The following is a 144,179-nucleotide window of genomic DNA, read 5'->3' on the forward strand; positions in this document are numbered from 1 at the left end:
TTACTGGCCTATAGTTGCTTGGATCTGCTTGGATCACTTTTTTTTATATGACTGGATATATTTTGACATTTTCCATTCCTTCAGAATTTTCCTGGTGTGCAGTAACTTCCTAAAAATATGTGTCACGGGTATATATATGTACTTTTTAGCCTCCTTAGGAACTTGAGGATAAATAGTATCTGGTCCTGGTGATTTGTTTGGTTTCAGCCTATTTAATCTAAGCAGTAGTGTTTCTACAATTTCCAAATTCCTCAGTACCCTTTACCAATGCTGAGTGTTTTTAGTTTCCTACTAATTCCAAATTTAGGTATGTACCTGTCCTGCATTATATCTAAAATGTTATTAAATGTATTCCAGTGCTCCTCAGTTCTCCTAGTCTAGACTTATCCTAGTCTATCCTCCTTAGACTTTGCAGCATCTGCTCAAAATTTGCCCTACTGGAGTTAAAATTAAGAGTTTTAGTCTTTGCATCCACACTTTTCCAAAACACTGAGAATCTTATATATAAATGTCTATGCATGGAAGAGTGTGTGTCTGTCTGTCTGTCTGTCTGGCCTGGAAGTGCGAGGCTACAGCATGAACCTGAAAGAAAGCCACCCTGTCGCCAAAGTGAGACTGCCAAGGAGAGAGAAACTTGCTTAGCCGCTGATAGACAAGGGGGGCGAACACATCCACCAAACGAAACCACTGACTCTGCATTTCAGTTTTTTATCTGACAATTTCAATAGTTTCTTGGAGCCTGGGCTTATTACAGCATGGGCTTACACATCTATCCATTCATCCATTATCCAACCCGCTATATCCTAACTACAGGGTCACGGGGGTCTGCCGGAGCCAATCCCAGCCAACACAGGGCGCAAAGCAGGAAACAAACCCTGAGCAGAGCGCCAGCCCTCCGCAGCTTACACAGCTAGTTGTATTATATTATGCTCACTTGAACCTAGTGGTTCAACCACCTCTACACCTTAAATTCTATTAATTCTATTATTATTCCTGATTATTACAAAATATTAAATCCAGACAGGCTTCATCCCGTGTTGGTTTTGTGTTAAAAAACAGTCACTGATTACTTCTAAAAACTCCTGCTCTTGTGCTCTGCTATTTGCAAGGTTATCCTTGTTAATATTTAGGTAGTTAAAGTAGTTTAAGTCCCCCATGGCTATAATATCCCCCTATAACAGGGGTGGCGAGCTCCAGGCCTGAAGTGCTGCAGTGGCTGCAGGTTTTCATTCTTACCATCTTCTTAATTAGTGACCAGTTTTTGCTGCTGATTACTTCTTTTAATTAACTTGACTCAGGCCCCATAGTTGTTTCTTTTTCTTTAATTAGCAGCCAAACAATAATGAGACAAAAAACAAGCCACCACATGACCAGCTCCCCTGTGCCCATTACACAATAATTGAAATTAAAGAGCAGTGATGCTCTTGGTAAGGTTGATCTCTATAGGTCACTAAAACATTTTGACGGTGTTCTTAGAAAGAACAGAAAAAACAGTTTTTGAAATGTCTGCTGTGGCAGAATGAGAGCAGCAACAAGCCATGGAATTAAATAATGAGTTTAATTAACAGCAAGACTTGGCTTCTTATTAAGAGATCAGTTGGAGTAAAATTGGTTGGAATTTGAAACCCCAGTTTAGCTGGTCATCTGTTAGTTCGTTTCACATCTCATTTCTACTTGGCTGTCATTTAATGAAGAAAGGAATCAATTCAGAGGGCTGAACTCTTCTAACAGGGCTACTGTATTAAAGTGATGGGAAAAAGATAATTAGCAGTGAAAACTGGTCACTGATTAGGAAAAGGGCTAGAATGAAAACCTGTAGCCACTGCGGCACTCCAGGCCTGGAGTTCACCACCCCTGCCCGATAAACGTACCTTTTTAATAATACTAAAACGATGTGCATTGAAGTTATTGTCTGCATTGGGGGGGCCTATAACATACTCCTAAAATAAGGCATCTTTCCCTAATACTTTCCAGGCGAAGCCACACGTCCTCACTAAGATGAGGCTCATTGTCCAATTGATGACGATGTTTAAATTCTTTTTGACATAAACAGCAACCCAACCTTTTTCTCTTCTCTCTGTCCTTCCTAAAAATGTGTATCCCTCTATGTTATACTCATCTCCATCTTTGTTATTTAGCCAGGTTTCTGATATTACTATAATATCACAATTATGCTCCACTGCATACAACTCCAAACTCACTTATTTTATTTTCGATACTTCTAGCATTAAGGCAAGATATTTTTAATGTTTTACTTTTGCTTTTAAATGTTGGGTTAGAATTTATATTACTACGCATTTTTATTTTAATCACTATTGTTTGTTCCTTCATGTACAGTTCTAAATCTGGCCTGTCCTAAACTCCCTTCGCCCCATTCCCTAGTTTCAACAATCCTCGACTAGCCTATTCATCATATGATACCCAACATTTTGGTGCCCCTTCGGTTCTGGTTGGAATCCCAATAAACTTATACCCTTCTACTGTACACCATGATTTGAGCCACACATTAAACTTTCTGATCTCCTCAGTCTTACCTGGACTGGTGCGTGGCACAGGCAGAACTTCGGAAAAGACTACCTTGTCAGTTCTGCTCCTCAGCCTGGCACCTAACTCTTTAAATTTGGAGCGCAGGACTGACAGCCGTGCGGCATGGTGGTGCAGTGGTAGCGCTGCTGCCTCGCAGTTAGGAGACCCGGGTTCGCTTCCCAGGTCCTCCCTGCGTGGAGTTTGCATGTTCTCCCCGTGTCTGCGTGGGTTTCCTCCCACAATCCAAAGACATGCAGGTTAGGTGGATTGGCGATTCTAAATTGGCCCTAGTGTGTGCTTGGTGTGTGGGTGTATTTGTGTGTGTCCTGTGGTGGGTTGACACCCTGCCCAGGATTGGTTCCTGTGTTGGCTGGGATTGGCTCCAGCAGACCCCCGTGACCCTGTATTTTTTGGATTAAGCGGGTTAGAAAATGGATGGATGGATGGACTGACAGCCTGCCCTTATGTATGCCATTTGTTCCAACTTGGACAATGACCACTGGATCCACCCTCACTCTGGCCAAGAGCTTATCAATGCTTCCAGGATGATCTTGCGTCTGTTCACCCAGAAATCAACACACCAAGCGAGACTCTCTGTCTCTAGAACGAACCTGCACTTCAATCCCCCTAATGATTGTTGACATACTGTTTGTTACTCTCTACTCTGCTGGTCTGTTTCTTCAGATAGAGTTTAACTTTTGCCTTGGCATCAATAAAGTTCCACCCTTTTTTTATCATCTAACAAACATTATTACAATATATTTTTATCAAACAAAAAAATCTGATTAGCTCACCAGACTTTATTTTCTCAAAATTGTTCTCTTTGTATGAGATTTGTAAACTCATCTTGTGTCACTGACTGTATCTGCTCGTTGTTGTTTTTTCATATTTCAAGATAGAAAGCATTAAGAGCAGCTGAACTGAAATGAACCAGGAAGTGAACAAGCTGTGCCTAAATTACAGACCTTGTAACTTTTGCTACATTTTTCATAATGTTTGATGGATGTTTGGGTCTAGCAGCTAAGAGACAAGCAGAAACCAGCTGTCAAGTGAACTACAGAGGATTTTGTTTTGTTTTTTTGAAAAAGGAATAAGCCTTCCAATGTTAAACTGGATAGAATCAAACCTTGCCGTTAACTCAGGAGCCACTGTAGTAAGACAGCATTAATCTGTAGAGTGTTTAATCAAACAGACTATGGGAAGTGTCAGAAGAATAATCAGTAGTAGCTTTTGTAACATACACATTTTTATAACGACATGCTGTTCATATGTCATTTAAGCATGTAAGATAATAAAGCTGATTGTTTAGTTTCCCACAGCAACAGGCTTTTGTTTGCACAACGGCTGTGAATAAAATGAGTGCAGGAATTCGATATTCACGGATCTAGGATTTATATTGCTGGTTGGCTTAGTCAAGGGAAAGTAGGTTAAATACGGGACCAAACCAAGAGTGAGCTAATAATTGACTTGCATGATGGCTTTAAGCAAACTATGGCATTAAACAACCAGCCCAGGACTCTGGCATAAAAGGTGGTGGTTGTTAGTGAGTACATTATCTTTATGGCCTGGTCAGGAACAGCCTGCAGACGTTACCTGAAGCCACCTTGAGGGTTTACTGCCTACGAGGAGAAGTGCATAACACCAGTGAGGGGTTGGATGTGCATGTGCCATAACTATACAAATTATAGTACTGTATGACAACTGAAAATGATTGTTAGAACTTAGACATCACATCATTGCTGATAAAGTAGCCAAACGTTGTGCAGGAGTTAGAAAAGAGCTTACCTGCAGTTGTCTGATCTCTATTCTACTCATGATCTTTTCCTTCATAAAGGTCCTGTGCAGACATAAAGACATTAAGAATCCTTCAGATGGATGCCATACAGTTGGAGTTTTTGCCATTGGAAAAGATAATGGCCTTTTGGAGAAGGAGGGCTATTAAAATCTTTAATTGAAATTGCTCTGGAAAGACTTATTTTTAGGTGGCCATGATATAGTGAACATTTTCCTTTAGAGGTAATGTAGTTAGCTGAGCTTGAATTCCCGTAAATGTTTCTACATCAAAACCCAAAATAAAAAATTGCAAGATAAGAATCGTAATTGCAAGTTAAATCAAAAGGTCATTAGTGTGATCATGTGAGTTGGCCACAAAAAAGAGCAGTGCCATCATCAGAGCTTTCCTTGAATTGTTCTTGTGACTTTTCTCAACAAAAACATTCCCTCAGAAGACTAGTCACAGATTTTCATAAAAGGGCTTCCTGAACGTTCTTCCTATATTATGAAAATAGGAGAAATTGATTAAATACAATCACACAAGAGTGGCTGGCCTGCTGACATTGTCTTAATCTTTGGTAGTCTTCATTCATTATATTGCATACTAAACAGGAAAACAACTGGTGTTACACTAAATCAAAGTGTATCTCAACAACACAGGACTTCTATCAGAGGGTGAAAAATGACACATTTCTATTACTGTTGAGAGTATTTCGATTGTAAACGTTTAAACTGAAGCACATGTTTTTATATTTCAAACTAGCTGTCCCCCGCGGCTCCACCTGTGTAGCAGTGAAACCGGACAAACTTTAAACGTCAATCAACAAACAGGCACATAAGTGAGGAGGGCCCCGCCTGGCTCCCCACTCCTGACGTCACACCTCTCCTTCCCCTCAGCCCACAGCCTTTGTCTCGGATTAGCGGGAAGAAATCGTTCCTGCAAAATCAGCCGCAATGTTTAAGCAAATTATAGAAAAAAAAAACTCATCTAAATCTGTTAAGTAGTTCTCTCGTGAAAAGCAGATAGACAGACAGAGACTGGATTATATATAGAGAGAGATATTTAATGCAACTATTCTTGTTTATTATCTAATCAGACTTTTTATCATTGTATTTGTTTTTCTGCCATGCCATTTTGTTTTGTAATCATCACCTCTGTTTTGTGATTCCATTGTTAAGGCATGATGCCCAGTTGGCAGAAGTGTGGTCTTGGAAGTCGTGTCACATAATGCTTTAAAAGTCAACACTTCATGCAATATGCCATTAATGGATTTCTTAAACAAAACTTTAATTAGTGTAAGGGCTCTGTTGTATACAGTTCTGATCTTCAGAATTTCCTTCTTTGATGTGACAGATTGGGGCTGTATCACGCCCTTGAACCCCTGCCCACGACTCCAGACACCAGGTAAAAGTCCAAAACCAGACTATATTTATTATCAACAGTGCACAAAGCACTCTCTCCTCCACAACACTCATTAATACACAATAATAAATCAATAATCACAATCCTCCACTCCCAGACGCGTTGCCCTCCTACCACCCAGCTCAGCTCGCCGTCTGGGAGCTCCCACAGTCCTTTGATATTCCCTGACCCGGAAGTGTTCCCAATCCCCAGTCCATGTGATTCAATATCACTTCCGGGTCAGGTACAAGTCCTTCTTCTTCACCCCGGAAGCACGTCGCTTTTCCTTTGACGCACTTCCGGGTTATAGGGCACAAAGAATTCTTCGGTCCTTACCTACAGCTCCCTCTTGCGGCCCCTGTGGTACCCAGCAGGGCTGAGGATAAAAACTACAAAGTCCATGACTCCCTGCTGGTCTTCGGGGCACCTCCATACTGCACGGAGGGCTCCTTCTGGCGGCCTGGGGGTATTGGCCGGGATGACAAGTCGGCCACATTCCACATTGGCTAATCAGAGTTTAATTAGCATTTTGATTTTGGGATATGATTTTAGTTTCCTGTGATTGGCAGAACACTGTAGACCTTGGAATCCAATGCCAAATACAATTATAAAAGTATTTTGCCATTTTATTAGACTGCTCAGCACACAATCTTACTGTATGCCATTTTGTAGAACACCCAGGAGTGGGTGGACAGCAAGTTGGCCTGCAGCTTCAGAATTGTGAACATGTGTCACTTTGTCTGTGACTTTTCCTTATAACCAAATGTGGAACGTCTGGCTTGGATTTTGATGTCCTGTGTTGTAAAGATACACTTTGTACCTGACACCATTTAACATGCTGCTGAGTGGAGTTTTTGCTTTCCTGTCCTCTGTTGTCATCTGCGTTTATCTCAATTACAATATTAATGGGTATATATTCATAGAATCCACTGAAATTATTCAGGTGGAAATTATTTTGTTTTACTACATATCTGTAATTTTATATGTAGTGGCAGGTGGCTGGGGGATGTGCCCAGCCAGGATGATAAGAAGAACCAAGAGAGGGATTATGTCTCGCTCGGACTACGAGAGGGCAGCTGCCCTGGTTTGTGTGAGGGCCTGTGATGTAGTGGGTCAAAAAGGGCACTTTTTAAAATGAATAATCGCCGCACTCGCGGCTTAGAGAGGGAGCATGGTATGTGTGACCGGAGCGGTTCCCGGAGGAATTCGTGATGCGGGTGATTCTCGCTTAAGTGCACAGGTGAGGAGTCATCCGCATTCGTAATTGTTGCCGGGAGCTGCTAATTGCCACATCTGATCCACCTCCCCGTAACAAATAGAAGCACGAGGCGGCTAGGAGGAATAAAAGAGGAATGAAAAAGACAGACGGAGGTTAGAAGGAGAAGGAGAAGAAGGCAGGAAGCAGGGAAGAGAAAACTGGTGCGTGAGTGAGCAGGACAACAAAAGGCAGCTGGTCAGTGAGCCCTCGCGGGGTGTTTGGCCAGCACCCGGGGGCAGACGGTAGTGGTCGCTCCCACTGAGCATTTGTGAGTGGAAGGAGGATGGTTTGCCACATAAGGCTGGGAAGGCAGCAGGAGTCGGGACTTGGGAAATGAACCCCACAGTGTGTGCGCCCTGGTCACTGGGGAGCACAAGTCACAGTCAGGTGAAGCTTACTGGAGCCAGGGATCGGAAAGGCGAACAGACAAGTGAAAGAAAGCAGAAAGAAGGTCAGCTGCAGGTAGGGTGGCTCCCATGGTGCATAGCCTGAACGGGAGAAGCAGGGGAGTCACCAGTAGAAAGGCACCAGGCTTTGTTTTAAAAGATTGCTTCCAGCCATTGTTTTAACCTCAGTGTTTTAAGGATTTATTTATTGTTTTTAACCTCTACAATTCACCGCTTTTTATTGGATTACTTATTTGAAGACTTTTGAAGCACTGCACTTTACTTTGAACACAGTTTTCATTTTTTTAAAGGTTGCTAATAAAAGTACTTTGCATTCTTTGCACCATCCCCTTGCTTCATTGTTTGTGCCTCACTGCCTAGCTAATCGGTGACATTACCAACAGTGTTGGGTTCAAGAGCTCCCAAAAGGCAGATGGAAGCATGGAGCGAACTTGCATCATCACAGGAATTTAGTTTGGAAGGTCAACCCTATAGGGGCATATGGCCACCGCCCAGGGGTGCCCAGACGACTGAGGATCCCTGGACATCAGCACTTCCGCCACACCAGGAAGTGCAGCAGGAATCTCATCAGGAGGCACCTGGAGCACGTCCGGGTGAGCATAAAAGAGGCCGCCTCCCTCCAGTCATTAGCCAGACACATAACGGTCATAACGGTCGATAACGGTCGACAACGTCCGCCATGTTGAACTTTCTTATTTATGGCCCCATCTTCACGAAATTTGGTAGGCGGCTTCCCTGCGCTAACCGAAACTGATGTGCGTACTTATTTCGATGGTATGACGCCACTGTCGGCTGCCATATTGAACTTTCCAACGTCACTAATTCTCTAACTTCCCGTGTAGGTAGAAGGCTGAAATTTGGCAGGCTCATTCCTTACAGCTTACTTACAAAAGTTAAGCAGGTTTCACTTCGAAATTCTACGCGTAACGGTCATAACGGTTGACAACGTTCGCCATGTTGAACTTTCTTATTCATGGCGCCATCTTCGCGAAATTTGGTAGGCGGCTTCCCTGCGCTAACCGAAACCAATGTACGTACTTATTTTGGTGGTATGACGCCACTGTCAGCCGCCATATTGAACTTTCCAACGTCACTAATTCTCCAACTTCCTGTGTAGGTAGAAGGCTGAAATTTGGTACTTATTTCGGTGGTATGATGCCACTGTCGGCCACCATATTGAACTTTTCAATGGTCTTTGTTACTTATTGGCCCATCTTCAAGAAATTTGGTACGCGGGTTCCCAATGCTAACTGAATCCTACTTACGTACATATATATGTCCATACCTTGCAGCTCGGTCACCGTGTGAGGCGGCATTGGGTCCCCCATCCCAACACCTCCCCCGTTGTTGGCTGCCTACCTATATAAGGCTGTCCGTCGCTCCAGTCTCTACATTCCCTTCCTTGCTTCGCCACGGGATTCACGTCTCTCTGATGATAACTACACCCTTTTTATTTAATCCACGGCTTCTCCGCTGTTTTATGGTTCATTTATTACGATTATAGTTATTGTGTAGATTTTTTTGACTTAGTTTACTGTTCAGGTTGTGAACGCTGGCCCCGGCACAGACAGACGGACAACATTTTTTGCACCCACACACTGTTTATTCACTATTTACAATATATACAAGTCCAATAACACGTGCACTCACACCCCAGTGCCCCTGGCACTGAATCCCCCAAAAGTCCAGGGCCCACAGTCTCTGTGCCTTCGCTCTGGCCGCCTCCTGTCCTCTCTCCAGCTCCGTCTTACTGCCTCCCGACTTCCACCTTTTATGGGGAGCCGGATGGGCTCCAGCTGCTTCCAGGCACTTAACGGCGGCCACACCCCTGTGTGGCGGAAGTGCTGGCTGCGCACCCGGAAGTTGTCCGTGTCTCCCCGGTCGTCTTCCCCCCGGCACTTCCTGGTGTGGCGGAAGTGCCGGGCTCCCGGAATAAACAGGCACTGGGGCGCCGCCTGGCGGTGGCCACGGGTCCCTACAGGGCTGGGCTTCCAAGCCCTGTACCCGAGGCCCCCTGTCTAACCAGGACGGACGCCCCCACTCGGTCTGGAGGAGGCACTCGCCCTCCTCTGGTCCTCCAAGGCGTCCCAGCCGGGCTCCAGCCCCAGCCGAGGACCGTACGGGATAAACCGGCATCAGGGCGCCGCCTGGCGGTGACCACGGGCTCCTACAGGGTAGGGCTGCCATGCCCTCGACCCGTGGCTCCCAACAGAACCAGGACGGACGCCCCCTCACGGTCTGGAGGAGGCACAAGGCCATTTCCTTTATCATTCCAACCGTGCCACCATTAACATGTCTATCGAGGTGATCAACATCGATCAAAGAACTGTCACTTACTGAGTGGTTTCCATGCTTAGAGATGGCACCTGCCTTTTCCATTCTCTTTGTTACATATTGCACGGCCATATCAGGCTCACTCTTGATATCCGGAGGAACATTGTGTCTTATGTATTGAATGACTGGGACAGGTTCAAGGTGTGGACTGTTGACAGTACAGGAGATAATTATACTACACAGGAGCACTAGAAGAGTGAAATGCTTAAGCCCTTCACCTATGCTTCTGCATGTGAGTTGATGGCTGCCACTGAATTGTTCGGTTGTCGCTTTCAAGTGTACCGAAATGGCCAAATATTTTACACCTTTGGACAACCGCCAATGCCTCTTAAACATCTTAGATTGACAGGTGACGATATCAGTAGTGGACACTTTGATGTTTATGAATGTTTAAACTCTCAAAAGCTGGATGTGAAGTTATCGATGAAACCGGTTGTATACTTACAACGCTTGACAGATGGCGGATGTCTCTTCAACACAAGTCCTACAAATACTGTCATAATTGAAACAAACCATGAAACTCAAACCGATTATGACAGCAGCAATCCAAGCTGTGAGATTTGAAACAAGATTACTGTTCACATGGAACATTTTTATGCTCAAGAGTAAGCTTAGTGCACAGCTTGGTCATATTACAACCGGAGGGCTGAACTCACAATGTGGTATACAAAGAGATCCTTAACAAATAATTATTAGTATATTTTCCCTCAGTTTAAAAAGGTTTAATTTTCTTCTTAATAAAATTTTAAGGCAGTACTTCGCCCCTGCGAAGCGCTGGTATTTTGCTAGTTGTAAATAAAACATATGTGGTGTTTGAACCATGGGTGTCTGCCTGTCTGTTCTAGGGCTGGTCTTCCACAATGGCATCCCAGATGGGACTTCCTGCCCGTTAATCGGTGGGGAGCTGTTTCCTGCAGAGGCATTAGCTCTCTTGGAAATGTGTTCTTTTAATATTGTGGCTTATTAAATAATTAAACAATATCATAATATACCAGAAAAGGCGATATCCCTCCCATAGTGATTACGGCGGTACAAGAATCACATGAGACAAAATATCTTTTAGCTTACATTTACTGACGTTTTACGCAGTTTCAGACGAGGAGGCATATGGACAGACTTTATCCAGGTGGGAATCTGGATCAACACAGTCAGCCATTTTTTCCGTCCCTACGCTGGGAGGGTTTCCAACACCTATTGTTGGCACAGCCTCGAAGGGTCTGGCCACTGTCCAGACCTTTTATATGGTTCTTGCTTCATTTGCTGGTCTTCTCGTTTCCAAACAAGGGCTGAATTCCTCTCCCACAAAATACAGAAATATCATAGTGCTTACATGTCGATTCTCATTCTCCCAAGAAGGAAAGAAGGTTTGTGCTGATAGAGGACAGAAATACCCTAACCTGTGTTTAAGCTGACTATACAAGCCTCCAGTTGTCTTTGGCTATCTAATCCAATGCTTGGTCAGCAATTCTAACTGCTGAGCCTCTGTGTGCCACAGTTAACATGCACATGTGAATAAAACTCATAACAGTATTGTCCAGATACAGTGACATAAAGAAAAATGTAGTATTACAAGCCACCCTTTGTCACTGGATCTGTGACAAAAACAATATTTGAAAGTCATATCCACAAAACAAAAGGTACTTGATCCCCATCACAGTGTCAATATTTCAAGTCATTTTGGACATGTGAGATGTAGTATCACTATAGCTTCTGTACCATTCATCTAAAACCAGCGTAAACATGGACAAACAGTTACATTTAACATGCTGTTATCAAGTAGTGATATCTCATCAATGGTGTTAGTGGAGATTTTTGCCCTGTTATTTCTTACATAGTCTGTGTTGTGTCTACATATTACTGAATTCATGCAGTGGGTGTCATAGCATCAGATTATATTACAATCCTATATAGCATCTTGATGGATTACACTATTCTTTGGCACTTCTATCATTTCTAGCTTCAATATGTTGCTAGATGTGCCCACCCTTTGATGTCTGATCCCTTTATGAGTTACAATAGTTGTAACATAACTCAGATGCTATTCTAGCTTCATTGCTATGATTATTAATTGTTCTTAACTAGTATTATTGCATAATTGTTCATTCACTATCTGTTATCCTCCCCAACTTCACTATCAGATGTTCTATTCCAAGTTACCAATTTACAAGTTCACATCATTGATAAATCATGCATATCCTCATACCTTTGAGCCCTTCTTATAATAGTTTCAAGTATTTTCCTAGACTTGCTATATATATATATATGCCTTGTCCAACCCAGTGGTTTGTTAACAAAGTCTCTTTCTTGGTGGCTTTGCAGATTGGTAACTTTGCAGATCCGTCTGAACAAAGTGTGACTGCTTCAAGGCACTAAAGTTTGTTGTTACTGGAACAGAAAGTAAACAGTCCTTTTGCCATTAGGGAGCTCATAAGATGAACACATGGTGACTGTCCCTTTTAGCAGAGGTTCACTTCCCTCTAAGCTTGCACTGTATTCAGTGGTCATTCATGGGAGCCTTCAACAGCTGTCACATCACCTCAGTGGCTACAGCCTGTCCCTGCCACAGTCCATAAAACTTGTCTTAGTTCATGGCATCAAATCTGAGTAGCTGGACTTGCAATCTTTCTTTAGTTCTTTACTCCGTTCCCTCTGGAAAGCAAGTGTTTCTTCACCAGCTATTCTCAGGTATGTGCAACAGATTAAAAGTCATTAGCGCAGTACAGTCTCTGTAAATCTTCGTTTGTATATACACCACCTGTTACTTCATTCATAAACTTTACCACTGAATGGAGAGGCTTTAACCACTAAATTGAGTGGATAAACTTAAGCTACTTGCTATGCTAAACTAGCGAAGGGTGGAAGGTAGAGCAAATACATAACATAAAGCAATTATTTCCCAATCATATGTATCATACAAATGCAGCATTATAAATGACAATTCTAGACCCGCAGTTCAGTCTCATAAAATAACAGTAAAAAATAGAGTAATACATTTAAACTATGCCAGTGACAATGTTTCTTCAGTAGGATCATCATACATTACACAAAATTCACACATTGCCTACATTATAACAGGATGTTACATATCTGAATTTAAGTGTTAAACAAAAATATCTTATAACATCCATATCATATAGCTCATCTTATTAAAAGACAAAATCTGTAAGATTTTATAACAGTTCATATAGACTAATGCTTCTAATGTATAACTGCATAATCCATTGAGCTGTGTGCATTATCACTGAGCATTAACTTAATACATTGATGCAATAACAACTCTTCTTAAAATTAATCACTTACAGAAACAAATCAATACATGATTTCTAATACATTTTGTAATTACTGAAGTGATAATAATAATCATTTGTCATACATCAAAATATGTAAACCCTCTATACTGTTCTTTCAAAGAATGAAATCAGTCTAGTGTTCATTTGTTTGCATATTGTCATTAAAACATTTAACACTTGCACTAAATCAGCATGCAAGAAAATTATTCTAATAGCTGCTATTCATTAATTTATGATTGATAAATATTCACTATCCTACGATTAGATTATTTCTAATTGCTATGCCCAAACTTGCTATTAAGCTATTTTTTGCAACTTGTATAAAACATAGTTTGTTTTCCATCCGTTGGTCACTGGATTTGCTGAATCTGGAGAACAAGAACATCTATAGATTTTAAATGCAACTTTTATGCTTATAACACTTTTCATGAAATTCAGATTTGAAAATTCTTCTCTTTAACTGACCATGTTACAAGCTATTCTGAGATTCGTCGAGGTCAATAAGTCATGGCGTTATTTAAACTCTGCATCTGTTTGCAGGCTTCAAAACACAGACCAGGCACAGATTGTGTTATCAATCACCAGTCATGATCACTATTGATATTCACATGTATTACATTTAACTTTGAATATTATTATATGGGACGTCTCCCATTTCTACAGTTTAACATTCTTAGTCAGCTGACGAACATAGAAAGACAGACTTACAAATGACATAAACACGCATCTGCCACCCCAGACTCTGAATAAAAATAATTTATTCGTCTTTTATTTTCTTTTCTAGATTCTAAACTCTGCTTCATGTCCAAGTAGAATTACTTAGCTAAAGCAGAAATTCGTTCACTAGAGAACAGACAATCAACCTTCACTCGTTTCAGTCATTTCTACACACAGTATTTGGCAATTGCTTCATTCTTTCACATGTATTCACATACTCACGTTCTCTTTTACAACAATACTTCATTCACAGAATAAAGTTCTCGATTTCTAGCACACGTGCTATAAACTCACTCGAGGTTGTGCTTTTTTGTTTATCTATAGGGTTTCACCATGCAACATACTTAAGCACGTCTTTTCCTTCATGCTTATTATTAATCAAACAACATCTCAGGCCGCAAGCTGATATTACTGAAAATATTAGGAATGCTTCTTACCTCAGTTTCATACGCGCTATTTTCCAGATCATGGAATTTTCGTGGCGAACATTACGACTCAGCGTCAAACGAGGGTAACGTATTACCCGTGGCGATCCGTAAATTCTGCGACAACAAGAAAATCCACGCGCGAGGAAATCACGCAGCACAATTCCACAACAAGAAAGTGTTCCCAGAAAAAGTTATGCGGTCACAAAGAATATTCTGACTTAACAAGGAAAACATACATGCTTGAACCTTTATCTCATATCACCGGGCAAGTGTGCTAACCACTGCGCCACCATACATTCCCTTAAGAGTTCCCAAAATACATAACCTCCATTCATGCACAATCGGGCACATGCTACATATCCGTGAGAACTTGTCTCCCTTATTATTTAGTATTATTAAAGAGTATTTTTCCTTTAAACTTGATCAGGGTTTAAAAGAAAAAATGTTTTGCACGTTTATAAGTTTTAAACAAAAGTGGAGACATTCTTTTTTGATTTGCTTTAAACCAATTGTTCTTATTGTAAGTTTTAACCCCAAATGTATTTATTCTTTTTCCACTTTGTTGTTCGAGCTCTTTTGCATTTTAGCGCTATATGTGTACACCGTTTTACAAATTCTTTTTAAACATTAGCTTATAAAGTATGTTCGTTATTTAAGCTATATTTAAAAGGCAATTCAATTATTTCTGTGTGTTTAAACACACGGCAATTTCTTAAAAGTACCAAAATAGGTGGGGGTTTTGCCAAAACCTTTAACCTGTAACCTTTACCCTTGTAGGTAGACTGATAGAAACAGCTGGCGTCTTTTAGACTGCTTGTAACACGTGGACGAAGCTTGTATTTTTGCATCGAGCTGCTTGGATGCCATTAAAGATTTCTACAAATTATTTTAGCGATCGTGATTGAGACGTTATGGATTCTATCGCTGTTGCTTTGATTTCATCTTTAAGTTTTTTCAGCTCCGCTGATTACCACGCAAACGGCAAGGTGAGTGCAATGCCTGCATGTCTTGTCTGCCTGCCGCAACTAATATACAATAACGCGCCGTTCTTTATAGCCTTCAATATTGTTTTCTAAAGGCTAGCGATGTAATTTATTGTAAATACGTGTTTCCCAACACGGCATGTACTTTTCTAGGTAGATTTTGGGCTTCGTACGGCCATTAATTAATCTGTGCTGCCCCTGTGAGTGCCGTTTCATTGTACTGGACAGCCAGTCTCGTGCCATCAGTTTCAATCTTGTTGTATTCCATTTATTTTGTCCAATTTTAGTCCCACTTATGCGTTAAACTTAAAAGTCCAACCTTAAAAGTTCACTCTCATACCGTAGGTAGCAGACGCTACCACGATTCGCCGACAGATGTCGGGCTTTCTTTCCAGCCTCATGCACTGTGCCGAGTTTGACAAGTCCGCCTCTTGTCTTTTGATGGGATAAATTAATCAGGCCAGGCATGTTAAGGCAGTTTTTAATTCTCGGCCGGAGTCCATGACCGTGCGCGCAACCAATCCGAAATATATATATCAAATATTATTACCGAGCCTCCCATTCATCAGTGTAAGCATATGTTTAATATATATATAAAATATTATAATTAATATATAATAATTATTAATGTAGCCACAATCCTGCCGACTACGCCATTATGTTTCCTGCAGAGGCATTAGCTCTCTTGGAAATGTGTTCTTTTAATATTGTGGCTTATTAAATAATTAAACAATATCATAATATACCAGAAAAGGCGATATCCCTCCCATAGTGATTACGGCGGTACAAGAATCACATGAGACAAAATATCTTTTAGCTTACATTTACTGACGTTTTACGCAGTTACAGACGAGGAGGCATATGGACAGACTTTATCCAGGTGGGAATCTGGATCAACACAGTCAGCCATTTTTTCCGTCCCTACGCTGGGAGGGTTTCCAACACCTATTGTTGGCACAGCCTCGAAGGGTCTGGCCACTGTCCAGACCTTTTATATGGTTCTTGCTTCATTTGCTGGTCTTCTCGTTTCCAAACAAGGGCTGAATTCCTCTCCCACAAAATACAGAAATATCATAGTGCTTACATGTCGATTCTCATTCTCCCAAGAAGGAAAGAAGGTTTGTGCTGATAGAGGACAGAAATACCCTAACCTGTGTTTAAGCTGACTACACAAGCCTCCAGTTGTCTTTGGCTATCTAATCCAATGCTTGGTCAGCAATTCTAACTGCTGAGCCTCTGTGTGCCACAGTTAACATGCACATGTGAATAAAACTCATAACAGTATTGTCCAGATACAGTGACATAAAGAAAAATGTAGTATTACAGGAGCCCATCAAAAAATAATTTTGTGGACAGCCTGACACAGCAGGACACCCCACACATGCACCGCGGTAGAGTGGTATACACACAACCCCATGATTTGGAACTACTCACCGCCTACAGTCCATGGAAGTGTTGTCTGTGCCCGATGGGGAAGAAGAGCACAAAAGACGGAGAAGCAGCTGACTCTCCAGTGTATGACGTTGCCATTGACACACAAGTCAGCTCTGCGATAGGGAAAGCCATATGGAGGTAGCTTCCTCCGAAGGGCAGGGTTCAGGAGGTAAGTCCCTTCTCCAGCGGTGTTCGGCCCTGGGAGCCGGTGTGGCCGGACTGCCTTTATGTTTTGCAGCTGTGGACTACCTGAACCGTTCAAAGGGTTCTGTGTCTACCTGCAACTCTGTGTGAGCTGGAGGATTGTCTTCAGCCAACAGAGTTGCTCTTTCAGGCAATGCACGTCCTCCGTGAGGTATTGAAGAAGCTGAAGGGGAAGGAGATTACGTCACTGAAGACACTGTGTCAGTGAACGAAGGGGTGCGACGCTGGATTCTCCGGCCGGAGGAATGTAGCGGTGCAGGTAATTGACACCTGTGCCGTAAAGGGGAAAAGGGGGTCGTGTAAAGGGGGCCCGGTATCGGTCAGTTCCGGGTACCGAGTAGCCATTCCTCCGACAGTAGACGCAGCTGTGAGGGCCAATTGTGTGGCGGCGGCAGAAAGAGCAAGAGAGCAAACAGGATACCGGCTGATGTGTGTCGTGTGTCAAAGGGCCCTGCTCCCAGAGCCAGTGATGGCCTCACGCCACTCTACAGGGACACAGACGGTGCGGGGTCTCCTTTTTTCCCATAAGGAGACCCAAACTGTCAGGGTGCCCCAGAGAAAGAGGAGGACCCGGAGGAAGAAAGCCGGCTCCTTTAATAAGGGAGGACATGAGCCTGGGAGCACACGTCTGGTGATGGGACACCCTCAGTGGTGTCAGAGGGAAGCTCCGAAAGCTGCTGAGAAGATGGGGGTGTGAGCGGTCCTGACTGATGTCCCAGTCTGGAGGGCACAGGGATCTCGGAGGGGGTGCCGAAGTGGTGAGTGCCGGTCGAAAGAGGGAGCATTGCCTGGATGGTATGAAGAAAGACACCGAGCGGTGGCATCAAGGCAACATCTCCGCCCCTTTTTCTAGCTTTTGTTTTCTAGCCCTGGACAGTAGTGTTGGCTCCTGGTCATGGGAGACTTGCCCTCGTGGGATGTGCCGCTTGCCCCTATGGGTCTCAGCTGATGGAGGGGAAATGTGGCGGGGGTGGCTGGGGGCTGTGCCCAGCCAGGATGCCAAGAAGGACTGAGAGAGGGATTATGCCTCTCCCAGACCACGAGAGGGCAGCTGCCCGGGTTTGTGTGGGGGCCACGGGAATTGAGCATGGAAGCTCAACCCTATAGGGACCCATGGCCACCTCCAGTGGGTGTGCCGATGACTGAGGAGCCCTAGACATCAGCACTTCTGCCACACCCAAAGGTGCTGGCAAAAGTATTACCAGGGACACTTGGAGTGCTTCCTGGTGCTCATGTGGCACTTTCGCAACACCAGGAAGTGCTGCAGGAAGCTCATCAGGAGGTGTTGCGAAAGTGCCGCAGGAAGCTCATCAGGAGGTACCTGGAGCATGTCCGGGTGGGCATAAAAGAGGCCGCCTTCCTCCAGTCATTAAAAGGCCGAGACATAAGGGTGATTGGTGGAAGGTCACTGGGTTGAGTGCAGGACTTTATTCATTGTAAATAATTGTAAATAAAATGTGTGTGGTGTTTGAACCATCGGTGTCTGCCTGTCTGTGCCAGGGCTGGTCTTCCACAATGTGTATATTATGTACTTTGTAAACTTAGAAATGTCTCTTTTACCTGTAAATGTGCCTGAACTCAGTGAAGAACACTATTCAAAAATACACTGAATTTTATTAAAAAGTTATGTGGGAGCTAAAAAGTAGTCTAAAGAACCCCATTTCTGCCTTGATGGAACATTTCTCATGACTGAATATACAGAAGTGCAGTTTTGGCCATCCATAAACTCTAAGCAGTCTTTTTTGGTGTAGGATTTTAGTGACTTCCAGGCAGCAGGACACTGAAATGAAGAGGAAATCTTGTTTTATTGCATATTTCAGTCCAATCCATGTATCCGTTTTTTTAAATGTGGTAGTTCTAAACCTGTAATGGAACAGGAACTGCATGATTTCTTTGTAGTATAGGCATCAATTAAGCACACAACCCCAAGAGGACAGCTTATACAGTAAGTTAGTCATCAGCACAAAGGACTCAGATACTTTTAATGATATTTAAATGTTGTATTCCAAGATTGTTTGTCTACGTGTTTTAGTTGTGGCAAAATAAGAACTTTCTTTTTTTAAGAAGTAAGAAAATGTATGTTGTAAAATGAACAAGGCAAAAGGCACAAAATGGTTTGGGGATGGCCATCCCATATACTGAAAAAATATCAAAAGCAGAATCAAATACGGTTTTACAGTGTGGAGTTCAAAACACAGCTAGCTAACCGTGTAAGTCTGGGTTCTTAAATATGGTTGAAATAGGAAGGGGAAGGATCAGAATGGCCTGAACAGGAAATGAGGTCTTCTGTAGGTGGGTTCTGGAATGAAGCCGGAAGTGACGTTATCAGTGGGTGGGGTGTTGGTGATGTCATTTGTAGGAATGATCTTCAGCTGGTCTGCAGAGGGACAAAATGAGAAAGGATCATATAATAGCGGCAACCTCTGGTCTGACTGAGAAATTACACCATTTTAGCCCATCAACCATCTCTCATGTGCACGTGTATGACAACGTATAGCATAACATTCAAGTCAACTTAATTGGCTGATTTGAAAGTAGAGGAGTTTTCTGTAATTTATTTAATTCATCAAACAGACAGATATCTCATTTTTGTTTTTTACATATTTTGCAGCAGGGTTATGTGAGGTGTGTGATGCAGATTTGCACAGACTGCCATGCCATTGTTTGTACAGGAAGGCATAACCCAGAGCAAAATCACTCAATCTGAAGTAATAAATTCTCTTTAGTGGCATGCACGTGACAGTTGTTTTGGGCAGGACATATTATAGAATTCATTGATCCATTCATCCTCTAACTTGCTTATTCAGGGCAGGGGTACCTGCAAACAAAGGGCACAGACACCAATAATCTCTGGACAGGGTGCCATCCCATCCCATATTGAACACACACATACCTGTACATGCATCACCAGTTCACTAGAACTGTGGGTGCAAGCTCCATGCCGGGAGCAACCTTGCTATCACTACCCCAACAATGTGCATAATCTGTTGATTAATCCATCCATCCATTATCCTAACCACAGGGTCACGGGGGTCTGCTGGAGCCAATCCCAGGCAAGGCAGGAAACAAACCCCAGGAAGGGTGCCAGCCCACCGCAGGGCACACACACACACCCACACACCAAGCACACACTAGGGACAATTTAGAATCACAAATGCACCTAACCTGCATGTCTTTGGACTGTAGGAGGAAACCAGAGCACCCGGAGGAAACCCATGCAGTCACGGGGAAAACATGCAAACTTCACGCAGGGAGGACCTGGGAAGCAAAGATGGGTCTCCTAACTGCGAGGCAGCAGCACTACCCACTGCGCCACTGTGCCGCCCCTGTTGATTAATTGAAGAAAAAATTGGATGGACTCTAACAAATGTCAGTAATACTTCAAGTTCACATTCACTGAATGGAGATTTCTGTGCTCTCCCATGGTTTAAAAGTAAATATATCACATGACCAAATTTATATGGTGATTAGGTCATGAATATTCAAAAAGGGTGTTGTAACTGCATTGCATTTTTGCAAAATCATGAAAGTTCAGCAGCTCTAGCATAAAAAATGCTGATGCACTGAAATGATTCCACAGGCAAAATATCTTCATTTTTAAAAGTTTTAGTTAAAATTCAGAGTAAACAGCTCACACAAAACAGAGAAAATTGAAATAGCAAAAAAAAAGGAAAAGTTCTTGTTAAGAAAAGTTGTGTTCAAAACTTAAATCTTGTTACACTTCAAATCGTTACAAATCACATTTCTGAACCATTTCAAAACGGTCAGAAAACTGTATGCCTATCCCATTTCTAAGCTGAAAATGGGTCTTTAAGTCCCTGTGTACTGGACCTGTTCTAAACAATAACTGACTCGACTGACACTGTATCTTAGTTATAGCAAGAAAGTTCTATCTCTTACTAACTTATAGGGGGGAAGAACTATACCATTGTCTATGACTATGGAAGAAATTTATATTCTATTCAAATTAAGCAAACATTAATATGAGTTTAGCTCAAAGTTTTAACTTTCTAAGATTGGCTCTTACAGGTGTTTTTTAGGCCATACATGGTTACTGACAGGATGTGGTAAGCTGTCACTGCTGTCACTATATGTGTGTGGCACAGGCACATATTTTTAAGTTGATTTGAGATCTATAAAGGAACGTGATGTGGGACCTGGCCTATAATCAAAAGTGTTTAGTGTGTATGTCATTTTTGCCTTTGTAGCATAAGCAAAATTTAGTATGGAATCTAAACAAGGTTTTATGCTGTACATGAATATATCTGTGTGTTCTGGCTTGGCTGAGGTATTTCCATCAATGCCTGATGGTCATGCTCTGACATCTTCTCTTGATTAGGACAGTACAGTAATCTGTGTGTTTCATTTCAAGGGGCATTTATTTCTCTGAATGATCATATGAGGGCTGTTTGGTTGGTGATCAGTGCACTCCAGGATGAATGGGCTCAATAATGAGATCATTCACATGCCACCTCTAGCACGATTGGCTCGTTTATGATGTTATTCCATGTGCTTATTCCTGAATCTTTGTGTTCTCAAGTTCTTTATGTATTCTTTAGGGAATTTTGACCTTTGAATGTGGTATGACCTTTTCAATATAAACGTTTTCGCTTTCAACTTAACTTATTCCTGACCTTGTTGCTGGCTCTTTCTGAGTATGCCTACCTGCTGTTATTAAATTCATTTTAGTCAGACTTTGTTTTCGACTGCACTAGCTAAGTCCTGTTTTTAACTTTCATGCTACTGGTTTTATGACTGGTATAGAACAGTTTTGTGCGGAATTAAAAGGACATCTGGTAAAACATTAATAATGTATTATTACCTGCACCATAGTTTAAGAAATCCACCCACTCATGATCAACTTTCCTCGATTCACTTTTGGAGGTTAGGGTGACAGAACATGTCTTAGCAGCACTGGACATAAGGCAGAAATCAGCGCTGGATGGGGTGTAAAAGAAAAGAATACAATGTAGAATAAACAAAGCTGCCATCCAAGTTCTGAAAAAAAATCTGGACAAAATCAAGTGACATATCTGTGAAGGAGTCACCATTCTTACCTTTTTTTCCAAATGACCACTAGCTTAATAGCCTTTCAGCAATAAAATTCGCATTCCCATACTCTGCATTCTCATTTTTACCATTTTCCCATCATTTGTGCCCATTAATCTTTTTTAAACTTGCTTTCAAGCATTTTTAATTCCAAATGACTAAAAAATATGTTAAGCATGTTAAAACTACTATACACTATAACTTGATAATAACATGACAAAAAAAAAGCGTAGAAGGAAAACATCTGCCTAATCGTGCAAACTAGAATGTGAATTTTTATTCAAACTATGCCAAAAAATAGCTATCAAAGAAAAATGCCTGACGGTCGCTGACATTTGCTGAAGTAAGACCACATGAAGCACCAGCAATTTGATTTTTAGATAACTTGTAATAGACAAAACAGCTTGGTTTGAACCTGAAAGAAGATTATATGGAAGATAATCAACAACTAGAACGGCGCGTGGTATTGCTCAGGCAAGAAAGTAAAGATTAACACTAAATAGGTTAAGAGTTTGCATTTCCTTTTATAGCAACCTTAAATTAAGGGGTTTTCAGTTTTACATTTAGAACAAAATTATTTCATCACCTTCTTTTTCTTAATTTCAAGCAGTTCTGCTCCACGTTTAGACCCCATTTTCTCAACAGCACTCCTTTGTTAAGCCCTGGAGATTGCTGACGTTTCTAAAAAATAAAAGCACTAATTTTATAGACACTATCAAACTTTGCCTTGTCTATCAGGATCAAGAGTTAAAAACTCCGTAGTCTTTGGAGAAATGTTGGCATAATACTTTAAAGCCATTAAGTTGCAGATCATTCTAAATGTTAGTCATGCAACAAGTGAAATCCAGTCATCTATACTAATAAAAAGAAAAGCCCTCACTGACTGACTCACTCACTCATCACTAATTCTCCTACTTCCTATGTAGGTAGAAGGCTAAAATTTGGCAGACTCATTCCTTACAGGTTACTTACAAAAGTTAAGCAGGTTTCATTTTGAAATTTTACATATAACGATCATAACTGAATCCTACTTACGCACATATATACGTCCATAGCCTGCAGCTCGGTTGCTGTGTGAGGCGGCGTTGCGTCCCCTATCCCCACACCTCCCACGTAATTGGCTGCCTGCCCATATAAGGCTGTCCGTCACTCCGGTCTCTTCATTCCCTTCCTTGCTTTGCCACGGTAGTCATGTCTCCTTGCTGATAATTGCAGCCTTTTTATTTAATCCACGGCTTCTCTGCTGTTTTATTGTTCGTTTATTACGCTTATAGTTATTGTGTAGGTATTTTAGACTTAGTTTACATTGTTCAGGTACCCATTTTTTTTACCGTTCCAACCGTAACCCCATTACTATGTCTATCGAGGTGATCACCATCGATCAAAGAACTGTCGCTTACCGAGTGGTTTCCATGCCCGGAGATGGCACCTGCCTTTTCCATTCTCTTTGTTACATATTGCACGGCCATATCAGGCTAACTCTTGATATCCGGAGGAACATTGTGTCTTATGTATTGAATGACTGGGACAGGTTCAAGGTGTGGACTGATGACGGTACAAGAGATAATTATACTACACAGGAGCATTATAAGAGTAAAATGCTAAAGCCCTTCAACCAATGGTTCTGCATGTGAGTTGATGGCTGCCGCTGAATTGTTTGGTTGTTGCTTTCAAGTGTACTGAAATGGTCAAATATTTTACACCTTTGGAGAACCACCAATGCCTCTTAAACATCTTAGATTGACAGGTGACGATTTGAGTGGTAGACACTTTGATGTTTATGAATGTTTAAACTCTCAAAAGCTGGATGCGAAGTTATCGATTAAGCCGGTTGTATGCTTACAGCGCTTGACAGATGCTGAATGTCACTTCAACACAAGTCTTTCAAATACTACAAACCATGAAACTTAAGCCGATTATGACAGCAGCAATCCAAGCTGTGAGAAAACAGTAAAAAGGAGGCATGTCAGACATCGTGGTACATTTTCTGATGCAGCTAGACGGAAACAACTTCGGGACGCTGTCGCCAAATACTCGCAGAAAAATCCACAAGTTAATAGACATGCTGTCGCTAAATATTCACAGGCAAATCCACAAGTTCATAGAGATGCTGCCGCTAAATACTCGCAGGCAAATCCACAAGTTCTTAGAGCCGCTGTCGCTAAATACTTGCAGGCAATTCTACAAGTTCATAGACACGCTGCTGCTAAATATTTGCAGGCAAATCCATAAGTTAATACCGGGAATGCCTGTTAAACATCTTAGATTCACGAGTAGCGATTTGGGTAGTGAACACTTCGATGAATGAAACCTGTTATCTTTACAACGGTTGACAAACATGGAATGTAATTTGAACACAACACGTCCTCCAAATACGAACCTGACTGAAAGAAATAATGATAATCAAATCCTTGATGACAGCAACACTCATAACAGTGACAAAACAATTACATTGACAATCATGTTACGTCATTTTTGAAATGTTTCCTTTTCTTTTTCATAACTTCTTTAACACACTACTTCTCCTCTGAGAAGCGTGTGTATTTTGCTAGTATACAATAAATTAAAGATTGATAAATCCCATTAGTGCACAGTTCATTCACTTATCCACTCACTTTCTAAATTTCCTCTAAGGTTCTGGGTCTATTTGTTAATTTTTGTCTATTGCCTATGGTGGAGAAGCGAAAGCTTCAGATTCATCAAAAATTCCAATCTCCGATTTTCGATGGATCTCGAAGTTTTAGGGTCCTTTGATACTGAAAACATCAATATTTCAATAACGGGTGTGTGTCTGTCTGTGTGTCATAGTTTCTTGAGGATGATCTACAGCAGGGATCACAAACTCCAGTCCTGGCTGCAGGTTTTCTTTCTAACCTTTGTAATTAGTGACCTGTTTTTGCTGATAATGAACTTCTTTTGAATTAATTTTAATTGACTTGTTTCTTAAGATTTGTTCCCTGGAATTTCTTCATCTTTCCTCGGAATTGCTTCATTTCTTTCCTTAAACAGAAATGAAATGTGAAGTGAGTGAGCCAACAGAAGACCACCTAAGTCAGGGCCTCAAACTCTGTCAAATTTCACTCCAAGCAGTTGTTTTATGAGGCGCTGAGTCTTGTTGTTAATTAAATCCATTCTTTAATTCCATGGCTTGTTTCTGCTCTCATTGGGCAATAGCAGACATTTTCAAAATTGTTAATTTTTTCTTTACTTTTTTAAGAGCACTGTTAAAATGTTTTGGGGACCTGAGTAAATCAACATTCCTGAGACCTCCATCCTTTTTATTTTCAGATATTGTATGATAGTCACACTTTGTTGGTCATGTTTCAGTTCATTTTGTATCTCATTATTTTTTGTCTGCTAATTAAGGAAAAAGAAAGAATTATTGAGTCTGAGTCATCAAGAGAAAGTCAATTAAAATTAATTCAAAAGAAGTTAATTAGCAGCAGAAACAGGTCGCTAATTAAGAAAAGGGTTAGAATGAAAACCTGTAGTCATTGTGCCCTTTAGGACTGGAGTTTGACATACCTGGTCTAGAGATAAAATGGCTGGATGGAAAAATACCAAACTTGAAGCTTAAGCCTGCTATGAGATGACGATGTGCTGATTAGCTTTTGAGCCAAATTGTGCAAGATAAAGAAGCACTCTAGAAGAACCCTCAAATGCTGTAATTCTGCAATTAATTATGAATTCTTCTCATCAATTGCTATCATAATGACTTATTTTATAATCAGAAAGATTTGGATCAGAGCATTAAATAATTACTGATATGTAATAGAATAGTTTGGGTAACTTGGTTCCTAGAATGCAAACCCTACTGACGCTCACATCCAAATTTTTTATTATTATTCTTCATATCCAAAGGTTACACATAGATGACCAAACTAACATCTGTACACAAGCATATGCACATACTGAAATAACACCATTATGAGGATGCCACATGTTCTTCATTTTAATATTCAATCTTTGCCATTTTGCTGTAGAAAACTTAAATAAAACTTTATCTCTCCCTTAGACTTTTTTCAGTTTTCACAGTGGTTTGCTTTGCCCTTTGGTCTTCTTTGCTAAGTTTTGTTTATTGAATTGATCACTACAAATCGTTTTGCAAAGTATATTAGTATATTTGAGTGGTGCCCTGCTGGTGTGGCCCACACTCTCTAACTTGGCAAGAGGCCTTGATAATAGAAGGTCAGGGAGTGAATGACAATATCTCTTTTCTATGGATATTTAAAGACATTACAGTAGGTACAGAGGGACTGGCATCCTCACAACCAATGAGCGACACGCAGGATGGACTTGGGAACAGGTAAGGACAGCACAGTGGGCCATCGCATGATGGCATGATCACAAGGCATGATCCCATCTGATAAGCCCTATTATGCATGCCGGAAGGACAGTATGAGAGTTGTGGTCCCATGGGCATGTCTTGTCAGGTTCTATTAGAGAGCTGCCATAGGAGCTTTCATATAGTAACGGTACAAGGAGTACTGTAGTCCTGTCTGACCCGGAAGTGCTTCCTGGAGGCAATTGATTAACAACCGGAAGTATTCCCAGGTCTTTAGTTAATGAGAGCCCTCCACTGGTCTTAGGGAATCAGAATCAGGATAGGAACTGGACAACACTCCCCTGGGAGAAGTGGAGGGAAACGGAAGGAGCAAAGAAAGTGGTTGATGATATTAGCAAGCTGTACTATGTTGTGTGAGAGTTATTGCAACACTGAAAGAAGGAAACCTGTAAAAGGTGCACATTATTGAAAATAAAAGTGCTAGATTTGAACCTGGGACTCTGCATGTGTAGTTGTGTCTGGGGTTTGGTGTGCTGGAATGCCCCTTAGTGGCCGCAGTGGATTTGCTTTAAAGTAAAGTCATGGAAGGGCTTTCAAATATAGCTTATAAAACTAGACTGTGCAAAATTAATGCAGTTCTGGTCAACATTATTAGCACCCTTGCATTTTACGCGTTATACTGTATACAATATCTTAAAAAATAATTGAAAATATAATTAATTTATATAATGCTATTTTAATAGCATGTGCAAAAGTATAAAACAAAAAAGATGTCTGTGCAACTTAGATGTAGTAAAAAACAACATATGACCTGAACATGATTACTGGCACCCTTGCAAAAGAGCTTCATTCCCGTTGAAGTAGAACTATACTCCCCTGCAATCAATTGTCAGTACTCACATGACTGTAATTAACCAATGAATGAGGACTTAAATGTTTTAAAAGGCCTCATTAATGCTCTGTTCTTTTCCACAAAGGTGAAAATATGAGAGTTACCTCAGACTGCCAGAAAAGCCTTTAACGCCAAACATTAGAATGCAAAAGAGTACAAGGCCATCTCAAGGCCAAAGACTTTGAAATTCCAGAGTCTACAACTTGCAATGTTATTAAGATGTTCTATGTCATGAGAACTGTCAAGAACCTCCTGGAATGTGGTGGGATGAGTATAATTTAAAAAATTCAAAGATTAGTGCAAACTGTTGAAAAAACGCCATGTTTAGCACTCAAAGAGCCTGGCCTGGAGCAATGTAGAGTGATGGTTTCAAACTTCATAATACATCTATACTAATAAAACGCAAAGCCCTCACTGACTGACTGACTGACTCACTCACTGACTCATCACTAATTCTCCAACTTCCTGTGTAGATAGAAGGCTGAAATTTGACAGGCTCATTCCTTACAGCTTACTTACAAAAGTTTGGCAGGTTTCATTTCGAAATTCTACGCATAATGGTCATAACTGGAACCTACTTACGTACATATACTGTATACAGTGCATCCGGAAAGTATTCACAGCGCATCACTTTTTCCACATTTTGTTATGTTACAGCCTTATTCCAAAATGGATTAAATTCATTTTTTCCTCAGAATTCTACAAACAACACCCCATAATGGCAACGTGAAAAAAGTTTACTTGAGATTTTTGCAAATTTATTAAAAATAAAAAAACTGACAAAGCACTTGTGTAACTTGAACACACCAAATCCTCCAAATACGAACCTGATTGAAACAAATGATGATAATCAAGTCTTTGATGACAGCAATACTCATAACAGTCACAAAACAATTACATTAACAATCATGTTACGTTATTTTTATCTTTTTCATAACTTCTTTAACATACTTCTTCTCCGCTGCGAAGCGCGGGTATTTTTCTAGTAGCTAATAAAACAAAGAAAAACTTAATGTGTGAAGGCCACGGATGATCACAGTGTCTAAAGACTGACATAAAAAGGCAAGCCTTTGACCGAATTCACCTTGAAAAACCACAGTCCTTATATGAAAACGTTATATGAACAGATGAAACCAAAACTGAGCTATTTGGCAATTCAAACCAATATGACATCCTTTCAACAGTTAAATATGGTGGAAATTCCATAATGCCATGGGGCTCTTCTGCTGCCTAAGAAACTGAAGGCCTTAAACGTACTCAATTAATTATGAAGTTAGCGGGTGGCCAAAATATGTCTGAGCCAAATGTGCTACTTAGTTTTGGAAAACTAGGTTTGGGTCAAATGTCATGGGTCCTCCAGCAGAACAATGACCCAAAACATACATCTAAAAGCACAGACAGTTAGTTAAAAGTGGCATAACTGGACAGTGTTAAACTAGCCAGCAACAAATCTTGATTATAATCAAATTGAGAACTTGTGGAAGGATCTGATGATCTGAAATCTGCAATGGTTAAAATGAATCCTGGAAACATTCCTGATCTGGAACAAATCACACTTCAAGAGTGGGAGAAACTACCAGCAGACAGATGTAAGAAATGTCTAGATGGCTACAAGAAACCGTTGGAGGCTGTCATCACTGCCTGCGGTTATGCAACCAATTATTGGTTAAGGGTCTATAAATATGTCCAAGTTATATTTTGTTTTTTTTTTTCTCTTTCAGAAATTACCACATCTAAATTGCACAGATTTTTGTTTCTTGTTTTTTGTAGCATACAATGATATAAAGTTGCTGTATTTCCAATATTTCTCAATATATTGTACATAACATACCCAGAAGTCAAGGGTGCCAATAATGTTGACTACAATTGTATTGCACCATGGTTGTATAGTAGTTAGCACTTTGATCTTACAGCTTCTGGGCCCTGACCATCAGAGATTGTTCTTCAGGTATTTTGGTTTTCTTCTCTCATGTTAAATATTTGTGTGCTGCCTTAGTTGTTGCCTTTAAACCCATGCTTGAAGTGGGCCAGTCTCATTGGTATGCACTTCTGGCACCTCTTCTAATTTCAACATGGACTACCGGCACCTTTCCTTGGCGTACCAGTGAGTACTTGCACCTTTTCACGGATCTTCACAAGGGCACCCATGATCTTTGAAAGGATGTTGATGTATCCCAACACTCAAAGTTTTACAGGTGGAGAACCCAAGACCGCTGTTTTCTATCAGTGTATAGTGACTTTCAATGTTTTACCATAGCTGCAGCTTTTCATAGTGCACTGGTGAGTACTGGAACTTCTTTTCCAAATCTTCATGGAGAACTACTGCCACATTCTTTGATTGGGTGATGACATATCCCAGTGTTAGAAGCTCATGGGCATATCCCCCTTCCTATCAACTCTTTAATCGAAAAGAGTACTGCCCCTAATTTGGTTCCACTTCAAGCGCGGCTCTAAACTATTAATGTGTGAGTGTGCCCTGTGTTGGACCAGTACCCTGCCCAAGGCAAGTTTTCAATCTTGTATTCAGAACTTCTCTGAGAGGCTATGACTCTTATGGTCTTAAATTACATTTAAAGGGTTTTACAGCTACATGCATCAGAGAAGGTGTGGACTACAATGGATAAGATCCCTTTCAGATTATGCTCAATCCTTCTGTGATGATGTGGCTCCACTCCAAGCTTCCTCTTCACATTTGGGAGCCTCTCGAACCCAATACTGTCAATAGTTATTACCGAATGATCACATATGGAACAAGGGGATGGTGTAAAAAGTGTTCCGTGCTTTTATTAAAAATAATCAAAGCAAAACTAAAAACAGTGTCCACAGTGCAGTGTTCAAAAAACAATAAATAAATAATCCATAAAAACATGTGAATTGTGGGGGATAAAAACACAATAAATAAATCCATTAAAAGCAGGGGTTAAAAATGCATTCACTGGCTCCTTCATATCCCAGCCCACTTCCTTTTTTGTCTCCCCAGCTCATCCATAACTCGCACAACCGGCAGAGAATTAGCAGCCATGAACTTCATCCCCTGACCCCCGTCATGGCTGCCTTCTCACAGTGCAGCCAAACCATCTGAGGATGGCACACTTCCCGTTATCCTTCACGCACCCGCAATCATACCGTGGATCCCTGGGGATGTCATCCACTATGCTTACCTAACTCCACACCATTGTTCAGTGTGGTGAACCAACCCCAAGAGCACCACAACCTATGCTCCTTCATGGGGCCCCTATTTGTGCTATCTTTCCCCTCTAGGTGGCTGGAATGTCCTCACCGAGACTGCTCTTCAGCCGCCCTTTAACCTCTGCTCCTTTTCATCTGTTTTATTCCTCTCCCGATTTTTTTCCCCTCTCGCACTTTCGCTTCAGTTTTATACGTGGGGATGTAGCACAGGTTTGGCGATTAGCAGCTCCCGACATCAATTACGGACACAGATGCCTCCTCACCTGGGTACTTAAGTGTGGAAACGCCTGTGCTGCATCGCACCCAGGAACCACTCCAGCCACACTACCACGGCCCCTCCTTAAGCTGCGAGTATTTTAAAAGGCAATGAGCCACGGACCTCACTTTACCACAGCTTCTACCATAGACTTCAAAATACTGTGACCCAGAACTGAAATAAATGGGTTTGATAATTGATAGATGGGTGTTTTGATGACTTTAATGGTATTATATATTGTGATGAGGATTCTTCTTTAAAAGAATGTTACACAAACAAAATAAAGTTTTGGGGACCGTCCCCATATATTGTCGTCCAGACAATCAAAGAAAAGCACGATTCAAAGTCTCAAAATAAAACAATGAACAATTTTCCTGAGTCAAAATGGCGACTTTATTGAGGGAAGGATTATAGGACAGAATATGGTTGGCAGGAAGTGACGTTGAAAACAGGAACCAGAAACAACGTCATCAGGATGGGATGGAAGTGAAGTGAATTGATGGAGCCGGAAGTGATGTCATCATGGTGGACCGGAAGTGACGTCGTCGCGGCCATTTTGGAATCCGGAAGTGGAGGAATTATTTTTCTTCCAGTTTTCTGTTGGGCAAAAGAGATTCAGGTAAGTACCACGCGATGTTTCACTCACCTTTAGGCTCTTTGACTGCCTCCTAATCGCACATGTGTGACATGACCCCCCCCTCAGCCCAGACCCCTCGGGTCGGGCGACCTGCACCGAGAGGTCGTGGACACGAGAGAGAGCATCTGCGTTGGCCTGCAAGGAACCTTTATGATAAATTACACTGAAACGATAAGGTTGAAGATTCAAAAACCACCTAGTGACGCGAGGGTTAGACTTCTGATGAAGGGACATCCACTGTAAAGCGGCATGATCCGTCATCAGAGTAAGCTCATGCCCCAGTAGGTAGTACCTCAAAGACGTGACAGCCCACTTAATCGCCAAGGCTTCTCGCTCCACCGCAGCATACTTGGTCTCTCGGTCCAGCAGTTTCCGGCTCAGGTACATAACAGGGTGTTCAGCACCATCAACGCATTGGCTCAGCACGGCACCTAAGCCTGTGGCCGATGCGTCGGTCTGGAAGAGGAAAGGAATAGAAAAATCAGGAGATCGTAAAACAGGTGCTGAAGTAAGGGCCAACTTTAAGTCACCGAATGCTTTCTCAACTGAAACATCCCATACCACTTTTAAAGGTGCTCGTTTCCTTGTTAAATTAGATAAGGGTGCAGCAATTTCTGAGAAATGAGGTACAAAACGACGATAGTAACCTGCCAATCCCAAAAATGCTTGTACCTGCCGCTTATTCATCGGACGGGGCCAATTAAGAATGGCATCAATTTTGGAACATTGTGGTTTAACAACACCCCCTCCTACTAGGTAGCCCAAATATTTGGCTTCTCTTAATCCAAAAAAACATTTCTTCGGATTAATTCGAAGACCAGCAGTCGCTAGCGTGGAGAGTATTGTTTTAACCTGCCAGACATGATCCTTCCACGTGCTGGAATAAATGACCACATCATCTAAGTAGGCAGCGCTATATGAATTGTGGGGCCTTAGCAGTGTGTCTACCAGACGTTGGAAAGTAGCTGGTGCCCCGTGCAAGCCAAAAGGAAGGACCCTGTACTGCCAATGTCCACTGGGCGTACTAAAAGCGTTTTTTTCTTTGGCAGAGTCCGCTAAGGGAATTTGCCAATACCCTTTTGTCATGTCAAGAGTAGTTAGGAATTCAGCGTTCCCCAGCCGATCAAGTAAATCATCCACCCGCGGCATGGGATACGCATCAAATTTAGAGACCTGATTAAGTCGTCGAAAGTCATTACAAAACCTCCACGACCCATCAGGTTTAGAAACTAAGACAATTGGACTAGACCAAGGGCTATGGCTTTCCTCAATAACCCCTAATTCTAGCATTCGTCTAATTTCCAACTCTACTTCCGCTTTCTTTGCCTCCGGAGCCTATAAGGTCTCTCTCTGACAATCACTCCAGGGTTAGTAATAATATCATGAACAATCAACGAGTGCGTCCTGGTATCTCGTCCACAACTTTAGGGACAGACAAGATAGCCATCTCGATGTCTTGTCGTTGTTTGAATGTCAAATCGGGGCCAAAATTAAGATGGGCAAATGACATAAAAAGAGAACGAGGCTGATTGGACGAGGGATCAGGTTCCCTGTCCTTCCATGGTTTCAGCAAATTAATATGATATACTCGTTCAGTAGGTCACCGATTAGGTTGTTTAACCAAATAATCAACAAGACCTTTTCTTTCTTTAATTTCATAAGGGCCTTGCCAATGTGCTAGCAACTTTGAATGAGAAGTTGGGACGAGTACCATCACACGATCACCCGGGACAAACTCCCGAATGGTGGTGTTTCGGTTATAATAACAGGACTGCGCTGCTTGTGCCTTTTCCAAATTTTCTTTTAGAATAGGTCTGATTTTCTCTAGTCTATCACGTAATTGCGCGATATATTCAAGAATATTTGAAGTTGGGAGGACCTCCTCTTCCCATCCTTCTTTTAACATATCCAAAAGTCCTCTGGGTTGTCTTCCATATAATAATTCAAAGGGAGAGAAACCAGTAGAGGTCTGAGGACTTCCGATAGCAAACAAAGCGAGAGGAAGCAACTGATCCCAGTTTCTTTCATCCTCGTTAACTACCTTGCGTAACATCTGTTTCAAAGTTTGATTGAAACGTTCTACCAACCCGTCAGTTTGGGGATGATAGACAGACGTTTTCAGATGTTTTATTCGAGTAATTTGGCTACTTCCTGAACGTCTCCAAGTGAAAGGAGTCCCTTGGTCCGTTAAAACCTCTTTGGGGATCCCAACACGAGCGAATATCCCTACTAATTCCCGTGCGATGTTTTTTGTATTAGCTGAGCGCAAAGGAACAGCTTCCGGAAAGCAAGTGGCATAATCTACTAGCACCAAAATATATTTAAAACCTTTTAACGAGGGTTCCAATGGTCCTACGAGATCGATACCGACTCATTCAAAAGGGATATCAATAAGGGGAAGGGGAACGAGAGGAGCTCGTGTCCTTCTAGGAATCTGGTGAAGTTGACACTCAGGACAGGAAGCGCAAAATCGCCGGACCTCCTCGCCAATAAAATCGGAGCTTTATTCTCTCTAACGTTTTTTCGGAGCCTAAGTGGGCTCCTAGAAGGTGAGCGTGTGCTAATTCACACACCTTTCACCGAAAAGTGCGTGGAATTAACAACAACGTTCGCACTTCTCCCTCGTGATCTGCCACTCTATATAATAATTCGTTTTTAAGTACAAAGAACGGCATCGGTGGCATGGGATCCAGGGTTGTATAACCCTCGGTAGATACTACTGCATTCCTAATATTTTTTAAGGAATCATCGTTCCATTGTTCCCTTTTAAAAGATGATGGTGTTAATAGAAATTGAGCAGTTAAATCTTGTATAGGGTCTTGTGCGGCCTTAAGGGGCGTGGTTTCTGTCTCCACGTCTTCTGCGTTAACTGCACTTGTTCCCGCAGAGGTCGATGGGACATCAATTTCTTCCCATTGGGTACCCGTATGGGTCCGTGCTACTGTGGGACATGGCGTGGAGGCAGTCGGAGCAGTATTCTCCATTACTAAGCCCAAATGTTTCATAGGTACAGTTACGTTATTACCGCTGGTAATATTATTCCAGTCTCTACCCAATATAACTGGAAAAGGGGGATCCGGTAATACAGCCATGGCCATGCTCGTTAGGTGATGATTCACTGAGATTACACATCTGGAATCTGAATACATTTTAGACTAGTTTTTATCCTAGTCCACTGTTGCGGTAAAACGAAACGGGTGGCAACAATGGAAATGTTACTCCCGGAATCAAACATTGCTCTTACCTTCCTGCCATTTATAATAACTGCACCTGTATATGGAAGAGATAAAGGATTAGTCACAGTGGCACAATACCTTTCTCCCTTAACTAATGAGCAATCCATAGGCTCGATGGTACAGTTGGGGGACAGATGTCCAATCTCCCCACACTTGAAACAGCGGGGAAGACTAGCACCTCTGTCCCGTTTACGGACGGCAGGCTCGGGAGCTTGTCGGGTGGGCTCAGGAGTTGCCCCACGTACCTGTTGGGTTCGGCGAGAGAACTGTTCTGATTTCCCTGATTTGCAAGCCACCCAGTGACGCTCTGTGATCAGGAGTCCATGTCCTCAAAATTATGCTTCCATACTTGCTGGGCGATATGGTCAGGGAGGGCATGCACAAAAGTTTCACAAGCGAGAAGTTCTGCCATTTTATGTGAATTATTAATATTGGGCCGTAGCCAGCAAAATACTTTTCCCCAGGCTTCAAAGTCCTGGGTTCTTATAGGTCTCTCGGGATCAAACTACTACTCCCTCCATTCTCTCGCCTGCTGTTCCGGAGATACGCTGTAGCGTTTGAAGACCTCCTTTTTTAGAGCGTCGTAATCAGCTGCCTGCTCCTCAGTTAGATCGTAATAGGCTCTCTGCGCCGTTCCCTTCAGGTAGGGAGCCAGTATGTATGCCCATTCCGACCTCGGCCATGCGTTCCGCTTAGCGGTACGCTCGAAAATCAAAAAGTATGTCTCAATGTTATCTGACTCTGTTAGTGTAGCTATAGCAACAGGTGGTGGCCGAGCGACCTCCGTCCGTGCACCTGCAGTAGCAGCAGCAGCACAGGCGTGGCTTCTGCTACTTGGGTCCTTGTTTCACCCATCTGTAGCTTCAGGGTTTGTAGATCGGTCATGATGGTGTTCAGAATGGTATTAAGGTCCTGTTCTTCCGACATCTTTAACCCAACGAAAAACAATTCCTGTCGACTACGCCAATTGTGATGAGGATTCTTCTTTAAAAGAATGTTACACAAACAAAATAAAGTTTTGGGGACCGTCCCCATATATTGTCGTCAAGACAATCAAAGAAAAGCACGATTCAAAGTCTCAAAATAAAACAATGAACAATTTTCCTGAGTCAAAATGGCGGCTTTATAGAGGGAAGGATTATGGGACAGGAAATGGTTGGCAGGAAGTGACGTTGAAAACAGGAACCGGAAACAACGTCATCAGGATGGAAAGGAAGTGAGGTGAATTGATGGAGCCGGAAGTGACATCATCGTGGTGGACAGGAAGTGACGTCGTCACGGCCATTTGGGAATCCGGAAGTGGAGGAATTATTTTTCTTCCAGTTTTCTGTTGGGCAAAAGAGATTCAGGTAAGTACCATGTGACAACCTTCTATCTCGCGATGTTTCACTCACCTTTAGGCTCTTTGACTGCCTCCTAATCGCACATGTGTGACAATATCTTCTTATATAATATGCTACCGTGGCTGTTTGTCTGTCCAGGATTTTAAATCACCTGTAGCTCACAAACCATTTCACCTATTGACCTGAAAGTTGGTACACATATACTACGTGACGTCTACTATCTGCTTTCGGGGTGATGATTATTATTATTCTTTTAATTTTTTTTTTATTGTAGAATCAACTCTCTGGGCAGCGTTGTCATTTCGTACCACCTTCGCGGTCACTTCCCCTACCTCTTCATATCATAAATCATTCTTGAGACAGATTGAAGACTTAAGTGCCAACTTAAGTGACAAATTAAGAAAAATGTACTAAGTAATTGCAACACAAAAACTAACTTAATCAGTTTTAATTCGAAAAGATGCAAACAAAAGAAGAGAAGCAGCGGGCCGCTAGGGTGGAGAAAAGATCTGCTCAGGAAGCAGCAAGCGCATCAACCTCTGAGCAAACGAATGATAAATGTGCAGAGAAAGAGTATGAAAACTAGGAATGCTCAAGTCAAGTGTATTCACTGCACATTATCGTGCAGTATGCCGTTACTGGTTATTAGATAAAAGCTGAATGCATAATTGATTCACTGATGGATGGCACAGCAGCACAGTAGTTAGTGCTGGTGCTTCACGGACAAGATACCCTAGGTTTGAGTCCTATGCCCAGCCATTGTCTACTTCAAGGCTGCACTTTGTCTCTGCCTATGTAGGGAATCTTCTTTTGGTGAACCCTAACCCCAGGACTGCCTAATCACAAGTAAGGCTGAAATCACACAGCATTCATTTTTGGTTTACTTTGAATCTGACCTCCCATAGATGTTAGACTAATTTTCTTTTGAAGACAGTCGTAGGATTTCAAAACTATGAGCCAAAATATCTCTAACGTCAAGGTACTGTGACGATGCGGGTTCGTTGCATGCTCCCATCATTTGTCTGGGAGCCCTTGAACCTGTCACAGTCGGTAATGTCACCAATGAGCTTAGCAGTGGGGCAACATCATACCAAGGGGATGGTGTACAAAAGTGCTAAGTGCTTTAATTAAAAAAAAAAAAAACAACAATCAAAACAATGTTCAAATAAATAGTGCAGTGCCTTCCAAACAGTCTTTAAATAAATAATCCAATAAAACCAGAAGTGAAATGTGGAGGTTAAAATCCATTAGAAAAACAATCCTTTAAAAATGAGGTAAAACATAATGCAGGAAACAGTACTTTTAAAACACAGTTCAGAGCCCGGTGACTTCTCTACCTGGCAGCTCCCCTGCTCCTCCTGTCTGGGCTTCTCAACTGGGGTGTCGCCCTCTCAGCAGCTGAACTTTTCTCCCCTCGACTGGTCTGGAGGCCACCCGATCCCTGGCTTCGGACGCGCACTCACCCCAGACCAAGACTTGGTTTCCTTGACGCTCACATCAAGGACTTCACCCACCAAGCCTCCCGACTCCCGCTGTCTTCACGGCCTTACGCTGCCTGTCGTCCTTCAACTACTGGTCAGTCCAGCTCCTTAACCGCTCAGCTGGAGCGACCGCTTCCTTCAGCCCCACAGAGTGTCGACCAAACACTCCCCTCGTGGGCTCACCTCCCAGCCGTATGCTTTCACACATTCGAGCCTGCTCTTGCTCGCTCACTCGCTCTCCTTCTCCCTCACTCCGGCGCTCCTCCAACCTCCCGTTATCTTCTTTCTTTCTTTTATTCTTTTTTCCTCTTCTTAGCAGACTTGTGCTTCTATTTATCAAGAGGACGAGGTAGCTGTGGCAAATCAGCAGCCCCGAGCACAATCACAGATGTGGACGATTTCTCACCTGTGCACTTAGGTGAGAAACGGCCACATCACAAATCATCCCGGGACCCGCTTCAGCCACACTACCACGCCCCCTGGCTAAGCCGCGAGCACAGTGGCCCTTTTTACATGAGCTGTGGACCCGCTATACCACAGGTACATATAGTCAAAATCATAAGAGGGATTTTCTGCAGGCTGACATTTAGAATTCATAACACATCAGGACCAGTCCATAACTTTTTGCCAAAAATTCTGGTGTAGGCAGATACTAGCAGCAGATATTTTCTTAAAGTTTGATCTATACTTTTGGTCACTGACTGTAGATTTTATGGTGACTGTTGACGGTAAGGGGCAATTTGCAGTGCCAAGTTAAGTTGCTTTGACTTGTGCTGCTAATGATTAAAATAACAAAGACGTAAATCAGACAATTTTCCTTTGTCAGCCTTTTGTAACAGCTTGTCATTTGTAGTCTGGCCTTCAGTTTAAGTTGGAATCTTAACTCTTTTATATTATTTAAAAGGGGGAAAACAATTGCTGTGTTTTTCTTTTGCAACTTCCCTGTACTGAACAATCTGTCAGAGACATGAAACCTTTAGATTACAATCAGTAACCAGAATGAACTCAGCCAGAAATAAGAAGGTTGAAAATCTTGTGCTTGAAATGGAACTCCTCTGACTGCCAGAAATTCCTTTCCTAAGACTCTGATACATTCAAAGGGACATTAAACTAAATCAAACGCCTCATCTGAAATGAAATCAGGCAAAAATATCCAGCACATTGGTAGATCCTGGTCTATTCAGAAGCTGCAAATGTACTGAACTCTGTGAACATAAAATTATTTTAGATTGACGGGGATGCAAAAACAGAACTTTTGCTGAAAGAAAGCTTCAACTAATAAAAATTAAAAAGTGAAGAAGGAAGAATGTATTTTTTTTACAGTAGATAATTACATCAACAACAACATTTATTTATATAGCACATTTTCATACAAACAGTAGCTCAAAGTGCTTTACATATTAAAGAATAGAAAAATGAAAGACACAATTATAAAACAAAATAAATCAACACTAATTAACATCGAATAATAGTAAGGTTCAATGGCCAGGGGGGACAGAAAAAACAAAAAAACTCCAGACGGCCGGAGAAAAAATAAAATCTGTAGGGATTCCAGACCATGAGACCGCCCAGTCCCCTCTGCAGTGAAAAAGGACGGAAAGAAAAGGAAAAAATGAGCTGGAGTGCATTGAGAACAAAAGTAAAATTCTTAAAGCTGACAGAAAAATGAAAAAATGCTTGGGTGACAATGCAATAAAGCAATTTTTTAATTTTAAAGCCTCTGGTTGAAATTTTGTAGAAGAGAATAGACATTTTAGAAACCAAAGTGGGTAAAACAGAGAAATATGACAAATGCAGTACAGACGTCCATCACGGTGATGACAACAGATGCCAAAATCAGTTAAAAATGTCACCCAGACAGGACTTTCCTTCAGCCCTGGGCATTGATGGAAAAAGAACGAGGCAATGATGATTTTGCTTCTTAAACATGTTTGGGTGTATTTTAGGCCTGCTAATCACCAAAATCCAAATTAAAATTTCCCATCACAGACTGTTGTATTGCAGTCGCCTATTTTTGTGATTTATGATGTGATCTAACATTTGTGGCCCTGCTACAAGGAATGCAGCTCAGATATACTGTCTACTGCTGTTTCTTTTTGTTAATGGGACTCTTCAAATTAAAATCTTATTACATTAAAAGAACTGGTCATTCCATAAACATTTGCTTCCATGGCAGAAAAGTGTGGCACATAAACCACTTGTCGACCCAACAAAGATATTTTTGCCTCCTCGTCATATAAAACTTGGACTGATGAAAAATTTTGTAAAAATAATGAACAAAAAAGTTGAAATATATCAATATTTGACAAAGATGTTTCCAATAACATGCTAAGATTAAGGAAGGTGTTTTTGCTGGTCAACAGATCGCATCTTCAATGAAGAGCCATAAGAAATCACAGGGAAGGCCTTCAGCAATGTTGTTGACAACTAAAGAGTACCAGACTATGTCCAGGTGGTTGACAGCATGTTTCAAGAATACAAAACCATAAAGGGCAACAGGTTGCTGAAGATTGATTTCCTGCATTCACACATGAAGAGTGTCACCTCTAATCGTGGTGCAGTCAGTAACAAACATGATAAAAGGCTTCACCGGAATATGGCAACGATGAAAAAAAGGGCATCAGGGCAACTGGAATCCATCCAGATATTGTTTGACACTGAAATTAGAAGCATCAGGTGCTGAGTAGAAGTGAAAATCAACAATATAATGTTTTTAGCATGATCACTAAGGGATTAACCACAAATAAAAATATATTTCATGTTAGTTCACTGCGGTGGGCTGGCGCCCTGCCCGGGGTTTGTTTCCTGCTTTGCTCCCTGTGTTGGCTGGGACTGGCTCCAGCAGACCCCTGTGACCCTGTCTTTGAATATAGCGGGTTGGATAATGGATGAATGGATGGATGTTTGTTCAAATTCCTATATCATACAGTCAATTTGAAATTACATGTGTGTTCAGCTTGGAGCTGATCGTTAAACATCTTACAGAAAGCAAAACACTTGACATTTGCTCTTCAGTGAAATCAGTCATTATCACATGTTATTAATATAAAGGCTGAGTGGTGCAGTGGGTGGCACAGCAACCTTTCTATATGGTTATGGCTACAGTGACATGAGGTTACTATGTTTTTCCCAGGGTTCTGCTTCAGTCCAAAGATATACTGTATAGTTGACATGCAACTCTGAATTGGTCCAGGCCCTGTGGTATAGCCCAGTCCAAGTTCTGCTCTTGACATGCGCTTGTTGCTGCCAGGAGAAGCTCCCGTTTACGGAAAGTGGAAGGATGGAAGGTGTTTCCAAGATATCTTTTTTGCTACCAGAGACAATATCCCATTTGAAGCATTAAAAATACATTGCATTTCACTTCTCAAAACCATTATGTCAGATGTAACAACTACATAACACTGGCCCTTTTACATTTGTTTGTTTAACTGACTCTCATTAAAAGTGACTTTGAAAATCAAAAGGATGTTAACACAGATAAGAGGTAACCATAAAAATACAGGCAAAATAATAAATATGTCTTAATGAAATCATCAGTAAAACACGCTGTCATAAATAGAAAGCCAAAGCATCGCCTTTATTTGCAAGTAGGGCAAAAGTAATGTAATGCTGCTATAATTAACGTTATGTACAGTGCAAGATGTTATGCACTTGTGGGACAAATACTGCATATTGTTAATGTGACTTGATTGCAAATTGGTTGTGCTGTGTTTCACAACAGACCAAAATGGCAAAGGTGTGGTGCCTCCAAAACTGAACCACAAAGCAGGCCAGCCTGCCTAGATAAGGTACCTGCACTGAGCTAAATGGAGCTTTGGCTTTAAAAGTGCTAAAACAATTGCAGTTTCAAAGATATTCAAAATGCTCCAAAAGGGAGGGTATTACCGTCAACCCCTGGCTTGTGCAATAATGAGTAAACAAAGAATTATATTAACGAACATGAAGAAAAGTAACAAAATATTCAAAAATTTTTAAAAGGCAAAAGAATTTGCCTAAAAGACAAATTACAGTAGCCAAGTCCCAAAATAATAATCCAGTAAATGAAATCCAAAAGACAGAAAAAAAATGTGAAGAAAACCAAGAAAATTGAAAGATGGTTAGTACTCACAAAGCAAATTGCTACTCATCACATTCAAATGAATTGCAACGAACTCACTTTTCTCAACTTGCCTTTATTAGGAGTTCCTCAGTGGTGAGTTAATGGTGGGCCCACCCATAAAACACAAGTAACATGAGAGAACGAGATTACCCACATAGAAAACAAATAATAGATATAGAAAATAAAATTAATAGGGAATACATAACTAGACAAATAGAAACACTCAGATATACAGTCCTCAAAGAAGCCCCAGGTTAGTCCACTGAGGCTGCTGCCATGTTGATGCTGTTACGAGTCTTTATGACTTGTGCTTACAATGATCGTGTCGTGTGGTTGACCTCTCGCTTTGCTATGTGCACTTTGTTTGACAATCTTTTGGTTAGCAGTCGGCCAATGGGATGTGCCTGACTGTCAGTGCCACATGCATGCACAACAGATTTCACTCCCTCTGCCCAAAGAAATCTCACTATGGTGTGTTGTTCAACAATGTTGAAGTCCTGCAGTGGAGCATCCATGTTCATTTGACCTTGGCTTCAACTAGTCTAACTGCAGAACACTGCACTGTGCGTGTTCAAACTACTAAGTCATCATGAACGTGCTATATTGTGTCTGCTTCTGTCTGTTGTGATTACTGCGTAATTTTCAAATTGCCATTGAGTTTTGATTTACCCTTGTGTATATCTGCATACAGTAATCTAGTAATGCTAGTAATCCACAAAATGAGAAAATGAATCACATATATGATTCAAATAGAATAAAATAAAAATAGTTTTTATTCCTAAGCTTTTGACAACCTACCAGATGTCATCATCAGAGGAACTTCCTTGGCTCCCTGGAGCACATCATGCAAACTGAAAAGATACCGGCAGACAACACACAAGAAAAAAGGTGTGCCAGCCAGTTACATGCAAAACATCCGACTTTGTGTATTTCAAAAGTAGAACAGAAGGCTTTAACATAACAACATAACATTGTTATGACACCAGCCAGCAATGGAGGCACAGCAGTCGCAGTGGACCAAGAGCAATACGTCACCGCAATAGAGGAAATGCTCTCTGACACCTTGGCTTAAAAAACAATTAGCCAACAACCCAACAAAAACCACCTTGAATCGAATTAACACAACTCTGAGTAGTACCCTGTAATAACCATTTAAACCTACAGCATTATTATAAGTTGAATTCAAATGATTAAATCTGCCTGGAATTCTACACCCTCCCAAAATTTCACAAAACCCCTTTGAAATTCAAACCTGTAGTCAGCCTAACAGGTGGGCCAGCCTTACTTAAAAGACTTTTTCAAATGATCAAACATTTAACATATGACTCTGATTTTTCTGTTAATACCACCGGAATGGCATTGCAGGTCCTGAAGAATGTATCCATTACTGATGATGAAAACATTGTCATGTCGCTATATACAATGATTCCAATTTATCTGCCCACAGAAACTTTACTAACAAAACTAAACAGCAAACCCACCATAATGGCACAAACGAATCTGACCACAAAGGACATAATGCATTCCATTTTAAATGAAAATCCTACAGAGAGAAATAAAGCATGCCAATGGGATCTCCATTATCAGGACTCTTAGCTGAACTGGTTATGCAGTGATTTGAAAGCGCCACTCTAATTCAGTTCCCACCTAAACTTTGGATTCACATTTGTCATATTTAACAGCGACCAGATGAATGAATTCCATAGGCACATCAACTGAGTATTCTCCGAGATTCAGCTCATCATGGAAAAAGAAATGAACTGACACATTAATTTCCTGGAAAACTCAATTGAAAGATGTAATGACAGTGCCTTTATGATGAGTGTTTATCGCAAGGAATGCGGACAAAATATTACACTTTTCTAGCGATCACCCCTCACTGCATAAACTCTGTTCAGACAGATTTATACCCACTGTAATACAAAGAGTACTTTAAAGAATGAATGGCACTATCAATTCCATCTGTTCACATCAAACAGCTACCTCAAGATGTTTATCAAACAATGCTTACATAGAAGATGCCACAGACATCAGCAAATCGACTCTGACCCGATCTCATGTCCTATTTGGTACACCCTTCTTTATCACAGTGGTGTATAGGAAAGTACAGCGCGTATCCTCCCTAAATCAGGCATCAAAATAGGGCATAAACCTAAAAACACACTGTGGACAGTCCTTTTTAATGCTAAAAGCAAGAAATCTGCATCAGAGACACGTAACACTGTATACAGTATACCATGCAGTGTATACTCAGCTGTATATATGGGACAAACATCTAAAACACTCGCAACACGCATACAAGAACATAGCAATGCTATCAGAAGAAAGGACCCACAATCTCTGATTCAGACACATACAAGTTCAACTGAACACACGTTTAACTGGCTGAATTGTGGCTTTCAAATGAATATCCCATTAACAGACTCATGGACATGAACCCAGCATATGCAGGCTTAAAAAGAAGAACATGTAAATGATAAAAAAAGACTTTATGACCAACACCCTCCAAACACCACCTTATTGAACCAACCCACCCTCTTATTTGCTATATATTGCCTTTGATTCCTGTATGTTTAAACATTTTCCTCTGATGATGATACCTGATAGATTGTCAAAAGCTTTGGAATAAAAGACAATCTATACTAATAAAAGGCCAAGCCCTCACTCACTCACTCACTCACTCACTCACTCACTGACTCACTCACTCACTCACTCATCACTAATTCTCCAACTTCCCGTGTGGGTGGAAGGCTGAAATTTGGCAGGTTCATTCCTTACAGCTTCCTTACAAAAGTTGGGCAGGTTTCATTTCGAGATTCTACGCGTAATGGTCATAACTGGAAGCTGTTTTTCTTCATTTACTGTAATGGAGATGAGCTTGAACACCGTGGGGGCAGAGTTTCGTGTGACATCATCACGCCTCCCACGTAATCACGCAGTACATAGAAAACCAGAAAGACCTCCAAAAAGCGCTCAAGAAAACATGCATTATATAATTGAGAAGGCAGCAAAACAATAAGAAGCGAGCGAGTGACATATACAACCATATTCATGAGTTCTGCTACTTTGGAAACAAAGCACGATGTAAACCTACACTTTAAATTAAGTTCATCGACAGGCTGCCGCTGGCGTTTGTAATTTAGTGCCTACCCATATAAGGCCGTCCGTCAGCGGCAATCCAATAGCAAACTGCCACGGGTAAATATTCACGGGTTAAGGACTGTGCTTATGCAGAGGAAGATGAGATGGTCAGGGTGGTGTTTGGCACAAACTCAGCGAAACAGCGAGAGAAAGTTTTAAGTGCCAGGACTAAGGTAACATTAAATACAGCCATGGACATAGCACGAGATGGCACCAGCACAGCTGGGAAACTTTGATGCATGTACACCGAGCGGCTCACGTGAACTGACGAGTGCACAGATAAAAGCAACAGTTCCAAAGAGCTGAACAAAACCGAATTACACAATTGAAAAGGCAGCAAAAATATGAAGCGCCTGATACATACAAGCATATTCATAAATCCAGCTACCGCGGAAACAAAGCACACGGTGGAAAAAGTCAATGTCCCGCTAAAGGAAGACAGTGTAAAAAACCTGTGCATGCAGTGTGTCAGGTCTCAGATAAAGAAGAAGACGAGCTGTTTATTGATGCAGTAAGAAACGAATCGATGAATGAAACCTGTCATCTTTACAACGATTGACAAACACGGAATGTAACTTGAACACAACACATCCTACAAATACGAACCTGATTGAAAGAAATAATGATAATCAAATCCTTGATGACAGCAACACTCAGTAACACTCACAAAACAAATACTGTATATTGACAGTCATGTTACGTTATTTTTAAAATGTTCCCTTTTCTTTTCTACCTTTTTAACACACTACTTCTCCGCTGCGATACGCGGGTATATATATATGTATATATATATCCCAATCTACATACTCGAATAATGGATACTTTATTCGCCATCAATGATTGTTTTGGTAAAGCCATACTCAGTGTATTCATTAGATGAACAGTAAAAAAGTAAGAGCGAGGGGAGGATGCAGGCTGTAGTGCGCGTCAACTCTATCTGAATTGCGCGATCACATTAGAAAAAATATATCTTTGTATATTGTGTAATTATATCCGGCCCGCGAGATCATTTTATATACTGTATTATTGTTATTAATGGCCCGGGTATATGAAGCGCCGGTAACACAATAAACTACAGATCCCATAATGCAGCGCTTCAGCTGCCTTGCCAACACTTACGCGTTAATCAAGTCTAGCTTATGATGCTGCAAGTTATTGCGAAGCTAGCTCACACGATGCTGAAGAGAAAAGTTGATTCTGAAAATAGAGCCTTTAAAAACCGATGGGAGGCTGAGTATATGTTTACTGAACCCGTGTGTCTCATTTGTGGAGCTCATGTGGCTGTAATTACAGAATTTAATCTAAGACGGCACTATGAGACAAAACATGAGGGTAACCTGAATGCAATGCAGAAGATACAGAAAGCAGAAGAATTAAATAAGAATCTGACAATTCAGCGGACGTTTTTACCCGTGCAAAATCACAAAGTGACTTCAAGTGAAGCTGCTTTTATGGGAGACACAATGCACCAGTTCAACTTGCCCCACTTTCCCTGTTGCCAAGTAATGTTAAACCAAGTCGTCACTACGGTGTTCCCAAATACGCACTTTGCTGATAAACTGAGCGCACTGAGTTTGCACAGCGCTTTGGTGACTTTGAAGAACAAAAAAAGTCCGTCTACATGCGGCTCGAACCTTGTGCATGTTTGGTAGCACATATCTGTGTGGGAAGCTCTACTCAGTGATAAAGACTAACAAAACAGCACACAGGAGTCGCCTCACTGATGAGCACCTGCAATCCATCCTGAGAATCTCCACAACATAGAACCTCACACCAAACAGAAACGAACCTGTTGCCAAAAAAAGATGCCAGGCGTCCAGCTCTAAAATGACATATGAGCAAAGACAACTTAATGATTTGATTTGTTATTGCTGAAAGGAACACATTTCATTTATATTTCTAGGTTTTGTTATGCAGCATGTTCATATTTGAATTTGTATCATTTTGACAGGATATATTTTTATGGAGAGCAAAATCTTTTGGGATATTTAAAATCTAAGTTTATTTTTTATATAAAATTACATAAGAGTAAAGAAATTTGAATGTTTGTTCTTTTAACGTTTACTTTATTTCTAACTTGTATAATTTAGACAGGATATATTTTTCTGGAGAGCAAAATATTATAAGTTGTTTAAGGTTTGAGTTCATTTATTCACGAATAATATTCCTGTCTGTTTTTACCATTCCTACCAAAGATATTTCTGTCGACTAAATAAAAATTCCTTCTATTTAAAATTTAAATAGAACTTGAACAAATACGATAGTTCATAATATCCACGCAGACTTGCACGTAAGAGCGGGAGTTATCCGTTTTAACAAACAGCGTATTGCACTGATACGAAATAGCTGTGTGTGTATATATGTAGATATGTATGTATATGTATATATATGTGTGTGTGTATGTATGTATGTATATGTATAGATATGTATATATATATGTTTATGTGTGTGTGTGTAAATATATATATATTTATATATATATATATGACAGCAACACTCATCACTCACAACAGTGACAAAACAATTACATTGACAATCATGTTACGTTATTTTCAAAATGTTTCCTTTTCTTTTTCATTGCTTCTTTAACACACTACTTCTCCGCTGCGAAGCGCGGGTATTTTTCTAGTTTTAAGATATATGGTTCATTTTCTCCTTTTGTGGATTACTAGCTACAAATATGCAAACCATATCACAGACCTTTGCTTCCATATACAGTATATGTATATTGTGGTCTGCAGAGGGCACTCCTGCTACCCAAACCCGACGCAGACAGATACAGGACCCAATTTCAATACACACAATTTTATATTTTTTCTGTTTCCTTGTGGGAAACGCCTTCCCTCGTTTCTCAGCTGTACAGCACACTTCAAGCACTAGAACACCACTGCACAAAATACACTCTTCTTCTTTCTTTTTCTTCTCTCTCTTCGCCTCCACTCCTCTAGCAAGCTTTGTCAACCTCCTCCCTACCCTGGCTCCCAGAATAGCGGTGGCTGGCTCCTTTTATAGGGCACCCAGAAGTGCTCCAGGTGCTCAACAGCCTTCTTCTGGCAGCACTTCCGAGTGTGGCAGAAGTGCTTCCATACAGGGCTCAAAAGTACCTGTAGTACCCCCTGGCGATGCCCACAGAACCCAACAGACCCTGTGGGTGTCCGATGCACCACTGCATTGCTGGGGTGCTACCATCTATAGCTCCGAGGGAGGAACAGCTCTGGATGCGTTCTTTTTCTAGGTCCTTTCAGAATAGGGGAGTACAAGACAAACATAAAAGAATGCCTCTAAGGACGCAAGTTTCAGATTAGACTATCCAAGATTCTTCAGGCTAAATGTAAGTCAGGAAGGCAGAGTTCTTGGTGTATGGACACCGGAAGTGACATCAGAGGTAGTGAGGTTGTCAATCATCCAGTCTGTCGAGGGGAGAAGAGAAGAGGTGATAGAGTACACCGCCACCCAGTGGATTGGCAAGGAATTAGCACAACTAGAGCCTTGATGCTGTCCCGAAGGTGTATGTGTGAATATATATATACTAATAACGGCGTACTGCACGATAATGTGCAGTGAATACACTTGACTTGAGCATTCCTAGTTTTCATCCTCTTTCTCTGTCACTGTTTAGCATTCATTTGCTCATATGTTGATGCGCTTGCTGCTTCCTGAGCAGCTCTTCTTTTCTCCACCCTAGCGGCCCGCTGCTTCTCTTCTTTCGTCGTCATCTTTTTGCGTTAAAACTGATTTTTGAGTTTTTGTGTTGCCATTACTTAGTACATTTTCTTTAATTTTTCACTTAAGTTTCCAATCTGCCTCAAGAATGATTAGCAAAGGTGGTAGGGAATGAGAAAGGCACTCATACGTATGCGTCGCACGTCTGCCCTGCTGCACGCTGCCGAGAGTTGATTCTACAATAAAATAAAATAAAAAGAAAAGCAATAATAAAAATCATTACCCCGAAAGCAGTTTGTAGATGTCCCGTAGTATATGTGTACCAAATTTCAGATCAATAGTTCAAACGGTTTGTGAGCTACAGGTGATTTAAAATCCTGGACAGACAAGTGAACAGCCACGGTAGCGTATTATATATAAAGATATATAAAACAATTATAAAAAAAAACAAAAAAAAAATTAAACATAAAAGAAAGTTAAACATAAGCCAGGGGGGAACCTCGGCCTTTACATAACATCAGGATGGAGTTTCTGCCCCACATTTGCCTGACAGATTCTCTGCTCTAATCAGTCTGTCTGTGTGATGTTTGTACATCCTCCCTATTGTCCAATGGTTTATTTCTGGCTACTGCAAGTTCTTTTCTTTTTGTCACTGTGTGTGTGTGTACTTTGTGTGCGCAATTTGATCCCGTGCTCAATGACTTCCCATTATGGGTTTACTCCTGCTAATACTTATACTGGCTGTAGCTTCCCACAGATAAAGAATGAAAGAGTGAGCTTAGGGAAAAAATGAATAAAAATATTAATAGCTTGTCATTTCTTAGCAATAAAAACAAAGAAATATGATATCAAATGCATCTAAATACAGTGTGGTCCTATGTGATTATGCTAAAACATATCAAAGGTAAGAAACCCTGGCTAGGAGTGTGAAGCATGGTAACAGGGTGTTGTTTTTATTGAAACTCAAATAGGATCATTCATTTTTAATATCTTATTATTATTCTTTGATAATGTTCTAAGAAAGTTAACTAAGGTTTCATGGCATCTAATTGAAATCTGTATCACGGTCTTGAGGTCATGAGCATATGTTAAGCATCCTGTTACAGGAAACAGACAAATCCTGATTCCGAAATTAACTGAGATTATTACACACCCCCTACAAGAAGCTGTATAGTGGAGAAACAGAGACTGAGATATGGATGACTAATTTTATTAAGAGAATGAATCAAGTCTGTTTTTCTGCCAAATCTCAATATTCTTTCACTAATCTTTATTTTGCTTTGGAAGTTAGAGACATGAAAAGGATAAGTTACATCATTTCTAAGTTATAATAACAAGAATAATAATTAAAAAACAAAATGCTGCTCCGGTCTTGAAGTCTCATTGCACTTTGCCTGATTATTGGACACAGTCTTCTGCCTAGAAAATGGTAGAAGGGATTCATTAGGAAGTTTTAAAGCCAGGAAGCTCTGGCTTTTGGTATTCTGGTCTTTAAAATAGGATTACCTAGAGACTTATAGAGTGGTGGGAACATGAGATTGCTGTCTTCCCAGGCCACAGCAGTTTGGATGTAATCTTTGACCCTGCTGACAGTCATGAAAAGTAATGTGGTAGAGAATGACAGTCCTCTGGTGGGGTGAGAGTGTGGAATTAGGAATATAGTGACTTGTCAGACTGGTCTCGGAACACACAGGAGCCATATAAGAAAGGGCAGAGCAGACTCTGTTTCGTTAGGAGACTGCATTCCTTTAATGTGGGAAGTGACATCCTTCACATCTTCTATAACTCTGTGCTGGCCAGTGGAATTTTGTACACTGTGGTGTGTTGGGCTGGTAACATCACTTCAAGAGGGGCCCACCAAATCAACAAGCTAATTAAAGGGACAGGTTCAATTATAGTGTGCACTCTGGGCTATCTGGACATCGTCAGGAGAGAATTAAAACAAAACTGAGTGCCAATATAAACAATGCTGCACACCATCTCTCTCACACACCAACACCAACCAGCCAATGAATTATTTAGCAGAAGTGTGTCACAAAATTTTATGGGGGCTCCTTTATACCAACAGCAAATAAATTTCTATCTATCTATCTATCTATCTATCTATCTATCTATCTATCTATCTATCTATCTATCTATCTATCTATCTATCTATCTATCTATCTATCAAGAGGACAGCAAAAATTAGACCAATTTAAATTACCTGAACCTTTTTGAAGAGTCTCACACAGGGCTGATGGATATTTTTCTGTACTTGTTTTCCTCCACATTATTACTTTTCATGTATTTTATGCTGTTAGTATTATTTTCTTAATAAAATGTGTCTCCATGTCTGTTTTGGTGTTTGAGGAGTGTGACATGTTTCCACGAATTCCACGAATTGTTAACATGCTTGAGAAAATATTTTTATTTCACTGTCAACAGTGCAGTACATCCAGGTGAGGAATCCATGCATATCAAGACAACTTTTCAATGGACGGTTATAAATGTTTCACTTCTCTACTTTAATGGTGAATTCTGCATTTCAGTTGAGAATTATGTAATGCTATGATTTTTATCGTAAGGACACAGTTTATAAGTATGTTTTAATTTCACAAAGGAAAACAAATAGCATACTCTATTCTAGTTTACCTCTTTAATAGAAGAACCAATTATATGTTAAGGGTGAATTTATTCACTCAAACATTTGAATGTCCTCGATATGATGTGTTTGTACAGTGGGTGTTTGCACACTTACAGAATACTCATTGTAACTGAATCCAAACAGACCAAGACTGTGGTGTTTGATTAAAATCTAAAGCAAACCATTTCATGTCGCGTTCACAAAGTAGTTCTCATGCAAAGCCAACCACATGACTTTCAGCTCTTTGGTGACTGTGGATTTCAAGCATGTCACTCACCCAGCTGCTTTGTGACATCTTTTCCTAAGTAAAGTAACTTTTCCTATTTTAATATACTTCCTTGTGGACATGAAATAACAATGACATTTTATTTGAATATGAAAATCAAATTAATTCATGCACTTAAAAGTAATCCAAATCATTTTTGCATAACTATTTTTTTTTATGGGGAAGAAAAAACACTACCTGTACGTGATTATTATCTTCAAGAGTAGAAATTAGATGTTTTCAAAAGTTTCATCGCTGTATACTAACCACATATCAGTTTCTTCAAACGAAACGTATCTTTAGTATCTTGCAGCTGTGCTGCAATCAGTTCTGAGTGAGAACATTCAGTGTCAACATCTTTTATTAACACGCTGATCAGTGCACCACTTTCAATACTACCTAACATCATGCTGTGCTGGGACTGCAGGAAATTCAAACGTACGGGCATTGGAGTTTGCTAAAAGAAATAACGGTTCGCCTGCTTAACGTTTGTAGTCTTGTGACCCATTTATTTATATAATATTAGCATGTGTGTTTATGCTTACACTCAAAAAATGAACTTAATGCAATCATCGACAGTGGTTAAGTTTTTCAGTTGGTGCATCCACTTTGTGTTCAAAAAACGTAACATAGTTAAGGTAAATTAATGTCTTTGTTTTAGAGTTAAAGTACCTGAATCCCTGTCATTAAACTTAAATATGTTTATTAAACATAATTTTTTAGTTGAGGATATATATCAGGTGCCCTGCCCGGGGTTTGTTTCCTGCCTTGTGCCCTGTGTTGGCTGGGATTGGCTCTGGCTGGCCCCGTCACCCTGTAGTTAGGATATAGCGAGTTGGATAATGGATGGATGGATAGATATATATGTTTCTTAAGTCAATCCAACTAAACCTTATTTCACTATCTAGGAATGAAAATTGTGGACAGTGGTGCAATTTAATAAATACATAGAACACAAAAGGCTGGTTAAGTGAGTAGTGGTTCATTTATTACCACTGAAGGTAAGCAAGTTCTGTTTTGGTTGATTGCGTTTTTCATGTCATGTAAATAGTAAATATGAAGTTGTATTAGAAATAAAGGTGAAAGATGCTTTTCTGATGTGGGGTGGACAACCTGTATCAAAAAAACTCTCATAAACTGGCTCCCACAACCCCACAAAACCCATAGCACTAGGAAGTAAAAATCAATCTACTAAAAGTCTTGAACTTTCTTTCCATGTATGCAGTATAAAGGTGGGGAGGACCCTTGTCAACAAAAGAGGCTTTAGGCAAAAACACCATACTTTATGCAAATCTGGGAAAGGCATGTACATAAAAGTTGATTATTTTAAGTTTAATTGTATAGGGGAAAAGGGAAATGAGATTTAGAAAATTATTAATTTTGGATTATATTAGTAATAATTGATTTATACTTATGTTAAAAGAAAAAAGGTATCACTTTAGATTAGGTGTCCCTAATTATGCTGTACTTACCATGTAATTACCTGTATAATTGTAGAGTAACTACGTGTTATTACCTTGTATTTACTGTGTAATACAATGTAATGTTGTAATGCTGTGGTTAAGCATTCTATTGTAATTGTTATTCTACAGTTTATGTACATATGTACTTTTGAAAATTGTGCAATAACATTTACAACTGAGTAATTAATTATAGTGTTACACTGTATTACACAGTAAGTACAAGGTAATAAAAAATGATCAAATACATTATTTACATTTTTAGTTAAAATTAATAAAACTTCAAATAAATAAATAATTTGTGGTAGTGTAACATCTAACTAATTTAATCCTATGTAACTAGAAAAGGTTAAGTACAAAAGTAAAGTCATAAATTGAACAACTCCAAATATTCATTTTTTCAGTGTATATTTCAAAATCTAGATTCATAGCATGAACTCTTCAATGCAGCCCCTAGGAATGAAAAATTAAATCAGAAAGAAATACAATGGAGACATTTTCTTTTGTCTCCTGCTTCTCAGATTTTGGTCTCACAAGTGACTCCTCAGTGAGATCTCAGCAAAGTCATATAATGGGCTCATGTCTTCCACGTTATGTCTGGACATTTTGTTTTTTTGCAATTTATGGTGAACTGTATAGGCAGTTGTTTGTGGTAATAAAACACTCTAATATGATCACAAAATGGTAGCCTTTGCTTATTGCTTAGGAATAATAACTGTAATAACCAAAGGGACAGCAGTAATGGCACACATACCAACTTAAGGAAACCTGAATCAGGCATTTTATTTCAAAGCCACAACACAACAACTTTTCTGCCACAAAATACCTTACACGTCTTAACCAAAAAGTCTCGCTCTTCTTTACTCCTCACTCCTTCCCTATATATATTGTGGGGAACAGCCTGGACACAGACAGGTAGACATGACGTTTTGCACCACCACACGTTTTTTTACACTATTTACAAGAATCAAAGTGTTCAAACCCAGTGCCACAACACCAATCACCCTCAAAAGTCCTGGCCTCACAATGTCTCTTTTGTCCGCCTCCACTCCCTCCTTCAAGCTCTGTCCTCTTCCACCCGACTCCAGCCCTTGCATGAAGGGAGGCGGCCCCTTTTATAATCACCCGGATGTGCTCCAGGTGTTTCCCGGCAATCTTCCACCAACACGCCCCAGTGTGGCGGAAGTGCCAGCTGCGTCCCCGGAAGCACTCCGGGTGTCCCTGCTCCTCTTCCCCCCAGTATGTCTGGGTGTGGCAGAAGTGCTGAGGTCCAGGGCTCTCCAGGCATTGGGGCGGCCTTTGGATTTCTTGCATCCTTACTAATTCAGCTTTCTATACTGTATTACAGGTATTTTAATGCATCTTGCTTGAGTTTAACTGTAAAAAATAACAATAGTTAAAATAATTAAAAGTGATCATAATAGTAGTGGTTATCACCTCTGGCTCACAGGTCCATGTTATGGGGTTCCAATCTATCCAGAATTGCTGTGTGCAGTTTACACAGGTATGCACAAGTTTTTACTCATGCACGCATATGTGTATGTGTGTAATTGCCCATTCTAAACTGGCCTAGTGTGTACAAGTGTACTCACTGAGGACTGGTACCCACCTTGCAACTAACACGCTAGTTCCGCAGACCTCTGAACTGGACAAATGAGATGGAAATGGATACATGGATGAATAATAACAACAATAATAATACATTTTGTCAGCATTCAGCTTGCTTAGTATTTTAATCATTGAATATTTGTATTTTAAACCGACACAGTTGATAAAAGTGTTGCTCTTTGGCTCCCTTTGGTTATGTGTATGTCTAGGTCTTGCTAACTTTGATGTTTTACAAGACAGGCAACGTTTAGTTTTTATTTCAAAGATGAAAAATCTTTGGATCTTGAAGTTATCTTGTTTATAATCAGATTTGGTGAACTGATCAGTTATAGCTTTAGTTCCCAACCTTTTCTATCCCCTGCACCCTAACAAAATGTTCGTATTTATGTTGGCACCCCGTACAACAGTAATATCACATTTGACGATGAAAAGGTCAAATTTCTAATTTTTGAACCACAAATTAAACCACATACAGTACTGGGGGTGAGCAAATTGAACTCAAAAAAATAATCCCCCAATAACACCTGCACTGCAGTTTGCTGAGCTACTCCCGGGACTGCTAGTAGGAGAGATAGGTTGAGTGTTGATGGTGTTGCACCACAGGCAAAAATGTTAATCAAACCTTGAAATCAGTGATGTTTCACGATCAGGGCTTTCAGAAATATAAATATTAGACCTCACCCTTCACTACAGATCATTGCAAAGTTCAAATTCCATTTTCTTAAAAACAGACATTCACCCGCAGCATTTCTGTGGCTCATTCACAGGTGACAATTGTGCATGTACTGCTCGATTCTTTTCATATCATAGAACAGAAAAACTAACTAATAAATGACCTACAAATGATGGCACATTGCAAGACATTGATTGCACCTCAATAAAGTTGGACAACGCACCTGACTCAATTTTGACGAATCACAACACAGCCTTCCTCTTTGCCTCATTACCCTGAAATGCTATTTCTCACACCCTGGAGGTGTGGGTATTGTGGAAAAAAAGCTTTCCTCCATCTTCAAAGAAGGCAGTCATGGAGCCCAGATGAAAATTTCTTTATTTGCACAGATTTATGCCTAAACATCTCAGTCCATGAATTGAGCAATCATTTAAACATTTCATCTGCTTTTATGCTTTTTATAATTTCCATCACTTCATCTAATACATCATCAACAACAACAACATTTATTTATATAGCACATTTTCATACAAAAGGTAGCTCAAAGTGATTTACATAATGAAGAAAAGAAAAATAAAAGACAAAATAAGAAATTAAAATAAGACAAAATTAGTTAACATAGAAAAGGAGTAAGGTTCAATGGCCAGGGTGGACAGAAAAAAAAAAAAATCCAGACGGCTGGAGAAAAAAAAAAAATCTGCAGGGGTTCCAGGCCACGGCCAGTCCCCCCTGGGCATTCTACCTAACTACATCACATCATCCGACTCGTAACATGCAGATTTTTGTTATCTCCTCCAATCAACTAATGCCAACAATAATTTCTGACTTATGTCGATTCTCCTATTATTCTGAACACCACTTTGTTAGGGAGGATGTTTTGTGGATTGTCCCATTGATTGTCCCATTAACCGCTTCATGGGGAACGGGTATGTGAGGTTTCCCATCAGTTTATCTCCGCCTTCTGAAGGGCTGTTCATTACTCTTTACTTCAGTCTAACCTTGAAAAATGACTTTGGTAGATTCTCTAAGAGGAGGCAGAGACCTCTTGCACTTCAGCTTTAAGCTGTATTTAGTTAACCCTTGAGTTACAATCAATTGTTTTCCTTGTGATTCATTCTGTTATGGTTATATATATACACTTGTAATAAATTGGAAGACATTATTATATATTAATTAAAAGTTCCATATTGGCACTCCAGGTTGGGAACCCTTGAGTTATAGTATGCGGTGAAGGTCAATTCTACAATAAATGATCTGTTGATTGTTTTAAAATTGGAAATACCCAATAAACAAAGATAATCTGTTTAAGTTAAAAAAAAAACAGTTCTAAACTTTAAATACACATTGTTTAAAATATGTATCCTGCACAAAAGAAAAAATATTCCAAAAGGCCATTCTGACATGAGAAAAATCATACACTTATGATGACATAAGGAAGCGTGTATGGAATCTTAGCAACCGGTAAAAATGGATTCACATAAATCTGTATAGCTTATGGGTGTATTTTTCATTTCAAAACAATGTTAATTCATCTTCATCCAGTTACAGTTCTGATCATTTGATGACATATCTCAACTTGCTTTTGCTATGTATGTTTTCAGCTAATTTATGCCGGCAAACAACACTTTTTTGTTGTAAAAATTGCATATTGGAAAAACTAAAAAGAATTTGGGTACCAGCCAGGATCTTCTTTAACTAGATACAAAATAACCACCTTAGCGGAACTGTACCACCAGGAGATATCAACCAGGAGCTCCATTATGTGGATGCAAAATAAGCACCTCAGTGCCGGCAGTCAGCTGTCTGTTGAACGTTAGATCTTTTTCCCCTGTCCCTCCTTCTTGCTCTTCTTCTCCAGTGGAGTTGACCTCTACTGTACTGTTGATTCATGGAGAACCTCTCTTTAGGTTGTCCCTTCTGGATGGAGTGATGTAAACCTTAATGTCCTTTCTCATTTCAAAGTGATATGGCAACAGTATGCAAACATATAGACTTTCTAGTGCAATGCTCTGCTCCTTCCTTCATCCCCTTAAAACCTTACTCCTTAAAGACCATACTGAGATTGTAGTGTTGACGACTAGTAAAAGTTTGCTTTTAGTGGGAAATTTGGTGAGGAGACCTAAATAATGCTAAAAAGGTGTGTAAATCTCTCTAATTCTTTTTCCATTATAAGTTGAACTCAATGTTTGGCAGTGGCACAACACTGAAACCCTCTCTGGATGAGAACCTAAATGCAGTATTTACAAAGTGTGAAGACAATGAAGTGTCCAAAGAGGATTCATACACACAGTGGGGAGAATATGCAAACTCCATTAAAGGCACAGGTGGGGAGGGACAATTAAATCAAATTTCTAGAGTTTTGAGGCAACCACGTTAAAAACTCAATGATCATAAAACATATACAATCATCAGTCAAGTTCCCATACTGCATAATTTACAATAAAAGGTATCTCATTGATATGATGCTAGAGATTAAGAAATGCAAACAAAATGTTTCATTCTTATTGTAGTGTGTATATATAAAAACACAGTCATTATGTACTGTTGAAAAAGTGCTTCTTGCTTGTAATGGCTTTTGTCGAAATGCTTCTCTCTTTTTCAGACATCCCACGTTTGGAGCAGTAGTGTTAGTTTTACTATTTTCAGTGTGTTGAGCTAGTGGGCATTATGTGTAACATCAAGCATTTATACCCCATCAAATAACGTTTCATGTGTTTCAAACAGCAACACCATTTTTAGAAGATCTCATCACTAGGTGTGCAATGCCTAACTTCGAGGACATCTACATCAAGTAATGCTGGAACAGGGCAACAAAAGTTATCAATGATTCCAGCCATCCCAAGAATGGCCTCTTCTCTGTGCTGCAGTCATGAAATGCGACCACTGCCTAAAGTGCAGACTGACGAGGAGCTTATTCCCACAGTCCATCCACATGTTGAATAAGGAAAGTGCCCAGAACTACACAATGCCCTATTGCTAACTCTCTTAACATTATGTTATTTAAAGTATTTAGTTTAGTTATTATTTATTACTATCACATATTTAACATTCTAATAATGATTTTTGAGATTTATAAAATCATGTATAATTGTAATTGTCTTTTTATTCTTCTTAAAGGTGCAGTCATTGGAGAAACAAAAATTATATTACATATTGAACTACAGTATATGTATCTTTATTACATATTTAACTATATGCATATCTTTTACCATATGTGAATATATTGCAGATGTTCTGTGAAAGTTGGAAAATGCGAAGAACTAAAATAAAACAGAGCAAACTGGGAAATGGGGGATGGAAAAATGTCAAAAATATAGGGAAAGGCCATTGTCAAAAGACACAATGAACTCTATTATCAAAACCAAAATGCTAAGCAAAACTCGTCAAAAGATTCTCTAATTACACTGAGAAGATTCACCACAATATCCACAATCATGGACAACCATACCGTAACTGGGAATGTTGTTGTCATCAATAAACTGTTCTTAGTCACTAAATGGTGGTATCCATGGAAAACAAAATGGCTGTGTGGAAAAACAAATTAAAGTGTAAAAAAATAACCGTTATGATGGACATTATATATTACATTTGTATGTGTTTTCTTCATCTTGTTGCAACAAACTATGAATCTTTTTTACTGTTTTTTTATTTTTTATTTCAAGGAGTCTGTTTCTGGTGTTGTGTTTAAATGATCCTAAGAAAACATGTAGTTTTTATCATTATATTGCAACACCGTATGGGGTGCAACCTTTTTCTGTTATTCAATGTTGTGGTTTCCATAGGGATTTTACTGGAGCAAACATTAGAACAATCTAGATGATAAGAGGCCATTCAACCCAGTCCTATGCACTTAATTCTTCTAAAATAACGTCAAGTCCAGTTGTGAAAGTCCCTACTGTCTACAGCAATACTTGGTAGCTTATTCCAAGTGTCTGTGGTTCTCTGTGTAAAGAACAACTTCCTAATGTTTGTGCAAAATTTGCCCTTATTAAGTTTCCAACTGTGTTCCCATATTCTTGATGCACTCATTTTAAAATAACAGTCTCAATTCACTGGACTAATTCCCCTTCATAATTTTAAACACTTCAATCATGTCACCTCTTAATCTTATTTTGTTTAAACTAAAGAGGCTCAGCACTTTTAATCTTTCTTTCTAATTAATCCACTGTAGCCCTGGAATCAGCCTAGTTGCTCTTTTCTGGATGTATAAATGGTGCGTACGCAGAGAAATTTTGCGTAACAACGTTTCCACGTTCAAATCACGATGTATAAAACTTGGAGTAAAGCCACGCACATTTCCATGGTACCTCATACCCTGTCGTATGCAAATTCTCCACTCAGTTTTTCAGACTGGTGGCACCCAGCGTCAAAGCAGTGCTACTGTTCCTGTGTGGTTATCCTTTCTTTTTCTGACGCGGCATTATACTGTAAATACACTGAAACTAACTGCATATTGTTTATTACTGTAATGCATCTGATTGTAATTAACCAGTAACAAAACAATGGTCCAGGGAAAAGCCATATTATTCCAAATACCATAGCTGCTTTAGTGTTATTACTCTCACTGCACCTTCTTCTTCTTTCAGCTGCTCCAATTAGTAGTTAGCAATTATTACTCTCACTGCACCACTCGGAGTATTTATATCACTGTATCTGAGTAGGGAATCACAGCAGCAGCTGATTGGAAAGAAAATTATCGGTGTACTGCATCAAGCACATGCTGTCTCAGCCACGACAAAATGTTTCAAAGCCTTTCCTGTACGGACCTCGTGGTTCAGAAACAGTTTCATCCCAAGAACTCTAAACGCACTCAATCAATTGCTCCTTGTAGAACTGTTTGTACTTATAAGTAGAATTACCTCACTGTAAACTTGCACTACAGTTATAATATTACACAACCTGCGCCACTTTATAAAGCGCGTATTTATATATGATGACAATATCATTTTTAAGGTGAAATGCAGCAAAATATGTTGATAAAAATTTAACTTCATTTAAATAATGTGTATTGCTAATAATTAAACATGTGAGGACACGGTGCTGCAGCGCTAGCAAGTTCACTTATTGTTCCTGCCTCGCACTGTATATTTACTGAGGCTGGCGTGACACTGGAAGGAGAGAAGGATAGAATAATTAAACACGTATTATGAAGATATTTCAATGTTCCTTAAAAGTCTGAAGAATCGTCGTTGTAAGCTTACAGATGGCTTAACGTCTGTTACAGAGCTGATTGTGGGGCGATTGGGTATTTGGAGAAAGAAAAGTAAAGACAGAAATTGGAGGTTAGTACGTTTGAAAGAGACAGTACTGCTACAATAAATTATTTCATCGAAGGCCGCACATGGCACAGCAGCATCTTGTGTGAGACATGAATAATCACTGTGCCACCGTGTTCTCATGTTTAATACCATGCTTTTATTCCAGTCAACCTGAAAATTATATCACGTATACATCTCAGTATTTTAATTATTCAGATAATATCATATCTGTAATATCATGAATGTGATGGATTCTGTGTCCTGTCGGAGGAAGAGAACAAACGGAAACACGTAGTGATTCACACACATAGAGCACATAAAAGTTCAAATACAAAATAAAGCATTTAACATGCTACTTTAGTTACAATGGGATTTGAGAAACTAGTAAATTAAATGATTTTAAGATGAAGTTTATGATGTTCTACTTTAATGACAAAATAAACTACGTGATTAAAGTGGAAAATTCGAGATTAAAATTGACATTTCGTGCTTTTTTCCCACTGTCCTTTTGTTGATTATACCACGGTTTATTTGAACAAATAGTATGTTTTTTCTTTGCCTCCACTTGGTATTCACTGAAATTCTTATGTTTTTCTCCATGCTTTTCCCATTGTCTTTTCACAGAACGTTGAGCTTAAGGGCTATTTATATAGATTTGTATATTCAAAGAGGCGTAATTCTGGGAGGAATTGAGGCATGACAGCAGGCGCGTGCACGTGCGTTACTTTTTACGCTGACCGGGATTTATGTAGCGGAAGAACGTGGAAGTTGGAGCACAGATTCCTGCATCTGGATTTTTCTGTGCGTAAGTACATTTAGGCTTTCGTCATGTTATTGTGTGAATTCTACACATGGCGTTATGCATGAGGCCCCTGGAGACCAAAATTACACACAGTACTCCAGATGAGGCCTCACCAGTGTGTTATAAATCTTGAGCTTAACCCCGTTGGACTTGTACTCTACACATCAAGGCGCTTTATAACCTAACATTCTGTTAACCTTCCAAATGGCTTCTAAAGACTGTCGGGAAGTGAATAATGTTGAGTCCCCTACAAGTCCTAAGTCCTTCTTGTAAGGCATACTTTTGATTTTCAGACCTCTCATTGTGTATTTAAATATAACATTTTTAACTTCTACATGTAATACTTTACAAACATTTAAAGGTCAGAACGTGCATTTCTTAATTATCCGACGTCTATCATTTTGAGTGTTTTTAGTGCAAAATTTTTGGTGTTATTTTAGTGGTGAAAGACTTAGTTTTGTTTAAGGATATTAAATTTTGATCTACATTTTGAATTTATTTGAAAGATTATTTTGAGTTCCCAGTAACAATTTTGACACAATTTCTTGCTATGTCTTTTTTCGCTTTCCTTATCATTAAAAAAGTTCATTTGTCCCTATAGACAGAATAATAACAACACTTGTAAAAAGAAACCAAAAGCATCCAACAAGTATAGAAATGAATCCTATACACTAAAAGAACAAAAAAAAATGACAGCAAAATAACAAGCAATTCAAAACCTGAAGTACCAAAAATGTTATACTCACTCTTTCAACTTGATTCTATCAAGACTTCAGTAAGCAGGAGAAAATGAAAATTACTAGTGCTGCTGATCTGTACCTTTTTTCATTACAGTACAACATGATGTAAAGAAGGAATAAATCAATGAAATATGTTCCTTAAGGATGTACTGTTTAGAATGGACCTGCATTGTGTGAGCAAAGAGTTTAGAGATTACGGCTGGGTTCAGTTTTAGGTTTGAATCCCTCACATGGTCACTGTCTGCGAGTTTACACTTTCTCACTGTGTCTGTGTAGGTTTTCTCTCCAGGTACTCTGATTTTTAAAACATTTTCCAAAGTCATGTATATCCTGGTCGCATGTGGGTGCCCATGTGAATGGGCTATAAATGTCCTGGTGTGTCCTTCTCAGGGTTTGTTCCTGTTTTTCCCATGATTTTGCCAGGATAGGCTACAGCTTCTCAAACTGAAATAAGAGAATGCTGGGTAGCAACAAAAGGCACTCTACAGTATATCTGTAATGTAATTTTTAAATCCTAAGGAATCCTTTCACTACAATGCTTTGTCTACTAGTACTGCAGGAGAATTTCTGAACAAAGGAGTTTAGTTATGTCCGGATTAGCTCTGAGTATTATATTTCCTACCAATTCAATGAACAATGAAGTACTGTAGTAATATTAGCAACATTATTACACTTGGCTAGTTTACCCTCTTTGTTATCAATTTGGCCGTTAACCTTCTTTCTACCGTGATGTTTGTTTTTCGATTTGACAGACTCAGTATTCAGTGACTGATGAGCTAAACCAGCATCTGGAGTTAGGCAGCTCAAACCAGAAACTGTCTATACAACTGAAATGGTCCACTTTAATGTGATAAGCTGTTGCGCTTCTTGTCAGTTTCACACAGAGTTATTATCTGTAAAGCTGAAAATGACCCCAGGAAATACAGACTCACATTTACAGTATGAGATGTCACATAAACAATCTTATTTCTATCCACATCTCTAATCACTGTTGCTATCGAATACAGCACTGCAGCTGTCAGAACATCTCTGTTACTGTTTACCATAGATATCTTTGGGTGTCATAAGATTGTCTTATAATTGCTCTGTTGCACTCAAACTTAGTGTAGAACAGCGGGCACCAATTTTGCCGACATGTATTCTGTTCACCAAATGGATCTCTCTTGCTGCAAAAGAGATTTTACATGTACATCGTCTGGAGCGTCATGCTTTTTTTGCAGTGTTTGATACCACATTAGATCATTAAACCAATAAAACACCATGAGAAATGTGAAACATAAATGTCTTCTGCTGTGTAATTATAAAGTACTACATGTGCTACCTATCTAAGATGGGCTGAAATCTAAGTAGTCAACATATACATCAGCAATAATGTTTTTCAGTGCACCATTTATTTTAGAGTATATGAAAATGCATTGAATTTGTCTTTCCAAGAGATGGTGCACCACAAACATTTCTCTTAAGGCATTTTCTTACTACAAACATTTGTGATGTGTCGTCACTTGGAATGACAGAGGCATAGCAAACCAGACAGAATCACAGATATACAGGCTCTTTTAATTAGGGTGGATAAGCTGATTTCTGTCTGTCTGGCAGTTACTCTCTGTTAGATGTATTCAGTGTTAATGTCTGTTATCCAGTGTGTCCAACCGGTTGCTATGTCTGTGTTACATGCCATTTGGTACAGGATTTGTAAAAGTAGTGCTAATGTTTGTGATGTGCCATCTGTTGGATAACAGAGACATACTGTAGCAACACACAGCCACTTATCAATTTATTAAGGTGGATAAAATTCAGCCTCTCACTCTATTTCTTTAAGTATAATAATTGAATCAAAAGCAGACAGTACAGTCCACCCAGAGAAAATGTCACAAACATGTGTGAATGTATACTTGAGCATACCCTGCATGGTAATAATAATAATTAGTATTCCTAACATTTATATAGCACTTTTCTCACTACTCAAAGTGCTTCAGCGAGTGGGAAGCCACTTCAACCACCACTAATGTGCAGCATTCACTTTGATGATGCGATGGCAGCCATTTTTGTGTGAGATTGCTCACCACGCATTAGCTATTAGATGATGAAGGGTGAGAGATATAGCCCATTAGAGACGAGGGATGAGGCCCAGACATCTTTTATGACCACTGAGAGTCAGGACCTTGGTTTTATGTCTCATCAGCCATGTTTACACCACAGTGTCCCTGTCACTGCACTGGGGCATTTGGATCTGCGTTTAGACCACAGGGTAATTGCCCCCTGCTGGCCTCACCAATACCTCTTCCATCAGTAACCCAGGCTTTTCCTAGATGGTCTCCCATCCAAATACTGGCTGGGCCAAAACATGATTAGCTTCTGGTGGATGGTCTGTTCTGAAGTGCATATGATGCCATCCCATCAGATTTAGTTTTTCTTAGGATAAACAACCATCATCTCATAACCATGGTCTGGAAAATGTGAATTCAGGAAAATAGTTTGTAGGATGTAATAAGGTTTAGAATTTTTGTGTGTAAAAAGCATTATCCTCTGGAACAGGTAAGTACATGGAATGGAGTAAATGATGAAATACTGAATAAATACCAATTAAAATAAAATATGCTAGATATAAATGTACTATCCCAAATCCATATTTTAATTTTTATATAAGATTTTATTTATTTTTATGGCTACCTCATAACTTGAGAGTTCTGGGTTGAAATCATGGCCTGGTTTCTTTCAATGTTTGCAAATTCTCCCACTGTCTATTTAGATTTCATCTTCTCCGGTTTTTCGTCTCACATCCCAAACTGTCTAAATTGGTAAAATATGTGAATTAACGTGCTAAACAAGATTCTGAAATGTAATCCAGGCTGACTTCTGCCTTGCCCTGAATTCTGCTTGGATGTTCTCTGCCAACCTAGAGTAGACCATCAAGTATAATAACTACACTCATTTTATGAATCTTTACTGGGTTGTGTGGTTCCTCATAGAACTATTGCTTAACCAATCACCATTTCATTCTGGGAAAGGTTCTTTGCATATAAAGTTGGTTCATTGTGTTTTAAAAAGCATCCTTTTGTTTCTGGAATAAAAAGAAAAAAAAGAAGAAGAAAAAAGATCTGGCTGATACTTCCTTGGAATGTAACCTTTAGATTTAATATACTGAGAAATATTGACCAAATAGAATAAATAATATCCATATATCCACTCTCAGACAATTTACTCAAACTATATGGCTGATTTAGGGGTCCCAAGTCTATCTCAGTAGCATTATGGAACTGAACAAAAATAAATGTTACACGGTGTCACTTCATTGCACGGTCTAGTCATGCACATAGACACACTCATTCATGGTGACCTGTTTGAACTCTGCAATTGCCAATACATATTTTTAGAAATTACGGATGTTGGAGGAAGTCATTGAACTTGGAAAATGTATACCGAGATGTAAAAGAACATTCATGCATCATGCTAATCACCATGTCACCATGGTAAAATACATGCATGCTGAAGAAGATTCTGACCTCTCATTCAGGCTGACTTCACTGCACTGAATTCTGTTTGGATGGTCTCTGCCAACCTTGAGTAGACCCTCAAATATATTAACTACACTAATGTTTCTTTAATGGCATTTTATGAATCTTTACTTGGTTGTGTGGTTCCTCTTCGAACTATTGCTTGAGCAATCTCTATTTCATTCTGGGAAGGGTTCTCTGCATATAGAATTGGTCCGTTGCACTGAAAAGCATCGTACAATTTAAACAGATTGTTATTTTCATGGGAATTGTTACATATACATAATAGACCTATCTATTTTACATTACAGCAAGTAATTAACCATAGTAAAAAATAGTAAAACTTAATAATTTGAAAGAAAATTATCTTTCACGTTGCGTTAGAGGTATTCATTGCGTTATACATTATCATTCTGTTTGGCTATGAAATTAACAGGCAAATACTTTTTAAACTTACATTTTTACTGTAAAACTTCAGCAAAAACTATTTTTTACATTACATTTTCATCAATATTACATTGAATTGTGATTCTGTGTTTGGATTTTCATTGTAACAATGCAATGTATAACTGCCCGTGTTTGAATTTCGTTTCTGTCTCTATATTGAATAAAACAACTTTTTCGAATGTTTGTCCCTGAGATTTGTTAATTGTCATAGCAAAAGCTATTCTAATGGGAAACTGTAAACACTTTAATACAAATGGCATATCAAGATCTCCTTTGGTGCCTAATGCTTTCCGTGGAAGATGTACTACATTACCTTTCTTGTTGCCTGTTAAAATTTTACATGTCAGAATTGTTCGACCAATTTTGAATACAACTAATCTTGTCCTATTGCATAGCCCATCGCTCATACATAAATTATGCAATGACATTACAAAACATCCTTCTTGCAACAGTAATTCGGCTGGTGGAAGACCGGACAGTGTCAACGGTCGTAGATATTCTTTGGGATATTGTAAGTTGATGTTTTCATCTTCCACACAATCACCACCAACTCTTTCAGCATAGTCTATTAATATGCATTTAACCAATTTGCCGTGTTACTGAACAACAATTTTTGCGTTAATTCGTTTGATTTCAAAGTTCCTCAGTGCTAGGATTGCCCGTGTACTCATATGTATCGTGGAGAGAAAAAGCCATCCGGTCCATCTTACCATTTGCAACAAGGCACCTGTGTGAGGTTAGGTTTTTCTGCATTGAAAGTACTGAAAACCAAAAACAGAGTATGTCTAAATGTGGAATATGATTTCAGATTGTCCCTAAGCTAGTTGCAACCCAGAGTGGACAAACTGCAAGAACATCCAAGTCCAAAAGTCTCACTAGGCCTAGGGCGAGTTTAATTAATTTGTTTATTATGAACTTTTTTTTTTCCATAGTAATAGTTCGTTGTTTTATATTGTTTTGTTATATGCACTTAATAGGTGGTAGGTCTGTATAGCTGTTATTATAGACATGTGGAATATGTCATTTTTGGATGGTGATAGGTAGGGGGTCCTCGGCCTAAGATAAGGTAAGCCCAAAGAGGTCCTTGGCATGAAAAAAGTTGGTAATCCCTGTGTTAAACCATCTATTCATAGTTGCTTACTGTATGGAGCCTGCTACAGGTCTTAATAAAGAAAGGTTCCTTCTGAAACCTTAATATGGAGGGGTCTTTTGAGAACAAAAAGTGGTTTAGCTGTGGCATCGCTCTGAAGAACCGCTCTGGCACCATTATTTTTAAGGGTTCAGATTTCAAAATTGATGGATCTTTCAAACTAAATGATGTCATGGAACAAGTAAAAATAAATATTACAAAACAATAATCTATTCCTGTCAAAGCACATGTGGGTAGGCTGTTTCAAAAAGTCTTCCCAGGGTATTTTTTATTGAAGGTGCGGAAAAGTGGATTCAGAGTTCATAGAAAATACTGAGATTTTGGAGATAAAAAAAAACAAAAACAGGGAGTTGAAGAGTCATATTTTGGATTAACACAGAGAATGCAATTGCAGTGGAGAATAAGGGGGAGTTGAGTCAAATGAAACACCATGTATGGTTTTCATATAACTTAAATATATTCATATTTGAGAGCTTTATAACACTGAAATTGGACTATCTGCATATATCCAGCACTATAAACATAAGAATACCAGTGCACAATAGTCCTCCTTGCCGGTCTAATCAAATAAGGTTAAAAGATAGCATTCTTTACTCCTGATGTAACCCCAAGATAAGGTTCTAAATGATTTGCAATTTTTAGAAGAAAGCAGAGTAAGTAACACGAGATGAAAGGGAGACAGACCAGACTCTGTGGCACAGGAGTGGACTAAAGTATTACTCTTTCTCAGCAAGCTATGTTGTTTCCTTTTTTTTTTGTTTTTGCTTTGTGGGATTGCAGGAAATGACAAGGTGATTCTGGATTGCAGTTCAGATAGGAGAATGAGGGAGTGATGGAAGCTCTACCCTGTCTTATTCAAAGCTGCTGCCTTGGCCCATCCTTTCATGTATTATGTTCCCCACATAACACATGGTACCAAGTGACTCCTGTGATTTAGCTGTCAGTAGGAGAAGGAGGGCTGTGAAATAGTGGTTTGTCTGACAGTCGTTTCTCTGGGAAGGCCATTCTTACCACAAAACATAAACCAAAGGGACATTGTAGTACAGAATGGCCTACTAATCAATACCGATCATAAACAGCCATCTTTTAGACCGATAGAATTAATTTTTCAGCCCCTTTCTGACCAGTTACAAATGAAAGTGCTCAATTGTTTTGCTTAGCCAGTTTATGGCCTTCCTCCTGGTTTGCAGTCGCCTTTAAGTCCAAACACAGTCACACTTGCCAAGCTGGTCTGATGCTCCATCCCCTCACTAGAAATTTCATATCCTGAGACAGTCCTAAAAACCAGGGGGTTGGTTAGTTAAACATCAAACCAGGGCTGTTCAAATCAATGAAGTGAAACATGCCTCCTGAAATGCTAATATTACCTTTACTTTGTCTTTCATACAAAGACATACAAAATATTTAGATAGTGTGAATGCTGGCCCCGGCACAGACAGACGGACAACATTTTTTCACCCATCACACTTTTATTTACACTATGTACAGCAAGTTATCGTGCACTCACAAAACCCCAGTGCCTCTTGCACCGATTCCCCAAAAGTCCAGGGCTCACAGTCACTGTGCCTTTGTTCCTGGCCGCCTCCAGTCCTCTCCCCAGCTCCGTCAATACTGCAGTCCCTCCAGTCAGCGGTGGAAGTCGGGAGGCGGCCCCTTTTATGGGAACCCGGACGGGTTCCAGCTGCTTCCCGGCACTTAGCAGTGGCCACACCCCTGTGTGGCAGAAGTGCCGGTTGCGCACTCGGAAGCCGTCCGTGTCTACCCGGTCGTCTTCCCCCCGGCACTTCCTGGTGTGGCGGAAGTGCCGGGCTCCCGGGATAAACAGGCACTGGGGCGCCACCTGGCAGTGGCCACGGGTCCCTACAGGGCTGGGCTTCAAAGCCCCCTACCCGAGGCCCCCTGCATAACCAGGACGGACACCCCCACTCGGTCTGGAGGAGGCACACGCCCTCCTCTGGTCCTCCAAGGCGTCCCGGCCGGGCTCCATCCCCGGCCAAAGACCACACGGGGTAAACCGGCATCTGGGCGTCGCCTGGCGGTGACCACGGGCCCCTACAGAGTAGGGCTTCCATGCCCTCGACCCGTGGCTCCCAACAGAACCAGGACGGACGCCCCCTCGCGGTCTGGAGGAGGCACAAGCCCTCCTCACGTCCTCCTGGGCGCCCCGCCGGGCTCCAGCCCCGGCCGGGGACCACAATAGATAGATAGATAGATAGATAGATAGATAGATAGATACTTTATTATTCCCAAGTGGAAATTCACTTACTCCAGCAACAGCATACAGATAAAGAACAATATTAAAGAGTGATAACAATGAAGGTATAACAGAGAGACAATAACTTTGTATAATATTAACGTTTAGGGTGGAATTGAAGAGTCGCATAGTGTGGGGGAGGAACGATCTCCTCAGTCTGTCAGTGGAGCAGGACAGTGACACCAGTCTGTCACTGAAGCTGCTCCTCTGTCTGAAGATGATCCTGTTCAGTGGATGCAGTGGATTCTCACTGACAGGAGTTTGCTCAGTGCCCGTCGCTCTGCCACGGATGTCAAACTATCCAGCTCTGTTCCTAAAATAGAGCCTGCCTTCCTCACCAGTTTGTCCAGGCGTGAGGCATCCTTCTTCTTTATGCTGCCTCCCCAGGCACATCACCGCGTAGAAGAAGGTGCTCACAACAACCGTCGGATAGAACATCTGCAGCATCTTATTGCAGATGTTGAAAAAAGCCAGCCTTCTAAGGAAGTATAGTCGGCTCTGTACTCTCTTGCACAGAGCATCAGTATTGGCAGTCCAGTCCAGTTTATCATCCAGCTGCACTCACAGGCATTTATAGGTCTCTACCCTCTGCACACAGTCACCTCTGATGATCACAGGGTCCATGAAGGGCCTGGGCCTCCTAAAATCCACCACCAGCTCCTTGGTTTTGCAGGTATTCAGTTGTAGGTGGTTGATGTCGCACCATTTAACAAAGTCCTTGATTAGGTTCCTATACTCCTCCTCCTCCTGCCCACTCCTGATGCAGCCCACAATAGCAGTGTCGTCAGCGAAGTTTTGCACGTGGCAGGACTCCGAGTTGTATTGAAAGTCTGATGTATATAGGCTGAACAGGACCGGAGAAAGCACAGTCCCCTGCAGCGCTCCTGTGTTGCTGACCACAATATCAGACCTGTAGTTCCCAAGACGCACATACTGAGGTCTGTCTGTGAGATAGTCCACAATCCATGAAACCTGGTATGAATCTATTCCCATCTCTGTCAGCTTGTCCCTAAGGAGCAGAGGTTGGATGGTGTTGAAGGCGCTAGAGAAGTCCAGAAACATAATTCTTACAGCACCACTGCCTCTGTCCAAGTGGGAGAGGGATCGGTGTAGCATATAGATGATGGCATCCCCCGCTCCCACCTTCTCCTGGTATGCAAACTGCAGAGGGTCGAGGGCGTGGCGGACCTGTGGCCTCAGGTAGTTAAACAGCAGCCGCTCCATGATAGCTCTATCTATCTATCTATCTATCTATCTATCTATCTATCTATCTATCTATCTATCTATCTATCTATCTATCTATCTATCTATCTATCTATCTATCTATCTATCTATCTATCTATCTATCTATCTATCTATCTAATCAACCTCTGTCAGTGACCTTATATACAGTGCATTCATAAATAATTGCATAATGATATATCCTGCCCAAGGAAATTCAAGTGAGCAAAACTTGGAACATCTACTGCATAGTTTGAATTTTGAAATTTTAAAGTTCAGTCTTATTTAAGCAGCCTCCCTCACAGGTAAGGAGCCTTACAGACTGGTTAATGACTCATCTTTATGGTTAGGGTGGGCTGAAGAACAAACAAGGACATTTTCAAGAAAAGAAAAACTTAAACAAGAAGTTTTAATGCAAGATTGCAGGAACAGAAAAACATTCAATGAAAAATAAAGGATGGAAGCCAAAGATTAGAAACTACCGTATCTTAAAGTTCTTTGATGTTCTCAAGGACTGTATGCATTTAAATCCAAAATCTTGGAAGACACTTTTATTGCAGTACCATCTTAAATAGTGACTACAATTATGACATCACACATAGTCACATGACCAGTACCAAGGATTATTGTCTAAAGAACTCAGAAAAAAACCTGGGCTCAAAGTAGCACCTTGCTAACGTAACCACCGGGACTTTAAAAAAATTACATGAACTAAAAAAAAAAATAAAGTGCCAAAATCATTCTACATAATCTTTATGTATAAAGCTGGACTAAGACCCCCACTGGCCCCTGAGTGACTTAGGTCCTCAACAGACACGGACACTTGGTGTTTTAAAGCAGTACAGTGTTTCTCACTCTTGAGTTTGGCACGTGACTCGATCACTTCATTGCCGGTCATTTTGACTCACTGATACTTAATCATTTCATCAGGTGAGTGGACCACTGATATTCCATTATGTTGTCAAGTGATGGGGATGGGGTTTGGTAAAAAGGCCATTTGCTGTCAAGGGACCCTGGGTAGTTAACCAGAGCACCCTGGTGTTAACTCTGCCCATGCATACATAAGACTTGGTACAGCAGTGAGGGCAGTGCAACGTGAACCCACTTAGTCAACTGAGCTACAAAAACTCTACATTTTATAGCGCAGCATAATAACAACCACTTTAACTGAGTGCCTTAAACAAATCTTTAAGGCTGTCTGACATTCGGTGCGCTGTTAAATTCCTTTAAAGTGTGAAAAATGCAGGCCCAACTAAATTTTAATTGCAGAAAAACAAACAAAAAACTCTTTTTAGTCCTGTCAGTGCTAGAGGAGATAAACTTCAACCTGAGAAACTATGGCTGTTGTCAATTACCTATAAAAATAAAAACCTTTCAGACTGTATACCCATTTTACTTAGTAAACAAAATATAGCTGCAACAGGCAGTATAGAGGAAGAGGCTTATTGTATAATTTTGCAAGATCAAAAAGAGTTTTTTCAAGACTACGATTTTTATCAGATCTCCCATATAGCAGCAGAGCAGAGCTTCCTGAGGTCTTCTTATCTCTGACTGCAGAGCAGGCCTTTGATAGTGAGCTGAATGGGTTTATGTATTCATATGCATGTTTGGATCTTGACTGTATACTGTACATGTGCAAAGATGAAAATGTTTCAGTATTCATCTAAACAATGTAAGTTAGAATGTGCAGCTGGTCAAGGATGTCCTTTGTTACCAGTTTTATTTTCTATTGACATTGAATCCCTTGACACCCATTTTTATAAACAAGCAAGGGCGAACTTGAACAAAAACTATTCTTTATACTGATATAATGGCATTTTATGTTACTGATTCTTAACTATAAATTCCATATATAGGGTGGTCCAGGTCTAATTATGCAATTTTCATTACGCTATAACTTATTAAGTTTATTACATAGAAAATCACCCGAAAAATCCCGGACCATCGAGAAGTGTGCGAACTGACGACATGAAGAATCATATTTGCACCGAACTGGAATCGTCCCCGCATAAATCAAAGTCATCCAGATGATCTGGATCTGCATAATTAGATCTGGACCACCTGTATACTAAATTTAATATAGAAGTCCCATAAAATTTCAGGGTTCAAGAACACCTTGAGTAACATAATTTTATTTCCTATTGGTATCCTGCATGTCAGCTTAAACTTGATCAGTTCTCTTTAATGCATAGACAATGACTTAAAGACCTGTTCAAATGTAATATCAATAACCTGATAGAAGGTGTTACACCAAAGGCTGATCAGGTTTCTATCTTACATTAGCTGTGATCAGTTGAAATAAATATCATTTCAAAATCTTTATAACTGTCCCAGTTATTTTCTTAATATATTAAGTCTCCATCTGAATATGCTCAAAATTAACATTATAAATTTTTGAACTCTGAATCCTGAATTTTGAACTATTTCCAGAAGTTCAATGTTTTACATTCTTCACCCCATCATATATAAAATTATAGATGCCTGGCTTAATAATTTATAAATTAATTGTTACATTGCAATTTATTTGTGTTGAACAACACTCTACTACAGACAGTTGTAGGTTAATTAGTTGATCTTCATCATAAACACAGAATTTTAATGGGGTATTTGTTATTTTTAACAGCTGTTGTAGCATGTTTTTCGATATTCCAGATGTCTTCCACGATTCTACTGCCTTAAATAAATAGATGCAGCACATGCCGTCGCTGGTGCCATTGCCCTCTCTGCCCTAGCGAAGCTCAACAGACTGAAGAGCCATCTGGATGTGCATATAAAAAATGTGGTGTTTTTCCAAAATAAGGTCATTTCTTGTCAAATTTTCTTTTGATGAAATGATATGAAATTGGACCTCCAATTTAAATCCAGTGTTTTTGTAGGCTCGTGAATTTGCAGGTGATCTTTACCTTGTCGAAAGGATGGTCATTACCAGTGTCCTAGGTGCAATGATACAGTGCTTAAAAGGAACACATTTGTGGAGCACCTGGAAACGTGCAGTGGTGTGAACTGAAAATGTATTCATCACCCAGGCTAGACAAACAAGAACCTCACCCTGACTTCAGACAGCCTCACCTCCCAATTCATTGCTTAAGAAAGCAAAGTATTTTCCTCCACACTCTCAAGAGGATAAATGGTCCTGTAGGCTTCTGCAGGAAGTAGACCCTTCCTTTCTGCATCTGCCCAAAAATTCAATAAAGGTGAAATGTCCAAACTGTTTACTGCTGCTACATACAGTAAAAACAATCTACAGACTCACATTGCTAGGAGGCACTTATACTCACATCTTGCTAGTGTTTGTGTCGATGCAAGAATTGGTATTGCAGCAGTTCAAATGTAAGGACATGTATTTTGTACCCCTATCCCTTACAAAAAACTAATGGCAAAGAGCATTGGGTTAAATGTGAATTGGAGGAATGCTGGCAATATCAGTTATTGGCATGCCAGAGCTGACTTGCGTTCATTGAGTGCCACCATAGGAATACTGCACAGAAGTAGCAGAGGAAGAGATTCTACTTTCTTGAAGAGACAAAGGACAGCATTCAGATTCAGTTTTCTCTTCTTGTTGACCTTGGTGGGTCAAAACCGCCTATGTGTGTATCCATTTGTGAACCAACAACCTATTATTTCAGTCAACTTGGAAGAGGATGGTTACGTTTAACATGCCGAATAAATACATGACATTGTCCATGTGCCAGGCCACATATGTCATGTCCTCACAAAAACATAACAAAATGGCACATCTTTCAGATTAACAGAAACTTGTTCAGGACACAGTTGGTTTCACAGCCTGGCACAGATACATATTTGAACATGAACACACGATGAAGGATTTCAAGAGGTCATTGAAATGCATTTATGACAGAAAAAAAAAAATATCCAGCAAGTCTTCCAGAGCACGTCACATCTGCAAAAGGACCATCAGATTATTCATCACATTTAATTCCAGCAGAGACTTGATGTGTCCTCTGTACAAGCAGTTCAAATTTTAGCAAGTCAGTGAACATCACGAAACAGGCCAAAATGGAAATTATTCTTGGAACTGCTGAAAGTTAAGAATACAATTTATATAATAGACTTAACTATCAGCAATTCCAAGAATAGTAAATACAAATAACAACTACATTATTTTTTTTAGATGTCGCAACCTACTTCCAGAGAAGTCCTGAATGTCAGATGACTTATCGTTATCAGGAGTGACAAGTCGGACTTCATAACTTTGATGACTATCTTGTGTCGAGTCGAACTATGTCCTTATTGGAGACACAGTCTGCAGGTGTGAAATGGATTTAATGTTGCACTAAGGCTTTGGCAGATCACACTGATGTCTTCTTACCTTTTTAGAACCACATTTCTGTTTCATGGGCCATCAATACTCTGGAAAATTTGGGTAAAATACAGTTTCCACCGATAGACAGGATTCTGCATGCTCTTTGATGCACTGACAAGCACAGATTACACATATGCTTGTGTTCTGTGTGGCTTCTACCCTTCTGTTGTGGTGATGGACCTGCAAAAAAAGGCTGTTTTTATTTTGGCTGGTAATTTACTGAGTTAAATTTAATATCAATCAATGGTTTAGACAATATATTTATGAATTTACTTAAAAAACACTTACCTTTCTGTCCATCTTTTATCAGTCAGTGATCTCAAAGATTCACCTACTAACTATGCTGGTCTAATTTAACTAACTATTTTGGATTTTTGGAATTCTATTAATCTGCAGATGATTTCTCGTGGCTTTCTTCCAAGTAAGTCAACACAACTCTGTTTTACTGTTAGATCTGTTTTATTTGTTTTTTGTGATTGATGATGGTGTACAGTATCTCTCTTTGTAATGTCAGGTATAGAACCCTTGTGCTGTTAAACCACGCTATGAATTCTGGGCAGCTTGGATAGGGCCAATGACCAGAAAAAGTGACAAAATACTCAACACAGAGCATGAGAAAATGTCAAGGATCCAGTCGTCTGCTGAAGTGGCAGTCACTCTTGTATCTGAAGATCGGCTTGTTGACAAATTAAAGGAAAAAAAAAATTATTGGACAACAGTAAAAGATAGAAAAGAAATATTTTTATTATAATCTTATACTATTTCTGTTATTGGTATATATTTTACTAGGGGGTTCGCCCCCTGCCTGCTTCCCTCGTCAAACCCCCAGCCTGCACTATGCGCCAGCCGCTTCATATTTCTGCCACTCATGTTATGAAGAGGGGGGCTTAATGCACCCCAAGGAGATGCGATCGCTCCTCCAAAACCCCCTCTTAAACGGTGATACAATGGGAAACAAATACAGTTTTTTTACCTCCTCTTTGCTCAATCAGCTACTGCTGTGCCGCGTGATCTGCATCTTGCATGGCACTTAAAACATTTCAAAATCTGCATAGCAGCTGTCCTACTCTTTGTCTTATATTTCCGGCCACGGGCCTGGTTAAATCTCGTCACAAAAGTCTCGTCTCGCGGGATGTGAGTTCCTGAAATTTTTAGTTTATACTCTAAAAACGGAATAAAAATCTGAAAATCTAACAACATCACATTAAAGTTTGATAAACTCTGAAAAGAATGATACCAAATATATATATTATATATTTAAAATAAGCCCAATGTAAAGTGTGACAAGAAACGCAACATAAAAAGTCACATAAAATCGTTGCACAAAATCATTGCACTTTTAGGCTTAGGATTTTTATATATATAGATTAAATTTTTTCTTATTATTTTTATCATTACTTTTAAATATTGTAATAATGTAAATTCTTCTAGAGGAGTACTGTCTGAAAATTATACAAGGCCTGTAACGTCTGTTCCAAAGGATCCCATACTGACCTTGTTATCAGACTGAGGGAGGAAGTTAAAACAAGACTGACATACAGCATGATAAAGTATTTCAGAAGGTCTGGGGTGCCTCTGGTAGGTGGACTACAGTTTATGAATGTAATCATTTTGAATAGATAGTTTTTTTGCACAAATATTGTGCTTTCATTGTGTGTTTTAAGGTGGATGGTCTGTCATCATGCGTCCACATGGAATTGCATACGGCTTAAAATTCAGCCTTAAGGCAGAGAGTCCAAGGGACATTGTGGACTTGCAGACTTGTTTGTATGTACATATATAGCATTTATTATAATTTTAGGAATTAGAGTAGATATATTTAAGGGTTGTTTTTTTGATATTGGATTCTGTTGACATTCTATTGTGTTTGAATAATAAACAGTTCTTCTTTTGCTATTTTAAAAAAGTTAAATTTTATTGAAAACAACATATTTGGGCACTTCTGACAGCTAAAATCAAAGACTTTTTTAGAAATTTAAAATATAATCAGTTCTTTAGAAAAAATGATGGTTTACACAGTAAAAACAGTATATTTGTATTTGGCCAGTACCAAAGTATGTTTTTTTGATATTAATTGGCAAAACATTTCATTTAAATTAGGCAATTGTATAACTGTTGCATTTTGTTAACATCTATATATATATAATTCACTAACAGCACGCAAGACACTGAGCGCAAGCAAGACACTGAGGGCACACAAGACAGTGAGTGTAAGCAAGACGGCCCTGCCCTGCCCGCCAACTCTAAGACCATGGGATATGCTCAACAGAGCCCCGCCCGCCAACTCTAACCGTCCTACCGTGTCATGGGATACGCACGACAGAGCCACGCATGCCAACTGTAACCGTCCTCCCAAGTCCAGCGTCGCTCTCGAGGCACGCAACAACTCACCAAACACAGCTTCAGTCGCTTTCGTCTGTGCAAAAGTCCACATGCACCTCAGAGACACGTTGACATTACACCGCATGCAAGACAGAGAGCCACGATCGCCAACTCACAGAGCCCCGCCCACCAACTCTAACTAAGAGCAAGCAAGACAGAGCAGAGACTGCTTGCAAGACAGAGAGCCCCGCCCACCAACTCTAAGACCATGGGATACGCACGCATTTAGTGTATAAATGGATATAAATAATTGCATGTAAACGATTCACCAAAATCTGTTGTATGTAAACGATACTGTTTAAAACGTTATTGTTTTTTCATCAGAAAACCCGTTTTCCACATCTACCTGTATTAGTTTAAATTGCACTTTTACCACTTGCAATAGGGCAGACAAGCTGACTTATCATGTCGACTAGGCAACACAGTGAATGCGGTGTCTATCTACATATGTCTATGTTTTCCGTAGCCTGCTACAGGAAGGTACTCTCTCAACCACTGGCATTGGTTTCGCTCCTTGCTATTTTTGTTTCACTGCGATGGTGGTTTCCTAAGCCTTTGTTATACTGAATTCCTTTCTCATCGTTTTCCTTTCCTATTCTTACACCGCCGTATGCTATGGTGGGCTTCGGCAAGTTATAACTATTTTATATTATTATTGAAGAGAACTTCAAACTGTGATTAAAGCTAAACATGCGCTATGTTTTTATGAATTAAAACTGAATTACTGTCTTAATATATTTATATAATTACAAGGTTTAATATCAATATACTGTAATAACTAAGTAAGAAAGTCCAAATTGGCTCTGTAATAGATTTGTTTTGGTAAGCTAAACTATAGATCTATTATGTAATTCAAGAATTAATTAATACTCCACACATTTTATCTGAAATTAATACATTTTGTTAAATATTACGTAACGCTCAAATTTTTTCAAATTCTTTTTATTTATATTCTGACTGTTAACAGTCTCTACAGTATACAAATGTTTAAATAAGGGTACCATTACATGACAATATTTAAATAAATCTTTTTTTGCCCTGTCACTTTAAAAGCACAACAACAACACAATGAATGAATCAGACATACAATTCTTCATCTTCCTCAAATCAAATCAGACATCCTCTCTTCTACTCATCTTGTGAATAAAAACAATCAGCAGTCAGATATATTAACACATTATGTTCAGAATGCTTGATTAATGGGAGACAGCATTAATACGTGTCTGCCCAGTTCTAAAGAGGTTTTCAACAATTGAACTGAATTTGTTTTTTTTGCAGTTTAAAGTAAAGTTAAGAGATCTGTTGGTTGGGATTGTTTCAATGAACTAAGGTAAGGTGAAGTGCTAGCAATGTAGGGGGAAATAGCACATCAGATTTTTTTTTATTATTAAAAAATGATGTCCCATTGGGTAACCTTCTGAGAAGGTTAGAGAAAATTTTGAATGCAAAACTGAAAGTAAATAAAAAGTGTGTTAACTGTATGATAAAAGCAGGTCGCTAATGAGGTGGGTGCATGCCATCAGCATTCACAATTAGAATCCTAACTCGGGGACACCTTGAATAATCCATGTCAAATGAAATGGGTGTGATATGTAATTTTAAATGAAATTGAGTCATGCTTTTGTTGTTAGCTGACATAGTACATGAAGTTCCCATTCCAAACACTGTCTCAGATTATTTTGGCTGTACCAAACTCCAGCGCCCTGCTTGCCCTGTGGGAATTTGTGGTGCCACAGCCACACAGAAGGGTGCCCTCTAGTGTCTCAGGGGAGGTAATGCCTCTCAGATGCTCCTTCCATCAAGGTGGTGTCCCGGCCAGGTAATGGCCGAGGCCACCCATCATACAGCTTATAGTTGATACTTCTTCATTTGCTCTTGTGAAAGCAATAAAGCCCAGTTCCCTGCCCTTGTTATTTTTGCACATTAATTAAGTGATATTTTATCCATCAGCTCCTTCATGTGGTTGAAATGGTGGCTTGGAGGCTTGAGATCTACCTTAGCAAATCGGAAGGTTGCCTTGCCGGTTCAAATCCTGTAAATGCCAGAAGTGATTTTACTCTGTTGGGCCCATGAGCAAGGCCCTTAACCAGCAATTGATTCGTCATTGGTACGACATTAATCTGCATCCAGCCCTGCAATCAGGTCCTCCAACTTACAGGGAAACCTTTGGGGTTAGTGTCAGGATTGGCACTCCAACCACCATAAAAAGCCTCACACTGTTCCAGTATGGTATTGAGGTGTCACTCGCTGCAATTGGGTCCCAATCCAGGTGGTTTATTGTGTGGTGTGTGCAGCAATGCGCTATCAGTGCTCCCAACTTCCTTTACCTTCTTCCTAAATGATGATTTGCCATTTCCTTTGTCTCACTGGCCCAGACTACAAGCACTTCTATTTTATTACCATTGGCCATTTTGTTGTGAGGATCAACAGCACATGACCCTGGTTTAATTCTGATAAATAGCACTTATTTGTGTGGGCATATTTGACAGGTTCTACATGTTCACTCAAAACAGGGTTATTTTATCTAAAGATGAATGATACCCAAAACACTCATAACTGGAGTATTACATTCTTTTTTTTTTAACTCTATGTATGATTTGGCAGATACTGTATCACATATCTATGAGCTGCTTCTCACAACTGACAGGACATGGTGGATGTTTGCTGACTGGCTGGCCCACCACAAGAGTTACCTGGTAGGTAACCACTTAATAATCAGATTGCTATTCAGACTTTAAAAAAGAATGCAATACCCCAATCTTCACTGTGCCAAATAAGAGAATTGACCACTGTGGCGCAGCATCAGAGGCAAAAGTGCAAGAGGTCTCTGCATTAACTTAGAGAAGCTACCAATGTAATTTTCCAAGATTATTTTGAATAATAATAATAAAAATAACTGTAATAATTATTTACACTTATATAGTGGCTTTTCTTACTACTCACCAAAGCGCTTTTAATAGTAATTGTGGAGCCACTTCAACAACCACTAATGTGCAGTATCTACCTGGATGATGCAATGGCAACCATTTTGCACCAGTATGCTCACCACACATTAACTGTTAGGTGGAGAAGGGGTGAGAGATAGTTAGCCAATTAGAGACAGGGGATTATTAAAGGCCAGAATGACTAGGCAGTGCTGGACAATTTAGCCAAGACATTGGAATATGTAGGATGCCCAGCGATCATTTATAATCACAGAGAGTCAGGACCTTGGTTTTACATCTCATCCAAATGACAACACCATATTTACAGCACAGTGTCCCCATCACTTTGCTGGGGTACTGGGAACCACACGGTAAACGCTTTACCAACACCTTTTCCAACATCAACCCAAGCTCTTCCTAAATGGTCTCCCATCCAAGTACTGACCGGGCCCAAACTTGCCTAGCTTTACGTAGTAATGAACACCTCTCCAGGGGAAAAACAGATGGGAAAGCCTATAACCTCTTCATATGAAACAGTGCTAAAATCATTAGGACAATTCGAAAAACACTCCTCTTAATGCAGCAGTGTTCAGAGTAATGGCAAAGTCGACAGGAGTCAGAAATTACTGGTGCCGTTAGTTGATTGGAGGAGGTAATAAAGTTCTGCATATTAAGAGTCAGATGATGAGATTTATTAGATGAGGTGATGTTATTAGAACAAGTATAAAAGCAGATGAATTGTTTAATTGATATGCTCACTCCATGGACTGAGACATTTGTGCATAATTCTGTGAAAATAAAGACATTTTCTGCATTCTCATCTGGGTTTCGTTACTGACTGACTTTAAAGAAGGGCATTATGAGTGGTATTACGAGCCTAGCAGATGTGTGGTATATGATCTCATTTTCATGCTCCCCTCACTGCTGCTTTGGCTTAGCTCTCATGGCAGATTTGTTCATCTTTCATGTTACTTTTCTTAATTTTCATTTTCAAATTTGAACTTCTTGGACACCACAGAAATTTAAATAAGTTGAAAGCTTTGGTTCCAGTAGACATGTTATCTTGAGAATATTCCAATTGCAAGGGTCATTGCAGTTTTACCTTTATTCCACAGTAATTCATAGAAAATGCAACTTCTACATTCCATAAATGAATGTTTTCATCCTTTCTGTGGCCCTTCAGAAGAACTTTGCTCTGATGTTCTGCTTCACTGAGTCTTCATGATCAAGGTTACAAATGATTGCACTGTGCAAGGAAAACTCAGCATTTTAATAATTCACTGTTTAGGGAAGCTAAAAGTGAAAGAAACAATATTTTACTTTAAAAACATTTCATTAACATGAATGGTAAATTTACAGGATTTCCCCCTTCTCTGTAAAAGACTTGGCAGAGCAGATTCTCGCAGAGCTTGAAAGCACGTCACACAAGTTTACGGTCAAATACTTTTGTCTTTTCTCTTAAATCATAGATGGACCTCACAAGGCATAACACAGAGCGTTGAACTCCAGTGTCTGCTAAGTTTATATTGGGCAAACCATGATGCCAGATCATCTACGCTTCTGGAATGTACTGTAACATATGAGATATGAAGATAATGGACAGGAAGCCAGTTTAGTCAAGCCAGCAAAAGAATCGATGTGCTAATTAGACCTTTGGGCAGCTCCATTGGTTACCAGATTAAATCCGTTGACACTTTGTTCTGCAATGTCATCTAGATGACATTTGCATGTTCTTCAGGGTTCTCTAAGGATTTCCCCTGGGCACTATGCTTTCCTCCCACAGTCCAAGGAAATACTGATAGGTTTATAGAGTCAGTATTGCCAGCAATACTGAGTACAGCGAAATTCTTGCTAAGTGTTACTGTCTCACTGTGGAACGTCTGTCTTCATTACCTAAAAAAATCTTAGAACAATACAATGCTGCATACTATATTCAAGTGCCTATTCTTATAAAGTTAAACTAGTAGTAACATAGAAATTTGAAAAGATTAGTACAATTTTTAAGTGAGAATTCTAAACTGGTCTTGTATGAGTGTGCCCTGTAACAAAATGATTTGTTTCTGCTCCATGTCTGTTGTTGTTGAGACTCCATTTTGTAATAGAAAAAAACACATTTAAAAATACAAGAATGAATTAAATCAAAGATTTATTACAGTACTTGAGTGCATAAAATACATTTTTAGCATTGGGAAATGCAAAATTAACCAATGTGATGGAGGAACCATTGTGCCAGCATTACTTGGATCAATATTCTTCATCAAAATAAAAGGTTTGTTATACAAAACGCCCACAAAGGATGGATAACAGTGATATCATGAAAGTAACAATCTAAAAATACAAAAAAGTAACAATATTTGCCACACTGGGCCCATCTAAACAGGTCTGGACTTTAATCTATTAGGTCAGGTGCTTTTCCACTGAACCATCACCTACAATGAAGAAAGCTGTCTGCCACCCACCAACTCCCATATCAGGTTGAACTGTTGGCCATCTCTCATCTCGACTTGAAGCTTAAGATCCTTCTGGCCATGGAGAGGCCCATAAAGTCCTGCTTCTGACAACCTCTGCTCTCTCCATCTCTGACAGCCATATCACAGTTACAGGGTGAGCCATACTTGTTGGTATAAATGAAGTTTGCCCTCTAAAATTAGCAGTAGGACCACACATGTTTAAAATGGGGGTCCTCTTCTGCCACCCACCCTGTCTCTGAACTTATAGTTCTTTATTTTCAGGGCATTTTAGTTTAAAAGGCAGTGCCTCTTCTAGCAGGACTTGCTATCTTATCTAACTCATGGATCAATATCTTAAATATATAAAGCATGCCATCCCCCAGTGACTGGTTGCCTTCACTATTCTTGAGGGAGACAGTTTCCTCTAACAAAATATGAACTATGCCACATTCACATATTTAGTTTTCCCATTTCCTGCCTCGCCTTGCCAGGCTGGCACCCTATCACACTGAATATTTGCATGTGTTGTTTTTACTAGCTCAGCTTTGATGAGCCACAACCTTTAATGGCATTATCAGGTGAAGTGAAGCAATAAGTCCATCACTAGGTCCTCTTACCCATACAGGCCAAATTCAGAGATGCCAATGTTAATGGCATCTGTGGTAATAGCTAATATGTTAATTGCTTAAGTGTAATCAGGCACAATTGTACATGCTTGGGGTGTAGGAAGAAATCAGAACACCTAGAGATTAATACACAAAAATAAAGAGATCAAGTGAACCCTACAAAGGGTGAGATCAGGCTTGGACATAAAACTGGGCTCTTGGAATTGTGATCCAGCAAAAGCAATCAGTGTGCCACTGTGCTGCCCAGCTAAGTGTAGTCTCAGTTCAAAACTTTGTGTGCTTTAGTGTTCTCTGTAGCGGGATGATGTTCTGGTCACGGTTGGTTCCTACCCTGTTTATTATTCAGTCAGCTCCCCATAACCCTATAAAACTGTATGCCACTCATGGACAGCTGATTTATCACTACTATTTAATGTCCAAATACTTCCAGCTTCTTCTGTTGCCCTCTCCAACAAAAGGAAGTAACAAAAAGTCTCTGACTTTTATCATTTAACTCTTAAAAATAAAACTTCATCATGTTCTTCAGGAAAGGAATCTGTTAATGTTTGAAAAATCAATTAGACTCATCTTCCTGCAGGTGGCACTTCTCATTTCTATAAGAAAAGTCAGCTTTTGTCCAAATGTTCATCAACAGCTTGTTTTGCTAATGTTTAATACTTGCTGACGACTTAGCTTAAACTATTTAAAGTATTCATCCCCACCCTTTGCAAGATTCTTCTGAAACATTTGTGGTTTAATGACTACATTGTATGTTTAAGACGTTGCCAGTGGTTGCACTGCAGTTTCATCACCAAGTTCTCCTCATATACAGTACGCAGGTGAGTGTTCAAGTGCAAATACTGCATGTCTTCATTGTGTTTCAGGCATTTACAGAGTTGTGCTTTTTAAAATGAGTGGGAGACTTTGAACATACAATATTAGTTTTGTCCGTGGAGAATGGTAATCATATAGTAATGACTGCTTTAAAGAACTTTGGTGGGCTGTTACCCCCCTAGGCACAAGGCCTGGAAAAGCACAGACTAGGCCAAGTAAACCCTGTACTCCGTTTACATTAAGATTTCCCATTTTATTTCTCCAAATACATTACATAAAAATCCCCTCCCTTATTTCCTCAGCTAATAAACACTATATACATTCTATGTAGAAAATATTCCTCCAGATAACTATTCCACACAACACAACTCAGATTGGTCAGTCTGGTAACTATGGATTTTCTGAAACATTCATCTTGCACTATTTTGAAGTAGACGTGAAGCAGATTGAGAAAAGACCTGTCGAAGAAGTTACGAAATATATACATTTATATGATCACCTCATCACAATACTACAAAGATAATCAAATGGCAGCTAATTTGTGGTGCGAAATATTGTCTAACATTGGTTTGGTAGCAAACGAATGTATGAAAGAGTGGACAATTGTGAGGAGCAAATATGCTTACCTATGGAAGAAAATATGTAGCAAGAGGAGTGGTGATTCTTGAGAGCATTTTAGTTGATTATTTGCTTTTCTTGCACACTACAAACACCTCCAACTAATTTTCTGGCATAAGCCTGTAGCATGGAGCGATGCAGAAATCTAAACTGCTTTTGTAGGTTACGTGCATAGCTATGGTATAGGCTTGACACATAAATACATATCAGCCTTAAAGCCCTATGTATATATAGAAGTAACATGGAAATTTTCTTACCAGAAACAGGAAGTCCCGCCTTAAAGGGTTATGTGTCTTAATAATAATAATAATAATAATAATAATAATAATAATAATAATAATAATACATTTAAGTGATACAGTGCTTTTCCCATGCTCAAGTCTTCCCCATTCTGTTTCAATGGGACATTGTTACAACAAAATGAACAATTCACAAAAGTCTGAATGAGGTAGAAGTACATTATTAACAAGAATAGTTGTGTCACATATTTAAAGTATTAAATTACCAGTAATGGCGCACTGCACGATAATGTGCAGTGAATACACTTGACCTAAGCATTCCTAGTTCTCATCCTCTTTCTCTGTACATGTAGCATTTGTTTGTTCAGAGGTTGATGCGCTTGCTGCTTCCCGAGCAGCTCTTCTTTTCTCCACCTTAGCAGCCTGCTTCTTCTCTTCTTTCATCTGCATCTTTTCTCGTTAAAACTTATTAAGTCAGTGTTTGTGTAAGCGTTTTCCTTAATTTTTCACTTAAGCTGCCACTTACTGTAAGTCTTCAATCTGCCTCAAGAATGATTTAAGATATGAAGCCCTGCTGGCAGCTGCCGAGAGTTGATTCTAGAATACAATAAAATAAAAATAAAAAGAGGAATAACCTTGGAGGTCAAACTTCACCCCGAAAGCGGATTGTAGACGTCACATAGTATGGCTCTGAAAATAAAGTTATAGGGTGTGACCACTAAGGGGTGTTGCAGTACTCCAAGCCACAGACACAGCCTCACAGACACAAGTCCTGGTACAACAGAAACGTTTATTTGTGTGTGTGAAATGAAAGTGAGGCAATTTCTAAGCTTGAATTAGAAAAGAACAAGGTTAACGAATGAGAAAAGTAAATATAGTCCAACCAAGACTGAGAATAATGGCTAAAGAGTTAGGCTGTTAGAAACATTCAATCATATGCAAATCCAAAATAAATATGCAGTTCACAGCAATCTGTGTTCAATGTGGTTTAGGCAGCTGGACAGGGATGTAGAATCTGATTTTATAATAATTCAATTGAAAGACGTGTGGCCCGGTGCAGGAATGACAGGTTGGGCAACAATGAAAATGTGAGACACCAAGCAGGTTGTCCTGTTTAATGCTAAAGTCCAAAGCTAAGTTACACCTCAAGGTGGTACAGAAAATGGCCATAATAAACAAAAGAATAAGTTATTTGTCTTTCAAAGGCAAGGGTCGTTCCTTGGAGCTCCATCCAGTGGGTTGCTCTAAGTGGAAAGTGACACCCCCTTCCATTCAGCTGGGCTTCTTATAGCGTGCAAACCAGAAGGGGCAGGGCTAAGGGCCTTCACTGTGAGGTTTCTTGTTGCTGCAGGGAGATAAGGAAGAAAAGAAAGTTAGTGACACGCCCCCTCTAACTCCAGTGGGTTTCAAGCTTTCTTTATTTATTCATGTTTAAACAAGAAAACATGAAATTTGCCTTCTCAGGTGCATCTAACAAGAAAAAGAAAGAAATGAAAGCCAAACAAATGGGGACAATACAGGTTAAGGTAGGACATATTTACACAAAACTTGTTACATGATACATAGCAAACCTTAATCATTTTCTCAGATATTCCTTATTAAAAAGTCGTATGGCACCTGGAAGAAAGGAATCTCTGGAGTGTTTTGTGTGGGTTTTCAAATCTACTATCCTTCCTGATTTATTGAAGTTAAGTTCTACATATAATGGATGTCTATCATTAGTTGAGATGATTTACAGTTTCTTTAGCATTGTCCTCTGACACACACTTACTAAATCATTTACATCAGCTGCAATAACTTTACCTGCATGCTTAGTAATCTGCTGGAGTTTTTTTAAATCTTGATTTGTCAGACTACGAAACCAGGCAATGAAACTGAAAATGATAACAGATTGGATCATACTGCGATAAAAGGACAACATGAGGTCCTTGTCTGCTTTAAATAGTTTAAGTTTACAGTGGAGAAAAATGTATTGATTACATTTACAGAATTTCTTTTGTATTTGTATTCCAGCTAAGATTATTAGTTCCCATTAATACAGACACTATTTCCACGTCCTCCTCCTGAACAACAATGGGTGAGCATAAAGATTTCTGTCTCTTGAAATCAAATATCGTTTCTTTTGTCTTTTTTACATTCAGACTGAGATAGTTCTTATTGCACCAATTTACCATTTGGTTCACTTGATTCAGTGGGTCTCATCCTCCCCAGGGGCCTCATGTATAAACGGTGCGTACACACAGAAATGTTGCGTAAGAACTTTTCCACGTTCAAATCGCGATGTATAAAACCTACACTTAGCGTAAAGCCACGCACTTTTCCACGGTACCTCATACCCTGTCATACGCAAGTTCTCCACTCGGTTTTGCAGACTGGCGGCACCCAGCGTCAAAGCAATGGTACTGTTCTTGTGTGATTACTCATTATTTTCATGACGCGGCTTTATAAATACACAGAAACTAACCGCATATTGTTTATTAGTGTAATGCATCTGATTGTAATTAACTCGTAACAATATAATGGTCCAGGGAACAGCCATAGTATTCCAAATACCATAACTGCTTTAGCGTTGTTACTCTCACTTCTTCTTCTTCTTCTTCTTCTTCTTCTTCTTCTTCTTCTTCTTCTTCTTCTTCTTCTTCTTCTTCTTTTTTCTTCTTCTTCTTCTTCTTCTTTCAGCTCCTCCCATTAGGAGTTGCCACAGCGGATCATCTTTTTCCATATTACTCTCACTGCACGACTCGGAGTATTTATATCACTGTATCTGAGTGTGAATCACAGCAGCAGCTGATCCGAAAGAGAATTATCGGTATACGGCATTAAGCACACGCTGTCTCTGCCACTGCAAAATGTTTTAAAGCCTTTCCTGTACAGACCTCGCGGTTCAGAAACAGTTTAATCCCAAGAACTTTAAATGCACTCAATCAATTGCTCCTTGTAGAACTGTTGGTACTTATAAGTACAATAACCCCACTGTAAACTTGCACTACAGTTATAATATCTCACAACCTGGGCCACTTTATAAAGCGCGTATTTACATATGATGACGATATCATTTTTAAGGTGAAATGCAGCAAAATATGTTTGTTAAATTATACACATAAAACTTTAACTTCATTTAAATAATCTATATTCTTCACTGGGAGTGTCGTGAAGGATAGAATAATTAAACATGTACTACGGAGATATTTCAATGTTCTTTAAACGTTTTGAAGAATCGGCGCTAAGCTTACAGATGGCTTAACTTCTATTACAGAGCTGATTGTGTGGCGAACGGTTACTTGGGGAAAGAAAAGCAAGGACTCTTGGGGCGGCCATGCCAATATATATTGAATATAAAACAGAAAGAGAAAATAACAACACAGCTAAAAACGCAGCGACAAATTTCGACAAAAGATAAATGCTTGTCATGAGCACGAGACTCATGAAACACATGTTTAATAACGTGCTTTAGCTCCTATCATCATGAAAATGACATCACGTATACATCTCAGTATTTTAGTTATTCAGAGAGCTGTAATATCACAAATGTAATGGACTCTGTGTCCAGTTGGAGGAAGAGAGCCAGTTTAAGAAGCAAGTAGTGATTCACACACATAGATCACATACGAGTAGAAGATCAAATACAAAACAAAGCATTTAACGTGCTACTTTAATTACAATGTAATTTTGAGAAACTGGTTAATTAAACGATTTTAAGATAAAGTTTATAATGTTCTACTAAATGACAAAATAAACTACGTGATTAAAGTGGAAAATTCGAGATTAAAGTTGACATTTCGTGCTTTTTCCCCACCGTGTGCCTTTTTTCTCTGTACCCTAATAAGCTTTCATATGACACTCAGACAGTGGGCTTACAACTCTTCTTTTCACGGCAACTTTGATATGTGACTTCTTTTTATTTCCGGCACTGTGCGATTTTGTGAACGTGAGCTTTCAAGTTTCTCCAACACGCTATGTCACTCGATCAACTTCCTTTTGTTGATTATACCATGGTTTATTTGAACAAATAGTATGTTTTTCCTTTGCCTCCACTTGGTATTCGCTGAAATTCTTATATTTTCCCCGTGCTTTTCCCATTGTCTTTTCACAGAAGGCTGCGGTTAAGGGCAATTTATATTGATTTGCATATTCAAATAGGCGTAATTCTGGGAGGATTTGGGGCGTTACAAAATGCACGTGCACGAGCGTTAGTTTTCACGCTGATCGGGATTTATGTAGCGGAAGAACGTGGAAGTTGGAGTACGCACAGATTCCTGCATCTGGATTTTTCTGTGCGTAAGCACATTTCGGTTTTTGTGCTTACGCCATGTTATAGTGCGAGTTCTACACACGGCATTATACATGAGGCCCCAGGTGTGTGTCTATTTGCACGGTGACATCAGCATACTTGATAATGGAGCAGCGGTCATTGTTCTGTCTCAGGTCACCTGTATACAGAGTAAATAGTAATGGTGATAAGACACACCCCTGTGGACGTCTTGTGTTTGAATGAGTGACTTTTAAAAAAGTGTCCTGTACTTTGACTATCTGTGAATGATTTAAAAAAGGTCCTGAATCTATAATGTGATAAATGGATTAACATTCATACTGTTCAGTTTCCTAATCAGCTTGTGAGGATAGATGGTATTGAACACTGAAGAAAAATCAAAAAACTGTGCTCTGACATAGGAACCAGGCTGATCAAGAAAAGTGTAGATATGATGTAAGATAACAAGCAGAGCATCTTCAACACTTCTGTTTACACAATAAGCAAATTGGCAGTTATCTTGAAAAGACTTTGTCTCTGTCATTAAAATGTTTTTCACCAAATGTTAAAAGCATTTCATTGGAATAGAGGTGAGTGCCACTGGTCTATAGTCATTCAGACAACTTGGCCTAGAAACCTTAGAAACTGGGATAATGATGGATTGTTTCATCAGCTTAGGTACAATACCACAGGTCAGAGACCAGTTAAAAAACTAATGAAAAACCAGCAAGAGCTGATTGAAGTAGGACTTTAAGGGCCGAGTGATATGCCCCACTGCCTTGTTTGTTTTAGCAAGTCATTCTCCACTTCAGAACTGAACCCTATCACAGCAGAATTCCCTTTTTTTATAAAGCATCTCCTTTACTTCTGCATTTTGGGTGTTGAAATCATTTATTTCAAATCTGGTAAAAACGTTATTAAATTTCATCTGCTAAATGCTTTTGGTCTTTGTCTACTAGAAAGTTCACATTCTTTAGAATCCAGTCCTGTGATTGTTTTTAGGCCTTTCCAAACCTACTTTGGATTGTTATCATTAAACTGCCTCTTGAATCTTTCCCCATACATCTTTTTATTTTGTTTAATGAACCTGTTAATGGGCTATTACATACCTCGATTGAACCCAAGAGGAGATCCTCCAGAGCACATGCAGGACAAATGCTTTTATTTAGCGCAACATATAAAAGAGGTCAACATAATCAAGTAAACATCAGGTAGGGGGACTGTTTTGAAACAAATGCTACAGGAGGAGGCTGCACAACTGATCTCCACAAGTGAAGAGCGCAGAAAAAAAAAGCTAGTTATAATTTCTAGGTTAGAAAAACCTAATAACTAATAAAATTTAGACAGAAATTAACTGTGCCTTCATATACTTTTTAAATACATTAAGGGATTCAGAATTTCGAATGGATGTGGGTAGCTCATTCCACCAACTAGGAGCCACTCATGAAAAGAGTAGGACTGAGAATTGATGGCACACAGAGGTGGTATCACTAGACGCCATTTATCTACAGACCTGAGTGGTCGAAAAATACATATAGAGCATTGTGTCATTTTCTTCTTCCCATCACATTTTGACCATAGCCAACGCTCCCAAAGTTATTAAAACCTGCATTGACTGCAGTATTGGCATGTCAGCCTTCAGTAGCTCAGTAGCCTAGTCTCAGGCACAAGCAGTATATAAACTTTTTACCTTGCAGATGCTCAGTTAAATATCTACAAAAATGGTTTATCTATCTATCTATCTATCTATCTATCTATCTATCTATCTATCTATCTATCTATCTATCTATCTATCTATTACAACTGCAGAGAACATTTTTTGATAAGTAGATCCCTTACATTTATTTGCTTACAATAAGTGCACTTAATTAAAAAGCTGTTGAATTTAAGTCAAAGGACATTATGTTCAAACTTTATAATATACTCCTAAGACCACATCTGGAGTATTGTGTGCAGTTTTGGTCACCATGATACAAGAAAGACTTTGCAGCACTTGAAGCTGTACAGAGGAGAGCAACCAAGTGCATCTCAGGACTTAAGAACATGTCGTACTCTGACAGACTCAGATAATTAAACCTGTTTAGTGTCGAGCAGAGGAGACTGAATGGGGACCTAATACAGGTATTTAAAATCCCCAAAGGCATTGATAAAGTAGATCCAGATGAATTCTTTCAGCTTAAAGGTGAATCACAAACCTGAGGAAATCTGTAGAAATTAAGGGGAAGTGCACTGAGGACTGAAGCCAGTATGTACTTCTTTATGCAACGAGTTGTGGATCTTCGAAACAAACAACCAAGTCATGGAGCTGAAGCTGAAACCTTGACAACCTTTATAAACAATCTGGATGAGATATTAGGACAGCTTAGCTATTAGTTAAACAAACAGGCTTGATGGACTGAATGGTCTTATCTCGTTTGTTGAATTTTTTATGTTGTTATGTTCTGAAATCCTGGGTATGACGTTAAGCTGCATTTAGCCCTGCATGTAGGCTCTCCAACCTGCAGGAAAAATTTGGGGGTTGGTGGCAGGATTGGCACTCCAGCCACCATAAAAAACCTCCTGCTGTTCCATTCCATCTGAACTTGTGTGGTGCTGAGGTGTCGCCCATTGCTTGGCTGCATTTGGGTCCTAATCTGGGATCCTGAGTTGGTTTGTCATGTGGTGGGTGCGGCAATGCACTGTATCAGTGCGTGTTACTAACCTCTTATGTTCAGTACTCCACTATGAGGAGGAAGCCAAACAGCTATAAGGACAAGCATCACACATTTTAAAACCTGATTCTGTTTTTGATCTGTGGATATTTTTCTGTATATTGCATGAGATTAAGGTTTTTATAAAGCAGACTGTAAAAATGTCACCCAAGTCTTGTGAATTTTGTATGTGCAACAGCTGTTGTACCTTGTGAAGGCTCATGGCTCTGGGCAGGGACATTAAATGATTCTTTTTAACACTGTAATAATGTTGGAAATCCTATTCAGTTGGTAATGTATGTGTCAGAAAAAAAAAACAGAATGTACACGCCTAAATGTTCTGTAAATAAAGAAGGCTATTATTTGCAATTCATATTTTATAAGTGGCTTTAAAGCAGTTATGTCTTGAAATATTTATGTAACTTTTCCAGATGATTTATTTACTAATGGCGTAGCCTGGTGTGGAAGAGACTAGGCAGTTTACTTTAATGGAGAGGGTGCTGTACTTTAGATTCACTTTACAGTGTGGGATTTGAGGCATGAAGAAAAAGAAGATCAGGTTGGTTCTCTTTCTTTTATTTGGTTTTACTACATGTTTTTCTCCTTCTTCCACTTTTCCAACTTCTATGGGAGGGTCAATGTGCTTGATTCGCCTTTTCAAAACAGCTCGGTCCTGCATCTCCTCGCCAGTCAAACCCTTTTCCTTCAGATCTTCTTTTACTTTATCCATCCACCTCTGCTTTGGCCTCCTTCACTTTCTCTTTCCCTGTACTTCCAATCCCATTACTCTTTTGCCCACTTATTCATTGTCTCTCCTTGTCCATACCACTTCAACCTAATTTCCTGTACTTTGGGTATCTCTTCCACTTTGGTTGTACCTCTGATTAACTACATACAGTATGTTGCACATAAATCTCCACTGACTAGATGTTATGGGTTTTGTGGCATTCATCTTATCTAAAAGTTTTCTGTGGTTTTATTCTTAGAATATTAATTTCTCTAAAAGCTTTCATCCCCATCAATCCCAGTTGCACATTAACAGTAACTTTTTAATATAGGAACAATACAAATTGAATCATGAGCAACATGGTGGTGTGCTGCTGCTGCTGCCACATAGCTCACGAGTTCTGGGTTTATCCTATAACCTGAGACCCTGTCTGTGAGGGGATTTGCACATTACCTTATGAACTTGTGGATTTCTGTTGCTTTCTTCACAACACCCCAAACATGCACACGTTAGACTAATTGGCATTTCTGCAACAGCCGTAGTGTGACTCAGCGTGAGTGTTCCCTGTGAAGAACTGCCATGTTTACACTCAATACTTCCACAGAAGGCTTTAGTTTACTGTGGTCCTATTACGGGAAAAAAAAGCTCAGAAAATGAATGGCTGGACCATTATTAAATATCTCATGTTATTACAATATATGCAAGAGAAAGATCCAGTACTGACCGTGGTTAACACTGCTGCTTCACAGCTCAATGCTAGGCATGGCAAGATGCTTTTAGTTTTGCATGGTGCATTGTGGGCATTCTTTTGATAATTTTTCATTAATAGGTCCCAAACCAGTTACTGGTTGGGAGATGGTGCTCATCATTCAAGGCAATTTTCAAAGTGAAAGTAAAATAGCAAATTGGCGACAAATCATTGCATATACAGTTTGGGAGGCACCCTCAACACTCCACCTCTCACATATATAATGGCTTTACTAACCTGCTTCTTGACTGCCCTCTACTCTTAAAGACGTGCTATATAATGTGGAGACCAATACATATTGTCATCTTCTAGTACAGGGCACTCACTTAATATAAAGGTCAACAATTTCAAAAAAATAAGCCCTTTTTTTTGCCTTTTACAATTCCTTGTATTAGGAATTTGTTAGTTTTTGCATACCCCTTGGGGTGAGAGCATTGGGTCAGCCATTGTTACAACACCCCTGGAGCAATTACAGGTTAAGGGTCTTGCTCAAGGGCCCAGCAGAGTAGCATCTCTTTTGGAAGTGACGAGGATTTGAACCAGCAACCTTCGGGATACCCGCACAGATCCTTAGCCGCAGAGCCACCACTCCACCCAAATTTTACTTGGAACAATAGATTATCTGCTCTTTCTCAACTGACGTTTCTACTGCCAGTACTCTCCATCATCTTCGGCACCTCAGCTTTTTCCTACCGTGACTTTTTCTTCCAATTTAACTTTCCACTTGTGTGTTAAGTTGATGTCTCTACATTGGTCATTTGACAGTGTGTGAATGAGCACGGCGACCCATGGAGGGACATTCCTATCACGTTTTGTTCCAGCATTGTATCTAATGCTGCAGGCTTATCCTACAACCTTGTGTTGCACTAAGCCAATTTAGGGAAAAACGGGAGAATGGATGGATTGTTAGAATAGTCGATATGATCTTCTCATGATGGGAGTGATGTTTAAAATGTTATTTTGGATCAGTCAACAAACCAGGACAGAAGGCAAAAAGGAAGGAAAGAATTCTAAAATATCCCAGAGTGCGGATGGCTGTACTATTAACTATTGCCTGGGAGTTAACACAGATAACTACAAGTGTCTGTGGAAACAGAGTGCAAAATATAATTGTATATAAAAAAATCACCCTTGCTGATACACATTCTTATAATGTTCAAGTGACAAACGAACGAGCAAGTAAATCATTATATCTATATTACAGGAAGAATTTACACCAAGACTACATAAAACCAAAATCAAAACATTTGACGGCATATCGGTTGTCAGAGATGAATCAGCAGACTCAAAGGAAATCTTTGTTTTGAAAGGACAGTCAGTTATAGTTGAGGTGAACTGAAGGTTAAAATGTCCCAAACTGCACATCTCTGCTTGGTTATTCAGGCGTGCAGATCAGGCATGTCAATCAATGTTAAGTATCTGCTTTATTTATCTCTGATGATGTGGGCTGCTAGACCACATGAAGAAAATGGTCGTGCAATTCTGGAATAAAGCGCCTGATCATTTATCTGTAGTGAAGAGCATGACAATGTAACCGAGGATAAAGCCAAACACCTTAATGGAACCCACTGGTTTATCAAATTGCTTTAAAAAGAAGTGAGCAGATGTAAGATATTCATATTGTGCATACATGCCACCTTGGCTTAAGGTGTCTGACATATGCAGTTGTATAAAACGATTTAAATTCAGGCACTAAGCTTAAAACTTCCACCATACTGTTACAGTATAGTGCTAATGCTTATAACATACTGTGCATCTTCTTTAATTCTTTTTATCCCTTTGTGCATTATAGGGGCAGAAGGAGATGGAAAATGTCTCAGGAACATCATTTGTGAGATGTCAGTCTACTTTCAAACACTCACACTGATTACAACTTGGGTTAGGGATGCCAATTTCCATTGAAACACATTGAAAAATATTTCTAAAAAGCTTAATAATGGCAGTCTTTCCTACTTCATCTATTACCAGGTCACTTAGTGAGTTATTTTTGTCACACTAGACCAGATGCCAGATCTTTCAGAGGGCACACCCAATCTCCAGCATCACCAGTTAATGGAATGCCCACATCTTTGTTATATGGAAAGAAGATTCTGGAAAAAAAACCCACCAATACAGAACCTGCAAGTTATGAAGCCTAGCATGACCAGTCAGAAAGTCGTGATCAAAGAAATATGTACTAAAACCAAAAAGCTCGTGAAGGAATGCCACGAATGATCTACAAAATGTCAAGCACTGAATGGCTCCATTTCTTACCTTCATTGTGCATTGTAGCCTAAAATTGTAGGCTAAGATTCACCTGATCACATCTGTAGTTACACCGCCCATCATGGCTCCTTTGTCTGCACCATTTACATGCTTTTTTTCCTGAGCTGTTAAGTGGAGATTGGTGAGTTTATTTCTTGTTGGATTAATGAAATGTTACTTTTTTGACCATGTCGCCTCACCCACTGGATTCCTGATTCTTTTATATTCATGAGCTGTTCTCATATATTACAAAATATTTTAGTTCTCCCACAGGTTGTAAAGGCCTTCTTGATTAGTTATGGACATGTTCTGAATGTGGAGGTCACTCTAATAATTACAGAAGAGATGGAGGCTCAAGGTGGAGCAACTTAAATGGGCATTGATCTAACGACTAAAAGTAGCATCTTTTATTTTTTCAATATACAGTAAGTTTTAATACCCTAATAGTCATTTTAATGCTGCTGCACTCTGAAATGAAGACCTCTATCCCTATTGCTTTCACTGAACATAATATGATAACACATCCATTCTAGGGTTGCACGCACTATGCTTAAGTGACAAGAAAATTGTTATTTTAGCCAGGATTTCATCTCTCTTTCATGTGTGTCTTCTTTTTATTTGACCTTTAAAGTCTTAGATTACATTAGATAAACTTGTTTAATCCCATGAGGATGTTCAGATGCATACAGCAGTAGAAACATAAAAAACAAGAATACAGACTCGCAGGACAGATAATACTGACAATCAGTCAATCTATTGAAAAATACATAAATAAACAAATAAATAAATAAACTCAACGACTGAATCGGGAGGAAACATTGAATTGCCTGATAGCAGTGGGCAGAAAAGACCCCCAGAGGCGTCTCATACTTTGTAACACAAAGGGAATAAGAAAATGTTCAAACAATTGAGGTTCAGCACACCATTCACACAACTTACTTTGTATCTATACTTTTATTCACCCAATAAATAAAATAAATAAATAACAAATTTAAAAATTTCCCTAATGCAAAGTTCACTAACAACTCCTTCTGTCCTTATACAAATCAAATCATCTTTAACAACGAATCTCTTTTCCACAAACTGGCTTTTTTCTTCACTTTAATTTTATGTTTTATTTCAGACAAGCCCAGAGCTATAATCATTTTACATCCTCCCACTGCACTTTTTGCCATTAATTCTCCTTTAATTACAGGAGGATCTGGAATCCACATAAATTGTTTTATTACATTTATTAGGCAAAAAGATGACATATGCCGAATAATTTCAGTATTTAAATCTTGCCTGCTTGAGAATCTTTGAAGCAGTAGGGCTCAAGACCACCCAAGAATTAGATACATTTAATACTTTGTGGGGCCTCCTTCTCTGTCCAACTAAGGGTCAAAATAATGACTATTAAAACTATGAAAGATTACATCTGTAAATTTTTTGTCAAATGGCAGTAAGTACTCTCTTTTCCATGCATAGGTGCAACCAAAGTCAAAAAGATGACGACTGATGGTCCTGAGGGAGTTTGGGGTCCCATAGATAAATATGTGGATCACTTGAGACCCTGCAAGTAAAATGTGTGAAGGTCCCAGAAAATACATTTTAAAATTGTGTTATGGTGTGTGAAGTACTTGAGACAACACAAAACAAAGATTTGGGGATTTGCCCCATCTACTGTCGTTGAATAATCAATAGTGACTGATACCAGGCTTTCTGTAAAATAACTTAGACAAGTGAAAATGGTAAACAGGTCAGCTTTTTACAGAATGGCAGGAAATAAAAAAGATGGCATCAGTATGGTCAGAAAATGATGTCATCAGGATGGGATGGCAGTGAGGTCATCTGCAAAGGAAGGGAAGTGACAAGTTTTGGCTTAATCCTCTGTGGTTCTGAAAGAGGAAAGAGAAAAGGCATTAATGCTAATTTCCAATCCTTTTCCTGGTGTGTTTTATGCCACATGTTGCAGCCTTTGGCTGTCCCCTAAGCACGCGTGCATGATAGGTGTTACAATGCATTTTACTAAATTAAGGATGAAATAGTATTTCATCTGGCAGACAAGAAGTTCAATGCTGGAATCCAGGACATGAATCCAAACTACAGAACTGTTTGAGTTTCACTAACTAGTCCATCTGTAAGGCTTCTTCCAATAGTCTGAATGAATTTGGTGATGGATCATGTTCTGTATGGACTTGTATGTGCCCACCTGAACTATCTGCTACTACCTTCACCAGAAGCTCTGGTTAAACAGTGCTGTTTGCCTGGGACTAGGGGGCAGACATGAAGTGTGACAAGGGCTCCAGGTATGAATTACCAAAAGCAATTAAAGTGGCAAAGATTCAGTATAGAAATGGATTGGAAAATGATTTTGTGCATAGCAGTCATCTTCTGCTTTGAAAGGATCTTCAGGTTATCAGAAAAATCTCAACAGATGTGGTAAATGTCACAATGCTGCCAGCACTAACAGCAGACAGAGCCATTCTGCAGGTGTCAGAGGCTGACGTGAGTAAAAACTTTAAATGGGTAAAATCCTGCAAAGCTGCCAGCCCAGAAGGCGCCCTGTCCCTGAAAATATGTGCCACCCAGCTGTCATGAGTGCATGTCAACATCTTCAACTTGTCTTTGTCTTTGTATAGGATGCCACATTGTTTCAAGAAAACCACAATCATGCTTTTGCCAAAGAAATCTGCTGTTTCCGGTCTGAATGATTATCGACCCATCACATTAACTTCCGTGATAATGAAGTGTCTGCAGAAACATTAACCACAGCATCCATGCTACCCTGGTTCAACTATAGTTTGCATACTGGCGCAACAGATCTGGGGATCTCCCTTGCCCTGCACACTGCTCTGGGACATCTGGAAAGGAAAAACGGCAATGTCATGATGCTGTTCATTGAATATAACTCTGCTTTTAACACTATTGTGCTCAGTCAGCCTGGAACTGAAGCATAGAAACCTTGGTCTGAGCAGCTTGATCTGTGGCTGTGGGTTTGACTTCCTGACAAATAGACCCTAGCCAGTAAGGACTGGCAATGAGAAGTCCTCCACACTATTCTCCAACATCAGCATTCTGCAAGGCTACTGCCTCAGCCCACTGCTACACAGTATGGAAAGCTTGAACCCGACACACAGAGGCAGAAACAGAATGTCTTAATACACACACGTTTAAACATCAAACGAATCCCAATTGACTGTCCACTGTCTTTTGCATGCCTGTAAACTAATAACGGAATCAGGTCCTGTCTCACTCATTGTTCTTTATCGTTCCCCAAAATACAATGCATCCTTCTTATCTGATCTGATTGAACTTTTAACCCAGCTAAGCTCTTATTCTCAGAAAATTATCATTCTCGGTTATTTCAACATCCATATTGACACTACTACATCTAAACTGAGAAATGAATTCCTATCCTTACTGGACTGTTTTGACTTGACACAACATGTTGATTTTCCCACCCACTCTGGTGGTCATATACTGGATCTGATCTGCACTTCTGGACTATCTGTTGCCAACATTTACAGCACTGATTTGGGACTTTCTGACCATAAAGCAGTATTTTTCACTGTCTCACTGCCTTTCCCTCCTCTTGTCTACAGAAACCTTAAAAATATCTGTCCCTCTATCCTTTCTGGATCCATTTCTGATCTTTTACTGTCTGCACCTATTCCATCAACACTAGATAGTCTTGTTGACCACTATAACACAGCCGTTCATTCAGCATTAGGTAAAACAGCTCCGTTAAAAAATAAGGAGGTTTCCTTTAAACGTTCAGCTCCTTGGTATAACTCAGAATTGCAATCTCTGAAACCAGCTGGCCGACGCCTTGGGAGAATGTCACGTAAGACTGGCCTCACTGTGCACATCCAGGTTTTCTCTGACCACCAAAGAGCTTACAGAGAAGCACTAACTACTGCTAAGAACACTCACTATGGCAGAATAATAGAAAGTGGCCACGATAGCCCAAGGGTTTTGTTTTCTGTAATTAATAAACTACTCGAACCTGCATCTGGCCCAACTACCTCTTCTACTGGAGACTGTGAGAAATTCCTCCACTTTTTCTGTAACAAATTTAAAGATCTAAATAATTCAACTAACATAAATACATCATCTGTTTATATCTCTCCCTGTTTTCCCACTCCATCCAGCTCCTTCTCTAAGGTCTCACCAGTCACATCTGCGTATGTTAATAACCTGCTTTGTAAGATGAGGCCAACTACTTGTGTACTGGACCTCATCCCCAACACACTACTTAAATCCTGCCTTCATGCCATAATCCCGACTGTTACAACAATAATAAACTCATCCCTTGACATTGGCTCTGTGCTGCTCACTTTTAAAATCGCTTCTGTAACCCCAATGTTAAAAAAGTCTGGTCTTGATGCTGACAGTCTTAACAATTTCCGGCCTATTTCCCACTTACCTTTCCTGTCAAAAGCTCTTGAGTGTGTTGTAGCCTCCCAGGTCACCAATTACTTAACCACTAATAACTTAATGGAACCCTTTCAGTCTGGTTTCAGAGCACAGCACAGCTGTGAAACTGCTCTGCTGTGGGTAACCAATGATTTGCTTATGGCAGCAGACTCTGGACAAACCAGCATATTAATTCTGTTAGATCTCAGTGCAGCATTTGACACTGTCAGACATGACATTCTACTGTCCAGAATGGAGAACATGCTGGGTATCTCTGGCACTGCCCTCCAGTGGTTCAAGTCCTATCTGACTGATAGGCAAGAGTTTGTTAGTCTTGGCAACAACAGATCCAGCTCGGCGCCAGTCACACAAGGAGTTCCTCAGGGCTCTGTCCTCAGTCTTCTTCACTTCTGTATTTATATGCTTCCCCTTGGCCATATTATTCGTAGCTATGGACTGGGTTATCATCTTTATGCAGACGAAACTCAACTCTACTTCAATATTAAAAGTGGAACTTCATCAGAGCTTTCTCAGTTCACAACCTGCCTTAGTGAAATTAAAACCTGGATGGAGTAGAACTCTTTAAAATTAAACTGCAATAAAACTGAACTCCTGCAAATTGGGACTAAAATACAACTTAATAAAATGAGCTCTTTCCCAATCCATCTTGGTGGTGATCTCATCAGTCCTGCCTCTACTGCAAAGAATCTTGGTGTCATTTTTGATTCCTCCCTTTCTTATTCTGCCCACATAAAACACATTAAGAAACTTTCTTACTTTCATCTCCGTAACATATCCCGTGTTCGCTCTTTCCTCTCATTTTCTAATGCTGAGAAACTTGTCCATGCTTTTATCACATCCCGTATTATTATTTATTATTATTGTAACTCGCTGCTGGCAGGTGCCCCTTCTAATCTTATATCACAGCTCCAGCTTATTCAAAACTCTGCCACAAGAGTCCTCATTCAAACCAGCAGCAGCGAGCACATAACACCCATCCTGCTCTGTCTTCACTGGCTCCCTGTGTCTTACAGAATCGAATATAAAATCCTACTAATAACCTACAAAGCCTTAAATGACCTTGCGTCAAACTACATCAGTGACCTTCTCCATCACTATGTGCCTGCCCGTCCACTAAGGTCCTCTGATTCTGGCAATCTTGTTGTGGCCCACACTAGTCTACACTCCATGGGTGACAGGGCCTTCAGCTGTATAGCACCCAGACTCTGGAATGACCTACCAGAATTAATCAGGTCAGCTGACTCCATGAACTCTTTAAAAAAACAACTCAAAATTAATCTGTTCAGGAAGGCTTTTAGCTCTACTTGACTTTATTACCCTTCTCTCAGTTTACCTCTCTGTCAGATGCTCATGTAACTTGTATGTGTGTGCTAGACCATCAATTATGTTGTCTATTAGGCTTTCTCTGAATTTACTGTCTTAATCTTCTTTATTTATTTATTTGGTTTGTACAATGCTATATACTGTATACCCTGCCGTTTCTTCTTATATTCTGTAAGTGCCTTGAGCATGGGAAAGGCGCTATATAAATAAAATGTATTATTATTATTATTGTTTATTTACACTATACCAGAACACAGTGCACCAATTACCATTAAATAGTCCTTTCGAGTCCTTTTGTCTCTTACTACCGCCTCCAACTCCTCCCAAGCAGGCTCCGTCCTCTTCCACCAGACTCTGGCCTCCTGAATGGAGTGAGGTGGCCTCTTTAATATCTTCCCCGGATGTGCTCCAGTGGGGAGGAAGATGCTGTACACCATCCCTGGTCCGGCAGCACTTCCTGGTGTGGTGGAAGCACTGCCTTCCAGGGCTCCACAAGTATCCAGGCGCCCCCTGGCGGTGACCATGGGCCCCAACCAAGTTGAGCTTCCAAGCTCTGCTCCCGTGGCCCCCACACAGACCAGGGTGGCTACCTTGTGGTGGCCCAGGGAAGATATTGCTCCTCTCCCGGGCCCTCCAGGCATCATTGTCTAGGATATTGTCGCTGATGAGGCTACCTATGTGAGGGAGATAAAAGAATTGACTGTATGGTGTCACATCAACAACCTCCTCTTGAACTTTGACTAAACAAAAGGGATCATAATTGACTCCAGGAAGAACAAAGGCAATAATTATTAATGCCACATCAACAACTCCCCTCTCCAGTCATTTAGCAGTTTCAAGTTCCTAGGTGTCAATATTTCACTGACTGCCTTTTCTGGTCTGTCAACTTCATCTGAATTTCAAAAAAGCTCAGCAAAGGCTCTTTATCCTGAGCAGGCTAAAGAACTTTGTGGTGGAAACCAAAGTAATAGTGAACTTCTACTGCTGCACTATTGAAAGTGCCATGGTGTTGGATTAATAACGGTATGATCTGATAACCTGACTTGCTAGGACTGCATGCTCCTCCAAGTGACTGTCTGTACTGATTCTAAAATCATTATGGCTGACCTTCCATAGCTTCATTATATCTACTATACCAGATTTTTGAATAGGGCTGAACCCTATAGCTCATCCCCTGTTTTCCTATCTGCCTTCAGGTGAACACTACAGGAACCTCATCCACTTCAGGAACAGCTGCTTACCTCAGGCCATAAAGCCACTTAACTCTCCCTAACCTGAACTTACCTGCCCTGTTCTGTACCCACCTGCTGGTTTATGTCTAATTCTACCATATCTTACATGTGTATCGGCTTCTGCATTTGTCCTTTTTCCCACAAGTGTTTAATACAGTCCTTATATCTGTACAGGCCTGTTTTGCACTATGTACATAAGGTAATTCTTCTGATTTATTATATTTATTTTATATAATCTTATTGTCTTATTGCCATTATATAATATTTTGTTAATTACTTGCTTTATTGCTTATGCCTGTGTTATGTTTCTTGTGTTTTGTGGGTGGTTCCTCAAAAGGCGGAGTCAACTGCCCATCACCACAATGGACTGCCCTCAGCCATATAAAGGACGGACAACCCAAAGTCCTTTGCAGTTCATTTGAATGCACTTGAGAGTTGGTGAGTTTTCTACTGTGATTTTCTGAATTTTTTCAGCCTTTTTCAAGCGCTCTTTTTCTTTTGCTTCACCACTTGCATTTCATATTGGGACTTTGTCTACAACTGGCATTTTTGCACCCACTAGGTTCTTGTTATTACAGAGCATTTTATAAAGAACTAGCAAAATACCCGCACTTCGCAGCGGAGAAATAGTGTGTTAAAGAAGTTATGAAAAAGAAAAGGAAACATTTTAAAAATAACGTAACATGATTGTAAATGTAATTGTTTTGTCACTGTTATGAGTGTTGCTGTCATCAAGGATTTGATTATCATTATTTCTTTCAATCAGGTTCGTATTTGGAGGACTTGTTGTGTTCAAGTTACATTCCGTGTTTGTCAACCGTTGTAAAGATTACAGGTTTCATTCATCGAAGTGTTGACTACCCAATTCGCTACTCGTGAATCTAAGATGTTTAACAGGCATTCCCGGTATTAACTTGTGGATTTGCCTGCAAATAGTTAGCGGCAGCGTGTCTATGAATTTGTGGAATGTCTTGCGAGTATTTAGCGACAGTCACATTATTATTTAACGGTTGTCACATATTTTTTTATTGTGTGCTTTTAACTGTTTCTGCCGCGTGCTTCCTTTTAGAGATTATGTCCCAGTAATCAACCGTCTGTGGTATATCTCTTTAAGAAGAATTGGGGGCCAAACTATGCCTGTGGGTCATTGCTAAATGTACGATGGTGTGACGTAAGGGGAACTGACTGTAAAAAGGCAAGGAGGCATGTATTTTGAAGGAAAAGGGAGAAGAGAGAGAATGAGCGGAAAAGTGAGAAGGAAAACTGTTTAAATAAAGAGCTGGGAAGGTGAATGGAAAGAAGCAGCCAGCAGTAAAGCAAGGAAGACTCCGTAATAAGGACGGTTGAGTGCACAGAGAAGGGGTGCCTTCTAACCTAAAAGGGATATTTGGACCTCACGGCTTTACTTGTCTGTTGTGAAGTGGGCGTCGGCCATGGATGGACGGTAACACTGAATCACCCGGGTGAGACGGACTTCATTCTTCAATAAAGGAACTGTCATCAAGCCGGTGAGATCGATTCTTTACATGTACTGTACATTAAGTAAACGTGTCCGCGGTGCACATCAGGATTGGTCGCTGGATTCACTGCAGACTTCCCAGGCCGTGTGATTGTAAACTTTTAAAACAAACTTCAGATAAAGGACTGGGGAACGTGTGGGTATTGTGTGTGTCTGGGTGTCTTCAGCGAAAGAATTGTTGGGGTGATTATTTCCTTTTCTCCTATGAATTCACAAAATCCAACTACAGCTGAGGATATGAAACTGGGGCTAAGCTTTTGTCGGTTTCTGTTCCCAATAGAATTAATTTTCCTAAGAGTAGGAGATTTTTGTGTGTGGTGGGCTCCTCGTTCAACTTAAGAGGAACTCGCTACAGTCTCTATTAAGTTGTGGAATTGCCTGCGGGTATTTAGCGAAAGCGTCTCTATAAACTTGTGGATTAGCTCACAAGTATTTAGCGGCAGCGTCTCTATGAAGTTGTGGATATGCCTGCGAGTATTTAGTGACAGCATGTCTATTAACTTGTGGATTTTTCTGCGAGCATTTAGTGACAGCGTCTCTATGAACTTGTGAATTTGCCTGCGAGTATTTAGCGACAGTGCATCAATTAACTTGTGGATTTTTCTGCGAGCATTTGGCGGCAGTGGCACAAAGTTGTTTCCGTCTAGCATCACAATGTCTGACACGCCTCCTTTCTATTGTTTTCTCACAGCTTGGATTGCTGCTGACGGATGGCCTTATGTGGGCAGGCAGTCAATTACATGGAAGGCGTGGGGATGGGGGACGCAACTCCGCCTCACACGGCGACCAAGCTGCAGGCCATGGGCGTATATATGTACGTAAGTAGGATTCAATTATGACCGTTACGCGTAGAATTTCGAAATGAAACCTGCTTAACTTTTGTAAGTCAGATAACCCTCCCTCAACCCTAATCTTAACCATACTGTAACCAGGTGATATCACTGATAATATAATATAAAGTAACAATGTCCTCAGTAGAGTGGTGCACTGGAGGTTCACAGCTAGATACTTTTGCATCCGGATCATTCACCTTAACCCCAATGAATTCATTCTTAGTGTGTAAATCCATTGATGGATGCACAGTTATTGCTGTCATTAACACTTTACCATTAATTAGGAAAATATCTTTCACAAAAAGATCATTACTAAAGGCAAAAAACCTGCCAGGCAATTTTCATTTTCCTATTGTCCCTTCTACCATTTAAGATATACTTCACTTATCTACCAACCGATATCCTCTTATATTTAAGAGAGAATATCTCACATTCTATCAGTAAGTCAAGACTGGAAAACAATACTAAAATTCCTGTATGTTGTCTTAGAGTTTACAAATGATTATGATCGAATAAATGCAATTACCTTTCTCTAACTCTCCCACATACTGACCGCCATAATCTGTTACAGATCTCCTTAAATGTCTGTGTTGTACGGGAAGAGATTTCTTATCTGCTTTCATGAGTGATTCGAGACATCTTATTAAATTAAACCTTACCTTAATAGTAGATTAAAAGAATGTTTGTTCTAAAGAAATGTATCAAATCAAATCAAAGCTTCTTAATGTTTTATATCATCTCCATATACTGTAAATATAGTTTTGCTTCCCGTCAATGTCCTTTAATGACTTTAAACCAACAAATTCTGATTTAAACCCCCACTACATGTGAACTTTTCTATTGCCATAATTGAATTTTTTATTCTCACCTCCTTCATAACTCACTGGTTATATTGAACCCAATTTACCTTCTCTATTTCGCAGAAAACTGATGAGAGCATTCTTGTTCTATCTGTCTATTTGATAGATAGATAGATAGGTAGGTAGATAGATAGATAGATAGATAGATAGATAGATAGATAGATAGATAGATAGATAGATAGATAGATAGATAGATAGATAGATAGATAGATAGATAGATAGATAGATAGATAGAACGAACACTATTTGTTAAACTTGCTTTTGCCTTTTCCGAGGTGGGAGAGACCAAATTTAGCTGTGAACCAACCCTGCCTTGTACTCATGTCAGAAAGAAATAACACTAAGCTCAGCTGGTTTATTTTTAAAAGGTGCCTATCTATGTGCATGGTCTTGGAACATGGCAATGTCTTATTTAAAGGTAATTATTTTATACCACAATACTTTACTCTGTTAAAATGAGCAGATTAGTAAACAATTGTATTCAGAGAAATGTTCAGCCTCTTATTGTCTCTCTCTGTTTTGTTTTCCTGCTTCAAAAAAATATGGTGCCATTGCTCATGAGAGCTATTTACTATTTCCAAGTGGTACTTACATGTTGAAGCCTGAATGGCTTTAAATGTACAGTAGTGTCGCCTAATAATGGCTCTGTTGCAGATCTTTTGAACACCTAAGCTTGTGAATGTTGCAATGACTCTGCACATGAAAATCTTAATGGTCAAGACTCGTACAGCATTGATGATAGCTCTGCAGCAATGGCAAATGTACTTTGTACTTTTCTTTAAACATCGAGACCACTGAGGCAGTTACAACTGGACATTGGTATAATCATAATATGGTAAAGTACCTCAACAGCATGGGACAGAAATGAGATTTTGAACTCATTCAAAAGGCGCTTTTGATAAAGTGTCTTCCCCAGTCCATTTACCATCTGTTCACCCTGACTGGCACAGTAGAACCTTGGATTGCGAGCATAATTCGTTCCGGAAACGTGCTTGTAATCCAAAGCACTTGTATATCAAAGCGAATTTCCCCATAAGAAATAATGGAAACTCAGATGATTTGCTCCACAACCCAACACTATTCATATAAAAATGATTAATACAAAATATAAAGCATAAATACATAAAACAAATTAACCTGCACTTTTCCTTTGAAAAGAATCATGGCTGGTGTGAGGGAGACGAGAGAGAGGAGTGTTATTGTGTAGGACAGCTTTCACTCTAACTAACAAAATCCCTGCTATCTGTTGGTTCAATGGAATCTTCTTTTTTCTACTTTAACAAGGAACCTATCCAATGACAGCTGCTTTTGCCTGAAGAGTCACTACACTTGGACACAAAATTAAAAAAATGCTTTACGCACTGTAAGGTTTCTAAACTCTTTTGGGATTCCACCCAACGGGACAACACGCGGAAGAGCATCCCAACGCAACTGCAGATTTCCAGTGCTGTAGCAGTCCGCACTAAATGCGAATCCGAAATATCACGGACATGCTATAAGCCTGTTGTTGATGGGTAACATAAGGAACATTATAAATGCACAGGGCACAGTATTACTTGGCCGCTAACCTGGTCACAACCTTGCCCAACTGCTGTGTCTGCGTATAGGAGAGTGGAAGATCCCGCTACAATAAATAATCAAACCGTGCTATTCCTCTTTGAAGCTAAATGAAGCTGGTGTTGCTAAAGAACTGTGATTCAGCTTCGTGTTTTGGGGTGCAAGACAGGGACTCACAATTTACAACTCACACACGTGGTCACAATGCTATAATAAACAGTATACGCTTGTACTGATGTTGACTATATGAGTGAGGCACGCTGACTGAGACCGAGGGAGACAATTACCCACAATCCCGCAGTGAGAGAGAGAGAGAGAGATGAATCATCAGCTCAGTTGTGATCACATGACGCTTAGCAGACAAAGCGTATATGTACTACTCATATTGCAAGACCTCTCTCGTTTATCAAGTTAAAATTTATTTTAGCTCGTCTTGCAAAACACTCACAGGCCAAGCTACTGGCAATCCAAGATTTTACTGTATATGTAACCATTAACCATTCCAGCCAGGGGGCAATTCCATCCACATGATCTTTTCATTAAAGCTAGGTAAAATATAACAACACAGAATATGATAGGTTAAAAGTAGCCTGGGCCAAGGCTAAAAGGGTCTGTCCGTTTCTATGGTAAGTCCTCTGGGGGTATTTTCACTTTTATTGACTTCTCTTGTTTAAGAAGAGTAGTTTCCCTTCTCTGAATTCCTTCCTGTTTTTACTTCTTCCCAGAAAAAGAACTTAAGAAGTTTGACACACAAGAGAAAATCACTCAATTCCATCAAGCTCATTTATTCCCTGTCTTTATTTTCCGTGTATTTACATATGATGACATCATTTTTAAGATGAAATGTAGCAAAATATGTTTATTATATGATACAGATAAAACTTTAACTTAATTTAAATAATCTATATTGTTATTAAACATGTCAAACATGAAAAAGACTTAAATGCAAAGAGTTTCTTACTCGATTAAGCCTGGTTCCAGAATGACCTTGCAAAAGATGATTGGATACCTGGAAACAGATGAAGCCAATTAGCTGCCTCCTCTTGTGATTTCAAATTAGATATGCCATCCTTTATAAGGGATCACAGCGGCCTGATTAGGATTACAGTTAATTGGTAAATGTCATGTAGAGCTAGCTATCTGGATATGTAGTAGCTGAAGGCAGACTGAACAGGTTTGGAAATGGCCATATGTGCAATTGGAGCATTCAGCTGCATATTTTTGTTTGTGAATTTCCCTGCAAATTTCTTATAACATGAAACAAAACTTATTAAGCATTAATCTTGCTAAAAATAAAACAATAGTTAAAGACATATGGGGCCTCTTATGTAAAGGGTACATATGCACAAAAATGTTGCATATACTGTACCCATTTCTATGCTCACATCTAGATGTATAAAAGCTAAACTTGGCATAAAGCCAAGCACATTTTCACAGTAGCCTCAGACCATTCGTACGCACGTTTCTACTCATTTTTGCAAACAGGCGGCATCCAGTGTCAAAGCAGTTTACAAATCGTTTACAAATTTTAGGCATTTGATTGTAATCATTCTGTAAAAATATAATGATACACCGGAATGGCGAAACATTTCCAACTACCATGGCAGTTTTAGCAGTGTTAGAAGACATTGCAAATGGAAGAATTAGAAAAGCGCGTGTATTTAGAGATCATCTGATTTCTTGGCCCATGATGATGACTGGTTTCTAAGTCAATTTAGATTTCCAAGAGCTATCTTCTTGGAGCTGTGTGCTGTTAGAATACTAGGATGTACGAAAATATCATTTTATATTATGAAATGCATTAAAATATGTATATTACATTTTCCAGATAAATTGTTAACTTCTTTTAAATAACGGATACTGTTAATAATTAAACATGTGGGGGCCTGGTGGCACAAAGGATATGATGCAGCCTTGCAGTAAAGGGGTCACCTCCCATGTGTTCTCTGCCTGGAGTTTGCATGTTTTTCTGGTGGATTTCCTCCATGTGTGTCAGGTTACTTCCAAAGGCATGCAGGTTAGAGGATTTGGTGATGTTAAATTGATGCTATGAGCTGACACCCTCTCTAGGGATTGTTCCTGCCTCACACTTGACATTTGCTGGGACTTACAGTATCTGAAACCTTTGATGTCTTTTTCCACAATCTACAAAAACACTGAGAAATCATATCCTGGAAACAGCTTGGTGAAATAAACATAGCAGGAATGGGAGAATATCCAGTAGCTGAATAGTAGGTGCCAAATATTATAGTGGGATGACTCCCATAAATTGAAAGTTGTTGATCACCTCTGAAGATTGCTTGGAATCATTGTAAATCACTCTATCAGAACCTTCAGACATTTTAAGATGAGCTGGGTACAAGAGAAATGTATGGAGTCCCACCTCTTTAGCCCATTTCAAAACTGGCACCATATTTTGTTTGAACTTACGCTGTATGAGGGCTAAAATCTGGAATAAGCACACATGATGGCCTTCAGTTTCAGGGTCCACCTTGATCTGGAGATCAATATAATGACAAAATCTCAGGATCAATGGTCTTACTTGAAAGAAATTATCATAAATAGCATTAAGCCTGTGGGATCGCTCAATTGATGAGGTGAATTTGCACAAATCACGAAAAATAATTCACTAATAAACTCCTCCAAAGGTTTTTGGGGGTTTGTCTCCTTCTAAATTTTCAGAATATACATAAATTCTTCTAATAGGCGCATTCTTCAGTAAGGGAATAATTAAACCGTTTGGCATTACAATGCTTGTTGTGGATGTTACATGCACTCAGAAAATTCTGGACACCCTTAAAAGTTTTTTCCTGCTCTTCTTTAATGTTAGAAATTTCTTTATGAATTACTGCTAAATCTTCTTAAAAATCATAGCTGCTCTCTGATCCACCAGCTGTTCTACTGCAAACCTTTTAATGCTGGAGAAGAAGGCGTTCACTTTCAATTGGAGATTTCAGAAACAGAGATTTCTTGACAGGTGTCACACATGTGTGCTTAAGAGGCAGCCAACAAGTCCTAAGGTGAGTGATATTACACGAGATAAAGGGCTGATTGTGTGTACTAATGCCTCTCTCTCTTCATCAACAGAACCAAAGAAGAAAAACCATAACTTACCCACCATGCTTCCAGTTTCCCAAAATGGCTACTACTCAACAATCCCATCTCCAAATACCATTGATGACATCACTTCCGGCTCTCTCATGATGACATCATATCCGGCTACTATGGATGACCTCAATCCGGTTCTGCCATGATGACATCACGTCCATCTGTCTGCTTTGATGTAATTTCCTGTCTTAAATCATTTTCTGCCATCATCTTGTCTATATACTTCATGTACCAATTACAATAATGTCAAATGCTTTGGTTTTTGATCGCTTTTGCTCTCATTTTTATTAATTTTGTCCGACAGACATTATATGGGGTCATTCCCCAACTCTTCTTGGAGTTTCCCAGCATGTTTCATTTATTACACAGGGCAAGAAACTTTGTAGTCCAACCTCCTACTAGTTGGCATGTTGTGATGCATAAATAAAAGTAAAATATATACTTTTTAAAAAATTTGGGAGATATTAAGCTGCTATACTTGCATCTACCAGCCTCCCCAGCTCATGAGTTATCCATTATTTAAGTAAGTTAGACACACAGCAAAACTTTGTTATGGTTCCACTAGAATTTTCATACCAAAAATACCACTGCTTTGGTCTGTTTGGGGCATTACTAAGTAGCGTGGTGAAGAGTAGGACTTTAGGGCCTTCATATATTGAGAAGATGTTATTTTGGGTAAACTAGATGAACAGCAAGGACAAGCTTGTTGGGATGAATGGACTTTTCTTGTCATCATTTTTTGAATGTTCTAATGTGCTTATTCCCTGTATGAGAATCTGTCGAATTGTGAAGTCTTCATTTAAGAATTTGTGTGCTGAGATGATTCCAATACCAGCACTTTTGGGTCTTTAACATAACCTCCAACTCTTTACATCTATTCTACATCTCCAAATAATTAATTTCCATTACCAAGTTTTAGTATGTCCAGACTTGACCAAAGTATCCCTGTCATCTGACTCAAAAAGAGCCCAACTAGGACATGTAGGTCATCTGATCACTAGACGCTCACCAGTGAACTCCTGAAGCAGGCCCTAGTATAAATGCTCCAGGCCATGTTTATTTAAGCTTTCTGAGAACCATCCTGGAGTAAAAATTTGGATCAGTCTTAGTCCAGCATCTGTCCCTCTCCTAAACTTTGCTTTAGTCATCATGCATCAGCAGTCCAATTCAATAAAGTAAAAGAAAATAATGAAAAATATATACTACAAATTTGTTTGGGATTCTGTGCAACTGAAAAAGTATTACTAATATATATGACTGTGTTTGTCTACAGGGAGCTATTATTTTTCTTCCATTATTTTGCAATTCATAATTAAATTTACCACATTAGCAACATTGTGCATTCTGTACAAAACAATCATTTAATGGCTTTTCAGAGCAATTGGTGATATGGCCAGATAAATGCACATATGGAGGGAAGTAAACATATTCAGTTATTGTATGCTGGTCTAACTGCAATTAAAGGCTATTATCCTATTAAAGTAGGATTTGGAAAAATATTACATTAATTATACAAAGGAAGGCAATCCAGTTAAATTAGAGGCAAATTACACATTGCTAAAGTACATTAGAAATAATGCCAGGATTTAACACATTAGTATCTCTAAGAAAGCAGGTTGAGGGAAGGGAGATAACAGTCTTAAAGGAATAGTGATGATGCAAATGGGACTCGATATTAGGGAGTCCAGTGTGCTCATTTTGTAGGGTGCCGTTACACTGGACCTGATCCTTCATGCACTTTGCTTTGATAATATCCATGAGGACAAGTGTTTAATGCATTCTGAAGGGATGGCAAACCATACAATACATCAGGGAACAGCAACATTCCCTAACAACAGGTGTGAGAATACGGGTGCTGAGAGTGTGATGAAAAAGAACTGCAACCTGAAAGCGAGTTGCAACCTTTCAGTCTTCAAAATAATGTTTGAAAAGAAAATCGACAGTTTGAAATGTAATTTAACTTCCTTACCCTGCAAAAAAATGAAAGTATGATCAACAACCAGAAGGCATTTGCTCCTTGCCTGCTCCATCATTGCCGAGTCAAGTTACTGTAATATTTACAATAAGGGTTGCCATGTCAATGAGATTATAAAACAATTTGATGCCTAAGATAACCCAGATCATTTGCACTCAATAGGGGCTGGGTGTGACTGAGCATCACAGAAGCGCTAGGAGATGGTGGCTCCATAGAGGTATAATGGATGACATTTAGCACAACTGCTGTATAGAGTGGAGCAAATGTGATGGCTGTTTTTGAGAGAGGCAAAGGGCCTGGTGGAAATGTAAGAAACTATAAGAGAGTGAATGGAAGTGTGTGCATGTGCAAGATGGAGTGTGCTCACGAGTGAGGTGGTGTAAATTAGGGGAAGTTAGCACTGGTGAGAGACATGCCATAACGAGTGAATTTTGGCATGAGAGTAATTAAAAGGTAACTGAATCACAATGGGGATTGGATGAAGTTTCCAAATGGAATTCTTTAATGTCAGAGTGAATGCGGAAGTGGTTGGTGGTCAGCATTTGTTTGTTCCTTCCTGTTAACATCAGATCTGCTGAATGATGGAGAGAGCAGTGAGGACTTTAACTAAAGAGAGGAATTGGCAGTCATCATTAGGTCTGGTGATTACGAGGGAATGAAGAAGAGGTAAAGAAGGAAATTTCTGGCTGAATTCTTCAGAGAATTGTCAGGAGAGTAGCCTTGGGAATAAGCCTTGCTTATTTAAGGGCAGGAGAAGAGGAGAATGGTCAGATTGTTGCACTGATAGATTTTCTTTAAGCCTTAACTTTTAACATTGTCTGGGTAGGGTTATTTGTTTTGTTTTTTCCATTATTTATTTGAATATGCCACTCATAACTTTGCATTTATAGCAAAAATCCATGATATTAAAACATGGTTTGGCACTGGAAATAATAAAGAACACATCATTTTTGCAAAAGTTTTGCAGTGATCTGTGTCCCTCATTCGTTCACTGGTGCTTGGCTATGACCTTCAAGATGTCCAGGGTGTAATGGTGCGGGGACTAAGTAGAACTAGGCATTGAAATGGGATTCTAACTTTCTTCAAGAGTAAGGTTTGGCCATCTTATATATCTTGACATTACAGGTCACACAGCAAGTGCATCATCACATTCATAAAGCATTCATGCAGCTTCACAGCAAACAGACATACAAAATGGTGACAGCAATGAACAAATATACAGTACAGTTAAAGTGATGATGTCACCACAATAAAAAATATTAAAAATTACAGTTAGCATCGGTCACAAAAATTACCAAAATTGAAAACAAAAATCATAACAATGACTTTCACAGGTAAGCAAGGGTTTTCCTTCTAGTGAAGCATTTGGAATCAAAGTCTGCAGTTAAAGATGCTTAATACAGTGCCTGTAGCTATTTAAGAATCAAGATGTTGACAGAGAGAATTTTTGGTTTTTCATGTTGATACTGCCATGTTTCCATAATCAGCCTACAGATTGAGCCTAAAGTACAAAGACCCAGACATAATAGTCAAGAGACCTCAAGTATTAATGGTGTGTACACCTTTCTAAGGTTTTATTCCACTTTTTGACATATCTTCCATATAAAATTCCAACTGACCTGGTAAGTGTTGTTTTGTTATTGATGCATGAAATGAGAGTGAAGGTGAACTTCATAGAGGAGATATCAAAGGTTATCTTTAATTTTCCATTTCCTGGTAATATTAAATGCTGCAATTTTTGAAAACATTTAGTCTTTTAAGTCTTTTGCAAGCCACTGAGTTGATAGGGCCTTTATCTGTGTGTGTTGGGTATATGAGCAGTTGGAAGTTCCTCCAAAGTAAAGATACAGCCTAAGCCAGTGTTTCTCAAACTCGGTCCTGGGGACCCCCTGTGGCTGCAGGTTTTTGTTCCAACCAGATTCCTAATCAGTGACAATGCCTTATAGCACTGATCTCATTTAATTAGCTGGTATTTTTTTTTTCTTTTATTTGACATTCAAAAAAGCATATCAGCATGATTTTTACATTTATAAGACATTTATAAATATTTCTGCTTTTGCTATAGATTTAAATGCATAACTCTCTTTTGTTGATTTCATTTTACTTTGCCCTTTCTCTGTGCAGTTTTTCCCCCTTCATTGTATCTTAATAATGACAACTTAAAACGAGCAGAGCAGACATGCTGGCAAACAACACTGAATAATCAAAGGCTGCAGCTACTTTAACAACAACAACAACAACATTTATTTATATAGCACATTTTCATACAAACAGTAGCTCAAAGTGCTTTACATATTAAAGAATAGAAAAATGAAAGACATAATTATAAAAAAATAAATCAACATTAACATCGAATAAGAGTAAGGTTCAATGGCCAGGGGGGACAGAAAACACTTTAGAGTCAGAAACACTAATTAGTAAATAATGGATTAATTAAACGATTAGAACACCTTGAAAAGTAGAATGAAAATCAAGATGAAAATACTGTTAAAAAGAAACAAATACATTATTCTTATATATTTGCTTGGTGGGCGGCACGGTGGAGCAGTGGTAGCGCTGCTGCCTTGCAGTTAGGGGACCCAGGTTCACTTCCTGGGTCCTCCCTGCGTGGAGTTTGCATGTTCTCCCCGTGTCTGCGTGGGTTTCCTCCGGGCGCTCCGGTTTCCTCCCACAGTCCAAAGACATGCTGGTTAGGTGGATTGGTGATTCTAAATTGGCCCTAGTGTGTGCTTGGTGTGTGGGTGTGTTTGTTTGTGTCCTGCGGTGGGTTGGCACCTTACCCAGGATTGGTTCCTGTCTTGTGCCCTGGGATTGGCTCCAGCAGGCCCCCTCTGACCCTGTGTTCGGATTCAGCGGGTTAGAAAATGGATGGATAACTGCTTGGTACATTTTAATATATATACTGTGTATATATATATATATATATATATATATATATTGTAAAGACCGAGGAGACAGTAGCAAGTGTTGGGGTTTTCCGGCCCCGTATATTGTAAAATACAAAACAAAAGGTCAATATCATAAACAAAACAGTTCATATCGCGCGCCGACTCCTGGCGCGCGCCATTTTATTGGGGAGGAGCGGAAGTGGAGGAATGCGGGAAGGACCGCAAGGGAGGATGGGAAGGATGACGCCAGGGCAAGATGGCGGAGGAAGGGCGGAAGTATCGCACTGCGGTCAATCCAGGCCTATGGTGCAGGAAGGTCTTTTTTCTATGAGGAAGCAGAGGGAGAAAGTTAATACCCCACCATTCCCTGGGCGAGTGGTTTCCCAGGTGCTATCGAATCAATCCGCTGCCTCCTACTGCGCGCGTGACACGATCCCCCTTAGCCCAGGACCGCCAGGTCGGGCGGACCTAACCGAGAGGTCGTGAATACGAGAGAGGGCATCGGCATTGGCCTGAAGGGTGCCCGCCGATAAGTGACAGTGAACTTATACGGCTGTAAGTCCAGGAACCACCTGGTGACCCGCGGATTCGACTCTTTGTGTAGGGACATCCACTGAAGTGCAGCGTGATCAGTCACCAGAGCGAATTCGCGACCCAGCAGGTAGTACGGAGGTGGGTCACTGCCCACTTAATGGCCAAGGCCTCCCTCTCCACTGCCGCGTGCGGGTCTCCCGGTCCATCAGTTTCCGCTAAGGTACATCACAGGGTGCTCGACACCATCGACGCTTTGGCTCAGCACGGCACCCAGGCCTGTGTCCGGCGTCGGTCTGGAGAATAAACGGAGCCCAAAATCGGGCGTCCGTAACACAGGTGCCGGCGTTAGGGCCTTCTTTAGGTCACTGAACGCTGTTCTGCTTTGTCGGTCCACACCACGATAGGGCGCCCCTTTTGTCAGGTCAGTCAAGGGTGCTGCTCTTCGAGAAACGGGAACAAACCGGCGGTAGTAACCGCAAGCCCCAAGAAAGCCTGCACCTGTTTCTTGGTACTCGGACGGGCCATTCTAAGATGTCTTTAACTTTGGAGCTCTGTGGCGCACCTGTCCTTGTCCCACGAGGTAGCCTAAATATTTGGCCTCCTTTAATCCAAAAACACTTCCGGGGTTTATGCGGAGGCCGGCTTTAGCCAGTGTTCGGAGGACAGCTGCGACCTGCAGTAGATGCTCCTCCCAGGTGCCGGAATAGATGACAACGCCATCCAGGTAGGCGGCACTATAGGACTGGTGGGGCTTCAGCACTCTATCTACCAGACGTTGGAAGGTCGCCGGGGACCCGGGCAGCCCAAATGGGAGGACCTTGTACTGCCAGTGCCCGCTAGGGGTGCTAAAGGCCGCTTTCTCCTTTGCGGATGCCGTTAAAGGAATTTGCCAATACCCTTTTGTCATGTCAAGGGTAGTCAGATATCGAGCCGCACTCCAGCCGCCAAGGAGGTCATCAATGCGGGGCATGGGGTAGGCATCGAACTTGGAGATCTGATTCAGACGTCTAAAGTCATTACAGAACCTCCAGGAGCCGCCTGGCTTGGAGACGAGGACAATAGGGCTGGACCAGGGACTATGGCTCTCTTCAATTATGTCCATGTCCAACATACGTTTCACCTCCAGTTCGACCTCTGCGCTGCTTTGCCTCCGGAGTCGGTAGGGCCTCTCCCGGACGATTACCCCGGCTCCGTGACTATATCGTGCTCAATCAGCGGTCCGCCGGGTGACTCGCTCACTACCTCGGGATGGCTCGGAGTGTTTGGGCTAACTCCTGCCGCTGCTTGGGGTCAGCTCTTCGCCGAGGTTAAGGGCAGTTGTGCTTGTGAAAAGGGAGAGTGACCTACGGGAGCTGGGGAGCTCCTCTCTATCTCTCCAGGGCTTTAACAGGTTGACATGATAGATCCTCTCACTCGGTCGACGATTGGGCTGTTTCACCAAATAGTCGACGAGTCCTTTTCTCTCCTTAACCTCGTAAGGCCCTTGCCAGTGAGCGAGCAGCTTCGAGTGGGAGGTGGGACGAGCACCATAACTCGGTCCCCAGGCGGAACTCCCTGAGGACGGAGTTGCGGTTGTAACACCGGCCTGCGCTGCTTGCGCACGAGTCACGTGCTCTTTTAGGAGGGGCCTGATCTTTGTGAGTCGGTCGCGCAGTTGCGCCACGTACTCCAAAATGTTAGAGGAGGGAAGAGCCTCGGCCTCCCAGCCTTCTTTTAGGATGTCGAGGATTCCCCGGGTTGTCGCCCGTATAGTAATTCAAAGGGGAGAAGCCGTAGAGGCCTGGGGTACCTCCCGGTAGGCAAAAGCACGAGCGGGAGGAGCTGGTCCCAGTTCCTGCCCCGCGCTGACTACCTTGCGGAGCATCTGCTTAAGCGTCTGATTAAATCGTTCACCAACCCGTCAGTTTGCGGGTGATAGACTGACGCTTTCAGGTGCTTTATCTGCAGTAATTTGGCTACCTCCTTGAACGTATCCGAAGTGAAGGGCGTACCCTGGTCCGTGAGGACCTCCTTGGGTATGCCCACGCGTGAAAACAAGTTAACCAGTTCCCGTGCGATGCTTTTAGTATTAGCGGAGCGCAGGGGAACCGCCTCTGGGTACCGGGTGGCATAGTCCACCATGACTAGGATATACTTGTGGCCACGGGTTGAGGGCTCCAGGGTCCCACCAAATCGACCCCTATCCTTTCAAAGGGATGTCCACGAGGGGAATAGGGACTAGAGGAGCACGGTCCCTCCTAGGAATCTGGCGGGTCTGGCACTCCGGACAGGATTGACAGAACCGCCGGACCTCCTCATTGATCCCAGGCCAGTAAAAGCGGAGCTTAATCCTCTCCAGTGTTTTTCGCCCGAGGTGGGCCTAGGAGGTGAGCATGTGCCAACTCGCATATCTCCCGCCGGAAGGTACGCGGAATTAGCAACAACTTCGCACCTCGCCCTCATGGGTAGCCACTCGGTACAACAGATCATTCTCAAGGACAAAGAAGGGTTCCCGCGGTGTGGATCCGTCCGCTGTCGAGCTGTTAGGCAGAACGATCGCATTCCGGCAAAGCGCAGGGAGTCATCATTCCACTGCTCCCTCTTAAAGGAGGCGGCGTGGACCGAAATTGATGGTCCAGGCGCGAGAGGGTCTTGGGGCCTGGGCCGGGGAGAGTTCCCTGGCTAGTCCCTTCTCCGGCGGAATCTTCCGGGTCAAGGTCCGTAGCCACGGAAAGGTCCCCCGAGACACCAGCGCCCATAGGGCCTGCCCTTGTGCACGGCGTGGAGGCCGCGGGAGGGGTGCCTTTTCCCCTCATGACAAGATCCAACGAGGCCCGGGAGCGCGAATGGCTTACCGCTGATTCTTTTAGACCAGTCTTGTCCCAGAATCACTGGGAAGGGGGTCAGGTAACACAGCGACCGCCATTAGATTGGTTCCCCCTTCCAGGTAACATAGCAGTGAGCGGAACGATATGACCTAGTCCCCCCATGCACACAGGTAACCAACAAGTGCTGTTTTAACCACTGTTGCGGTAAGACGAAACGGCGAGCAACAATGGTAATGTTGCTGCCGGAATCAAACAAAGCCACCACGGCGTGCCCATTTAGCAACACCACTCCCGATTCGGACTCGCCAAGGGATGCGGCGGGTACAATACCTCTCCGATGATGTCCAGCTGCAGTCCATAGGCTCCGGGCGATGTGATGGGGCAGTTTGGCAGCAGGTGGCGGTCTCGCCACACTTGAAACAGCGCGGCGGACCCGGCCTCTCTCTGGCTCTGGCTGGCGCTTCTGCAGCGCGCCGAGGGGGCTCGGGGGTGGCCGCCCGTCCCTGCCGGTTCCAGCGAGCAGGCTTTTCTGACCCCCAAGTCGGAGGACCGCCAACTGACGCTCCAGGACGCCGAGGAGGCCCGACATGTTCTGATAGGCGTGTCCCCGACCTGCTGGGCGAGGGAACTGGGCATCGCGTTGACCAGGCCTTCACAGGCCACCCGCCGACCACTTTCCGCCCGCCGGGCTCTCTGGCCGTAGCCAGCGGCCCATCTTGCCCCAGAACTCAACGCCTGGGCGCGAAGCGGCTTTTCGGGTCAAAGACCCAGTTCCGCCATTCGCCGCCTGCTGGCCCGGGCTAAGGCCGGAGCGGGCCAGTATTTCGGGCTTGAGGAGGTCGTAATTAGCGGCCTCCTCCTCAGGGAGGTCATAATAGGCCGCAGCGCTGGTCCTTCAGGTATGGCGCCAAGATGGACGCCCACTCGGACCGCTGCCACTCGCTCGGGTGGCCGCCCTCTCAAACATGCCCAGGTAGGCATCGGCGTCCTCGAAGGCCCATCGGAACCATAGGAGGAGGCGGCTGCCTGGGCGGGTCTGGTCTCGCCCGTTGGGCTTCCACTAACCTGGCCTCGTGGCCTCCAGCTCCCGGTGGTAGCGGCTTGCGCTTGCTGCAGGGCCTGGAGCTGGGCGTTCATTCCCTGCAGCACGGTGTTCAGGTCCTGTCCCTCCGTCATTCCGGGATCTCTGTATCCTGCCGCTACGCCACTTGTAAAGGACCGAGGAGACAGTAGCAAGGGTTGGGGTTTTCCGCCCCGTATATTGTAAATACAAAACAAAAGGTCAAATCATAAACAAAACAGTTCATAATGCGCGACGCCGACTCCTGGCGTCGCGCCATTTTATTGGGGAGGAGCCGGAAGTGGAGGAATGCGGGAAGGACCGCAAGGGAGGATGGGAAGGATGACGCCAGGGCAAGATGGCGGAGGAAGGGCGGAAGTATCGCACTGCGGTCAATCCAGGCCTATGGTGCAGGAAGGTCTTTTTTCTATGAGGAAGCAGAGGGAGAAAGTTAATACCCCACCATTCCCTGGCGAGTGGTTTCCCAGGTGCTATGAATCAATCCGCTGCCTCCTACTGCGTGCGTGACAATATATATATATATATATATATATATATATATATATATTGTAGCAGATAGAGGCGTGGTCCACCTCTAACACCCTCAGGTAACACTCCAAACACCAGGTAAAAAGTCCACAGTTATTATTTATTATAATAACAATGTGCACCAAGCACTCTACACTCATAAATCCAATAATCACAACAATAATATTCTCTCTTCCTCGCCTAGACACTTCGCCCTCCTACCTCCCAGCTCAGTTCAGTGTCTGGACTGGCCCATAGTCCTTTTATAGTCCCTGACTCGGAGGTATTCCTGCCCAATCAGTCCACAGTTCCTTATTCCTTTCGGGTCAGGGTAAACAGTCCTTTTCTTCAACCCGGGAGCACGTCGTTTCTTCCTGTCACATGACCGTGACGCACTCCCGGGTCATAGGGCACATAAGAGCCTACGAGCCCCCCTACAGCAACACCTGCCGGCCCCCAAGGTATCCAGCAGGGCTGTGTATAAACACTACATAGCCCATGATGCCCTTCTGGAACTCGGGGCATGATCATGCTGTCGGGAGAGCTCCTCCTGGCGGCCTGGGGGTGAGGGCGGAGTAAAATGCCGCAATCCACCACTATATATATATATATATATATATATATATATATATATATATATATATATATATATATATATATATATATATATATATTAGCAAACTTAGTTTTCTAATTAATATATTGTTCCTTAAACACAGAACTTGGGAAATATCAGTTCTAATTAGCCCAGGAGTTCAATTAAAAACAGAAGGTGGTTGGAACAAAAACCTGCAGCGACAGGGGGTCCCCAGGACCGACGTTGAGAACCCCTGGGACTCTAAGCGTAAAACAGTGATGGCTGAGGAAAGTTGTGTCTGAAGATGGGCTGATTTAATGCCTCTTCTGCTGTAAATGGATAGCAATCAATTGAGAACTGTTCAAAGAAAGACTGTAAACACAAAATATACTGTATTACTTCAAGATCATTTGAAAATGTATAAAATACCTGAGGGGTGGTGATTAGTGAAATGATTCTCAGTGCTTCTGCTGCACAGAAAAATTGGGAAAATGAAGTAAGTTTCATTTTCAGAGAAATATATGCCATTCACACAAAAAGAAAGACGTTAAGTTCATGTGTGGAAGCAGTTTAATGCATTAATTCCACATGTGGAAGAAAACCCAGTAGTGTGCACGATGGTGTTTTTTAGTGTTTCTTTAAATGAAAAATATGCGGCACGTCATATTTTAAAAAATGTACTGTATTTTTCTGCAATAACGTGTAGCAGAGTAATAACTTTCAGTTCTCATGTTGGAAAAAGTTACATGTACTGTAATTGTGTAATTATGTCGTGAAAGACAAGAGACAAGTTCTAAATTTTAAAATACAATAACTTTATTGAACCAAAATAAGAAAACAAACAGATTCTCAGTCATTAGATAGTTTTTGTTATGAATCAACCTCTTTTAATTGAAATATGTTATTTTCCTATAAGCAGCAAGGAAAAAAACAGACGCAGCTTTTTCTCTACTTTTTGCCTACTTGAAAATTGAGAGTTTGGGCCTACCAGTAACACTTTAGTTTTATTGGCAATTTTGAGAAAGTTATTTCCCATCCATAGCTTAAGGTCAGTGATGCAGTCAGTGAGTGTGCTGGGAGGTGAATCTGTAGGGGAGTCTGTACTAAGATATAACTGTAAATCGTCTGCATAACAGTGGAAGTTAAGGCCATGTCTGCAAATAATCTGACCCAAAGGAAAGATATAAAGTAGAAAAATTAATTGCCCAAGAACTGAACCCTGACAAACTGTTGCCAATTAGAAAGATATGATGTGGTTATGTGTTGATTCCTTTTGTATCACATTGCTATTTGGCCACTAATTAAGGAAACAAGAAATAAGGGTTCTGAATCTTAAATAGCAAGTCGGTTAAAATAAGGCAAAAGAGCTGATCAACAGCAAAAAAAAAAACAAACTGATCATTGATAAAGAACTAGATTAAATAAAAAAGCTGCAGCCACGGTAGCGCTCCAGGACCCCTGCTGTAAAGGTCATAGTGGTAAAAGTTACTGGTCAGTCTGAAAATATACTATATGTAGAGGTTTGTCATGAATCTGTCTTGTCTGAAGTCTTTTCATTATATTTTTGGAATTTTTGTGCATACATTTCTTGTTCTTAATTTATTTTGAAGTTACAACGCTATTTTTGAATTCTGTTTTGGGATGGTTGTGCTATTTATGTCCATTTTGTTGTACTGTTTACTGTTACTTGTTATGTGTTACCCAAAATTCCTCCCCTAGCTTATGTTTAATTGTCTTTTTTCAATTTTTTTTCGTTTATTTTTGATTCATTTGTTACAATTCTTCATGCAAATGTTGTTTGTGCTTACTATTTGTATAAAGGATTTAATCATTTTTATTTACTGTTTGGTTTCTATCTTGGATGCTTGTACTGCCATGTCCCTTGTGTTTTGTGAGTGGTTACCCAAGAAGGGGGCCACCTGTCAATCTCTGTTGAGGGACTGTCCCCACCTCTATAAAGGCTCATGGGAATTGCAGTTCCTCTGCGGTACATTTTGTATGTGCCTATCTGTTTAAGAGCTGCTAAGACCTCAAAGGGAGCTCTACCCTAGTGTCACAAGGAGCCAAAAAAAGGATGCTCTTAAACATAAATGTATTTCCAGGGCTGGACTTGAAGTGATTTCAGGAAGTCTAAACCCTTCTCATGCCAGCGATAAATGGAATTGCCAAGTTTAGCTTAATTTCACTTACATTTTGTGAAACTGATTCTAAAATTCAAGTTGTGCGTAATTCTTAGTCACAAAGAACATTTTCTAAAAACAGATTTCGTTGATTGGAGTGGAAAACAAGGAATATTGCTTTTTAAAGCATTGTTCAAACTTCTGTATTTATTTGTATTGGTCCCACAGGTGCGTGATACAGGTCCTTCACAGCTCAGCAGTAAAACCAGTAAAAGCAGTATATTTTATTGGACTTGTTCACTTTACCATGTAGGAGTATAGGCCTACTGATTTACGATTTACGATACTGATTTAGTAAAAAGAAAATTAAAATGATCAGGAGAATCAAATGTCAAAAAATGGGTCATTGATCAAAACTGGGAGACAAGGACATCATTCATCAAAGCCAATCGAAAAATTCGGAGTCAAAAACAATAGCAGGGGTTCAAAAAACCAGAAAGGACAAAGTAAAGATCTTTTGATGCAGTGAAACAGGATTTATCTGTCAAGCTCAAATCCCCAGAAACAGTTCTTTGTATCTTTGCAAAATTGATGACACAAATGAGCATACTGCAAGGAATTCTGAAGAAGACTGATGAAATAGACAACAGAAAGGGAAACCCAACAGAGCAGCATCCAAACGAGAAACAAAACAGCTTTGTGATCTCATGTGATTAAATAATGGATTGTTTTCAGAATAGATTTAAGACACTGCGGTGGGTTGGCACCCTGCCCAGGATTGGTTCCTGCCTTGTGCCCTGTGTTGGCTGGGATTGGCTCCAGCAGACCCCCGTGACCCAGTGTTCGGATTCAGCGGGATGAAAAATGGATGGATGGATAGATTTAAGACAAAAGCAAACCCCAGTTGTGAGTCTCAAAACCTATTAATTTATATATAGATTGATAGAAACTGCACCGGAGTTTACCTAATAAATGATAAAACTTGAACGTCATAACTGGAGTGCAGTGAACTTTATAAAAATGTGATGTGTGTTTAATATTTTCCACACAAAAGGTTCACCATTGTGCCCATACTGTACACATTAATGCATTACATAGAAAGCCTGCACCTTGCTATTTAGTAACCACCCTTTCCTATTTCTTGATTCCTGCATATTAGGTTGGGACTATCCACACTGTGAGCTTTGGAAAAGACTGCTGCTATTTGTTTCTGTCTCTGAAGCATTTTTAGAATTATGTTCATCAAGATTTTTCTCATAATTGGAAAAGCGGTCGTCATACTACCAGAACAGTCACAACACACATCCCACAGCTCAATAAAATATCTGCACATGACTGGAAATGAGTCAGATGATTTTTTTATCAAAATAAAACTTCTTAAGCACAAAATGATTGGTAAACAGACCCCTACAGACTCAGTGTAGGAAAAAGTTTCCAGTTAGGGACAAAACATTTTTCTTTCTGTATTAATTTAGTGAATTTCACAGCTCTAAAAATACAATTTGTTTAATGAATTTCTCTAGAAAGCAAAATTCAATGTTTAACAGAAATTGCTGTTGCAAGTGCTGAAGGGTCAGTTACCACAAATGCTCTATGGCAGGAGAAAGAAGTCAGTGTCTTTAAAGGAAGCTGATAGACAAGAGGAAAACACATGTCTTTTAAGAGAAATGGGCAATTGGGCAAGCTATTTAAGCAGAATTATTTTCTATCTTTTTTTTTTGTTGATTATTCCTCTTATACTTTGTGTTCTCCATTACGTTTCCATCTTTTCTGAAATGAAAGCAGTGGCTCCCTTGCAATTATTCTTGATGTGGAGAGATGCTTAAGCAGGCGCTCTCTATTCCTTTACAAAAAGTATTGTTATCATCCATTATCCAACCCGCTATATCCTAACTGCAGGGTCACGGGGGTCTGCTGGAGCCAATCCCAGCCAACACAGGGGACAAGGCAGGAAACAAACCCTGGGAAGGGTGCCAGCCCACCGCAGCAAGCCTGTCTAGCCAAGCCAATTTTGGCAGCACTGAGCAAAGAAAATAACCAACCCTCAAAGAAACAATGGGCCAGTGCAGGTCCCACTCAGTCATATGGGAACAATTTAGAATAATGTGCAATACTGGAATACAGGGAGGGAACTGGGCATGAGGATGGTGTGATTGCTTTCATATTTTACACATTAATGATAAAGCATGTGTTTAGCAAATCTTTGACTTTGTTGTAACTTTCCATGTACCAGAGAACTGAAGATCTTGTATGCTTGCTCTACTCAGAAAATAGTGTGTCAAACTAAGAACTAGGGACATTTACATGCAAGGACAAAAAACATGTTAGACCAAGCCCAAGGTTTATAGTGAAATGTGAGTTGATAGAGGTTTCCAGAGCATAAACAGGAACTGGTCAAAGAGACTCCTAAACATAAAAGGGAGATCGGTTCCTACATTACAACCCCCCTCTGGTCCAAGAGGTGCATAAAGAAAGCACAAGACCAGCATCATAAATGCAGGCTAATACAGCAACTCAGGGTCTTTGCCTTGTTCCTTCAAACCATCCAGAGACCATGCCAGATCAGAGACCAGTTAGCATACTAAGATGAAGAGCCACCTATTTTGGTCACATTTACAAACCTTAATTAGAGAATGTTAATCTATAATGTAAGAAAATACAATACAGTTTATTTTTGTATAGCCCAAAATCACACAGGAAGTGCCGCAATGGGCTTCCTCTTGACAGCCCCCCAGCCTTGACTCTCTAAGAAGACAAGGAAAAACTCTCAAAAAAACCTTGTAGGGAAAAATGGAAGAAACCTTGGGAAAGGCAGTTCAAAAAGAGACCCCTTTCCAGGTAGGTTGGGCGTGCAGTAGGTGTCATAAAGAAGGGGGTCGATACAATACAATACACAGAACAGAACAAATCCTCAATACAGCATAAAAATAAAAATTTTAGAAGTACGGAGCAGAATTTAACAGTAGATGACATCACATAATAAGATTTGGATATTTTTAGAGTCCTGCAGACCTCATCCATCAAGCTGCCTCCTCCATTTGGCCATTCTACTGCTGAAACAGTGCTGGGCCAGCCAATCCGATGAAAGGACCCCTCTTTCCCATGATTCCTGCGATCCTCCATCAGGGATGACTTTACTATAGGCAGGCAAAACAACTTGGCAGGTGGGCCGTGGCACCAAGTGCCACATTTGATTACTGAGAAGAGAAACAGAATAGGTGAGGGTTAGTATTTAATTATAACTGTCATGTTGCTTATGTTTTAATGCTAATGACTAACAACAGAGATGCAGTCTGTACAGTTAATCAGCAGCTCTAGTCAGGATATGCTAAACTGAAGTAGTGAGTCTTCAGCCGGGATATAAAGGCTGAGACCGAAGGGGCATCTCTTATAAAAGCAGGCAGACAATTCCACAGTTTAGGGGCCCTGTAACTAAAAACTTGACCTCCCACTGTTATTTTATAAATCCTTGGAATCATAACCAGACCAGCATCTTGAGATCTTAATGTGCGCTCAGGTTTGTAAGTCATGATAAGTTTAGACAAGTAAGCCGGAACTTGGCCATTTAATACTTTATATGTTAAAAGGAGGATTTTGAAATCTGCCCTAAACTTAACTAGGAGCCAGTGTTAGGATTTAAGAACTGGAGTTATGTGTTCATATTTTCTTGTTCTTGTAATAATTCTTGCAGCCGCATTTTGGATTAACTGGAGGCTGTATAAAGAACAGTTTGAACAGCCAGTGAACACCGCATTGCAGTAGTCAATCCTACTAGAGATAAATGCATGAATTAATTTCTCTGAATCTTGTTTATTTATTTAAAAAGCATCTTAATTTCCTAACATTTTTAAGATGGAAGAAACATGATTTGGACAATTTTGTAATATGCGCTTTAAATGACATGCTAGAATCAAAGATAACTCCTAGATTGCCGGCTGATTCAGTAAAATTAATTGGGATTCCAACTGAGTTAAATGATGACGAAATATTGTTGTGATTAGTGTCATTCCCTCCAACAATTAACATCTGTTTTATCTGTATTTAAAGACAAGTAGTTCTCATCCATCCAGTCCTTTTATTCACTAACACAACTAATTAAAGACAACTTGGGAGAAACTTCATTTGATCTAAATGAAAGGTATAACTGGGTGTCATCTGCATATGAGTGAAAATTAACATTATGTTTCCTAATGAGAGATCCCAGTGGAAGCACGTAAAGTGAAAACAGTAAGGCCTTGTTCACACGGGCGTTAAGTTTTTGGATAACGAACTTGCTCTGAACGTCCTAGACGTTTATGTTGCATTTTGTGGTGGCGATCGATTGACTTCTACACCGGCGTTCATTTGTCTCTGTCTAACGCCAGCCTGCAGCCCAAATTGTAGTTTGTGTGTTAACCTGTGGAGGCAGTGTCGGGAACTGGATATGAAAGCCCTTGTCGTTTTATTTGAGGAGCCACCTTTCAATATGGACCATTTTGCTATGTTAGATATTAATCTTCTTGTTTTAAAAATACTCGTAATACGGCGACGTAGGGAGAGAAAAAAATCGCCGCTACTGGGTTCATCCTCTGACTGCACAACGTCGGGTTAAAGGATTTTTTTGTGCTTTATGAAGAAATGCGAAAATTTCCACACAAGTTTTTTAATTACTGTCGGATGTCGGTTTCCACTTTTGATTGTCTGCAGCTGGTACAATGCCACATTGCACGCCGATCAACCAATATGCGACTTGGTGTTAGCCCCGAAGAGAGACTACTTGTCACTTTGAGGTAAGGAAACAGTAGTCGAGTGTGCGCTTACACCGGTGTTATGCACTGAAATGCCCAGCGCCATGGATTGCCCCCCCTACATAATCGTTATCAAATATTATATTAGAACATAAATTAATAGGTTCATGGTTTACAAATTACATGAGACAATAAAATAAAATAAGCGATATGAAAATATATATGTTGTATATGAAAACATAAAAATATCCGGTCCTCCGAAGCGTAAAATAAACGCGCAGAAAACGAACTAGAAGCGGTTTCCTTGCGTTCGTTGGGTTTTGAACGCCAAGAAAAAGCTGCATGCAACATTTTTTTGATGCCGTATAAACGCGCTGCCGGACAAACGCACGTCACCAAAGCCCGTGTGAACACTCTCATTGACTCCTACGTGTAGAAAACACTCGGCGCTTGTTCCGCGCACGGACGCTTCTTAACGCAAAAAACGCTCGATTTTAACACCCGTGTGAACAAGGCCTAAAGGTCCCAGTACTGAGCCCTGCGGGACACCATATTGAACTTCTGTATATAATGATGGAGTACTGTCAGCACATTTCTGTACATATTGGAATCGATTTGATAAATAAGAACTAAATCAAGCGAGCACGGGGCCTGTAAGCCCAACATCATTTTCTAGCCTGTGCAGTAAAATAGAATGGTCAATGGTGTCAAACGCTGCACTTAAGTCTAACAACATAATTACAGTGGAGTTTCCTTCATCAGAGGATATCAGAATGTCATTTACAACCCATGTTTGTGCCGTTTCTGTACTATGACCAGTGCGAAAACCAGACTGGAATTTCTCAAATAAATTGTAATGCGTAAGGTGTGACTGAAGCTGACTGGTGACTACTTTTTCTAGTATTTTAGAGAGAAACAGTAAATTTGAAATATGCCTATAATTATTTAGTGTGTGTGGGTCTAGGTCTGACTTTTTAAGTAATGGTTTAATGACTGACACTTTTAGTGCATCAGGTGCTGTGCCATCCAATAATGAACTATTGATAATGTTTAGAATAAGTATAAAATAAGTATAAAATTTCTCTCCTACTTGTTTTTGAGTCATAACAGGCTATTAAGTACAAAAATGAGAGCTAGAGTAGAGATTTGGGACACTCTGCTCAGGTCTGTGTAATGAAAAGTCTGAACATGAGCACAGGGTCACCCTTGGACCAATGCAGGCACAGAGAGAACATAAACCCAAACTGCACACCAACAGTGACCAGCTCGGGTTTCAAATCAACCCCAAGATTAGAAAATGCATGCTACAAAAACAAAAATGATAAGGGCATTCTCTACGGGTTTTTGGCTGTATGTTATATTTCATCTTTGGATATATGGCATGCTGTTCTTTGTCTAAGGTCTGAATGAGCCATGAGTGCAGAAAATTTTGAAAAAACATTAAAAGACTGGACAGGAATTGATCCACAGTTGAAATCCTTTACTACTTTACCATACTGTACACAATCATATACATGTTTTCTTTGGCAGGTAAGATAATTAACTGAGAAAGGACAAATTACATTTATTTGATGATTACGGTTCATTTCTTAGCTTTTAATGCTCCTGTGTTGTCTTTGGCATCACTCGTTATGTCTGGATCACAACCAACCTTAGATTTCGCTTTAAATGTGTTTGATGCTGTAGTGTAAATATCGCAATGCTGACTGTTTGTTTTTTTTTTGGGGAAATATGCCAGCATGTATTACATGTAATTTGAGTTGGTTTGCTACAGCGTGGGCTGAATTTCAAATTGTTATCCTAAAGTTGCTCATGTGAGTTCTCTTTAGTAAAATGTGGCACACAAAGCCATTGATGTAGAGGAACTGAAGAAACATAGAGATGAATGAGTGAGCTTTATTGGAGAACTAGCAAAATACCCGCGCTCCGCAGCGGCGAAGTACTGCCTTAAAATTTTTATTAAGAAGAAAATTAAACCTTTTTAAACTGAGGGAAAATATACCAATAATTGTTTGTTAAGGATCTCTTTGTATACCACATTGTGAGTTCGGCCCTCCGGTTGTAATATAACCAAGCTGTGTGCTGAGCTTACTCTTGAGCATGCAATGTACAGTTGGCCATGTGAACAGTAATCTTGTTTCAAATCTCACAGCTTGGATTGCTGCTGTCATAATCGGTTTGAATTTCATGGTTTGTTTCAATTACGACAGTATTTGTAGGACTTGTGTTGAAGAGACATTCGGTATCTGTCAAGCGTTGTAAGTATACAACCAGTTTCATCGACAACTTCACATCCAGTTTTTGAGAGTTTAAACATTCATGAACATCAAAGTGTCTACTACTGATATCGTCACCTGTGAATCTAAGATGTTTAAGAGGCATTGGCGGTTGTCGAAAGGTGTAAAATATTTGGCCATTTCGGTACACTTGAAAGCGACAACCGAACAATTCAGCGGCAGCCATCAACTCACATGCAGATGCATAGGTGAAGGGCTTAAGCATTTCACTCTTCTAGTGCTCCTGTGTAGTATAATTATCTCCTGTACCGTCATCAGTCCACACCTTGAACCTGTCCCACTCATTCAATACATAAGACACAATGTTCCTCTGGATATCAAGAGTGAGCCTGATATGGCCGTGCAATATGTAACAAAGAGAATGGAAAAGGCAGGTGCCATCTCCGGGAATGGAAACCATTCGGTAAGTGACAGTTCTTTGATCGATGGTGATCACCTCGATAGACATGTTAATGGGGGTACAGTTGGAATAATAAAGGAAATGGGTACCTGAACAATGTAAAGTAAATCTAAAATACCTACACAATAACTATAATCGTAATAAATTTACACTAATAAAAGGCAAAGCCCTGACTCACTCACTCACTCACTCACTCACTTACTGACTCACTCATCACTAATTCTCCAACTTCCTGTGTGGGTGGAAGGCTGAAATTTGGTAGGCTCATTCCTTACAGCTTACTTACAAAAGCTGGGCAGGTTTCATTTCAAAATTCTACACGTAACGGTCATAACTGGAACCTATTTTTCTCCATATACTATAATGGAGTTTAACTCGATGGCCGTGGGGGGGCGGAGTTTCGAGTGACATCATCACACCTCCCACGTAATCAAGTGAACTGACTGTGAGCGCAGTATGTAGAAAACCAGGAAGAGCTCCAAAAAGCGCTGAAGAAAACATGCATTATACAATTGAGAAGGCAGCGAAACAATAAGAAGCGAGCGAGTGACACATACAAGCATATTCATAAGTGCAGCTACTGCAGAAACAAAGCACGGTGTAAACCGTAAGTTTCAATTAAGTTTATAGACAGGCTGCCGCTGGCGTTTGTCATGTCCACGACTAATGTGGGATACAAGTTTAATGAGAGGACGCAGGGTATAAATGACAGTTTTGATCACTTTGTAACTAAGTTAAAATTGCTGGTAAAGGGCTGTGCTTATGCAAATTCCAAGAGACTGTGTTTGTGGGGGGATTGACAGTTGAGGCGGTTGGGGGAGTCACGTCATCATCTCCCCTCCAGATTAACCTCATTTCACTCTGAGCTGAGCTCCGCAGCTAATGCGGTCTTTACCTTTGTCATGCTGCCACCAAATACTCACAGAAAAATCCACAAGTTAATACACATGCTGTCTCTAGAGTTTCTCCACACTCTGAATCCTCCAGGCTCTACTTACAAAAGTTACGTCATGTTACGTCATTTTTAAAATGTTTCCTTTTCTTAGCACAAGCACAGCTGAGAAGCTTTGATGCATGTGCTCCATAACGCGTTAAAAAATAACGCATTTAATCACACTTTGCATTCCAAGCAAAGAGGAACTTCTCTCAGTGCATGATTTCCTGGTACACCGATTACATTGATGCACACATCAGAGCTACAAAAATATAAGAGTCGGAAAAAAGCGTGTTGCTAGGACTGATTGGAGGAAAATTTCATTTTAAAAGACTACCCAACAGAAGCCTTGATAAAAGCGTGGTTTTGTGCAAACTGTGGAAAAAGGAGATTGCATAACACCGAGGCACTTCAACCTTATGGTACCATCTAAATGCAAAACATGTTACAGCGAACACAGAAACTGTGTATGCTGTTAGCACTAGCAGTACGAGTCTGAGTACCAACAAAAGGTGTAGGCAGCCCAAAACTGATGAAATGACTGGCTTCAGGACGAAAATTAGTAAGTCAACATTGGTCAAACTTACAAATTCTCTCGCAAAATGGATTGCTTTGGACTGTAGACCACTAACAGTGGTGGAAGAAACGGGGTTAGAAAATGTGCTACAGTTAGCGTCAGGTCATCCAACTTTTTAACTACCGTACCGAGAGACTATTTCAAGTAAAATTCAACAGCTTTATGACACTGAAAAGCAAGCAAAATTAGATACATTACAGAAAGCGGACTTTTTGGCACTTATTGGGGATCATTGGACTTCCGTGACTGTTAGTAATTTTAATTACATCTAATTACAAAATGTTCAATGATCACACTGTTTTAGTCTAATGTACAAAATAATTTTGGCTAAGGTTACTCTGCCTTATTTTTTTAGGATGAAAAACTGCACTTTATGTTGAAAATTTTCTTATTATTATTTAAAGACAATACCATTCTGAACATGTACTTAAAGTACCTAGAATTTAAAAGAGCTTGCGTTTACAATATTCATGTCCATGTCTATTATTTGATTCTGTCGCCCACTAAAACCCTTTTAAATTAAAAAAACATTCGCTTTGGGGCAAATTTACGTGTGCGATTACATGCGATGAATCAAAATTAATTAATTACAAAGCTTCGAATTAATTAGATTATTTTTTTTAATCGAGTCCCACCCCTAATATATATATGTGGATATGTATATATATGTGTATATATGTACATATGTATGCATATATATGTATATATATGTGGATGTATATGTATATATATGTTTGTGTGTGTGTGTATATATATGTATATATATATATATATATATATATATATGACAGCAACACTCATGACAATGACAATGTTAATCATGTTACGTTATTATTAAAATGTTTCCTTTACTTTTTCATTACTTCTTTAACACACTACTTCTCCGCTGCGAAGCGCATGTATTTTGCTAGTGAACAATAAAACAGCAGAGAAGCCTTATATATGCAGGCAGCCAACAACGTGGGAGGCGTTGGGATGAGGGACCCAACGCTACCTCACACGGTGACCAAGCTGCAGGCTATGGACGTATATATGTACGTAAGTAGGATTCAGTTAACGTTGGGAACCCACGTACCAAATTTCTTGAAGATGGGCCCATAAGTAACAAAGACCATTGAAAACTTTATATGGCGGCCGACAGTGGCATCATATCACAGAAATAAGTACGTACATTTGTTTCGGTTAGCGCAGGGAAGCTGCCAATCAAATTTCGTGAAGATGGGGCCATAAATAAGAAAGTTCAACCATTGTCGAACGTTATGACCCTCACGCGTAGAATTTCAAAATGAAATCTGCTTAACTTTTGTAAGTAATCTGTAAGGAATGAGCCTGCCAAATTTCAGCCTTCTACCTACACGGGAAGTTGGAGAATTAGTGACATTGGAAACTTCAATATGGCAGCCGACAGTGGCATCATACCACTGAAATAAGTACGTACATTGGTTTAGGTTAGCGCAGGGAAGCCACCTACCAAATTTCGTGAAGATGGGGTCAGCCTTCTACCTACACGGGAAGTTTGAAAATTGGTGATGTTGGAAAGTTCAATATGGAGGCAGACAGTGGCATCATACCTTTGAAATAAGTACGTACATCAGTTTCGGTTAGTGCAGGGAAGCCACCTACCATATTTCATGAAGATGGGGCCATAAATAAGAAAGTTCAAAATGGCGGATGTTGTCGACCGTTATGACCGTTACGTGTAGAATTTTGAAATGAAACCTGCTTAACTTTTGTAAGTAAGCTGTAAGGAATACGCCTGCCAAATTTCAGCCTTCTACCTACACGGGAAGTTGGAGAATTAGTGATGGGTAAGTGAGTGAGTGAGTGAGTGAGTGAGGGCTTTGCCTTTTATTAGTATAGATGAGGAGCAACTGAACCCAGACCACTCATGGGTGTATTGCGTGACAACATTTGTGTAGCTGCAGTCTCCAGAAAAATTTGTGCATGTTCTTAATTACAATATGTTTATTTTCTGATATGTTTATATTCTTTCCAAACTATAATACTGTTATTCCACATTTTTAATGTAATTAGGAAATATACAGTGGAGTCATTATTATTAGAATACTAAAAAACAATATTCTTTTCCTAAGGGAAATTTAGTCATTGAAATTGTTTTTCTGCATGAATCTACAGATGTGTTTTATCAGTTAGAGACTGCAGGTTACTGCAGCTACATAAAAGTTTTAGTTAGGTAAAGGATTTTGGTTATAATATGAATAATAATATTAATATTATTACCAATCTAAATAATCTTGTGTGTCTGTTTAAAATGTGCTGCTTCGTTGTTTTTAGCATGACAGACAGAATAAACAAAACTCTAAACTTTTATTACACTTACAATTTATCTACTCTCTGTATATAAAATCCTAAGCCTAAAAGTGCAACAATTTTGTACAACGAATTTATGTCACATTTTTTGTCACGCTTTAAATCAGGCTTATTTTAAGACCTACATATATATGTTTGGTATCACTCTTTTCAGAATTTATCGAACTTTAAATGTGATGTTGTTAGATTTTCAGATTCTTATTCCATTTTTAAATTATAAACTAAAAAATATCAAGAACTCACATCCCGCGAAATGAGACTTTGTGCCAAGAGATTTAACCACGCCTGGGGCCAGAAATAAAATACAAAGAGTAAGACATCTGCTGTACAGGCTTTTAAATGTTTGAAGCACCATACGAGATGCAGATCATGCGGCATGGCAGCAGCAGCAAGCCATCAGCTGATTGAGCAAAGACAAGGTAAAAAAAAAACGTATTTGTTTCCCATTGTATCACCTTTTAAGAGGTGGTTTCAGAGGAGCAACCACGTCTCCTTGGGGTGTGTTCAGCCCCCCTAGTCTCGCCATAAACTACATTTGTATTTTTGCTTTTCCAGTACTCCCTTTCTTCTCTCCTGCTAATCTTGCAAAGAGATGTTCATTAGTTTAAACAGCAGCTCTAAACTTTTGTAGCATGCTAAACAGATGCTGTGAGCGGGCATTTAGCAATGAACTGTCATTTTGTTGTAGCTGCCTTGAGCCCAGTATTGTCAGGATAAGCTCAGAATAATACTGAAAATGTTCTGTTGAATTGAAAAGTAAACTTCTAGACTCGCTTTTCTGTTTGCTCACGATATTTAATGATATTATTTAGCTAGAGTAAATGCCATCGCCAATTCCTATTGCTGATCATTAAGCATCTGTTTCAGTTTTAAAGAGTTGTAGCCTGTGGCGCGGGGAGATAGTGTTTTAATATACTCTGCAAAAAGACTTTATTGGTTTTGAAGTTTGAGTAACTCGATGAGCTCATTAACAGCTTCAGTCCATTGTTCTTGAGTACTGCGACATTCGCTCATTCATTCAAAGGATCAATGCCATCACCGTTATCTACTGACTATTTAAACGGGACTTGAAAAGTGGGTGTTAATTGGTCTGCAGTCTTAATGCAACACAACTAATGCAGTTTGGGCCAAATGTTTTCCCAGGCTTTACACATTTAAGGTCAGGACAATTTTAGCCTTTTATTATCATCTGAATGTCCATTGTTTCTTGATGGCCTTGCTTTGCTCCAAAATGAGATTATGAGCAACAAACTTTCAATTATTTAGAAAGTGTTAGCTCTTTTTTTTCTAGTTCAGTTTTATTTAATCACCTCTTTCCTTGACCTACATTTTTCCACATTCAGGGATTTTCTATACTGATTGATTGTTTGGGTTAGCATTTTCTTTTTTGTAATAGATATATTTTTACAAAAACATACTGTATATTTAGAAAAATAGAACAGAAAATTGGTAAAAAAGAAAAAAATGAGAAGGAGCAGAACTATAGAATTGAATTCATTACTGGGTATATAGTGGGGCAGCCCTGGAAACCGAGTGGCAAAATCAGCAAGACACAAAATGGAAGCATGAAGTCAGACTTTGAAATTGTTGTAACTGGATGGCATATTTGACTGTTTTAATATGCAGGATAAGCTGCTGTAATTTACAACATGTAGAAAGTGTTGCAGAAAATACTGTGCCATTGTTGTAATTGAACTTCAACATGGACTACCGTTATTTACACCAACTGGTGGAGTCCCACATGCTCTTGTTAATGCATCATGGCAGACTGAAGAAATGTATCAAAATAACTTCCTTGAATCATGTAGTTTTGTTGTACATATAATGACTACAAAGCATTTCAGCTATACCAATCAGCATACAGATAAATGGTATATTCTAGAAACACCCCTCTGCCATTATGTATTATATAAAACCCCAAAGTAGTTTATTATTAAAGGTCATGGGTAAGTACTGGTATCAGAGAATGAAATATAAAATTAAATGTTATATATTTTCTAATTTAAGCATGTTGGTACAAATGAAGTCAGGATGTCCTAGTTTAACAGGCAGGTAGTTTTAAGCCTATTTTTTTCTTTTCACTTACAAAAATAAAAAACAGAAGCTGACTCTTAATATTAGCAAAAGCTGAAACAGGAGGAGGAATTGTCTGCCATGGTCTTGAAGGCATCACTGAGCATTAGACCCCTTTAAGGATGCTGTTTAAGATAGATGCATGGTTAGTTTCCAAGTTTTGGATAAAAAGTTTTGGATAAAATGTCTAGAAAATGTAAGGTTTCCATGGCTATATAGTTAAAATAAACTTTAGAGAGCCTGTTGTTTTTCTTTGACATTTTTGAGGTGGGATTTTTACAAGCCATTTTGAAACTGACAGGCACTTTTTTCAGTGTTAATCACCGAGTTTAGGTACTTTTGCTGACCTAGCTGCTTTTATGTTCACTTTATTCTTTCTGCCCTTCTAGGCCACCGTAGAGAACAGTAAAAATAATCAGTTTGCTAATGATAGAACAGTGTTAGAGATTGGAAGAGGACAACAGGCAGTACAGAAAATATTGGACACCAGAAAGTTCACTTGCAGCCATGCTTGTTAATGGAAGAACACAAAATTTGTTAAAAAATGCTATTTTGTAAACACTATAACTCTGTACTGAGTATCAAAAGATGGTTTCATTATTTTGAACCAGAAACTTAAAAAGGAGAATGATATGGGCTATGGGCGGCACGGTGGCACAGTGGGTAGCGCTGCTGCCTCGCAGTTAGGAAACCCGGGTTCACTTCCTGGGTCCTCCCTGCATGGAGTTTGCATGTTCTAAATTGCGATTCTAAATTGTCCTGTGTGTGTGCTCCCTGTGGTGGGCTGGCGCCCTGCCCAGGGTTTGTTTTCTGCTTTGCACCCTGTGTTGGCTGGGATTGGCTCCAGCAGACCCCTGTGACCCTGTAGTTAGGATTTGCCGGGTTGGATGATGGATGGATAATATGGTGCTGAAGAAAAATAAATAAATAAGCAGCACTTCAGCTTTCAACACTGTGGCACTCCTGTCTTTAGGGTTATTCTGTTTCTAGTGGAAACCTACCCTTACCTATGGTCATGAGCTATGGGTAGTAACCGAAAGAACAAGATAGCGAATACAAGCGACTGAAATGAGTTTCCTCCGCAGGGTGTCTGGGCTTTCCCTTAAAGATAGGGTGAGAAGCTCAGTCATCCAGAAGGGGCTCAGAGTAGAGCCGCTGCTCCTCCGCATCGAGAGGAGTCAGATGAGGTGGCTCAGGCATCTGATCAGGATGCCTCCTGGATGCCTCCCTGGTGCTGGAGGGACTACGTCTCATGGCTGGCCTGGGAACGCCTTGGGATTCTCCCTGAAGAGCTGGAAGAAGTGGCCGGTGAGAGGGAAGTCTGGGCCTCTCTGTTCAAGCTGCTGCCCTCGCGACCCAACCCCGGATAAGCGGAGGATGGATGGATGGATAGTGGAAGCCAGTGCTTCACCCAGAGATACTCCAAAAGATCTGTTACACATTAAATGAAAATGCCCAAAGAGGAAAGATCATATTGTGAGACAACAACACTCAGCCTCATAATGGTCTTCTCCATCTTTACGATGCCTGGAATTTCTCTCCTTCATAACCTACGACCATGATATAGTACCCATCAAACTATATGTTAATTTTGGCAAGTGATCATATGGGAGGCCAATAATATGAGACCACAGAGTTATCCATTTTTACATGGCTAGAATGGATATTATTTTCTATATATCAGTTTCATTACCTACCCAGTATAACAGTGAGCCATGTTGGCTGTCCCTACTTCTGCATTAACTGGTGCCACCCACTTTTCTCATTAAACTATGATCTCTAAAGAAAATTAAAAGTGGCCCTCAAAATGCTACTGAGGTGATGTTTGAAAAGGCCCTTCCAGACATAACAAAGTAGAGCTTGGCGATGGAGGCTTAATGTTGACACTGAATATGTGAAGTGATACATGGTGCAACTGGCAGTCTATGTGGTTGTGATTATTTGATTGCAGTAGCGTAGCTCGAGTTCGTGCCGCCCTCCAACATATCTGAATATGTTAAACTATTTAAATAGAAAATTAAAATGACTTATAGAGAAAAATTAAGATACATTTTGCATAGATTTATTCATATATAAAGAAACAGCTATATTTTTTATATACATTTATAAGCATCAACTAGACAAGAATATAATATAGACGCACTGATAAGCTGTGATCTGATTATTAGTTTATTATAATTACGCTACGAAAACCACAACCAAAGTAGGGTACAAGCGTTAGGTGGGGATGTTTTCTGCGCAAAGCAAGAAAGCATTCGGATTAATAACGAAATTATAAATTTTAAATTAGTTGTTTATCTTCCTAGAAATTATTATCGGTGTAATGTTTATGTTGATTTTTGTCATTGCCTCATACATTTCAACTGCTGTGTCTGATGCAGAAGGACAGTCTGAACATTACTTTTCAAGCATTTGTGGTTAAGAAATCAGAGAATTTGACTTCTTTCATACATGAGTGATATTTTTCCGAACCCTGCTGCTTACACACAAATTGTACTAAGCCTTGTGGGCAATAATGCCGCCCCCAAAAATATGCCGCCCGGGGCAGACCGCCTCTTCCGCCCCCCCACAGCTATACCACTGTTTGATTGTAACCTTTTCCTCTCCCTTTGTGTTCATTTTTTCTAATAAAACTATGCTTTCTATCCTTCCTTGTCTTTCTCTGGTTCTTATTTGGAAAACTGGGAATTTCACCCTTACATTCCATACCAGTTTATTTAATTCTGACTTCCAAAAATGAAACTTAAGAATTTGAATTTGTGTCACATCCTTCTGCCTGAATGATGTGGTCCAAACCTTCTAAAGGGAAGGTATGTCAAACTTGACAATTGCAGTTGCCTACGGATATCAGATTACACAAACAGAAATTGCAGGGAGATGACAAATGATATGATTTCAGCATGGTTTCGCATTTCTTAATATCACAAGTTTCTGACAGACCATAAAGTGCTGACTGACTACAGAGATACTATCCAAATGCTTTCCAGGTACAGCGAGTACATCTTAGCTCTTTAATTACTTTTTTCATTTTATTGTATTCCATCATGGTACATAAAACACAAGATATCAGACAGACTAATCTCGTTTCTTTTTGCCAGGCCTGAAACATGCTTCCTCATGCAACCTATCGGTTGTCAGTTCTCGTATTCACAGAGCCCCCCCCGGTACGATCTAAGGCTTTGCCAGGGCGAGTCACAGACTTGTTGAACTGAGTCATTGAGGATCTCAAACTTCATGAATGGAGCGAGCTGTAACTGCAACCAGCTTGCTAAGATTGCTAGAAAAAATCAAGTGGTGTAGTATCAGCTTGTACAAAATGTCATATGCCTTAAAGCAGGATTTATTGTTATCTCTTATTCCTCACTGTGCCATCTTCATGGAAATTGTTTTGTAAGATTAAATGCCAATTCATTTGGCATTGTTCAGTCATCCATTCATTTTATGAACTTATTGCTTTCCGTTGCATGGCAGACTGGGGTGTATAAAAACAAACAGATTTTTCATCAGAGGGCATAGTCAAACACACACACGGCCACAATGGCTTTGGGGACACAATCAGATTAATGTGCAGTTCTTTAGGAAGCCAACCACAATGCCAGAAAAGGGAAAAATACAAACCTCCTAAGATACAAGGACTGGAATAACCCCATGTCAATGGAGTTGTGAGGCAACAGTGCTAACCACTGTCACTGTGACATCTAGTATGTTATTTCATTTTATTTTGTTAAAATGAGTGAGTACTATGAACAAACATACGCACAGTACCTTATCAGAGTATTGTCAGTCAGTCATTTTCTAACTTGCTTTGCTGTGGGTCGCAGGGGGTGTTGAAGCCTATCTCAGCTAGCATAGGGTGCAAGGCAGGAACAAACCCCAGACAGGGCGCCAGTCCATCGCAGGGTGAACACACATACACCCCAACCACACACATGGACCAATTAAGTACCATCAATCCACCTAACCTACATGGAACTGTGGGAGAAAACCAGAGTACCTGGAGGAGAACATACAAACTCCATGCAGGGAGGACCTGGGACGTAAACCGTGGTCTTCATACTGCAATACAGTATTGGTACTACTGCACCACCGTGCCACCTTCAGAGTATTGTAATATGTTAAGAAGTAGACTCAATGTTACATAACATTCTCATACTTGCTTAATCCAGTTCCAGTGCAGGGTTGCAGGCCTCTAAGCTGTTATATTAACCATGGCTTCCAGAATGCGAGAGATCCAACTGCTTTATGCCTCACCATTTTCAGGGATGCCATTAATGCTTACAACATATGCTCCATTGTTTATTTTGGGAAACACGTACTGTTGTTGCTGTGTGCCCACTGGCAGGCAATGTCTCATTACACAAGAATGTTGCTGTAATTCTTCCGTGAAAGATTACCGAGAGGCCAGGAATCCTCAAAACCTCAAATTATCGCCTTGCATCCCTAAAGTGGCAAATCCTTTTTTTTTTAAAAAAAAGATCAGCACACCAACAACTCTCATTTTAACAAATAAGGAAACAGATGCTGTTAATTGAAAGTTCTCCTCTAAACGTTTCAAATTAAAAATAATTTTACAAACAATATACAGTAAAAACAAAAATGAAACACACAGAAATGTCAGAATTTCACAGAGATGTAATTGTTTTAAAACTGACACGTTCTGATATTGTAGTGGAGTGTCCTGCTCTGGGTTCAAGCAGTGATAGCTGGGGGATTTCAAGTTTAAAATCTTATTCTTGGTGTGATATACCATGCTTGTACAGTTGAACTGTACTGCTTGCATATGTAAAACCTACAATTTAACAAATGCAGTTTGAATGATTTCCTGGATTGACATTTCTTTGGGTTAGCTCCTCCATAAAAAACCTCACGCTGTTCCATTCCATCTGAACTCGTGTGGTGCTGAGGTGTCGCCCATTGCTTGGCTGCACTCGGGTCCTAATCTGGGATCCTGAGTTGGTTTGTCATGTGGTGGGTGCGGCAATGCACTGTATCAGTGCGTGTTACTAACCTCTTATGTTCAGTACCCCACTATGAGGAGGAAGCCAAACAGCTATAAGGACAAGCATCTCAGATTTTAAAACTTGATTCTGTTTTTGATCTGTGGATTTTTCTGTGTGGTAATTCGCTGTATCAGTGCGTGCTCCTAGCCTCTCTCTCCACTCAGAAACCAAGTGGAAGCATTTTGAATGCTAACAAGTTTACTTCTATTTCCATTAATAGTGAACCATGGAAAGAGCAGCAGCAACTAAAGTAAAGTAAAACACTATAGCTGATCATATTCAAAATGATTTTAGGAATTACTTGTAAAATAAATATTTGCATAAATCTGAATAGAAAATGGCATAGTAGAGCAGCAGAGTGGTTAGTGCAGCTGTGCAAAAGCTGATTTTGATGAATACCTAAAAGAGCTGCAGTGGGGCAAATGAAGGTGCAGGACAAAGCCAAATTAAATACTTGGGGTGCCAATCGGACAAAAACCCTGCATAACTGTGGAAAAAAAAAAAACAAGAAATGAAACAAAAATTATGTGCCTTCTTAAAAAGTACCATTGTCCTCTCTGGAACTACTAATGATCTATTCTGGCATAGATAAGCACTGGAATGAGACGCTGCTTTCTGGGAGCATTTCCTTTTACATCAGGCGGACAGGAAGAGGCGGAGCTTCCTTCTCTTCAGTGCCCTCAATGGGCGGTTTCATGAGGCTGTGAAGGAAAAGAAGGGAGACGAGATTGTTAGTGACTGTGCCCTCATCTACTTACTAATGGAAATCCTGGAAGGTGACTGTCTGATGGACATGCATGACACAACATAAATATTTTTTTGAGTACATTTGGGTAAATTGGCTCAAAAAAATGAGTGAAAGATGGGTGGAGATGGCTTGTTATTAAAGCAAAGTGTGGTTTATGATCAGACACACATGCAAGAGTTAAGTATCTTGTAATATAAGTCTAGCCAAAAAGAATATGCTCACTGGTCTGTCAGAAAAGAATGTTCCTGCATTTTTTGCCAATCTGTGAAGCTAATTGAAGATACTTTTAGTTACTATTTTTTACAGTTCCTATAATATTTGTTGTGTCAGTATTGTTTATATTTTTATTTTTTAGTGTCATTCTATATTAACAACTGTTTTATTTCTCTTATATCCTTGTGAAATTTGTGAAAATTTCACTTGTGAATTGTGAACTTGTGAATTTTGTGAAATTTAACAGTCGTTAAATTTAAGTTTTTGTCAAACTGAAATTATTTTTATTATTTATTTTAGTTGCCTTTTTATCTTGTACAATTGCCTCCATTTTGTATTATATTGTTTCAGCACTGGCGACACAGTAGTGCTCTGTTAGTGCTGCTGCCTCGCAGTAAGGAGACCCGGGTTTGCCTCCCAGGTCCTCCCTGTGTGGAATTTGCATGTTCTCGCAGTGTCTGTGTGGGTTTCCTCCAGGTGCTCCGGTTTCCTCCCACAGCCCAAAGACATGCCCGGGGTTTGTTCCTTTGTTCCTATAACCTAACTACAGGGTCATGGAGGTCTGCTGGAGCCAATCCCAGCCAACACAGGGCGCTAGGCAGAAAACAAACCCTGGGCAGGGCGCCAGCCCACTGCAGGGCGTGCACACACACGCAAACACACACACACAAACTAGGGACAATTTAGGATCGCCAATGCACCTGACCTGCATGTCTTTGGACTGTGGGAGGAAACTGGAGCACCCGGAGGAAACCCATACAGACACGGGGAGAACATGCAAACTCCACACAGGGAGGACCTGGAAAGCGAACCACTGCGATGCAGCAGCGCTATCACTGCACCACCATGCCACTGGATTGGTTTGATCTCTTCCAAAATTACTGTAAAGTTTAAAGAATGCCTAATAAAGATAGGAAACCATGAAAACTTCTGGCTACAGTAGTATACAGTATACAGTATTCGAAAAGGGAATAAGGAAGTTTTATTTTAAACTAGATGAAAAAAAGTAATGAAAAAAATTCAAAATCTAAAATGAAGAGGTCTTAAATGCAATCCAAGGTAAACAAGTCCCAATAAACACTAAACCATAGAATAAATCAAATACAAAAGTAAAAAAAAAAGTTAGTAAACAAGCAATCAATAAGGAAGACAGATCTTACATAACACTCTGGCACACTTCAGTAAACCACTACTGGATCTCTTCAGCCCTCAGCCTTTTATTGCATAAAGTGAGTATCCAGTTACTCTGACATCAAACCCGAACTCTTTGGGGTTCAAACTCAGGGAACATGTAAAGAGACAGCGCATAAATTACTTCAAAAGCAACAAAATCAACAAATGAAAAATTAAATGTACACAAATATATCTAAACTGCTTTGTTTTATATCTTGGTTATATCTTGAATATTGGTGACCATCATATATGGTCTCATTCGGGCATCTCTAATCTTGAAAAAATTTGTATTGATGATGGCATTTAAAATATTCCTCTTGCTTTGCTCCAGGCACCCTATCTCTTCTACCCCCATTTTTTAAACTCTTCAACTCAGAACATTGAGTGATCCCTCTCTGTTTCCCACTTCCATTTCATCCAGAGTTTGTTTTTTCTTCAACTGCCTCCCCTAAACCCAAATCGGTGTGTTGATTTAGATTAGATTAGATAAACAATTTTAATCCCAAGTAGAAATTCATACTCATACAGCAGCGGAGACATAAAAAAGCAATGGTAGAGACTCACAAATGATTTAGTCGATAGATAGATAGATAGATAGATAGATAGATAGATAGATAGATAGATAGATAGATAGATAGATAGATAGATAGATAGATAGATAGATAGATAGATAGATAGATAGATAGATACTGTGCATATAATTAACTTAAAGAGTATAAGCATTTAGTTTGGGACATCAAGAGGAAGTAATGAATTGCCTGATAGCAGCAGGCAGAAAATACCCCCATAGGTGCTTCTTAGCACACCGTGGTGGAATGAAGCAGTGGCTAAAAGTGCTCCCTGGAGGTCCTAGGATTAGCCCTGTGATGGAGAAGGCTCTCCTGGTAAGCTTGTTCAGACATTGTGCATCTTTTGAGCTCATGTTGCTTGTCGTTTAGACCACAGTTTCCCTTTTACTTTGTCCTGTCATATCTAATTGGCTAATAGCCTTTACCCCAAGCCATCGGCTTTATTAAAATACTGTTTTTAAAAACAACGGTGTAATGATAGAGGTTTGTAGTGTTCCAAATGTTAGATAGATAATTGATGGTCTCTGAGATGCTCTGAGGTTGATTGGGGTGCTTGGCTGATCGTTCATTCATGTGCAAATGCGAGCAGGTTAGTCAAGTGCGTCATTCACACCTCAGACAACACTTGCTCCCAATCAGGGCTATAAAGGGAACTTGCATCATGAAATATAGGGAGGACTAAAACAGAGAAAACAAAAGAGGCACACAGAGAGACAGAGAGAGAGAGAGAGAGAGAAACAG

At 40.1% G+C, this 144,179-nt stretch overlaps 2 long non-coding RNA genes across 4 annotated transcripts; one reads left to right on the top strand and one right to left on the bottom strand.

Moving 5' to 3' along the window:
• The first annotated feature begins 15,084 nt into the window (after positions 1-15,084).
• LOC120537183 lies at positions 15,085-104,280 on the top strand. Of its 3 annotated transcripts, none has more exons than XR_005635277.1 (5): positions 15,085-15,121; positions 26,039-26,111; positions 101,995-102,229; positions 102,368-102,468; positions 104,241-104,280. It is a non-coding gene; the product is annotated as an uncharacterized LOC120537183 (long non-coding RNA). The 3 variants fall into 3 exon arrangements; XR_005635276.1 differs by lacking the exons at positions 15,085-15,121; positions 26,039-26,111 and adding exons at positions 85,686-85,924; positions 94,605-95,198; XR_005635278.1 differs by lacking the exons at positions 15,085-15,121; positions 26,039-26,111 and adding an exon at positions 85,769-85,924.
• LOC120537184 lies at positions 18,810-22,466 on the bottom strand. The gene is made up of 3 exons (XR_005635279.1): positions 22,392-22,466; positions 21,579-21,694; positions 18,810-19,133 (listed from the first exon to the last, which is right to left on the bottom strand). It is a non-coding gene; the product is annotated as an uncharacterized LOC120537184 (long non-coding RNA).
• Positions 104,281-144,179: the final 39,899 nt, after the last annotated feature.

This window comes from Polypterus senegalus, chromosome 10, assembly GCF_016835505.1.
Source record: "Polypterus senegalus isolate Bchr_013 chromosome 10, ASM1683550v1, whole genome shotgun sequence".
Classification (NCBI taxonomy): domain Eukaryota; kingdom Metazoa; phylum Chordata; class Cladistia; order Polypteriformes; family Polypteridae; genus Polypterus; species Polypterus senegalus.